At 32.9% G+C, this 144,179-nt stretch overlaps 2 protein-coding genes across 2 annotated transcripts; one reads left to right on the plus strand and one right to left on the minus strand.

Annotated features, from left to right (window-relative positions):
- Positions 1 to 12,369: 12,369 nt before the first annotated feature.
- LOC126893048 (uncharacterized) lies at positions 12,370 to 13,146 on the minus strand. The gene has a single exon (XM_050662988.1). The coding sequence runs from the start codon at positions 13,144 to 13,146 to the stop codon at positions 12,370 to 12,372; it is 777 nt and encodes a 258-aa protein (XP_050518945.1).
- A 2,478-nt stretch (positions 13,147 to 15,624) lies between these two features.
- On the plus strand, positions 15,625 to 69,855 carry LOC126893049 (uncharacterized). Its single transcript, XM_050662989.1, has 9 exons — positions 15,625 to 15,661; positions 17,035 to 17,482; positions 21,918 to 22,257; positions 24,855 to 25,437; positions 26,992 to 27,287; positions 33,601 to 33,880; positions 40,454 to 40,622; positions 41,658 to 41,777; positions 67,519 to 69,855. The coding sequence occupies exons 1-9, from the start codon at positions 15,625 to 15,627 to the stop codon at positions 67,706 to 67,708; spliced, it is 2,463 nt and encodes an 820-aa protein (XP_050518946.1). The 3' UTR covers positions 67,709 to 69,855.
- The last annotated feature ends 74,324 nt before the right edge of the window (positions 69,856 to 144,179 follow it).

Consider the following 144,179-nt stretch of genomic DNA (forward strand, 5'->3'; position numbering starts at 1 on the left):
CTTATGTTTTTTAAACATATATTTTACTTACTTTAAGTAATTAGGGAATTAAAACTTGAGACTGTCATTGTCGGACTTGCCGTAGATTTACGCACCTTCTATGTCTAGGTCTCGAATGTTGTTTTTTGATTGGAATGTGTCTAAAGATATTCAACCTCTCATCTTTACTGATGAGCCCAGAGAGGTTGAAGAGGGCGAAACACATTTCTAAGAACTGGTGTTTGGATCTTTGATTCTATTCGAAAAATTTTTCCCAGCCCGAAATGGTGGATGTGTGAATTGTTCGTAAGGGGATTTTTCCACATTCTCTATTTCATGTGTTTGATTTCGTACGAGTGGTCGTCAAACCATTAACCTTGGATCTTTTGATCACTGAGTGTGTTTCAAGGATCTACATCTTATGTTTTTTAAATATATATATATATATATATATATATATATATATATATATATATATATATATATATATATATATACGAGTGGTCGTTTTCCAAAATCTGATATGTCCATTTTTGCTACTTTTCAGGAGAGCAGGAGAGCTACTTTTCAAGTTTCTATGACGTCTATAAAATCACAGTTTCAGAGATATCATATTTTGTTTTGAGTTTAATTTTTTTACAGCTATTCATATGAGTTTACATTTAATCTATACTACATTTACAATCGAGATGCACAAGAAGTAAACAAACCAAGCCACATTAACTGTTACAAGGAGCACTCCTGAATCATGATTTACAATGTATAAACTTTGTAAACCATCATTGGGGATTTAAAATGTATATACATTGTAAATCATAGTTCAGGAGTGCTCCTTGTAACAGTTAATGTGGCTTGGTTTGTTTACATTCTAGTGCATTTTGATTGTAAATGTAGTATAGCCACAATTTTGTAAAAATTCTCTGGTAATTTTGCAAAATGCAAAAAAATTTGCAGATCTAATTGCACACATCAGATTTTGGCAAATGTGATGCCGCAATTGAATCGGTTATTTCGAAAAGGCCACAACTCCAGAAATGTTAATTTTACAGGAAACGAAAAAAACGTTTCATTTTGGTATTAATGAAGATATCTTTTTCTTTTCGGAGTTAAGTCTCAAAATGTGATGCATGACGAAGTTTCATTAACAAATCCAACATAAAAAAGACATAGGTACACTGTAAAAAATAATTTAGTTTTTGGAGTTGTGGCCTTTTCCAAACAAACACTGATGATTTTATGATTAATAATAGAAAACTCCAATATTATTAAGAAAAAAATTTATTAGGTGGCAAAAAAACTTGTTGAAGGTTAAGAAATAGTCTTTTAGTAATCTTCCTCTAGTGGTTCATCACTATTAGTGGTAGGCCATAAAATCAGCTCATTATAAAAAAACATTTTGTCTTCTGGCACATATTGTACAAGTTTCTTGATGTTGTCCATTTTTTTCGAATTAATAGGGATTTTTTCTGTGTAAGCAGACTCTGTTAGCAAACTAGGACAAACTCCAGCTGGTTTTCCCAAGGAAAATTCATGAAACATAAGCCCATCGATAAATGGACGTACTTTAACAATTCCCGGTTTTTTGTTGTCATATTCGAACTCATTATATGTATTGAGAAATTTGAAAAGTTCTTTTCTCATGTTTGGGTATTTTCCTATAGGAGTCAATGGAAAGTACGGTTTTCTTATAATGTCTGGGCCACCATTTTTTGAATTCCAAAATTGTTTCATTTTTTACCAGTTCTATAGAAAAAAGAGATTTTCTTGACGATTTTTTTATCAATTCTTAATATTCTTCAGGAAGAAAAATTCGGTCCTGCTTGCGAATGAGTTTTTTTGCTACCCCGAAGTCTCTATCGCACGGGAGGAATGAGTGGCCTCTGATTGGAAAATAATGAAAAATGTGATTGAATTTTCCTGACGAAGCAAGAGCTAGAAGGAATCTTATTACCGTGTGGTTCTTATTTTGGCCTGCACAGCCATCTGAAAATATATGGACCTCTTTTACATTTTCAGAAACATCATTTTCAAAATAATTTTTCAGGAAGGTGCACACTTCATTGGGTCCTTTGTGGGCCTCGCCCTCGTGATAGGAAAAAAATTTAGCTTCTCCTGTTTTTAAGTTGTGTATACTGAATTGAAAAACACATAACTGCCGATAATAAAAGATTTCCTGTACAGGTATGTCAGGTATCGGCAAATTTTGCATATAATCCATGGAGATTCCTAGTATCTCGTCCGTCTCTGAAGAAAGTTTTTTAATCTGCTCTAGTTTTTTATAAAATTTCTTAGCCCTATTTTTTGAATTAATAGTTCTGCAACAGCAACTCGTTTTGAAATGTCGTTGAGAGTGGCACTTTTAACTTTCTGGCCAAGTTCTTCACAAGTAGAACATACATCAACTTGAGGACGACCAAAAGAGTATGTAAAATTTTCATTAGTAATACCACTAGAGGTCAAATTATTTCCGGAAATTTTTTTGAGATCATGAATATTTTGAAAATTTTCTAAAAATATTATGATCAAAAAAAATTTCCGGATATTAATTTGACTTCGCGTGGTATTCGGTAAGAAAATTCCACACCAAATTTGCATTTGAAAATCCAAAGCTGCATGAACAGATTAATAGCGCGCCATAGCTTTGTCAGCAATTATTTAGGCTTTCAAATTCGTAATTTCTACTCATTGTAGTTGCATGGGAATACCATTTCAAGATAGAAAATAGTATATTCTTCAATTTTACATAAGTTTTGAGTAACTACAAGTGATAGAAAATGAATCAAAACTAAATTATGTAAACAAATAAAAACCAGTCTGTCAAAAATGTTCTGTTATTGTAAACGTCAAAAAATGTCCACTATAATTCGCTGTTGGGTACCCCACGAGCAAAAAATTTCCGATAAAATACCTCCGTTGCCATGGTGATCTGTCAAAATAACGTATTTTGATTGGTTCAAAATTACAGGTGTGGAATTTTCATGAAATTACTTCAAATAAAAACTGTATTTCACTTTAGATTCCGGAAATTTTTCGATAAACATTTTATGCATTTGTTTGACATCCAAAGTAGCCGGCAAATACTTTTTTAATATATTAGCATAATGGACTTCCTTTACATCAAACGATTGTATGTGTTCACAAATTTGAAAGCACAATTCACCTGGTATTAAATTATGCCTAGATTTAACAGATTTACCTCTATTATCTCTTGGAGTGGATCCAGTCACTAGTAGGTGGCATAATCTTCTGACATGCTTTTCGCCAACACCATATAAACTTAAGAAAGCTTTCTTACATACCTGCTTACGTACTCCTTTTAAACAAACATGAAACAAAAAATTATTGGGTCTCTCAATACGTTTAATGGCATTCTGAGATTTTCTCTCTCTCTCTTAATGGGAGTTACTTCGATCATATTTTGTAAGTATGAGTCTTGTGAGTTTTTGTCATCAAAGTCATGTAACGACGTTAACAACGCATTCTTGTCCATTTCCGAAAAATCTTCACAACACTTCTTGCGACAAGTACAGTCGATTCCAGTTTTTTGCGCCATAACTTGTTTTCCCACGTGATTAATATGGGCTTGGCCCTTAACTTTAGCCTTCTTAATAACTTCACTTTTATACACGGCCCGTTTAATAATACCTTTCTTTCTTTTCCTTTGTTTATTTTCAATAATAACACTGGTTTCACTATCAGAGCTACTCATTTTTGTACATATAAACAATACACAATGGAACCTAATCGTACTAAATGTAATCGTCAACAACTGGTCTAGGAAACTAGGAAGGTCCGCGATCGTAACCACTAAATCACATGTCTGGCGCGCGCAGTTTGTTTCGGAAACGCCACATCTCCGGAGAAGTGGCCTTTTCGAAATAAATAGAGAAATACGCCTGTCAAGATTAATAGTAACGAATAGCCGATATGTGGCGTTTTGACGCGTAATAAAGCACGAGGATATTCTGAACAAAATGGCGAAGTTAACTCATTTTGTGAAATTAATGGAGATGTGGCTTTTCGAAATAACCGATTCAATTGGTTTCATTAGCATAAATACGCTAGAAAGCCTCAAATAATAAAAATAATGAAAAACAATACATAATGACAATTTGGTCGATAAACGTATGTCCGAAAATGATTCGTTTCCGAGATACGGGGTGTTGAAGGGTTTCTTAGAAACTGACGATTTATTTATTGCTCAAAGACCGGTTGGGATATATGAATGAAATTTGGTGGATTTTAAGAGGTAGTTAATGCGCATTTTTTACATACAACTGACAATTTTATATTCACATGTATTGTACGGGTAATGGTTTGAATTTTTTTAAAGTAAAAAAAAAACGCCGCTCATATATTTTAAATTAAAAATCATTTTTGAATTCCGTTCAATGCAAATCCGTATTTATGAAAAAAAAATAAAACATTTTTACGCTTTAACGTATTCGAAATAAGTTTCTATACATTCATAATAACATAAAAACTACTTTGTAAGTGTTAAGATGTTTTATTTTTTGCATCAAAACGGCGAGTTGTATAAAAAACGGATGGTAAAAACCACAATTATTTCAGATCACCACAGATTCTTCATTTATGGTCCTCATATTTGGTTGCCATATTTATCCTATCACTTGTTCATACAACTTCTACAAGGTTATCTTCCATTTGTCCACTAGCAATTATAACAAAGTCATTCCGTGTGTTAGTTTTCCCTACACACCACAATTCGTACCCTTCACCTAATTATTTTGCCTTTGTCCTTTCCACCTAGTCTATTGAGTGTACGTAATTAATGCTGTTTTTAAGTGTATCTACGAATTTCATACTAATTCATATTTTCCGTTTTTTCTTTCTAACGTCGCTTTTTATACTTTGTATATTATTGATAGCGTAGTGTTTATGAACCAGCTCATAATCTCCAACGTGTTGTCATAAACCAGTGACAAAAAAAGAGAAAAAAATTCTGGAAATTCTCTATGATAATAGAAACAATAATAGAGCCAGTTATAATTTCTGTGGAAAGTGACGAATGTAGTGATGATAATGTTATTCATGATGATGATAATGTTAATATAATGTTAATGATAATGGTATCCAAGGGGAATGATATATTTTTATTATGGTATGTTCTGTGGAAGTCGTAGCTAAGTGGCTATATTAGTGGCTTAATCAGCTGTAGGACCCAACTTCTATTCCCAACAGTGACAAATTTTTCAATTTCTAATTTAACTGAACCACTACCGTGCTTTGGAGGACACGTAAAGCCGTCGGTTCTGGCTACGTAAGTGGTCGCTAAATCATGTTATGGGCGCTTGATCTGAAATCACTCTCTATACTTTTTTAGGTCTTTTCTTATCGATTTGTTTTACTTCTCAATGGCAAGTGTATGCACGTTCTCCGCAAGTGTCGTGGTAATGATGTTATTTTTGTAAATTGGTAAAAAATCGCACAAAAAGATGTTATTGTTTATACTTTTTTCTATTTTGGATCATCCTGTATAAAAATACTTTTCTTCTGCCCTAATATACTTTTTTGATATAATTTCTATAGCTCTCATATCAGACACATTGTAAATTAAATTGAAAATAAAATAACCAAAAATGAGACAACATCCAAGCCTCCCCAATAAGACGTTTTTGGCTCTATATACCGTCATGATAAGAATACAATTATGTTTTATTAAATGAAAACGTCGTGTACTTAACCCAAGTATTGGAAGCTCTCGAAAAATGTCGAATATTACTTTATAATCCGGTAAATTAGTTTACCATCGTGAAATAGGGCTTTCCCCCATCTTAAAAGTTATTACATCTTAAAATACTTTACTCGCGAAGGCGAGGATTCGGACCAAATTGGGAGCTGAACTATTTCCGAAAGTTCCGGATTTAAATTTTGAAATATGAACTTTGTTCATATGGTTAATGTTAGGAGCTCTGGAAATTTCTTTAATTACTCAAAGTGTATTTTAGATATTATAGAAAGATAATTTCAAATTTTAACTGTAATCTTAAAACTGAAATAATAAAATATACACAACGGAATAAATACATAGTATATCTACTAAAGAATGTATATAGTTAAGAGCTGGTTAGTGAATAAGAAAGCCCTTACAACGGAATAATATATTTATTAATAGTAGAGGATCCGATATAAGGACGACCTTCGACGATCTGTGAATAAAAACTATGTGATATGTAATTTAGTATGTTCTGTGTATGGTACGTTCATACTATTATCATTAACATTATATTAACATTATCATCATCATGAAAAACATTATCATCACTACATTCGTCATTTTTCACAGAAATTATAACTGACTCTATTATTTTTTCTATTATCTTATCATAGCGAATTTCAGAATATTTCTATCTCTTTTTTTTGTCACTGGTTTATGACAACACGTTGGAGATTATGAGCTGTGAACTCTTTTTAGCTGTGAAGCTGAAAAATTTTAAGAAACGCTTTTTTTTAGTTACGAGTGACTAAAATTAAAAATACTATAAAAAAAATCAACCCAAAAGCAAAAATAAAAAATAATTGAAAAAATCTAACACATTCGTCAAAGAAAAGCGTGGCGCGTCTTCATCGAATAAACGGTTTTCACACCACGCTTTTCTTTACCGAATGTGTTAGATTTTTTTAATTTTTTTTATTTTTTGCTTTTTGGTTAATTTTTTTATAATATTTTTAATTTTAGTCACTCGTAACTAAAGAAAAGCGTTTCTTAAAATTTGTTTTTTAATATTTTTTTATTTTTTACTTTTTAGTCTTACAGTTTTCAAACATTAAAAAATATATTGTCATGTTTATTAAAATATGTATAAAACATATGATGTACTAACATGAAAAGTAGTCGGAATCGGCAAAAAATTTGAAACTTTATTGTTTATTTATGAAGCTTAACGTAAACAATTAACGTAAAAAGTGAAATTATGTATAGTTCATATCATTAGCTAATGTCCGTAAAGTTTTTACATTGTAAAAACAAGAGAATTTAAGCATTTTCCATTAAAATCGTTTCTTTTAATTTAAACAATTAATAAACCAAAAAAAAATGATTGACTATTCGTGTATTGTTCCTGCGAATGCATATGTTTGAAAATTTTCATTCATTTGCGTTGAAGAAAAGGCAGTCAAATTAACGTCTAAACATTTGACGCAAACTATTGAACTAAATAAAGCGTTTAAAAAGAAACTTACTGCTCGTGGTTTACAAAATAACTAAAATACTGATGAAAAACATAAAAACTCTTATTAAAAAATATAAATTATAAACATAAATCAATTTTGAAATATGTCAAAAGTACATTAATCAAATGTGGTTAGACTACTCTAATAACTCGCTAGGTTGGGAAAGAAACTAAATAACAATGCATAAAATAATGATATAAAAATTTAAGCAAATTTTAAGTTATATTAGCGTCGCGTCGGCAGCTACCGCTGTACTCGAGTCTACTTTTAAAACTTACATTTTAAGAAAAGTCAACATAACTCAGAACACTCTGTACATAGGTGTAGGTAAGCCTTACGAAACTCTCCCTTGTTTCTTGCGTAAAATTAGAAAATGCAATAAAATACAGGGTTTTCTGTCAGAAAAAATTTAACTTTGATACACCGCCATTTATTGGAACACCCTCTATATTTCAAAATAATTTTAAAATAAACTGTTAATTTAAAATTTGTTTCAAATATTTTACCACTTCGCTGTAATCTTACGTCCCGTTAGTGGTGACTCACCCTGTATATATAATATCCCGTTCACAGCGTAATCCGCTTTTGGGTTCTCGTTCGCCAAGCCTGTCTATTCTGTCAGTGTTCTTCAGATAGATTTCTTGCTGACATTGCTTTTGAAATTCCTTGCATACATCTTGTTGCTGGTCGTCCTCGTTTTATTTTCTCTGGTGGTACCCGTTCTAATATTTTTTTGGTAGTCTTTCTTTCCCCATACGTCTAACAGGTCCGTACCATATTAGTAGTTGTTTTTCGATGTCTTCTATAATTGATCTTTGTACTTTCATTTGTTTCCTTATGTCTTCATTTCTCACATGTTCTAATCTAGACTTTCGCGCTGCTCTCCGTCTCAATTATTATTCTTCATCTTGGGCTTCCTAGTATCCATAATAAACTTTCCTAGACAGTAAAGCCCAAAAATTCTCTATTCGGCGAACCAGCGGAAGTTTGCAGGATTGTCGTTTTAGGGAACAAATGGTATTTGGTGTTGTAGAGGCCAGTTTTGGGTATCTCTTGACTAATAGTATGATGCTAGGTCTGAAGGAGTTGCGCTTGAGAGTATTTGGGGCACTTACGTCTCTTTAGGTATTTAAGACCATTCCTCCTCAATTCCAACGATATCTATCATATTCTTAGAAGATCTGTATTGACGAGCCAATCTTCCCCTTTTCCTTTCCAAGTTGGTTTTTTGCTCTTTTCACCAATCTCTCTGATTTCTCCGACTTCTATGCAGTAAATGCACGTGGTCTTCCACATTTTGGTAGATTCAGCCATGGTATTCCCTACTTAAACTAATATTGGTCTGCGTGAATTGTTTTCATTCTGAAAATATTCGACAGATTTTAGCTTTGAGTGCCCGCCCAACCAACTTGTAGATACTTTTTTTTATGTGTAATTTATACTATATCTTAAAGCAAAAACTTCAGAATAAATAAATTTTAACTGACAGTAGACAATGTAAACAAGCTTTTGTTTCCAAAGGCAACTTAATATTATTTTGTTTTTGTTAAAATTAAACACAATGAATTTTGTGCCAAAACTTTTAGGACATACATATTAAGCGAAGAATTGAAATATAAAATCCTACTTGCAATTACGATAATAAACAATAAATTTTTATTGAAACTTACATAGCGTAATGTATGTTACATAGCGTAATCCACTTTTCAGTATCGAAATATAAAACCGCCCTATACAGCGCCCCTAACCAGATAAGATAGTCGCGAGAACAGATTTCTACCAATAAGCATTTTTCTGAAGGCATTTCGTGAGATAAATTTTTGATGGAATTCATCCTCTGGTGAGAGAATATTGATGACTTGGTCGATGTGACAAAAAAGACAATTGTGTGGACTGGTACGAATCGAATGCTGAAAAAATAAGTTGATTGTGTGCTCCCACAGCATTGTAAAACGGGGAAGAAAAATAGCGGTAACAAGGTTTTTCTCAATACAGTTCAATTTTTAAAATAATTGGTACAAATATGTTTTCTTTCTTTTTTTTAGTTTTTTATTATATAATATATGGGTCATTCTGACACTTTTCGACCAAAGTCGTGCGGGGGTGTCCTCCGATCTTCTTCAAATTTTGGTATGTTATAGTAGGTAATAAAAAAACATTGTCGCCAAATTTTCAGATTTTTCCTCCTCCCCAATTCGGAGAATGAGCCATTTTTAGCTCAAAAATGACCTTTTTTCATGGTTTTCTTACCTATTTTTAAAAATCTCTCAAAATTCCGGTTTTCAATATTTTCTTATTGTGCAAGTTGCATTTTTTACCTTAAGTCGTCAAGTTTCAAATAGGAGTTATTACATTTATATACAGTGTGTCCATAATAAGTTAGCCTAATGTCGAAAATTTGACCTTTTTGCAATTTTCGTGTCCATTAAAGTAATCGTGAAACCTGCTTCTCTTGTTTTCGACAAATTCTAACAATGACATTTTATTCTAATACAAACTCCATTAATATTGGCTGTAGAAAAGTATAAAAAGGTTAACATCTAACAAAACTACAGCCTATTTAAAATTGCAAAAAATCGAAAAAACGCGTTTTTGCTAATTTTGACCCCTATTACAACTTTTGTGCAGAAAAATATTTTGCTTTCAAACTTATAGCTTTTTCTGCTTAAGGCACCATGTTAAATATTCTGCCTATCTCGTTCATGGTATTTGATATTGAGATAGAAATTTAAGGCAATAAAATTTAAGAAAATCGAAAAACGCGATTTTTGCTAATTTTGACCCCCAATATAACTTTTGTGCAGAAAAATATTTTGCTTTCAAACTTTTACCATTTTTTGCTTAAGACACCATCTTAAAGATTTTGCCTATCTCGTTCATGGTATTTGATATTGAGATAGCAATTTAAGGCAATGGAATTTTAAAAAATCGAAACAACCCGTTTTTGCTAATGTTGACTCCTATTACAATTTTTTTGTAGAAAAATATTTTTCTTTGAAACATTCAATATTTTCAGCTTAAGGTACAAATCAAATAATTTTACTTATGCTTGTCATGACATTTTATATATATATATATATATATATATATATATATATATATATATATATATATATATATATATATATATATATATATATATATATATATATATATATGTATATAAATACAGGGTGAGGCAGATAACTGGCCTATTAGAAATATCTCGAGAACTAAAGGCAACAGAATCATGAAAATTGGAATACAGGGGTTTTGAAGGATGATCTATTAAATGAAAATATTTTCATCTCTTTGCAACTTCAGGTTATACCGGAAGTTGCTTATAACTTCGTTTTTTTAAATGGGACACCCTGTATATTTTTACATTTTTGGATTCTCTTGGATGTCTTCTTTCTTAAAATATGAGGATTTGCAATGTGATACAGGGTATTTTAAAAGATAATTACGTTTTTTTTATTAATTTCGTATCAATATACACACCCTGTAGAATTGTAGTAGTTTAACAACTAAAACTCTACTTACGTTCAAATGATTTTTAATATAGTCTACTATTGTTAACAATCATTAGTATAGCTAAATTTTTAATTTTAGTATACAGGGTTGGTCGAAACTCGGAATGAGTATTTTCTGAGTTTTCTTAAATGGAACACCCTGTATTTTAGTATTGTAATGAAATGATATTTTATAGTACTTTTTTATTTCTTAAGCATTTCCTTTACCTAACTGCTTTAATGTGTGCTTAATTGTTAATCGCACCAACAATTTTAACTACGTAGGAATTTTGATAGCTAAACCATTATTGGTAATTTTAAGGACCAGTCTGGATTAATACGTATCTATTTCTGAAAAATTATTTGTGATTGAATATAGGGTGTTCTATTTAAGATAACTCAGAAAATATTCATTCCGAGTTTCGACTAACTCTGTATACTAAAATTTCAAAATTAGCTATACTAATTATTCTTAACAATAATAGACTATATTAAAAATCACTTAATGTAAGCAGAGTTTACAATATCAAACTATTACAATTCTACAGGGTGTGAATGTTGCTACGAAATTAATAAAAAAACGTAAATATCTTTTAAAATACCCTGTATAATATTACAAAATCTCATATTTTAAGAAAGAAGATATTGAGAAGAATCCAAAAATGTAAAAATATACAGGGTGTCCCATTAAAAAAAAAACAAGTTATAAGCAACTTCCGGTATAACAGTTTACTTCAAGCAGCAGCGAGAAGCGGAACTACCTGACTTGACAATGGCAAGTGAGATCTTGCCGAAACGTCGTCAAAATAATGGTTTTTATCAAAACCAAAATTATTCAACGCGGAGTCAAACCCGGAAAACAACAGAAAGCACATATAGCTCCCGCGGAAACTTCAAGTGTAACATATATATATATATATATATATATATATATATATATATATATATATATATATATATATATATATATATATATATATATATATATAGTAAAGTTTTGAATATTGGGGAAATCTGCAAACCAACACTCAATGCGTATCAATTGTACGGCCTAACGTTTTCGTGAATGATTATTCACTTCTTCAGGGCTGAAATAAAGAAAATGTTAATTAGCCATATATATTCCATGCAAAATGTTAGTTTTCATTACCAATACGTAGAATTGTAGAGTTACGTTGTTAAGTAATAAAAAAGACGATATGTATAAAAACATATCTCTTTTTGTTTGAAGTAAAAAAGAAAACACAACACTTCACCTTGGAAAACTATGGCTATATGGTTACAATCAATGAATTATTTACTCAAGGAACCAATTACACTAGCATATAACTACATTTTATGTTGGAAGTAACTTTACATGTAGATGAGAACAATGAATGTTTAAATATGTCCTTCTTTTTTTGAACTTTCCCGTTCGGTGTTAACTATATTGAGCGCATGCTCATGAATAGACATGTAGGTTCATTTGACCTACGCATAGAAGTACCAAACACCTAATCGGTACGGACAAAAGGTATTATTAAACAAAAATATTAAGGTTTATTTATCTAAATATTACAAGAGGATGTACCGCAACATAAGTGTCATGTTACATAATTACATATTCTATTTATTTAAAGGTTTTTTTTTAATTTTTTTTAAATTATTGTTGATTATTGGCAAACAAAAATTATTTTTTTATTCTAAGAACTATTAATATTGACAATTACGTATTATCAGTCAAGTTGGAGTCATGCAAATTCGATCTATGGCTGGTATCTGATCTGAGTAAAAGATGATAAATATCACTCAGATTTTTGAAGTCACCTTTAACATTAATAGAGGAATCATTAAGGAAGATATAGAACATTTCAATAAATTCCCTTTTAAATTTATTGTTCTCTTGATGAAGAACGATGGTGTTTTCAAAGTCCATGGAATGACCTGTGGTATGGACGTGTTTAGCCAATGCACAACGGTCGGGCTGAAGACGTGAATCACTTTTGTGTAAAGTGATCCTAAATTTAAGAAGGTGAGAAGTTTGACCAATGTACGATTTTTTACAAGAAGAACAGGGAACTTTGTAGACAATATTACTAAGCTTACCTATTTCTGTTTTATCCTTAACTTTTGAAAAAAGCTTGTTAATTGTTAAAGCTGATCTGAAAGCCACATTGATTTTAAAATGATTATCATTGTTGTTATTGTTATTTTCTAAATTATTAAATATCCTAGTCAACCCCGGAGTAATATCTTTGATATAAGGTATTGAAAAATATCTATTTAAAGTTGGAGTATTAGAGACCCTGTCATTGCCTAAGCCATCAAGGTCAACATTGTTAGTCGCGGGGGAAGGTGTTAAGTCTTCATTATGGACTGTGTTAAACAAGATCTTATTTATTAGTGTGGTTGGATAAGAATTTGAGATGAACAATTTAGTTAGTATTTCCAGGTTTTTGTTATGGAAGGAAGGATCTGATAATTTGATGACTCTGCTTTTCATCTGTTTTCCTAAATTAACTTTGGTGGAATGTTTGTGATATGAATGGTAGTTTAAATACCTGCCCGAATGAGTAGGTTTCTGATACCAATCAATTTTAATTATATTGTTTGCATCCCTTATCATTCTGATGTCTAGAAAGGGTACTGAAAAGTTAGTATCCTCTTTCTCTATAGTAAATTGGATATTTGGGATGAAACTGTTGAAGGTGTTTAATAATTCATCAGTTTTATCAGATGGCACAGCCAAGATTATGTCATCAACATATTTTGTGATGAAGGGAATGTTGAAGGATAAGACAGGAACATTCCCTTCATCAAAAAATATGTTGATGACATAATCTTGGCTGTGCCATCCGATAAAACTGATGAATTATTAAACACCTTCAACAGTTTCATCCCAAATATCCAATTTACTATAGAGAAAGAGGATACTAACTTTTCAGTACCCTTTCTAGACATCAGAATGATAAGGGATGCAAACAATATAATTAAAATTGATTGGTATCAGAAACCTACTCATTCGGGCAGGTATTTAAACTACCATTCATATCACAAACATTCCACCAAAGTTAATTTAGGAAAACAGATGAAAAGCAGAGTCATCAAATTATCAGATCCTTCCTTCCATAACAAAAACCTGGAAATACTAACTAAATTGTTCATCTCAAATTCTTATCCAACCACACTAATAAATAAGATCTTGTTTAACACAGTCCATAATGAAGACTTAACACCTTCCCCCGCGACTAACAATGTTGACCTTGATGGCTTAGGCAATGACAGGGTCTCTAATACTCCAACTTTAAATAGATATTTTTCAATACCTTATATCAAAGATATTACTCCGGGGTTGACTAGGATATTTAGTAATTTAGAAAGTAACAATAACAACAATGATAATCATTTTAAAATCAATGTGGCTTTCAGATCAACTTTAACAATTAACAAGCTTTTTTCAAAAGTTAAGGATAAAACAGAAATAGGTAAGCTTAGTAATATTGTCTACAAAGTTCCCTGTTCTTCTTGTAAAAAATCGTACATTGGTCAAACTTCTCAACTTCTTAAATTTAGGACCACTTTACACAAAAGTGATTCACGTCTTCAGCCCGACCGTTGTGCATTGGCTAAACACGTCCATACCACAGGTCATTCCATGGACTTTGAAAACACCATCGTTCTTCATCAAGAGAACAATAAATTTAAAAGGGAATTTATTGAAATGTCCTATATCTTCCTTAATGATTCCTCTATTAATGTTAAAGGTGACTTCAAAAATCTGAGTGATATTTATCATCTTTTACTCAGATCAGATACCAGCCATAGATCGAATTTGCATGACTCCAACTTGACTGATAATACGTAATTGTCAATATTAATAGTTCTTAGAATAAAAAAATAATTTTTGTTTGCCAATAATCAACAAAAATTTAAAAAAAAATTAAAAAAAACCTTTAAATAAATAGAATATGTAATTATGTAACATGACACTTATGTTGCGGTACATCCTCTTGTAATATTTAGATAAATAAACCTTAATAATTTTGTTTAATGATACCTTTTGTCCGTACCGATTAGGTGTTTGGTACTTCTATGCGTAGGTCAAATGAACCTACATGTCTATTCATGAGCATGCGCTCAATATAGTTAACACCGAACGGGAAAGTTCAAAAAAAGAAGGACATATTTAAACATTCATTGTTCTCATCTACATGTAAAGTTACTTCCAACATAAAATGTAGTTATATGCTAGTGTAATTGGTTCCTTGAGTAAATAATTCATTGATTGTAACCATATAGCCATAGTTTTCCAAGGTGAAGTGTTGTGTTTTCTTTTTTACTTCAAACAAAAAGAGATATGTTTTTATACATATCGTCTTTTTTATTACTTAACAACGTAACTCTACAATTCTACGTATTGGTAATGAAAACTAACATTTTGCATGGAATATATATGGCTAATTAACATTTTCTTTATTTCAGCCCTGAAGAAGTGAATAATCATTCACGAAAACTTTAGGCCGTACAATTGATACGCATTGAGTTTTGGTTTGCAGATTTCCCCAATATTCAAAACTTTACTGTTTAACTTATCTGCAAAGATTAATCTTTCTTTATATATATATATATATATATATATATATATATATATATATATATATATATATATATAAATTGTCTTCGACATATATAAATATATATATATATATATATATATATATATATATATATATATATATATATATATATATACGAATAATAAATACAATAAATATATATATATACGAATTTCACAAATTTTTTGGGTATTGAAGTCAAATTGGGGCTTTAAAGTATACTATTGTCTAATATTCGAGCTTTCGGAAATGTTTATTTCCTTTTTCAAGAATGTCTACAATGCAATAAGATAAAAAAAATATTAGAATATGTATCAAAGAACAAATAGTAATGAGTAACTTACCAGAATTTAGATTATAAGAAAATGTTGGTTACTATACATAAGATTAAAAATATCAATGGTAAATGGCTGTTGTACATTTTGAATAAAATAAAAAACAATAAAAATTCTTAGCAAAAACACTTAACAAAGGATAAAAATTGGTTAAATTTTGAAGTAATGATCTAAATTTGATTGACTTTTAATAAGTTTAGTTTATTATAAATACATGGCTGACAAAAACTAAATGTAACTATGGTAATAGTATATAGGTGTTTATAAGGAATTGAATAAAAATCTATGATAAGAAAATAAGGAAATTTATGTTTTCAAAAAGCAGAAAAGTTAATGTTAAATATTAGTGATATTAATTGATTTTGTCAAAGTTTAGTACCAATTTCAAAAGTATAGGAGATTTGAAAAATCTTATGATCTGATATAGGTACCTATGATTATTTTTCAAGAGAAAGAATATAATTATCAATTCAAAATAAAAGTTATGTTTTCAAAAAGCAGGAAAGTTAATGTTAAATATTAGTGATATTAATTAATTTTATTAAAATTTAGTGCCAAATTCAAAAGTGTAGGAGATTTGAAAAATCTTATAATCTGATACAGGTAATTTGGCACTAAATTTTAATAAACCTAATATCACTAATATTTAACATTAACTTTTCTGCTTTTTGAAAACATAACTTTTATTTTGAATTGATAATTACATTCTTTCTTTTGAAAAATAATCATAGGTACCTATATCAGATCATAAGATTTTTCAAATCTCCTATACTTTTGAAATTGGTACTAAACTTTGACAAAATTAATTAATATCACTAATATTTAACATTAACTTTTCTGCTTTTTGAAAACATAAATTTCCTTATTTTCTTATCATAGATTTTTATTTAATTCCTTATAAACACCTATATACTATTACAATAGTTACATTTAGTTTTTGTCAGCCATGTATTTATGATAAACTAAACTTTTTAAAAGTCAATCAAATTTAGATCATTACTTCAAAATTTAACCAATTTTTATCCTTTGCTAAGTGTTTTTGCTAAGAATTTTTATTGTTTTTTATTTTATTCAAAATGTACAACAGTCATTTACCATTGATATTTTTAATCTTATGTATAGTAACCAACATTTTTTTATAATCTAAATTCTGGTAAGTTACTCATTACTATTTGTTCTTTGATACATATTCTAATATTTTTTTTATCTTATTGCATTGTAGACATTCTTGAAAAAGGAAATAAACATTTCCGAAAGCTCGAATATTAGACAATAGTATACTTTAAAGCCCCAATTTGACTTCAATACCCAAAAAATTTGTGAAATTCGTATTTCCAATTAAGTCAATCAAAATATTACTTATATATATATATATATATATATATATATATATATATATATTTGTTAAATAAAATTTTTATATTTTTGCGTTTATTTCAGAGGAATCATCTGGTCCAACTTCTGATGACGACTTTTTTTTATGCGAACCCTTATCCACTGATATTCCAAAAGTGGGTGATCTCAACTCGCCTGATAGTATAAACGAAGGAATAGTTTCTACTCTGAACGTCCTTTCTCCAACTAAAGTAGATCCGACAGTCCGAAGACATCCTTCCCCCTATTATTACGGAGATTTGTATAAATATAAGACTTCAGAAAGCAGCCCTCCAGTGTGGAAAGCTGAAAATAAAGGTAAATTTATTCAGAGCCTTCGAGAACCAGATTCTAAACCAAACCTCACTCACAAAAGAACTAAAAGCTATAGAAAATTTCGGAAAAGTTCTAGCCTAGAGAATCCTATTGAAGTCAAGGACCGAACCGCTAGACCTAAAGTTAACATAAGATACAAGAAGAGCTCCAGTGTAGAGACCCAAGGCGTCGATTCAAGGTAAGTTCGAAACCATTATATTTTTGGTACCTATACGAATTACAATGATCCCAATTGAATATTTTTCCACAAAAAATTTACTAACACTCCATTAGGAGTTTTATAGTTATTGCTATTTGATCATTAGTTCTCCCAAACACTAAGTTAATTCTATCCTAATTTAACACTACACGACTTACTTATCTTAGGTTCTAATGCATTACAAAGCCGGCAACTCACGATACTGCGGTGTGGTTCAACAAAATCGTCAATGATATAAATTCTGCAGCACTGCAGCAGACAGGCCAGTCTCTTTGTGGTCAAATTGTAATGATTTGTAATGATGGATGAAGCCAGAAAGCAGTTTATTAACGAAAAGTCTTGGATTTAAAATATTGTTTATTATATTTTTATGTCAATTACTCTAATTGTTTAAAAGGTAGTAAACTTTGCATCTGGGGCTTTCCGTTGTTTTCCTCGTAATACGAGAGATGTCGCTGAATTGCGTCTTGGAGGTGGGTTCATTGCATTGCGATGGTGTGCCTTAAATTGGCAGAATTGTTTGTATTTCCTTCAGAGTTGAGACTTCTGAGCTTCACCGATGAGGCATAAGGATGCTGAAATAGCTATTGGAGATGGTGGTCCAACTCTGAATCAAATATAAACAAAACCTGCCTTGATCTTTTTTATCTTTTTGTAATGATTTTGTTGGATGCACGGTCACACACGATCAAAATTTGTGTCAATTAGTCAAATTCGACAAAATTGAACGACGCCGCAGTATCGTGAATGGCCTGCTTAATATCCCGCTTGTTAATTTATAAAATTTTCGTAATGTACACTAACCCGAATGGTTTAGTTCTTCGTTCTCTAAAACTTTTTATAATATTCATCAACCAGTAAATCTTTCTCTATTTAATTCCTCTTTCGGACTTTTTTCAATATATATGTTACGCTCAGATTTTTACTCACTTTGCGATATGGACAACGTGTGAACACGGTGAACCTGGTGAACACGGTGTGTAGTTCAACCTCCGGTGAACGTGTTTATTTCGGCAATTGAGTACTTTCGTTTACCCACAACACATTCTGGGTATTTCGCTTCGGCCAATGACCGAATAAAATGCTCACTCCGCGACGTGGGTAATTCACGTTGTCCACATCGCAAAGTGAGTAAAAATTTCGGACATTGTCCGAATTCGGAGTTTGAGTGTAACATATGCTATCAAGCGTAGGTTCGAACCTAATCTACCCAAATATTTTGCCATATACTGAAATATATTGTTCCCTTTTGTTAGTAAAATTGACACGAACGGATTTTGATAAATTCAATTTAATACGCCATCGCTTATCGTCTGGTTCAGATGCTAATTTGTTCACACTTCCTTGTGTAATTCTAGCTTTAAATTTCTTAATCCTACATTTATATGTAATATGCTTCCTCATGTCCTCATGTTTAACTGGAAAGTATCCGTCGGATATAATAATATATGATTCTAGTAGTTAAGCATACAAGCTTTTAGTAAAAATGCCATCTCATTGTGTATAAATCATCTAGCCAGATTTTGTCGAAAGTTTGAGCTTCATTGCAGAACAGACTTTTCCTCTCCTAGAGCTTTCATAGTAAGTTTTATTGTAGCTTTCCTTGGAGTTTGCTTTAACATTTTTCCAGTGATAAAATTAAATCCAGGAGCTCTATTTGGGTTTATATTTTATCTCGTTCGTGGTATCTATATTACGTTCGTGGTAATTTCACTTAAATAAGACAGGTCGTTAGTGTTTGATTCAGAGTTCTGAGTACATAGCTCCATTGATAAAGCCTGAGGAGGCAGAAACAGCTGTCTGGAGATGGTGGTCCAACTCTGAATCAAATAAAAACAAAAACTGTCTTTTTCCTTTTCACCTTTACTCAGATTTTGAGTACTCGAAACTGTCTTTCGGACCTTTTCCTAGACGAAAAGAAAGTGGATACGTGACCGTGTCCATTCCGATTTCTTCTATATTCGTCGTCTCGGTGTTTATAAATTGTAAAAGCCAGGGATTTAGGATGCTACTAGAAAGGCTTTGTATCTTTGTATCTGGGGCTTTTCGTCTTTTTCTTATACTATTTATATATTATATATTATATATTATATATTATATATTATATATTATATATTATATATTATATATTATATATTATATATTATATATTATATATTATATATTATATATTATATATTATATATTATATATTATATATCATATATTATATATTATATATTATATGTTATATATTATATATTATATATTATACACTCGCCGGCACAAAATTCCGCCACCCAAAATTTTTGATTAAGTTTGACAATCTATAACTTTATTATTTGTACTTCGAATTTCAAGATTCTTGCACGAGTTTGTAGGTACATATATTGATGTCAATTGCTATTATTCCGGTAACAAAAAATTTTTGCTTAGATGGCATTATACGGGGGTGAATGTAAGCGTTGTTTTTTCTCCTAACTTTAAAAAATTCTATGGAAAAATTGGAGGGCTCATTTTGTTTCATACTCCTTTTGTATTATCCTGGAGGTATCACTAAGGTCTTGTTTTTTGAATTATCTGAATATCTCTTTTCTTGTGAGAGCTGTAATTAAAAACACTGCTTTGAAGGTTTATTTAATTAAAAATATCAAACGCACTAAAATTAACAAAACAAAACAAATTCAACAACAAAACAAAACAATTCAATAGCGGTTATGTCCACCTCTTGCAGCAACGACTACTCGCAATCTGTTTAGCATCTAATAAAGATGTGTTTTCCTTGCCTGGGGAATAGCCCGATATTCCTCTACCAGGGCCATAACTGTACCAAATTTTCTGGAGACCTACGATGACGGCAAATAGCTTTTTTTATTCATCCCATAAATGCTCAATATTATTGAGATCTGGGCTGCATGCGGGCCATTCTAATCTTATCAATCCAACCTCAATTGTATGAGTCAATCAGTGTTTTTATTTACAAAAAATGGTACAGCTCTTACAAGAAAAAAGATATTCGGATAATTCAAAAAACAAAATGTTGGTGATGCCTCCGGGAAAATATGACAGGACTATGAAACAAAATCAGCTATTATATTTTTCCACAGAATTTTTTAAAATTAGGAGAAAATACAACGCTTCCTTTCACCCCTGTACAATGACATGCAAGCAAAATTTTTTGTTACCGGAATAATACCAAACAATATGAATACATGTACCTACAAACTGGTGCAAGAATATTGAAAATCGGAGCACAAATAATAAAGTTATAAATTGTCAAACTTAATCAAAAATTTTGGGTGGCGGAATTTTGTGCCGGTGAGTGTATATTATATATAATATATAATATATAATATATAATATATAATATATAATATATAATATATAATATATAATATATAATATATTATATATTATATATTATATATTATATATTATATATTATATATTATATATTATATATTATATATTATATATTATATATTATATATTATATATTCTACATTATATATTATATCTACTTACTTATTTAGGAATACTTACCTGAGGGTCTTTGAGAACTTTATGGACATTTCACATTTCTGCAGTCTTTTCTATCTCCTTGAAATGACTTCTCCATGATTCTCTTTTTGGCGTTCTCAGATACTTATTATATTCAGTTAGTACTCTGCAATAATCGCCTCACTTACCTGATTTTTTGACGAAATTAAATTTTGACTGATTTTGACTTCTGTTCTTTGATTTGTAAGAGTGTTATTTCACCGGGGTATTTTCCTGTTGGAAATCTTCATTTTCTTCCGACAGTTGTCTTCGAATAACCTCTTGAAATTGTTCGGCGGTCATGACTAGGTCTAATGTATGCTTTATCTTTTCTATAACTCCTTTGATAGTAGGTGTTCGGGATCATCGTATGGGAGGTATGCTGATCCAAGAATTTTCTCCTTTATACTTACCCTCTCTATGATCTTCATATTTACCATCGTTAAACCTCTGAAACAGAAATTCATCAACGGAAGTATTTTGATTTGTATTTGTACTCTTCTCCTACGCGAATTTACCAAGTCCATACATTTACATAACTGTAAAACTTTCAACATTAAAAGATCTTATCATGATTGTTCTTATGTAATGTAATGTTTGATGTAATGGTGTGTTCCCTGAAAACTCATCACCCGAAAATCTGAACCGAGCTATTATTTGTTCTGGTTCAATATTTGTTCTGTTGGAGGTCTTTTGTTTGATGTTACTTTAAACAACAAAATTAATAAAGACAAATAATCAAGAATATATAAAGAAGTTCATGAAACAACTATGCGCCTACTTTTATATTATAAGTTAAGAGCAATGAAAATCAAATCAAAAATTTTTGAAGAATGAATTTCTTTCATTTTGGTTTTTATTTGTATTTAGGTGTGCATGTTTTGTTTAATTTCAGAGACGCTCCCAATGGCAATTCAATGCCTCCAAATCCAGTTACCGTCACTGCTTATGATGATTATGGATTAGACGACATGACACGTCAACGTCATGTATACGAAACCGCCTTTGATTGTCGGATAAGCAAATCTGACGATGACCTAGATCAAATTGAGAAAGTTACTAACCATCCTGTTCTCGTCCATATTAATAAGACTTGGGACAAAAGCCAAGGCTCAGAGCCATCCATAGATAGTAATTCATTCAATAGAAGACATCGGAGGAGGGAAAGAGAATGTACAAAATCCAGCCATGAGGACAATAATTCGTCGGTGATAGCTCTATCTCATGATATCCAAGTAAGTTAATGAAGCTTACTTAAAACTAACTTAAATGTTGAATATGCTGATCATGTGAGTCCATTCCAATTTAGGCAAAGAGAAATAAATAAAACCGGTATATCATACTAGAATTACTAATTAATATCTAAAACGCTTCCTCAGTTCTCCGGTATGGCAAATTTAAAAATGAAATACTAAAATTGCAATAACCAGTATTAGAGTACTGCCTGGTAGAAGATGTATATAACAATAATCATGCCAAGATTATAATATGTGTAAAGTCTTAATGGTGTACTACTACGGTGTACATGGGTACTATGGTCACACTATGGTGTAGTCTTATTTACATGCCTATAAAAGAAATTCTTAAATGTATGCGATACCATACTTAGCTCCGGAAACTATACTAGTGGTCATTGCCTTTATTGCACTAATTAACAAATATTCGAAAAGTTCTTAAAGAGAAAAGTAATTATAGTAAATTTCAACAAACCAGGATTAGAAAAAGAATTATTGATGTAATTGTTTGTCGAAAAATTAAAATATCGTGATGTTTTATTATTAAAAGTTATCTATATTTTATGTGTATGTTATTTATTTAAATGATTAATTTAGAACAAACAACGCTGCAATAAATAAGGTAGAATAAGAGGAAAACATTTGATTTTTAATCTGGATGTCCAGATTGGTTGTAATATTGACAGATTAGGATCTTATTGGTGGAGAATCAAATTGTGATAAATTTTAACTATGCGCGTTTCGTCTTTTTTATGTTCCTCATCTGTCAGGTTGTTAGATTTTCTAATTAGGGTTTTGATTGTCGATTTCGAATAGTTTTCAAAAGGTTTTGAGTGTCGATTTTGGTGTGAATGAGCTGTAAATATCTGTTAATATGGGTTAGTTTTAGGTCTACTATATATCATATGCTTCCGTCTTCCTTCATTATAACAAACCCATCTAAGAATGGAAGGTGTTGGTTATTTTCCTGTTCCATAATAAACTGTATTAGGGCGTGGATATTGTTGATGTGTTGCAGGAATGTGTTTAGTTTTTCACCTGCTTTTATTTTTTCGAAATTGTTTTCCCGTTCGAATTGTTCAATGCCGTCTTTTCTAACTGTGCATTTTTTTCCTTAGCTATATTCTATTGATAATAAAATTAATTGTTATGATTAACTTAATTAAATTGTTATGATTCTTTTCCTCAACTTACCAGACTAGTCCAATTGTTTTCGTCTCTATTTTTCTACTCTCCTTGATTTATTTGTTCTACTTGTTGATTTATCGCTGTTGCGTAATTTCTTCAGTTCTGTATCTATCCATTGTGGTTTTCTAGCGTTCGATTTAAGATACTTCATTTCCATAGTCATTATTTTTTCTTCTTTTCTTTCATGTTTTTTCTGCATTGTCCATGTTTCACTCGCATATAAAATATATGAGACAACTATTGTGTTAAAAACATCATAACATATTTTAATATTTTATTAACAAATTTTATCAACATTACTGTAATAATTATATGCTGTAAGTTTCAAAACAAATCGTCGAAATCCTCTTTTTTGTAAAGAGAAAACTTAATTTTATTTGATAAGTCCCCGATCAAGATTATTTTGAAGCTGTAAAGTGCAAACAGACTAATTTGATTTTTGTTTATTTTGCAGTCCGAAATATGACCGCATATTTATATAACGGTATCTACCCTTCTCGGACTCCAATTTCCAATGATTAATTGAATTACACTAGATACAGTAGGAAAAATTAAAGAATACCCATGAACGAACATATAAAACATGCTGTATTTTCCTGTCACCGTGTTACACAAAAAATTGGCCAGCGCAAGTACATGTAATAATTATTGTTACATGTACTTGCACTGGACAATTTTCTTTGTAACACGGTGACAGAAAAATACAGCGTGTTTTATATGTTCGTTCATGGGTATTCTTTTCTTTTTCCGACTGTATATATTCTCACCTCAATAGGTATCTCCTTCTGTTAAATTATTTAAGGACAGTTTACTTAAATTGGTTATACGAGATATGCGTTTTAATAGGATTGTCGTCATAACAGGTATCTTTAAGAGGCGTTTGATAAAGGCACCCTAAAAACAGAAAGAATCCGTCTTGAAGCAATATGGATTTTTCGGATAACAATTTATTATTAGTCAACAATTTTCAAATAATATTGCGTATTTCATATTTCGAAATAATCTATTCATAAGAAGTACAATTTTATTTAGATCCCCATCTAATAAAGAAAGGAGATAATATGATAAACAAGAATTGAAAGAATTTATGAATGAAGAAATCAATCCGAAAAGACCAAAATAATTATCAAGATGAAATATGTAAGAAATTTAAGAAAAGAAAACATAGAATTCAAGGGAAAGGTAAATTGTCTGCAACGCTAGATTGAAATGCAAAAAGTCTTGTTTTTGCTTAAAGGTTAATAAAAAACCCTAATGCAGTACACATTTCGAGAGCCATGTCTTTTCTATCGACTTCTCCCAGATAGTAGGCACAGTTAAAAAATAGCTGCAAGTAATTTTTTTAATGCTTCTTTTCTTGAGTTATTATAGAATAAAAAAATATATCGACCTATTTATTTTTGTTCCAGAATATTCGTTTAGTAGAAACAGAAGAGAACAATTCCGCATCGTCAAGTGGTCTTCCCCTACGTCGATATACTCCCTCACCGCCGTCCACAGCACCCTTACCAGCTAAATTTCATAGCAAAGAGCATACAATGAACAGCATTCGCAGCGCTCCTAATCTTCCTTCCCACCACAAATCCCGGTTCCTTCCTGTGAAATCGCTTACTACCAGTAGCGATAGTTTACAAATACGCCAAGGTAGCGCCTTCGAAATAGAATTTGGTTGTAGCTCGAATAAATTAATATCAGAATTTAAGGGACGGCCTGCTCATTTAAAAGACGAAGCTAAAGATAGGATCCATGAAATCAAAGGAAGGCCTAGAAAAGAGCTACTGATTATTAATAAAAGGTCTAAAGATAGTCTGCTGGAGTTTAAGGGAAGAAGAATTAGACACAAATATTCCAGTACTGAAAGTATGACGACTAGTAGTAGTGGCGGAAGTATGGAAAGTATTAAGAGTAGTACTAGTGAAGGAAATAGAAGTACTAGCAGTTCTGAGAGTAGGCAGTCGCCTTCACTTAGCTCGCATAGTTCAGATTCCGGTGGTAAGTTCCTAGTTTTATTAAAAATTAAAAAACATAACTTATTATTAGTTTCATAATTTATAAGCATTAATACTGTATCCAATTGTCTTTTAAATGTAATCATAGGAAAGATTCAGTCCGGATGATTCGATATACGAAATGGCCAAAACATTCGATATCTTGGAAATGCAAAAAATTTGACCATAAATAGTTAAAAACCAATTTAAATTAAGGTTCAGAAGAGTAAAACAATTACATCCTTCACCTCTTAACAATAAAAAATTTTTAGGGTATTAAATGCGTACACACGTTCCGCTGTTACCTATTCATTTGATTTCTTCTTCTTCTTCCTTCTTGTATGTAGGCTGTAAAGACTGTTTCTTCTTCAATATTAGCCTCCTAAATTGTTTAACTTATCGCACCATCTTTTTCTTGGTCTGCCAATACGTTTTCGTCCATTTGGTGACTTATCTCGTGCTATTCGTACTATCCTATCCTCTGCCATTCTACTAATGTGTTTGTTACACTCCTGTTTTCGTTTTGTAACCCATCCATTTGTCTTCTACATTGCATGATCTTCTTATGTTTTCGCTTCTCTCTCTGTCCAACAAACTTTTCCCTGATATTCATTGGAGTATTTTCATCTCTGTTGTTTCTAGTAGTCGTCTCGTTTTAGATGTGGCAGGTCTTATCTCCCCCGTGTATGTCAATATAGGTCTAATTGCTGCTTTATAGATTCTTGCTTTTTGTGTCTTGTCTTAGGTGTTTGTTCTTCCAGATTGTGTCATTAAGAGATCCCGCCGCTGTATTTGCTTTTAAGCTTTGTTGTCGTACTTCCTCTTCAATATCTCCGTAACTGGTTATATCTATTCCCAGATATCTAAACCTTGCTTTCTGCTTTATTATTTTCCCATCAATTTCGATTTTACATCGTAGTGGATATTTATATGTTGTCATACATTTGGTTTTTTCTGATGATATTATCATATTGTATTGCTTGGCTGTTGTATTGAAGATGTGTGTTAATCTTTGGAGATCATCTTCTGTCTCGGCGATTAATGCGGCGTCGTCTGCATAACATAATATTTGGATTTCTTTGTTCCCCATTCTGTAACCATGACCTTTACGTACTGCTTATATTATTTCGTCCATTATCATATTAAAGAACAGTGGGCTTAATGAGTCACCTTGTCTGACTCCGCTTTGTACTGGTATAAACTGCGTTAGTTTTTCATTTATCTTTGCCTGTATTCGATTATGAAAGTAGATTCATTTGATTTGATATTAATTTGGAATTCCACTAGCTATTCAGGATTACACCATTCAAACCAAAAAATATTTAATTATACCGTAAAAAATCTTTAGCTGCAAAACAATAAATGCCGATATGGATGGCACAAGCTCAAGATACCTGACTATGACTAAGTAGGAAAGATACCCCATTAAAATTTAGCAAAAAAATTGGCACCTCTTCATTTCCCTTATTATCAATAATAAATGTCCCTGACAGTATGCTGTCTCAGTTATTTTCACTTGTTGACGTGGTGTCTACTAAATTTTATTTTTTTTTTGCAGGAATTCCAAAAAACTATACCGTCCCCCAAACTTCAGGTGCTTTCCTGGGTAATAAGCTCCACATTTTAAGTCCTATTTCTGATAAATCATCTCAAGAACCAATATCCGAAACATCAGATAACAACAGAAACAATAATTCACAGAAGTGCACACCAGAAGAGGTTCAACCGGCACCAGAAACATTGAAAACCAAACGACGTCTACCTCAGAATAAAAATTTGTTAAATCTGGGTTTCTATGCTACCAATCCAGAAATCCAAGGATCGGATAGTGGAATTTCCATACAGTCGAGAGAAGTAAGAGAGTTTATTATCTACATATAAAGGCATAGTATATTATTCAACGAGCATGTAATGATGGCTATTACTCACGATGATGAAGTTTGCGACACGAGCCGTAGGCGAGTGTCGTAATTCATCAGAGTGAGTAATAGCCATTACATGCGAGTAGAATACTATACTTTTTCTACGACCTTTATTTATTTTAATTAGTAAAAAATTTAATTATCAACTACTCGAGATTTAAATTATCATAATTTACAAAAATGCATAAATGCTATTTACCCCTAGTACGTGGCTGAATAATTGGTTGCATACTATTACCAAATTCTTATTTATTGTAAAAATACAACTAGAAATAGTAAATATAAGTTCTATAAGTTATATTCGTTTTCGAAAAATTATAATCTTAAACTGTATCTACTGTCAGTGAATTTAATAAATAGGAAATGGCTGTTGTCGGTGGACGTATTTCATATATACATACATAGTTATAATGTATATTTACATTTAACTATATATAATACAATAATATAACTATACATAATATGTTATAACATATTTAACACAATATAATTTGAAAAATAAACACAATATTAGTTATAAATTCCAATTAACATAAGCAAAATGCGCTAATGTCACTGTCACTAAAATAAATGATAAACGTCAAAATTTTTAGTAAACAAGATATAAACGTAAAAAATATACTGACATTGTTACAGTTAAAATTCCTTTAAAAATTTTTCTAAGTTAATTATTGATATAAATTACAATAATTATTGTATTAAATAAACAGGTTTAAGTAATTTTATTTGCAGTTTATATACGATTAATATTAAAAGTAGCATGCGTCACTTGAATCTAACTTCAGCCCGTGAGTAATGACCCGTGAGTAACTTCAGCCCGTGAGTAATGAATTATTACTCACGGGTACAGTAATAGGTGCTATTATCTATGAAAAAATAGCGAATAATGAGCATGTTATTAAACGGTCGTAGAAAAAAATAATTACTTACGCCACTACTTAAATTAATTAGCAACTAAACTACGTGGGTGAATCAAATATAAACCGACCTTTCCGTCCCCGCTTAGCACACACTGGTGAATATGTCTAAATTAGTCCTGTGGTGGAAGGTTATAGTCTGTCTAATGTGTGACTGCGCGCTACCGCCTGCTCTCTAATGACGTGCAATCAGTTACTGTTGCGATGAGCGAAAGAGTATTGCTATGTTCGGTTGCACAACGTATTGTTATCAAATTCCTTGCAAAAGAAAATGTTAACTCTATTTTTAATGGGAAATAAGCCACAATTTTACTAAAAAAAAATGAATTTATTAAAGTTTCGACTTCCAAATCGGATGCCGTTGTCAAAATACAAAAATATTAATGAATTAAACAAAAATATTTTTTAAATTAAACATTTTTGTTTAATTCATTAATATTTTTGTATTTTGACAACGGTATCCGATTTGGACGTCGAAACTTAATTAAAATAATTTTTTTAGTAAAATTGTGGCTTATTTCCCATTAAAAATAGTTAATTACAAAAATGCTACAAGAAAATAACTTCAGAACAACATAAAGAAAATGTTGGTCCCGCTGAAATTTGGCTAAGATTAAAAAATCAATATAGGGAATCAACACTGTTCAGTACACAAGTGAAATTTTGCTATGACAAGTTTGTTGAAGGACGAGATGCCGTGCCAAACAAAAGTCATCAACGACGTTCAAAAATTGTCCGGTAAAGGAGAAAACTAGTTTGTCGGGAGGCAAAGTTTTAGCGACTGTTTTAGGATTATCGTGACGTTTTGTTGCTGGATTTTCTTCATGAGAGACGAACCATTACTGCCGTTAATTACTGTAGTCTTTTGGACCGTGTTCGAGCTGCCTGCAGGTCCAAAAGACGGCGAGGTCCTATACAAGATGTGTTGCTCTTGCATGACAACGCCCGACCACATGCAGCTACCCTAACACAAGAAAAAATAGCGGAAATACATTGGACTCTCGTCGAACATCCTGACTACAGTCCTGATCTTTCACCATGTGATTACCACATGTTCGGTCCATAAAAGATGCACTAGGCGGAGCGCGTTTTGATGACGATAATCAAGTGGAGCAATATGTGAGCAATTGAAGACCCTGGTGCAAGAAGGGGATAAGTATCAATATGTAAATTTTACAGGAGAAGCAAAAAAAGTTTTATTTTTTAATTTAAAATTTATGTTGTTCATGAAGTAGGGCCGAACTAATACAACAGGTATAAATGATTTTGCCGACATTCTACAGCCAAACAACAATGCTATTAAGGAAAAAAAATTTGGTGCAATAATAGGATAAGTTTAAGCCTTTTTTGTACTGTAGTTTACAGCAGGTGCAAAAAGGGGATAAGTTACATTAAAACCCATTTTCAGAAAAAATACTTTATTATTAAATGTGAACTACTTATTAATAAAAATTATAAAATAAAGCAACGCAAATTTTAACAAAAAGTCTATTTCTTATACAAACAGGTATCTATTATAAACGTTTTAATAAAATAAAACCCTGTATAAATAATTATGTAAATGTTTACAATACTGAATAGAGAATTGAAGAGCCTTTCAAATGAGCTGCCAGACAACCCCTATTCTCATTTAAAAAATCATCGATTACGTCATCACGCCCAGACGGATGACGTCACTAGTATACCATATATGCCACAATATCATAACTTAAAAATAAAAATCGACCTGTTTCGGGTTTTTCCTTAAAGTCGCCGGTTTACGAAATAACGAATTTATTTCTTTCATTTGTACCATACTGTATACACATGCAACGGTGGAAAATAGTGTCGCGCACGCGTGATTATAAATTAAAAAACAAAGTAGTTTTGAACAGTGTATTGCAAAAAACTCTTTGGGATTTCATCAATCGATGTTTAAAGAATATCTACCTGCCTCGGCAACATTCAAATTTTCCGTTTTTCACATAGTTTTTGAGGGTTAAAAATGGCCGATTTCGCAATTTTTCAATTTTTAATCGCTTTTATGTCAAAAACTATCAACTTTAGAGAAAAGTCACTAAAGACCTTTTCTGTTTGGAATGATCCAAAAAACCTAAAAAAACTTTGTTCCATGCAAAAAAAAATAATTTTAGGAAAAAAACAAAAAAAAAACGTTTAAAAAATTTTTGACTACCTTTTGGTCCTGGCAACATGCAAATTTGTTAAAAGGTTTTTGAGTAAGATTGTGCAAAAAATCCGAATCAGAATATTTTCCCTAGCGGATGCGCAGTGGCTTTCTGGACTAAATGTGTTTTTATTTTTAATGTTTTATTAATCTAAATTTTTGTTTTTACAGAAAAATTCTAACGGGATTCGAACCCGCGTCTATCGACGATTCTATCCCAACGACTGAGAACAGTGAGGCTCTCAGACAGCTAGGCTATCACCGCCGACAATACACAAAATAAAATTAAGAATATTTAAAAAATATTACCTTATACTTATAGGTATAGTTCCTTATTAATTTTGGATGTCCTTCAATTATTTTGCGCCGTCGAGTAATCTGCGAAACCTGTATCAAACTTGACAAATAAGAGTCTTGTTTTTCTTGACTTGAAAGAGTATTAAAAACCGATATTATTTCCTGCTTTTAGGTTTCTGAAAGTTTTTCTATGCATTTCTTACTACACTTGCAATCATCGCCTTGTTTCCTTTCTGGTACCACTTTTCCCGTTGTCGTAGATTTATAAGTTTCACCTCTAGCTCTTTTTATTTTCTGCACATTTCTTTTCCTGCTCTTGGGATCTCTTGTTTTCTTTCGTCCATGTTTATTATTTGCAGATTCTTTATCAGCGGACTCCTTCTCTTCATATAAATTATTTTCAGATGCACCAGAATCATTCGAAGGCAGAAATTCGCTGCCTGAACTTTGAAATGGTTCATCCTCACTATTTGAACTCATAATAATATCCTATGATCTAGTAATAATAAAAAAATCCTCGATACTTTACTAAACCCTACCTCTCGCACTATGTTAACTCTCCAACAGTTTCTCGGTGACTACGTGATTTAGATCGCGTTCGTAGCTCGTGCAGATACCGTACCAATCGCGGCAAGCCACCGGTGCAATAGTGGGACGGAATAACACACATATAAAAATTAATTCAAAATTTGGTGCAAGAACGGGATAAGTTACACATTTCTTATACCGTTCTTGCACCAGACCATACCAGGGGATAAGTAGTTTTCTCTTATAATTTCAGTATCTATTACTAGTCGAGGGCGCATCTGTTTTGAGATGGACGTTGAGAGGTGACTCAAATTTTTTTGCAGAAATTGCTTGAAAATATCTCAAATAATAATATATGAGTTATCCTCCCATTCAAAGTGGTCCGAAACATTGTATAAATAATCAAAATGTCAAAATATGAAGGAAAAATTCGATATTTTTATTGGTTTTTTGATTATAACTTTAAAACTATTCATTTCTGAGAAAAGTTGTACTGACATAAAAGTTGCGTAATTAAATAAATTTCCTACAATATAGAATTGGTTAAAAATTTAAAAAATAGTCACCCTTGTTGCAAAATAGCAATAATTGCAAAAAAAAACATACAAAAACAAGTATTCGCATTTTACGTTTTTCAACCATTTATGCTACACTTAGGACCTTCATATTGTACCCAGAAAAATTTTATGATATAGTAAAACAACACTGTAAATTTCATTAAGATCGGTTTAATAGATTTTGCAAAATAAATTTTGCAATCCAGCTTTCGCAAAAAAAATTCATTTTTTTAAAATGTTGCAGGACTGAAAATAAAGCAGATAGCAGTATGGATAGAGTATATGTTTTTATTTTGCAATAAACAAATTTATTTATTTATATCGAAATGTAATAAAAATTAAAATGTATCAATCATTATAAGAGGTCATTGGAATGCCCAATCAGAGCAAACTATCCGCTGTCCTGCGCGTAGCACCAAAAATTAATGTTTTTTTAAAACATTCCTGACGCCGTGGAAGTTAATCGATTTTAATTTTGCAAATTAAAAATGAAAGGTACAGTACAGTTCTATACGCAAAAAAAATTTCAACTTGCTATCTGCTTTATTTTCAGTCCTGTAACATTTTGAAAAAATGAATTTTTTTTGCGAAAGCTGGATTGCAAAATTTATTTTGCAAAATCTATTGAACTGATCTTAATGAAATTTACAGTATTGTTGTACTGCATTATAAGGTTTTTTTGGGTGAAATATGAAGGTCCTAGGTGTAGCATAAATGGTTGAAAAGCGTAAAATGCGAATATTTGTTTTTGTATGTTTTTTCACAATTATTGCTGTTTTGCAACAAGGGTGACTATTTTTTAAATTTTTAACCAATTCTATATTGTAGGAAATTTAATTATGCAACTTTTATGTCAATACAACTTTTCTCGGAAATGAATACTTTTAAAGTTATAATCAAAAAACGAAGAGAAAAATCGAATGTTTCCTTAATTTTTTGACATTTTGATTATTTAAACAATGTTCCGGACCTTTTTGAGAGGGAGGATAACTCAAATATTATTATTTGAGTTATTTTTAAGAAATTTCTGCAAAAAAATTTGAGTCACCTCTCAACGTCCAAATGTACTAATATTTTTACAGATGCGCCCTGGTCTATACCTGTACATCTCCTATACTTGCGCCAGGCAAGAACAGTTACTTTTCAACCTAAATAAGCACCTACCTCGCTTTGGCAGAATTTGGTACTTATCCCCTTGTTGCACCAGGGTCTTCAATTCGTTAGATACCCTCTCTCATTCTCTTTATGAAAATAGAATGCAGAAACTCCCTAGCCGTTAGGAAAAATGCGTACAGAAGGGAGGAATCTATATGAAAAAATGAGGTATTGTTTAATTGTTGCAATTCTAATTCAATAAAAAGTTATTAGCAAAGGTCGGTTCATATTTGATTCACCTCTCATAAAATCACAATAAAGATGCACTAGAAATAAACAAACCAAGATTCGTTGAATGATACAAGGAGTACTACCACCGAATAATGATTTACAATGTATAAACTTTGTAAATTATGATTTGGGATTTACAATGTGTATGTTACAAGCAAAGTTAGGTAAACGGGTAATTCTAGGATTACCCGGGTAAAGTGCGAAATACTCGCCAGGTTTTAGTAAAATACATGCAAATGTAAAGCTGCTAGAAATATTGGTAACTCGAAATGCCACAGCAGCTTGTCTTGTTTTAACAAATAGCTTATAATTTTTATTTCTGCAGTATTTATAGTTTAACTTTCCGTACTTTTGTAAAATGCGTTTATTTTAGAAAATATTTTAAACTATTATCAGGGTATCAAGTCAAGGTTCAGCTTTACTGGAGTAGAATTATCAGCACCTCCTAGCCAGCAGGACTTCTCAGATTTACCATTCGACATGCCGAAATTGCGGAGGAGACGAGCTGTCCCTGAGGCTACTTGCACTTCAGGTAGCGCTACATCAGTAGATTTAAGGGACTTACCCTTCGATATGCCGAAGTTGAGAAGGAGAATGCGCCTTCAGCCATCAAACTTGGAAGCTAGTGTGTCCCAAGCGTCTTCAAGTCAAAGCGTCATAGAAGCAGATAGACAAGGTTTGTTTTTCATGTCAATTTCTTTGTAAAATAGTTTTAAAATTTATTTACTCAGTTTTGTAATTAAAGCAAACTACTATTCGCTGTAAAATACTATTAAAATATAAGAATATCTGGATAAGATTGGCTAAAATATCCTTCTAAACTAAACCTATCAGTTATTTTATTATCTATTTAGCGTTACCAATGAGAAAACATGACAGTTATGGAATAGTGGTCAATGACCTGATCTGGGTTCAGGATTTCGTAGAATAGTGACTAAGGGAAAATTTTCCAGCACTATTGTGGATCAGATGTGGTATGCAAAGATACTGGAAAGAACCAATGAGATCAAGTATCTATAGGTAACACTGGAATTCAAACTCAATTGGAACACTCAATAGGGCTAAGCGACTCTTCTGGAACTGCAGACGAGTTGTAGGTAAAACCTGGGTATTGAACCAAAGGTAATCTGTTGGTTGATATGACCGACAGCCGACAGTTGCTTTATGGTTGAGTATTTTGGCGGAGAAAGATGTGTTTGCAATTTTGTGTGACCCCTCTCACCACCCTACAAAGTCAATCGCTTCTAAGATATAACAGAAACCTTGAATAGTACAGGAACGGTTTCATTAGAGACTATCGTCAAATGTCGTCAAAATAATAATTGTTTTTATGAAAACCACAATAATTATTCAATGCGAAGTAAAATCCGGAAAATCATAGAAAGTATATTTCGGATATTAGAATTTGAAATATGTATTTTATTAATTCTTATTCTTGACATAAACTTACGTGCATAGAAATCGGCCCACTTAAAAATTTGTTCATTTTTGATGTCTCGTATTTCCTAAACCTGTTGGCCGATTTAAGTGATTTTTTAATATGTTATAGCCTTACTCTTTAGCAATATCACCGTAATTATATTATTCCTAAACAACTAAGTGTTATTGTATACCGGGTGTAACAATGATAGTGTGTTTTTTCCTCAAAGTTCGGAACACCCTGTGGAATATTTTAGTGTATATAAAATATTGAAATTAAAACTCAACTGTAGCCTTAGGCTTTCTTAACATTTTGCTTTTTGATTCATTAACTTATATTGGATAATAAAAAATTTAGGTATTTTAACAACTATCAATGTTCTTCATCAATACAGGGTGTTTCTAAATAAGTGCTACAAACTTTAAGGCAAAATTCTGCGTGAGAAAATAATGACCGTTTCATTTATAAACATATGTCCGCAAATGCTTCGTTTCCGAGATACGGGATGTTGAATTTTTTCTTACAAACTGACGATTTATTTACTGCTCTAAAACAGGTTAAGATATGCAAATGAAATTTGGTAGGTTTTAAGAGGTAGTTATTGCACATTTTTTGGCATACACCTAAGAATTCTATATTCACCATTGGCGTGCACACGGTTAATATGACCGGGTAATATGACCTGTATGCACGCCAATGTTAAATATAAAATTCTTAGTTGTATGCCAAAAAATCCACAAAAACTATCTCTTAAAACCTACCAAATTTCATTTGCATATCTCAACCGGTTTTAGAACAGTAAATTAATCGTCAATTTGTAAGAAAAATTCAACATCCCGTATCTAGAAAACGAAGCATTTGCGGACATATGTTTATAAATGAAACGGTAATTATTTTTCATGCAGAATTTCCCCTTAAAGTTTGTCGCACTTATTTAGAAACAGCCTGTATTGATGAAGAACATTGCTAGTTGTTAAAATACCTAACTATTTTATTATCCAAGATAAGCGAATGAGTTAAAAAGCAAAATGTTAAGAAAGCATAAGGCTACAGTTAAATTTTAATTTCAATATTTTATATACGCCGCAATATTCCACAGGGTGTTCCGAACTTTGAGGAAAAAACACACTATCATTGTTACAGCCGGTATACAATAACACTTACTTGTTTAGCAATAAAATTGTTACAGCGATATTGATAAAGAATAAGGCTATAACATATTTAAAAAATCACTTAAATCGGCTGACAGGTTTAGGAAATATGAGACTTCAAAAATGACCAAATTTTTAAGTGGGCCGATTTCTACGCACGTAAGTTTATTTTAGATATAATTATTTCGAAGTCTAGTCAATATTATGTCGGTGTATGGGCCATTCCACGAACATACGCCTGTTTTGGATTACTTCGACAACGAATATTTTACTGTGCAACATAAGAAGTACGAAAGTAAATGGCGCTAATAATTATTCCAATAAACAACAATGTAATTTGCAATTTACTTTCGTTCTTCTTATTTTGCAGAGTAAAATATTCGTTGTCGAAGTAATCCAAAACAGGCGTATGTTCGTGGAATAGGGTATATTTCCATTGAATACTTTTCAGTGTATTATTATAAAAGCTTACACTTTTGCAGGTATTACTTTTAAATTAATTATTCCTAATCACAAGAAGTATATTACAAATATACAAGCTGTTTCTATAAGACGTGCTCAATATTATTTAATACATTAGCTTCAATGAGCAGATAACTTTGTGCCGCTTTGAACATTTCCGAATGGCTGACTAAAATACTTGATAGATTACCTTTTTTCACTATGTGTGTCGCTAAAAAGCTGTTTTTCTTTCACAAGAGCCTCTTGACAGAATCCGCTAACCGTGTTAGGTACACTTGACATAGCTTATTAAAAACCTTTTTCTTCCATAATTTGTTTTATCTCCTACTTTTTTTCTTTGAAAAATACTATTTCCTTATCTATACAAAGTATAATTTCTTTATCTCTTTGAAGAAACAAAATAAAATAGATAAGATTCAAATAGAAAAGTTAAGGACTTCATAAAATCTTCTGCACTTGTTAAATCCATAAATGTACAATAATTATTAAAAATTGTTTATTTGGTTTTAATTTTTAGCAATTTTTGTTTCCTGTTCAAGATATGTAGATTTTGATGACCTGCTGCCTATGTACATTATACAGGGTGTAACAAAAATGCAGATCACAATAAAATTACATCCCATAAAAATTTTATTGAGTTTTGTTCCCTTAATCCTCCCCAAATGTTTATGCCGTTCCAATTCAATTATTATTGTGGCACCATTAGTTAAACACAATCTTTTTAAAACTTTTTTGCCTCTCAGTATTTTTTCGATAAGCCAGTATTTATCGAGATACGGTTTCTTTTTAATTAATATGTTTACATACAAATTTAATGGGGGTTTTGTTCCTTTAAACCCCTCAAATGTTTATTTATGTACCTTCCAATTAAACTATTATTGTGGTACCATTAGTTAAAAACAGTGTTTTAAATCTTTTTTGCATCTTGGTATTTTTTCGATAAGCCACCTTTTATCGAGATGTGGCTAGTTTTTTAATATATATATATATATATATATATATATATATATATATATATATATATATATATCTCCTATGGCGCTACAGCCCAAGTCGGGCCCTGGCCTCCACTAGCATCCGCCTCCAAGTATCTCTGTCTCTAGCTGCTCTCCTCCAGTTGTTCACCCTCAATATCTCTTTAGCATCTGTTCTCACTTCGTCTAAAATATACCTAAAAATGTAAATTGTAATAGCTGTTTGTATAACAAGGGAGGAAAGTGCTTCTTTTCCTCCCGAGACTGAAGTTTACTGCCCGACGCGTAACAGAGGGCAGTAATCATTCAAGGGAGGAAATGTCACTTTACTCCCATGTTATACATATGGTTTTTCCACCTTCCTCAAATTAATAACACGTCATTTTTCATTTTTACTTAATTTATTTATGTAACTAACCAACAAAATTTATTAAAACTAAAACTAACAAGTAGGTACAATATAACTGTCAACTGTCAAATATAAGTCAAATTATTAATGTAAACATTGTTAAATCAAAATAACAATTTACTGTTTTTTACCATTCTGCAAAATACAGGGTGTTTTATAAATAAACGTTAAAATGTATAGATACTTACGTAATAGAAAATAGATATTGTACAGGGCGTCAATAAGTTATATTTCATGAATGAAATACCATGACGTCACTTTTACTTCTCCTCCCTAGGGAGGAAAAGTACAACTTTGCTCCCTAAAATCAGGTCCGGAAAAGTATACTTTCGGTAGAGGTAGGTGGAAATAGCTATTTGTATAACAAGGGAGGAAAGTGCTACTTTTCCTCCCGAGAATGAAGTTTACTACCCGACGCGTAGCGGAGGGCAGTAATCATTCAAGGGAGGAAAAGGCAATTTACTCCCATGTTATACATATGGTTTTTCCACCTTCCTCAAATAACATGTCATTTCTTCATTTTTACTTAATTTATTTATGTAACTAACCAACAAAATTTATTAGAACTAAAACTAACAAGTAGGTACAATATAACTGTCAACTGTCAAATATAAGTCAATTTATTAATGTAAACATTGTTAAATCAGAATAACAATTTACTGTTTTTTACTATTCTGCAAAATACAGAGTGTCTTTAAATAAACGTTAAAATGTATAAATACTTACGTAATAGAAAATAGATATTGTATAAGTTATATTTCATGAATGAAATACCATGACGTCACTTTTACTTTTCCTCCCTAGGGAGGAAAAATATTTTTCTCCCTAGGGAGGAGAAGTACAACTTTGCTCCCTAAAATCAGGTCCGGAAAAGTATAGTTTCGGTAGAGGTAGGTGGAAAATAAATTTTCATATTGTTACCAGGTCTCTATAACCGTACTTAACCATATACAAATATGTAGTGGATTTGACAAATATTCAAAATATCTCGATAAAAACTGGCTTTTCGAAAAAGTACAAAGAGGAAAAAAAGTTTTAAAAACATTATGTTTAACTAATGGTACCACAATAATAATTTAATTGGAACGTACACAAAAGATTGGTAGGTTTACAGGAACAAAACCCCCATCAAATTTTTATTGGGTGCACAAATTTCATTAGATTTTTTTTTAAGATGTTCCTGCCATAGAAATGCAACATCTCGATTTTCAATAAAAAAACCTCTAACAGTTTTCAACATATTGGAAAAAATCGATTTTCATTCTGTAAATTCAAAGGGCAGTAACTTTTTTATTTACACATTTGTACTAAGGTGGGTTAGGTTCAGTCGAAATATTTTTGGTACCAGAATATATGATTTAATTTATGACCTGTATTTTTATTACACCCTGTATAATATTATATTGATATAAATTTCAGTATTCTTCAATAAACATACTTATTATTTTCCAGGATTCGACACAGTCATTTAACTTTTTGTATTATGTATTTTTTACTTCTGGATTAAATCTTATAACATATCTATGTTTATTTAAATATTTATCTAGGCAACATCCTGATAACTCTGGCGAAAACTGCAATATATCATATTTCTAATAGTTTCATTTAGATTTTATTACTATACCAAGGATATCACTATTTGCATTTTGTTATTAGGTTATTATTGTATGAATTTTTTTATTTCGTCGTTTCGAAGAACAACGAAAAGGTACAGGAACACTCATGTTCCTCTTCATTTGATATTTATCATTTTCTTCCTTTTCTTTTGGGAGTAATTCTTCAAAATGCTTTGGAAATCTAGCAAGTTTTCGTTTTGTATCAATTATTTAGTCAGTTTTCACGTTTATAGAATCATCATCCAACCAATTTACGTCCACTGCTGGACATAAGTCTCCCCCAATTGTTTCCACATTTTACAGTTTTGCGCTGATTGTTGCCAGTTTTTACTAATCCGCCTGATATCATCTGTTTATCATGTAGGCATCCTTCTTCTGCGTTTATCTTCTCTTGGTCTGCAATCCATTAGCTTTCGTGTATATCTTGAATCCTTCAGCCTGGCGACGTGTCCTGCCCAGTGCCATCTGAGCTTGGTGACACGTTCTCTAACATCTGTGATACCGATTATTTGTCTGAGATTTTCATTTCTCATTTTATCCCGTAGGATTAAGCCCAGCATGGATATGTCCATACGTCTTTGAGCAACCCTTATTTTCGACGCTGTTGCCTTAGTTAGAGTCGTTTGAGTCGTTAGAGAAGTTTGTGCGAAATCCAGCTTGTTCTTTTGACTGGTAAAAATCTATCTTCTTTTCTACTCTTGATGTCACTACTTTTGTAAAGAGTTTGTATAAGTGGCTTAGCAGGCTAATGGGTCTGTAATATTCTAAGTCTGTTTATCTCCCATCCTATGCAAAAGTACTGTTACTGCGTTTTTACATTTATCAGTTATCTATTTTGATGAAGGGATAAGTTAAAGAGATTGTTTATTTTACCTATAACAGTGTGGTCCCCGTTTTTGATGACGTCTTATTACGACTCCATCTTCACCTGGTGCTTTTCCATTTTTCATTTTTCTTAGTCCTTGATGGATTTCGCTAGTGGTTATCTCTGGTAGTATTTTGGAGCCTTAGATGAAACATGAAAATGAAAATTGAAACACAATTTTAAAGAGAATAAGATACTGTAATACGCGTTTTAGATCTTTTAACTTGATAAATTAACTGATAAGCAAATCGAAATGAAAAATTAGATTTAAATATTATTTTTGAAATAGCCGATTTCGTATTTAGCTTGTGTGGCCATGGAAAATTTTTATCAATATGACGATGTTTTTTAGCTTCTTGTCGACCAAAACTAACATTGAATTTGAGTGAACTTGGAAACCATCCGAAGCATGCTTTAGGAGTCACACTTTCTGGACTTGGACTTACATTAAATTCAAATATAAATCAACCTTCAACAAGTTCTGATACGATTGATATATATTTGCCTCTAGAAAAACAAGGGTAAGTTGAGTTTATTTTAATATGGCTTCAAATTCAATTTTATTCCAAATATTTTTACTAATACTTTACTATTTTTTGCCCTTTTTCGGCTTATTAGAACATATAAGCATCTGGACGGATTGGGGGGTTGAATTGTCCCCTCTACCTCGTACAATTGGCCTGTTTGGGCGACTACCTTCGATGTGGTGGTTCGGGTAAAATTAAAACTCTGCAGGGATTAAGCTAATATAAACGAATTTACCTTCTTTATTTGGAGAATCATTTTCACAAAAACAAACTAAAACTCACTACTTACTAACTTTTACAAAACTACTTCGCATCTAGCGGTCTAAATTTACGATGCATGTTGCTTCGTTGAATGTAGGCACACAAATGCTAAAAAAGGCGGGAGAGAACCACACTCCCAAGCGATTACACAAAAAACTCGGTTTCAGACCCGACGCATTTTGAAGCATGCAAGGAAACCTGCTTTTATACACCTATCCAAATTATTATGTCGGTGGAAAGGAAAAGGCGAGTGTCAGTTGCACCATAAGTTGCAACCGCAACAGCATCTATTTACAGAATAATACTAACAACATGCACAAGTGCACTAGTTATTGCAACATTGCAGCATTCTTACTTTTGTACCCAGAGAAGGATTGAGCCTTTAAAGAAGGCCCTCATTCGATTGAAGCTCCTAGCTTTTCCGATGTTTGCTGTTATCCCTGGTTGTTGGTCCATTCTTTATTTATTGTGGTGAAGAGGTAGTTGTAGTGCTTCACTCTCTCTGCTGGAGTCTGCTTAATTATAGAATACAACATTATAATACCAACAGCGCTACAGGCCATATAGTCCTACGGCTTCTACATTGGATTTCTCAACACGTTGCTGACAATGAAGCGGTCATCTAGACTTGTAGGGTATCGATGTAGGCTTTGACCTGGCTTGCGGGTGTATGAAGCTGTGTACTGAAATCGTATGATAGTATCCCGTACCACATTCATAGATATAAAAGTGAGTGTATTTTGTTTTAATGTTTTTTTTTTATTTTAGATGGTTCCATGGCCAAATAAGTAGAGTAGAAGCCGAAAATGTCTTAAGAATATTAAGGGAAGGCAGTTTTTTGGTGAGAAATAGCGAATCTATTAAAAATGATTTCTCGTTATCTCTCAAGTAAGTAATTTTTATTGAATAGCCAATAAGTAATGTCATAAACCAGTGAGAAATCATTTCAGAACTCTATAAATATTTTTTGAAGCAAATTAGAGGTATAAATTCTTACGTGCTTACAAAGTACACACACTCTTTTTCTCGTGCCGGTGGGTATATCTATAAAATACCGGGTGTCCACTTATATTTTCCCCCATTTTAACTGCCTATAACTTCTAAATGGCTCAAAATAAAAATATGCGGTTTTCATTGAAATGTTTTATTTTAGTAAAAGTTTTGTCTGAATGGATTGAATTTTTTACATCGCTTTTAAATACGAAATAAAATATGGCGGATTTTTGAAAAAAACGTTGTTGACTTTTTTTTAATGGAACACCCAGTATCTTCTTTTGTAAATTGAAAGAAAGGTCATTCACCTATCTAGCGATATAAAGTTTTTCAAAATCGGTTGTCAAATCACTGAGTAATTAATTTTTAAAATGAGAGGTGCAACGTGGATACCACTAAAGCTCGGATTATAGGCAAAATGCATTTTTTTTGCCTATTTTGCCTATTATAATTGTTTTTTGCACTTTTTGCCTTTTTTCGTAAATTCCGCCTATTTGTGCCTTTTTTTAAATTTCATGGTACTACCTATGGTATTATTCTATTACTAAACCATTCTATAATAAAATTTTGGGTCAATAATAAAATATCAATGGTTTGTTTATATAACAGATTTCTAGGAATATGTACCTGATCGAGACTTGAGGGTTAACTATTTGGAAATCCCTAAGCTTTATTAGTTTATTATCAGTTGTACAGTCGGTTACTGTATCAGAGTTTAGTCACAAATTGCTATATCCTAGTTTAGTTTTGTTGCGTATACCGAAAAGCAAAGAACACGTTTTAAAACGTTTTAGACATTTGTGTGAAAAGATGACATCTAAATTAAGGCTATGGATCGCACCTTATTCGGAACTTTCTCTAGAAGGAGATGGAGCATTTTGTAAACCATGCGGCAAATCGGTAAGTTTTATTTTTTCTCTTTTTTTCTCGTCCCACAACATAACTAAATTCTAAAGCGGTTTTAGAATTCTAATTATTTTTTTTTAAATTCTCAGATTTCAAGTAAAAAAAGTACTTTATTGACCAGCATTGTGGAACCCCACTTTATAAACGTAATTTGGAAAAATTAAATTCCTCTAAGTTAGCCCAAATATCTCTGCGGGATAGTTTAAGCAGTTCAAAAAAAAAAAGGAGGAAGACGCATTTAAATTTGATTTATGCCAGATGATGATTGCATCCAACATTCCTCTATATAAAGTTAATAACCCTAGTTTTAAATGCTTTTTCGAAAAATATCTTAATAAATCCTTACCGGACGAGAGTACATTGAGAAAACATACTGTGGAAAAATGTTATGTGGACTGTATTTCAAAAATTAAGCGGGAGTTAGAGGGCAATTTTTTGTATATTATCGTGGATGAAACGACAGATGTATGCGGCAGGTATATAGCTAATTTAATGATTGGAATTTTGAACGAAAACTTTGCGAGAAAACCTTATTTAGTTGCCGTTAAAGAATTGTAAAAAACAAACAATTTAACAATAAGTCGATTTATACAAGATAGTTTAACAAACCTCTTTTTTCCCAACCCTATACCAGTGAATAAAATAGTTTTAATGCTTTCAGATGCTGCGGCATATATGTTAAAAGCTGCTGTTAATTTAAAGATTTTTTATCCTAATTTAATTCATTGCACTTGTGTAGCCCACGGGGTAAATAGAATTGCTGAAGAAATAAGAAATCTGTTTCCGTTGGTAAATAATTTTATAAATTTTATGAAAAAAGTTTTTGTAAAGGCTCCGTTGAGGGTGCAAATATATAAAGAAAGACTTCCCGGTGTCTCTTTGCCACCTAAACCAGTAATTACAAGGTGGGGAGCCTGGCTCGAAGCAGTTTTTTTACTTTGAACACTGCAATGAAATATAATTAGTTATGTCAGAATTTGATGATGATATTTCCGAAGCCATTCGAGAAGCAAAAAAAATATTAAACAATCCCAAATTGAAACAGGAACTCGCTTATATCAATGACAATTATAAATTAATAGTTACCACAATTACCTTATTAGAAAAACAAGAGATAAATTTATGTGAATCAGTAAAAATAATAGATAATTTAAAGACGAAAATTAAATCGGCACCTGGAAGTAACGGCCAATTAATTTTTAAAAAAATGAAATATGTTTTCGACAAGAATGAAGGTTTTTCGTTTTTATCTAATGTTGCTAAGGTTTTGAATGGGACATTTTCCGAGCAATTACAAATTATGCCAGATTTATTATCCGCTCTGAAATATGCTCCAATTACATCTGTCGATGTCGAACGTTCGTTTTCAATGTACAAATTAATTTTAAGTGATCGAAGACATAGTTTTAAGACCGAAAATATTGAAAAACATTTAGTTGTTTCTGTTAATGATAAAATTTTAAGTGGTTATAAATAATAAGTTATAGTCCTTTATTGCCTATATTTTGCCTAAATGTTAATATTCCTGCCTTTTTTAATAAAAATCTTTGCCTATATAGGCGCCTTTTTCTTCAATTTTTGTTGCCTATAAATCCGAGCTTTAGATATCACATACCTAAATAACATAACTAACCAAGTTATGTGATTTCCACATTGCATTTCTCATTTTAAAAATTAATTGCCCAGTCATTTGACAACCGATTTTAAAAAATTTTATATCGCTGGATAGATAAATAATCGTTTTTTCAAGTTTTTAGGTAAGTGGCTATTTTTTATATCTCTTTTAAATAAAAAATGGCGGATTTTTGAAAAAAAAAACGTTGTTGACTTTTTTTATTAAAACATCCAGTATATTTTTTGTATCTTGAAATAACGGTCATTTACCTATCCAGCGATATAAATTTTTTTAAAATCGGTTGCCAAATGACTGAGCAATTAATTTTTGAAATGAGAGATGCAATGTGGAAATCACATAACATAATAACATTGTGCTCAGTTATGTTATTTAGGTATGTGATATTCACGTTGCACCCCTCATTTTAAAAATTAATTACTCAGTGATTTGACAACCGATTTTAAGAAACTTTATATCGCTGGATGGGTAAATGACCTTTCTTTCAATTTACAAAAAAATGTACTGGGTGTTCCATTAAAAAAAGTCAACAACGTTTTTTCAAAAATCCGCCATTTTCTTTTTCGTATTTGAAAGCGATATAAAAAATTCAATCCATTCAGACAAAACATTTTACTAAAATAAAACATTTCAGCGAAAACCGCATATTTTTATCTTGAGCCGTTTAGAAGTTATAGACAGTTAAAATGGGGGAAAATATAAGCGGACACCCGGTATAATATGTAAATATATATGTGTATACGTATGCATATGAATTTATATATATATATATATATATATATATATATATATATATATATTAGAGCGGAGTAATTTATATGACAAAAAAAAGTCATCGGGTCACAATCAGTTTCTGATTCTACAATGAATTCTGTGAAAAAAAAACATTTCACCATAGGTATCTGATGAATTTCGAGGCGCCACATTTTTCATTTTAGTTTTGAGGTACATCAGAACTCGTCATTTTACGACTTCTGATGTACATTGAGGTTGATTGTGGACAAAATTTCAACTTTTTTTATTACGGAAAAGTTTATTTTAGTAGCTTTTGAGACGAGGAATCCATTTTTGATATCTATTTTTACCAAAATTACTCACCAGGGGGCGCTACAATGCAATTTTGTGAACGTCAGGAGTTGTCATTTTATGACTACTGATGTTCATTGCGGTTAATTGTGGACAAGTTTTAAACTTTGTTTACGGAAAAGTGAATTTTTGTATTTCTTGAGACGAGAAATTTAAATTTAATATGTTTTTCTACGAAAAACACTCACTAGGGGGCGGTACAATACAGTTATATGAATATTAGAAATTGTCATTTTATGACTTCTGATCTACATTGCAGTTGATTGTGGACAAATTTTAAACTTCTTTTACGGAAAAGTCTATTTTAGTAGCTTTTGAGACGAGGAATCCATTTTTGATATCTATTTGTACCAAAAACACCCATCAGGGGGCGCTACATTGCAATTTTTTGATTATCAGAAGTTGTCATTTTATGACTTCTGATGTACATAGCGTTTGATTGTGGACTTTTAAACATTTTTTACGCAAAAGTGTATTTTACTAGTTTTTGAGACGAGCAATCCATTTTTGATATGTATTTCTACCAAAAACACTCAGCAGGGGGCGCTACAATGCAATTTTATGAACATCAGAAGTTGTCATTTTATGACTACTGATGTAGATTGCGGGTGATTGTGTACAAATTTTAAACATTTTTTTGCGAAAAAGTGTATTTTAGTAGTTTTTGAGACGAGTAATCAATACACATTTTTGATATGTATTTCTACCAAAAACACTCACCAGGGGGCGCTACAGTGCAATTTTATGAATATCAGAAGTTGTCATTTTCTGACTACTGATGTAGATTGCGGGTGATTGTGTACAAATTTTAAACATTTTTTTACGAAAAAGTGTATTTTAGTAGTTTTTGAGACGAGGAATTCATTTTTTTATCTATTTGTACCAAACATACTCACCAGGGGGAGCTACAGTGCAATTTGCGTCATTTTGTGAGTAAAACAATGTTAGTATTGTTATTTTTTTCTTTTATTTTTATTTAGTAGATATTAATTCTAAGTTTTTAAAAATATTTAACATTAACTTGATAATTATGAAATTTTAAAAAATTAATAATTCTGTTAATGAAATTAATTAAAATATAATAATTAACTAGACCTTAAGCAATTACTTTTATATTAGGTAGGGGAGCCCAAGCGGGGATTTCTGCAATTTCTCGAGCACGTCAGAATATCACATGGGGAGAAACATTGTACCCTGTAAATGTACCCCTACCATATATGGACTATAACTACAGGGGATTTCGTTAAGGAGGGTCCGAAAGAATTTATTATTAGAAAATCTCGAAATCATCAGATCAGTGGCGTACTGAGCATGGTTCCGCGGGACCAGGGCCCGGGCCCCGTGGGGGCCCGCTTTAATGCGCTTTTTGCTTCTTTTGTTTCTAATTTTATAGGGACATTTTGAACTACACAAGTACACAGATAAGAAATGTAACTGCTTAACAGATTTTCATTTTTGTGTAGGTACTTGTGTAGGTAAAAACAAGAATAATTATGAAAACAAAATTATTTTTAAAACAAAATGTTTTATTTAAATACAGGGAATGCTGTTCCCTACACATTTTATTTACCTGCTTTCCAAACATGTTTCAACTGATAAAGACTAACCGCCAGGGCCTGACTACACGTGATAACTCAAACACTTGTAAATTAGCACGATTCATGAATAAAATGTCGGTATTTATACTACAAAGTTGTAAATATGCTTTGCAAGTTTTACTGCAATAATCCCAATACAATAGGGTCGATACTGGTGCTTTAGAACCGTCATCATTCAGCCTGTACTTTTATATAGGTAGGTGATTCTTAAAAATTTAAATTAAATTCTAAATATAGACAATAGTGGTAAGGATAACTAGACACTAATTTCTTTTTAAGAAATTCTCGTCGTTTGATAAAATATATCAGCCCTACCGTTATCCAAGGTTTTTTTTATTTAACCGTTTTATCTCCCTAGAGGTTTGTATGAAATTATTTAACTTATTTATAAATGTAAATATTATGCAATTTGAGAATCTATTTTGTTCAAATAAATTATATTCCAATGTTCATTTTTTAAATGCTGTGTTAGTTTTCCGGTATTAATGTTTTTAATTATGACTGTAATTTTGGATGTAGAAAGTTTTTGAGTTTCATTATTTATAAAAACGGCTGGCGTAAAGTGATCAATCATGCGAGTATCAAGAACGATAGGATTAATATTAATCTACTGTTTTAATAGCCTATTGTTGTTTTTTTAAGTTTCTAACATCAAAAGTAAGTAAATTTCGATCAAAATAATGTTAGTATCTTTTTTTTGGTTGGTAAAGAAAGTCGTCAAAATCACCTTCTAATTAGCATCCGAAATGATATTAATCGTTACCGCTTCACAAATTACTTTACTTTATTGTTTATAAGATATGTAAGATTCGTTGGTTCAAGTGCTTATTTTTGAAAAGGCTGTAGTCAAAATGGCTTAAACGAGTCACTAATCACAAGTGTATGCAAAATTTGAACAGACATATCTTATAACCAATTTTTGTCGTCAGGAAAACAAAAAGTCCAAAATATTCACAATAGCAAAACCTATATTTTTTATACTAGGTAGTTGAGATTTTTGAAGTTGAGTTATTTTGAAAAAACAATTTTTTTTCAAAAGTATTCATTTTTTTGTTATTTTCAAGCCAAATTGTTTTTAAAATTGAGCACTTTGAAGCGGTAAAACTTACAGATCATATAAGCCAGGGGTCACTTGACATGTTAGGTTTGTGTATGCCGAATTGCATCTCAATCCGAGCAGTTCTTTAAAATTGACAGCAAAAACCGTGAGTAAATGGACTATAAGTTAGTTTGAGTTTTTATGGAATATTTTATGATACATGATGATTTATATTGAATGTTTTGGGCGGGGGTCCGCATCCCAACTGGAACCAGGGCCCGCTGATCTATCAGTACGCCACTGCATCAGATTAAGATAAGGTAAGTAGTACATGCAGTATATTTAAAAAATCTTGCGATTTGAGCGGATCCGTAAGGAAATGGATGAGTCACAAAGTTTCACAACTTTGATCGTCGGAAATTAACGTCAGATCGAAAAACTAAAAACTACGTGTTCAATAGTTTTTAAAAATCTATCAAATGACATCAAACACGACCACCCACGGTGATGGGGTGGGGGGTTACTTTAAAACATTAAAATAGGATTCCCCATTTTTTTATTGCAGATTTGGATTTCTTAGGTAAACATAAGTAACTTTTATTCGAGACATTTTTTCGAATTATGGATAGATGGCATTGTAATCGTAAAACATGATTTTTGGAATTTAAAATAAAAAAAATGGAAAGTATCCAGTAAAATGGAAAACTTGACTTAAGTTATTTTGGTTTTCGGACTTAATTTTCACAATCCAATAGGTCTCCATAACGCTCGAGTAACTGCAAATTTAGCACACCTGCCTCCCCTACTAATACGAATGTATTACATCAAGCTGGTAGAGTCATATAACTCCAAGACAAAAAAGGTATAAAAATCTTACAATTAAGATAAAGGCGGAAGTGAGCGCTTTAAAAGTATATAGGCCTGGATCCCGCGAACAAAAAAAAAGTTGATTAATAGCAAGCTGAAAATTTGTTAATAGCTTAAGGGTGTCTAGTCGGACAAACTTTGATATATGGGAACACTGGAAGAGGGGAAGTTTTAATTGGGGAACAGGTTAAAAATTTGGAACGTCAGACTACGAAAACGTCCCATATATTTTGTCAGGCAGACCTTCCAATTGATTTGTTACCCTTTCATTAAACACTCACACATTTGCGAAAATGAGACTGCTATTTATCACCAACTGGACATTTTAATAAGTCATAAGTCCGACACGTAGAACATGTCAAAGGACAGGAATTATGCTTGGCAAAATATTGCCAAGATGATCAGCAAAATCGAAATATACAATATTTTGGGAATGGAGGAAAATGTAAGAAACGGCATTCTAACGTTTTCTACAGCAAAATTTGACCAAAACCTCGTTTTAAATCATACTAATTTGTTATAATGCCTTATAATGACATTTTTCAGTCCCTCGTATTAATACCTTATTTTTCCATTGATACTTTATGATAAAATATACAAATTGAGAAAAAAGAAGAAGACTGTTCTGGCTTAAATGTTTCAGCTCGAGCTTATTTTTACGTTCCTCAGAAGCTATACATCAAGTTTTAGAAAAATCGAAGATCCAAAATTTTTTTGATCCAAAATTGAGTGGTTTAGTTACTCAAAAACATCTAATTTATTATATTTCAACTAAATTTAATTAAGCAAAATATTGTTTAGTAAAGTTTATAATAAACTAATTAATATTACCTATTTTTTGTAACATAAAATCAGGGCCTATTAAATAAAAACGTTGAAAAAATAATATTAACACTGTTTTATCCAGAAAAGTAGTCGTAAAATGACAAAAATGGCACTGTAGCGCCCCCTGGTGAGTACTTTTGGGACCAATAGATATCAAAAATAAATTCCTTGTCTCAAAAGCTACTAAAATACACTTTTCCGTAAAAAAAAGTTTAAATATATCCCCAGTGAACCGCAATGTACATCAGAAGTCATAAAATGACAAATTCTGATGTTCATAAAATTGCATTCTAGCGCCCCCTGGTGAGTGTTTTTGGTACAAATAGATATCAAAAATGGATTCCTCGTCTCAAAAGCTACAAAAATACACTTTTCCGTGATAAAAAAAGTTGAAATTTTGTCCACAATCAACCTCAATGTACATCAGAAGTCGTAAAATGACGAGTTCTGATGTACCTCAAAACTAAAATGAAAAATGTGGCGCCTCGAAATTCATCAGATACCTATGGTGTAATGTTTTTTTTTCACAGAATTCATTGTAGAATCAGAAACTGATTGTGACCCGGTGACAAAAAAAATTACTCCGCTCTAATATATATATATATATATATATATATATATATATATATATATATATATATATATATATATATATATATGAAATAAACGAAAGGATTTCTCTGGTGTACAGAAGAAATCCTTTCCGTAGTGGCCGTGACCATGTGAATTCAAAGTCTTGATAAAAGACTATGAAACGACAAAAGATACCTCTTTGTATCACAGATTTGTCTACAAAGCCACGTTATTTGCTACGCATTCCTCAATAACGGAGAAACCGTTATATATATATATATATATATATATTTAGCCTCTCATGACGTCCCCCCATGTTAAACTGTAGTCTCTCGTGGCGTCCAGGGCTTCGTGGACTCCGATATACGGTTGCCACGAGGATTTTCTCTAAAATTTATCGCAGGTGAAAGGTACCACTTCCTACAATTCCTGAACAAAATATTGGCCAGATGTCCTCAGACACGTTATCTGTATAATAATATACACATTACTTGGAGCAGTTGCCGTCAGGCGCGCCACGTTCGCTTGCTGTATATCTAAAATCACTTTAACGGTTTTGATGACGTCCAAATATATATTTATTTACTTTAAGGTTGTCGCGGAATCCGTATATTTCAGTTTATGTCCTCATGGCTTCTACTACACTGTTGCCACCTCAAATGTTGGTATTTAGACTTCGGATATTATTATAAATGATTATTGTTGTATGTTAAAATAATTATTGTTGTGACAGATTAATGATATTCTTTTTGTATAATTAACAATGTATTTTTTTACTGCAAAAATAAAAAAAATTAAAAAGTATGTTCATTAAAATTGATGAATTTATCATAACCAGTTGCCGAAACTGCTGGTCTAATTGCTCAATTGTAACATATTATAGAAGTGTTAGAATTTAATTCTTAATTCTTTATTAGAAGATCCAGATTTAGAAATTAGAACCACAAATACATTTAAAGAATATATATATATATATATATATATATATATATATATATATATATATATATATATATATATCTCGGATCTATAATATCTAAAGAAGGCACTTCCAAAAGAGACATCGAAAATAGAACACAGCAGGGCAAAATTGCAGGGCAAAATGGTCTAAAGATAAACGACAAAAAAAGACAATCTATCGTACCTTGGTAGAGCCTATTATGACTTATGGGGCAGAAGTTTGGCAGATCACTAAAAAAGATAGAAAAAGAATAGTAGGTAGTAAAAATGGATTATTTAAGGAGAGCGTGTGGTATATCCAAAAAAGATCGCATCAGGAATGAAGATATTAGAAGGAGGACAAAAACTGTATATTCCATTGTAGATAGAATTGAAACGAGACAACTAGTGTGGTATGGTCACGTCAAGCTAATGAATGAAGATAGATGGCCAAAGAAAGCTTTAAATTACATACCACAACAACGACGAAGAAGGGAAAGGCCTTCAGTTACCTGAGAAGTAAATGTACAGCACATCATGAGAGATAGAGCCATCAAAGAAGACGAATGGATGGACAAAAAAAGATGGCGGTCGAAATGCGAGAAGCAGCAGAGGCTGTAGGAACCTCGCTTATAGATAGATAGATAGAATTCTTTATTACCATATTTTAATAATATAATTTTTCTATTCTCATACTATTATATCAATTATGATGTCACCACCTGTATCATAGATAGAATAAGATAGATCATTAGATAGAACTAAGAAAGCAGGACGACCTTCTCCAGGAAGTACATAAAATAATGCCCTCTATTCGTAACGGAACATCACAAGAAATATGGGAGACTTTTAAACATTGTGTAACAACACCAATTGATCATCCAATGATAAATAATCCTGTGAAACGGAAACACTGGATAAGAGATGAAACCTTACAAATCATTGAGAATAGAAGAAATCTTTGTCAAAGTGGTGTGCATAGTGAAAAAGAAAAAGCTAGTTTATGAAACTTCAATAAAGAAGTAAAACGAAGATGCAAGGTAGACAAAAAACTGTACTATCAAAGTATATGCAAAGAAATTGAGAGACATGATCAGACTAATCAGCCGAGAGATCTATTTAGAAAAATACGCTACTTAACAAGAGACTTCAAAGCCAGAACTTGGGCCATTGAAGACAACACTGAAACTCTGAGAACAAATAGAGAAGGTATAGAGACATGGAGATCGTATTGCAGGGACCTATATAAAGATGATCAATGCCACGAACCTGTTAACCAAATCTTTGACGAGGTAGAAGAAGAACCTGATATACTTGAAAATGAAGTAAGACTAGCGATCCTTAAGCTCAAATATAATAAAGCACCAGGTCCAGATATGATAACAGCAGAAATGCTCAAAGCCACAGAAGAAACTGGCGTAAAATTACTTCATCTACTCTGTAACCAAATATGGCATTCTAAACAATGGCCTGAAGACTGGACAAAATTTACAATAACAACAATTCATAAAAAAGGCAGCTTCCATAAATGCCACAATTGTAGAACTATTTCTCTTATATCACATGCCAGAAAAAAATGCTACATATAATAAGTGAGACTAAAAGCATTCCTTCAAAGAGAAATTCCACAAGAGCAAACTGGATTTACCAAAGGTAGAGGTACTCGAGAACACCTGTTGAATATAAGACAGATAATCAAAAAATCTACGGAATTCAATATTCCACTGTACATATGCTTTATAGATTATCGTAAGGCGTTCGACAGGGTAAAGTGGAGACACTTATGGCGAATCCCAAAAGAAGTAGGCGTACCCCAAACACCTTATTTCGCTTATAACTGAACTATACGAACACACTACTGGATCAGTTAAAGTGCTTGACACACTTTCAAACGAATTTCATCCAGAACAGGGTGTCAGACAGGGATGTATACTATCTCCACAATTATTCAATATATATGGAGAGCATATTATGAGAAGAGCACTTGAAGGATGGGAAAAAGGCATCTCAATAAATGGTCATAAAATAAACAACCTACGTTTCGCAGATGACAATAGTCAATCAGAGCTGATTGATATACGACTGGTTGAAAACGAAAGTCAAATATTTGGTCTGCAATTAAACATATCAAAGACATGCGAGTAAGGGCCAAAATAAAGATGAAATTCGCCAAAGACGAAAACCGGAAAGTAAACACAAGAAGAAAATACAATGTCGAAGCTTAAACAAGAAAACACAAGAATGGGATTCACAAAAAGACTGAAATTAAACCGAACAGCAGTGTCCCAACATGAGGAAACAGTGGAAGAAATATGGAATAACTTCAAGGAGATTATGCAAAAACTGCAAACGAAATTATAGGGATGAAAAAAAGAGAAAATAAATGGATAACTGGAGACACATTGTACTCCAGGGAAATAAGGCAAAAATATACGTTCGGGATACTTGACCAGCCAAGTTGCAAATGGATTTTTTGGATACTATATACCAATTACATTATAAACACAAAAATTTCCGTTACAGATCGGACGATAATTTTAGTTATTAACAAATAAGGGTCAAAAATGGCAGTCTTTTCGTTTAAATCGCTACAGGTAAAAATAAGTAATTAAATATCTTATATCAGATAGAGTATTCATTTTTAGTAGATGAACAAAGGTTTAAAATGGCAATTTTTGAATTTTGGTAAGATTATTTGTTACTTCGGAAATTGCAAAATAAAACTTAAATTTCGAAAATAAAAAAGTTGTTATAACTTTTGCAAAAATAAACTTAAGACTGATATTACATGAAAAATTGGGTCAAAGAGTCCATGTCCAGTCCAGATAATACACAAAAAATTTCAAGGCGATTCGTCAATTAGTTTACATTTTATTCAATTTGTTTATCAAAAAAAAGCCTTTTCTTTGCAATGATGAAGAATGCTTTTCTTCATAAAATAATAATGATACAGCAATTTTGTGGAAACTACATGAAAAAAGAATACTTATGTTTTCAAAGTTTTTAAAAAATAATAAAAAGTCATTTTTATCATTCCGAAAATATTTGAATAACTTTGTTAGTATTGACTGCAAACTAAATTAATCTACTTAGGGATGGGAAAACCTACCGGTTATAACCTAAAACCGGATTTTTTAATTTGAAACCACCGGTTACCGGTTGTTTTTTTGTCCCGGTTATAACCGTTTTTTTTTTAAAGTAATAACCATTGAAAAACCGAATAAGTTACCTGTGGAAAAAAATTAATTTAGAGAAAAATGAAGAAATTTCTATATATTTTTGCACGATTGATCATTTTTGACTGTTTACCGTGACAGATTTTACGTCAGTAGGTGACATTTACTAGCAACTAGACGGTAAGTAATCCAACTCGACGGTAAGTACTCCAACTCGACGGTAAGTAATTCACTTACCGTCGAGTTAAAAAATCTCTTAATTTTAATTTATTTTTTGAAAGAATAAAGAAATCTAACGAATTATTTATTAATATTGAAACTTATGGTACAATTTGTTAAATTATAAAAATATAATTCTTCGCTTCTACAGGCACCAGATATTCCCAATATCATTGCGACCTACAAATTATGAAAAAATCTTCATTAGAGTATTTCTTTTACCTAAACTAGCTTATATTACCTTGTGAACTAGAAAATCTTCATCCGGTGCTTCCATCAGAAATGTTTCAAATTGCTCCCGTGTAAAAATGCTCGCTTTCTTAGGCCTATAGCCAACATTTTTTCTCTTCAAATACGCGATCAAAGTTGAAAACTTGGAAATATCAATGCCATCATAAAGAAAAACGGTGGATTTAATCATTGAATATTCTGCCCAGAGGCTTCCAGGAGCTTTCAACTGCATATGTCCTTGAACGAAATATGCCAATAGAGTCTTTTCTTCATTTCATTTTTTAAAACTTTGGTAGGTATTTTGATAACGGATTTTGGATTTTTCGGGAATAATTGCGGAACACCCTTCTTCCCAAGCCCGTTCAATTTCTTCAAATTCACTTTCGCTCATATTTTAATTTATAATAATCAAAATTGTACTTAAAATTATTGACAACTAAATAAAAACTCAATTCTCCATTGTTGTTATGCACCCTAGTTACTACCTAACAACCAAAGTATCTATCTTGATAAAATGAATGAAACTAGTCAATATGACGAAAATGTTTAATTTTATAATTTATAATGGTATCAATCGTGCAAAAAACGTTATAAGCATGTCGAACGTTAAGGGTAACCGATCTCAGACAATAATTGTCTTCGATCGGTATAAAACCCTTACCGTTCTCCATACTTAATATACTATTTCGATCTCAATCATATATGTATTATAAATAATATGCGAAGTAATTAACCCAAACAACCAAAATTCAACTTTTATTTACTAATAGAGAACTGGACGAAAGTGTCACATCAGCTTTTATGAAACAATTTTGGGTATAGTTATTTAGATTAATAAATGTTTCAAAAACTGAAATGGTGCATGTGATGATAATATTTTACATAAAAAGTAAGTGATCTGCTTGAAATTGATATTCCAACCATCATCTAAAAAAATGTTTATACTTAGTACTTGAGACTTGAGACGCTTGTATGAAAAGTGAATACCGAAATACGATTAGGAATCTCCATTATGTAATTTTTAAACAATAAATAATAATTCTTACTAAATAAAAGGTAGATATTATACAAATGTATTAAAAAATATTACCCACCGAAATTTTTTGATGGCAATAGAGAAGTAAATAATGAATTGGTTTATCGAACTTATTTTTAAGTAAAATATAAGTCATTTGGATATTTTTTTAAACCTGATAGATCCAAGGGACATTTCAGTTGATCGGTAGAATCATCACTTTTGGGAATATCCCAATTATTGACAACGCAATATACGCCGACGCCGTCTACAACGAGCGACGAATCAGAGATTGGGGTACTTTCGCTCATTTTTAGGGTAATTTGAAAGCGCCTGGGAAAATTTTTATAGGTTGAATTGGTTGGGGAATTTTTCGGGGGGAAAATTGAGCAAACTAAAATGCAATATAAATGTAACATTATAACTGATTGCGTATTTGCTTTTGATTAAAAAAACCGAAAACCTGTTTTTGGAACAACCGGTTTTGACCGGTTATAACCGCCAGGTTAAACCGTAAGTAAAAAAAACCGGTATAACCGAAAACCGGTTTTTTGTTTAACAACCGCCATTCCTAGACTTTAGGATTTAAAAAGCTGGTACTTTTACATTATTATTATATTATCGGTTTATAACGCTCTCCGTCTTCCGATACCCGTTCGCCATTCCTCTCTGTCCGCACAATGATCTACTTGCAGACCTCTTTCATCCATGGCTTTGTTTATTCCTGCCTGCCAACTTTTCCTTGTTCTACCTCATCTTCTTCTATCTTGCGGTTTCCAGTTGCACTTGTTTTGGGATTCTGTCTTCATGCATTCTTTGTAGGTGACCAAACCATCGTAGTTGTATTTCGTTGATTTCGTCATTTATTGTATGTGTGAAGTTCATTATTTCTCGTATCCGTTCATTGGTGACATGTTCTCTTCTTGATCTTCCTGCAGCTCTTCTCCAGAAATCCATTTCGGTGACCTCTAACATTCGTTTTGATTTTTCCTTCATATGCCATATTTCGCAGCTGTATGTTATAATGCTTTTCACTACGGCGTTATAGATCTTTGTCTTGTTTTGGTGGTTTATCTGCTTGTCCCAGAGCACTGAGTTTAGGAGCCTAATTGCTTTCCGGCCCTGAGTATTTCGTTCTTTAATGGCACCGTCCAGTGTTCCATCATTCGTGATTTTCATACCCAGGTATTTATATTCGTTACATTTACTGATTGTTAGTTACTGAAGGTAGGGAATAATCGACTTTTTTAGAGGGTTTTTTGAGAATACCTCGAAAAATATGCATTTAATCAAAAGAACTGTAGATATCAAAAATTTATCTTTTAGTAACACAAATTCAATTAAATTTAAATAATCTTTTTTCTAGTATACTGTTAGATCTTTCAAAAAATAATAATATGAAGCTGCTAGCATGAAAATTAAGCGACTTATGATCAAAAAAAGGTCGGTACCTGCTATTCTCTATGAAAAAATCAGTGAAAACAACCCCCTAACTACCCTACTAATTAAAAATTGATCTTCACCTTTCTATAATTCCTTTTATATTCGTATTATCAATACATTCAAGAAATTTGACCTATTTAAAAGGCCTAATTTTAGAAAAATTGGAGTTTAAAGAAAAATTGATTTTTTGCAATTTCCTATTTGTCACCTTTTACTTCTAGGTCTGGATCCCGCGTATGAAAAAAAAGTTGATTAATAGCAAGCTGAAAATTTGTTAATAGCTTAAGGGTGTCTAGTCGGATAAACTTTGATATATGGGAACACTGTAACAGGGGCAGTTTTAATTGTGGAACAGGTTAAAAATTTGGAACGCTCATACCACGGAAACGGCACATTTATTTTGTCCGACAAAACAGACTTAAACTCTCCGAGCAGAGATTAAACTCTCATGCAAAAATCATACTGCTATTTATCACCTCTCATAATTCTTCCTGTCATTTGACATATTCTACATGTTCCACTCATTAAAACGCCCATTTGGTGATAAATAGAAATCTTATTTTTGCATGAGAGTTTAATCTCTATTCGGAGAGTTTAAGTCTGTTCTGTCGGAGAAAATACATGTGCCGTTTTCGTGTTCTGACCGTTCCAAATTTTTAACCTGTTCTACAATTAAAACTTCCCCTGTTCCAGTGTTCCCATATATCAAAGTTTGTCCGACTAGACACCCTTAAAGTATTAACAAATTTTCAGCTTGCTATTAATCAACTTTTTTTTTCATACGCGGGATCCAGACCTATTCAAAATATCTCCGAAAATACTGGAGATATAAAAAAATTATGGACTACTAAATTGTAGCTTATTATTTAATAAGTAAAATTCCCTTGTGCATAGATTTTCATTACAGTGAACAGTTAGCGAGATATAGCTATTTAAAACCTCTATTTACGAGCAATTACCCCCTTATTCGAGTCTTTTAAACCAACCGCAATTAAAAACTAAGGGATATTACAGAATTTAATTTTCACAGTATTATAACTCTTCAAAAATCCTACAAAATTATTTTTGAAAAAACTTTTTATCGTCAAAAATGAAGGAGCTATGTTTATAAAACAATTTTTTTTTAATTCGAATAGTCCGCTTATGAATCATTTTCAATGTATGTATAATACCACCGAACCGGTTCGTATACTAAAAGATGACTAAAAAACTATTTTTATTTGTATTTGTACATATTTGTAAATTCGTATTTTTGTGTAAATAAATTTTTTGTAATTCTTTAATTCTACTTTTTTTTCTGTAAAGATCTATTAAATTATCTACTTATAAAAATTGTGATGTTATTAAGGGTTGTTTTTAAGGGTTGAAATATTATGAAATTTTATCCTAAAGTATAAAACAATCATTATTTAACCAATCAAAACCAAATTTTACCCGTATTAAAGTGTACAATGTTTTTATATAATTTTTGTCAATAAGGGGTAGGTTACACCCCTAAAATAATCAACGCCTTTAAGCATGATATAGAATATGAAGTACAGGGTGAGATGATCGTAATCCCAAATTTTTATGTAAATCGATGCAAGCCGAAATGATTCTTTTAGGATAAGTAAATTTTTTATAAATTGGAAATTGGAAAAGACTGCAAGACTTGTACACACTTCTGAATAGGTCAAAACGGCAAACAGGTGTATGTTTTCAAAAAACTTTTGATAGTGTGTAAAAAATATATTTTATATCAGCTAAGTACTTTCAGCACATAACGTGCCATCATCAGAGCTTCGTCCTCTTAAAATACCTTCATAGAAGAGCAATTGCTTAACAACACAACAAAAAACATGAATACTGGGCAAAAGCCACAGATATAGGGTAATAACCCTTTACAGTGAATATAATCACATCTAAATTCTTTAATTAATTTATCAAGGCAACATGGCTGAGTCAGACCATTTTGAGCCCACGTGAACAGCAGATCAGCTGAGGAAGACTGTAATTTTTTATATATAGCTCCAATAAGACCAATCTGCCTTTTTCAGATCAATATAATATACGAAATGAAACTCTTGGTTAATCGCTCTTTTCTTTTCCATGAATTGTGCGATTGCCAAAAAGGGTGATCAATTAATTGTAGATCTTCCGGCTCTGAACCCTTCTTGTTCTTCTGCTTCCATTTCCTTGTATTCGTCTTCTATTGGGTTTTTTAAGATCCTTCCGTATATTTTTCTGATTGTTGGTGTAACGGAAATACCCCTGTAGTTATCACATTGTTTTCGATGTGTACTTTTACATAAATGTTAAAAAAAACTTTTACCTTGGTTAATTACGGTCAAAGTTAGCCACTTTTTTATTTAATTCACAGCTAATTTGTTTATAACAATTAAGAAACCTAACTAGCGGTATTTTGAAGTTCAAGGTATGTATTTAGTTTATGTGTAAAAGTTTGAGTAAACGTGAACAGAGTGGTTAATATATCTTTAAAAATGACGTCCTAACGAAATCGACTCGTGGTCGGTGGAGGGGAATTATTAAAATCCGTGCACTCAAAAAATGAAATTTATTTTTTAAAGATATGTTGCGCCTAATACCTAAGGAGTTTGTTGATGGATTTTGATCATTATTTTTTTAATTTATATATACTTGTAGTCTTGTAGAGTATGTTATGTACACATAAATACCCACCTAACAATACAAAATGTTATGGGGCCCCCTCTTATCGCTCAGGGATATGAAAAATAAATTACGACCTACCGAGTACATAATATACATATATAATTTTATAAAAATCGTTCAAGCGGTATCGGAGGATTATGGCAACTAACACTACGACAGGAGAATTTTATAGATGTAAATAAATAGATGGATACTAAAAAATAGGGGTTGGTGATAGAAGGGTGAAAATTAAGGGTTGTATATATTTTTTAATGGTACATAATATAAAATGAAGGTAGACAATTTTCTCCAAAACAATAAAAAAGTGGCAGGGGGCAACCTCCCTTATAACTTATGGGTATAAATAATAGATTACAACCTATTTTCAGTCCAACAGAATATACTTGTAAAATTTCATAAAAATCGGTCAAGCCGTTTCGGAGGAATATGATAACTAACACTGTTACAGGAGGATTTTATGTATATAGAAGTAACTGTGAATTAAATAAGTAATAAAAGTGGCTAACTTTGCTCGTAATTAACCTAGGCGAAAAGTTTTTTTTTTGAAAATTCGTGTAAAAATATCAGCTTTTCAAATCCCAACGCAGATTTAGTCAATATGTTAATATGGTTACTCAAATTTTTTAAATAAGTTGAAAATATAAGTATTCTTCTTTCCTGTGGTTTCCACAAAATTACTGTATCATTATTATTTTATGAACAACAACATTGCAAAAACATTGCAACATTTTGTGATAAACAAATCGAATAAAATTTAAACTAATTGACAAATGGTCTTGAAATTTTTTGTGCATTATGTGGACTGTTTGACTCAACATTTCTTGCGATATCAAAGTCTTAAGTTAATTTTTGCAAATGTTATAGCAATTTTTTTATTTTCGAAATTTAGTTTTATTTTGCAATTTCCGAAGTAACAAATAATCGGATCAAAATTCAAAAACTTCCATTTTAAACCTTTGCTTATCCACTAAAAGGTGAATAATCTAAATAAGATATTTAGTTACCTTATTTTTACCTGTAGCGATTTAAACGAAAAAACTGTCATATTTGACCCTTATTTGTTAATAACTAAAATTCTCGTCCGAACTGTGACGGGCATTGTTGTATTTATAATGTAATAGGTATAACTCCAAAAAACTCATTTGCAACCTGGCTGGCCAAGTGTCCTGACAAAAACCTTATTTTTCTGGACTATTGCAACTAAGAGAAGAAAGAAAGAAACTTAAAGAAGAAATGTTACAAAAAGAAGCAACCGAAGAAGGAAAGCAGTAGAAAGAAAATACAAAGAAAAAATATAGCGGTTAAAAAGCAAGCCAGAAAAGACAAAAGATACTATGTAAATGATATGGTAAAAATGTCAGAAAAAGCCGAGCAAGAAAACGACCTGAAAATACAGTGCAATATCATCCGAAATTTGACAGGAAAAACACTAACCAGTAATAAACAAATCAAAGATAAACAAGGAAATATAGTTAAATCAGAACATAAATTAATAATACAAAGATGAAAAGAACACTGCGAGGAAATATACTCCAAACACCAGATATAGACGAAGATAATATAATACAGGAAATATACATTAGAACAGTTGAAATTACGAAAGAAGAAATACAAAACACACTGAGTCAACTAAAAAAATGGGCAAAGCCGCTGAAAGCGACAACCTACCGATAAATTTAATAAAGGCGGACGCAAACGAATCAGTAGAAATGTTACACAAACTCTTTAACAAGATATGAGCCGACCAGGAGCTCCCACAGAAATGGAACGAGGGTGTAACCATACCAAAAAAAGGGGGTTTTAAATAAATGCTAGAATTGGCGAGCAATAACACTGCTAAGTGCCATATTCAAAATAATGTCAAATATCATATTAAATAGACTGAACTAGACAAGAAACTAAGACTAAGAAGCAACCAAGAAGGCTTTCGCGCAAAACGCTCCAATATCGACCACATGTGTAGTCTATCAGTACCTCTGGATCTTGTACCTGTACCGCTGTATCTCTTGTAATCTATAATTATCTTGGAACAAGCTAGTGAATGGCAAAAAAATATAAACATAATGTTTACTTTGACTTTGACTTTGAAAAGGCTTTCGATAGTATAAACAGAGAACAAATGTGGAAGATTCTAAAACTATATGGACTACCGATAAAATACATCAACTTAATCAGACTATTTTACAAGAAATATAGAGCCAGACTAGAACATGCGGAAAAAATTGTAGTAGATATAGCTATACAAAGCGGAGTTAAACAAGGATGTCTGCTATCCCCGACATTATTTCTAATAATAACGGACTGGATCATGCAGAAAGTAAGCGATAATAAAACAGGTATTCGATGGAAATTGCATGACTAGTTGGAGGATTTGGAGTTGGCAGATGACATTTGTCCCCTAACCGAACATAGCAGCCATAAGTAAAAGAAGCTTGCAAAATACTCCAAGGTAATGGACCTGAAGATAAAGACAAAAAAACAAAACTTAAAAAAAACAGCAACCAAGAAACTAAAATTAAAATACAAGGAAGACAAATACAGGAGGTAGATAACTTTACGTATCTGGGATCAATCATGGAAAAAAAGGCGCTAGTAGATCAGATGTAGAAAGAAGAATAGTAAAGGCACAATATGCACTCATTATATAATCATATAATGCATTAAGGAAAATCTGGAACATACGGGATATATCAGAATTAACCAAAATCAAAATATTTAACAGTTGTATTAAGACTATATTGTTGTATGGCGCAGAATCTTAGAGACAGGAAGAGACAACTAGCAAAAAATTACAAACCTTTATAAATAAATCGTTGAGGAAAATCCTAAAAATATACTGGCCAGATAAAATAAAAACTTAGATCTACGGAGAAGAAGAAAACAAGAGAAAATATCAGTCACGATTAAAAATGGGAAATGGAATATACATACTCTGAGGAAGGATCGAAATAATATAACCAAACAAGCACTCGAATACCAACCAGACGAAAGAAGAAGAAAAGGAAGGCCTGATAATAGCTGGAGAAGAACTGTAATAAGAGATTATGAAAGAATTGGCCTGAGATGGAGAGAAGTCAAACAGAGAGCGAGAAACAGAGAAGAGCAATGGAAAATACTTGTATATGCTTCTTTTCATGAGCATTTTTCAGTGCGTCACAAATGATAGAAAAAAAGGTAAGTCCGTGATAATATACATTTTAGTGACATGACATTTTAGTTAAATCTGACAGTTGTCACATTTGATTTGCAATTTGGCATAAAATCAAATCAATTGTGTTTATTGCATTTATAAAATGTTATTTTCTTTGATTTGTATAGTCTTATAAATTGTTCAGATTATATTCGTAGATATATTATATAATTCACAAATTATCTTATTTTCGATTATGGCGCCATTTATTGACAACTAGAATAAATGTTATAAATGTCACCTACGAAATGTAATCACCGACGTGCGTTTTTTTCTGTCATGTACAATTTAATGCGTTAGAAAGAAATCGAAAAACTGTGACGCACTGAAAGATCCTCATGAGAAAAAGCATAGCAAATTTCGAAAGAATAAAACAGAAAAGGATGCGCTGATCCTGCGAATCAGCCATCTTTGATTTTTGGCTAAGAAACGCAAGAGCGCCCAATTGGGACCGTGCAAGTTCGGCAAAGCGACCTCTATTTCTACGCTCTGTACTTTTATTCGCACTTTTAATTATATTGGCCAATTATATTAGTCCTGGTTGCTGGATAATTGTCAAGGCTATAGTCCAAAAAAATAATAAGGAGAAAAAATAAGATGCAGGTTATGTTATGCAAACGAAACCATTGTATGTAGTAAATAAAATTAGTTATTAAAATGTAGTACTGCAAGCAAAATACAATTAATTAAATTTACCTTTATATAATAATTGCATATCATATCAATATTGTGGAGCAATATATAATTTTTCTGCTTCAATGACAGAAGGTATGAAATATACGTCAATTCGACAATTTCAATTGAAAATATGAATTATTTAAGATAGTTGCAATTTTTCTCCGCGACTCGCGCACGGTCGTTTCTCGTTTCCCTTCCAAGTACTTGCACACCGCGAATACTTCATAATATGGGAAGGCATTACAGGGAGAGAGAGAGAGAGAGAGAGAGAGAGAGAGAGAGAGAGAGAGAGAGAGAGAGAGAGAGAGAGAGAGAATTATTAACTTTAAAAACTAAACATTTGTCAAGGGTATATAGTGGATTGATAAGTATATTACATTATAACTTATTCCATCGAAATCTTCCGAAATCCATAATCTTCTTCCATCGAAATAAAATAGAAAATTTAAAAGTTTAGAAAATACATCATTCATAATTACACCCAAGAAATTTTTCTAACATGATTTAAGAGTATAAAAACGAATTTTTCTAACATGATTTAAGAGTATAAAAACGAAAATAAACAATTTACAGCAAATCCTTATCGTATATCCGAGCAAAACCACCTAGTTGGCAAAAATTATAAATAGAATTTGTCTGGGTTCTACAACTAAATTCTCACATAAACACGACCAAGGTTAAATATTTTACTTGATACCATAAGTACATTGTTGCCAGTATAACGGATGCCAAAGCGAGCGCAAACTGTATGTAATTATTCTTGTTAATATACACGCTGTATATTGATCGGAAGCCAAGAGTCAAAACTATACAGAAGCCACGAGGGACGCAAATGCAATATATATATATATATATATATATATATATATATATATATATATATATATATATATATATATATATATATATATATAAATATATATATATATATATAATATATATATATATATATATATATATATATATATATATATATATATATATATATATGCTTTCTGTTGTTTTCCGGGTTTGACTCCGCGTTGAATAATTTTGGTTTTGAGAAATACCATTATTTTGACGACATTTCGGCAAAATCACACTTGTCATTGTCAAGCCAGGTAGTTCCGCTTCTCGCTGCTGCTTGAAGTAGCGAGAAAGATGTGACTCTTGAGCCGGGACATTTACTAGTCAGCTTCGATATGGTCTCACTTTTCAGGAATGTTCCTATAGAGCAGGGGTGAGCAAATACTTTTAAGCGCCGGCCAAAATGAAATTTTCAAAGTATCTGCCGGGCCGGAGGACTATACCGCATATGTATGCCATGCACACGCTAATGTTTTTGGTGAAGAAAAGAAATAAAAAAAATCCACAAGGAAAAAGTTTTCCTGTAGTTGGCTATATACCATGTAATACAAAAAAAGCAGTAAAATCCTGTATAAAAGGTATATTTAAAAAACCCTCAAAAGGGCCACATCAAAATCACATAACTAGTTTTCGACTGGTTTACCAGTCATCATCAGTGCTTACGTGACATGTACATGCTAACCACCAAGATAATATTATACAAAAATATGTGGTTCAAAGCCCAGTAAAAGTAGTCCGTCAAGGAAACATTGATTTAAAATGCTACCTTAAGCCTGGATGTTTAAAATATTTTCTAATTTGCCCTAGGTAACATCTGAGATGTAGATATGACTTGTTCACATGTTGGAAGTGAGACGGCAAGTGACTTGCCGTCTCACTTCTAACATGTGAACAAGTGACTTGCCGTCTCACTTCCAGCATGTGAACAAGTCATATCTACATCTCAGATGTTACCTAGGGCAAATTAGAAAATATTTTAAATATCCAGGCTTAGTAGCATTTTAAACCAATGTTTCCTTGACGGACTACTTTTACTGGGCTTTGACCCACATATTTTTGTATAACACTATCTTGGTGGTTAGCATGTACATTGCACGTAAGCACTGATGATGACTGGTAAACCAGTCGAAAACTAGTTATGTGATTTTGATGTGGCCCTTTTGAGGGTTTTTTAAATAAAAAAAATTGCCTGTGGAATTTTTCAACGGGCCGGACACTCTAAGCAAAAGGAGGAAGCTATAGAGGAATAACTCGACATCATAAGCAAAAAGTATCCAATATCACCGGATACTCTAAACCTAACCAAACACTGCTTAAATAATGCATATTTCATCTATAAGGAACAAAGATATAAACAAGTTGAGGGAGCACCGATGGGTTCCCCACTGTCACTAGTAATAGCGAACATGTTTTTGAAATAAATAGAACAGCGAGCAATAGAAACAGCTGAATACAAACTCAAAATTTGGCTTAGATACGTGGATGATACTTTTATCATCTGGACCCACGGAGAAGAAAAACTAAAGGCATTTTTAGAATACATCAACGATATGCACCATAAAATTCAGTTTGCCATGGAACTGGAAGAAAACGATCAAATACCATTCTTAGATGTGTTAATAATAAATAAATGAAGAAATGCATAATGTGAAAACAGCATTAAGAAAAAATGGCTTCTCAACATACACCATCGAAAAAGCACAATATGCTCGAAGAAGAATTAAGGACCCAACAGAAGACGAAAAACCGATCGGCAAAACCATTCTGCCATATAAAGGGTACAACAGAGAAAATAGGGAGAGTGCTGAGAAAACAAAACATAGAAACGGTATTTAACACGGACAGAAAAATCTCAACTATTTTACCAACAGCAAAAATGAAAATATCGTTAGAAAATCAAGGAGTATATGAGATTCCATGTGGGGATTATGAAAAGTCATACATCAGGCAGATCAACCGAAGAATCCATGTTAGATGAGATGAACACCGCAATGCCATCGAAAGGAGAGAAACCACGTCATCCCTTGCACAACATGTCGCAAATACAGGAAATACAATAAACCTCAACCAAACAACGAGGTTAGCTAACATATAAATCAAAAGAAAACGCGAAATCAGAGAATGGATAGAAATAGAAAAAAATCCTAACAGTCTAAACCAAAGAGACGATGCTCAAAGGCTTCGGAAAACGGTACTGAAGAAAAAGACCAAAGTAAATCAGACAGCATCGACGCGTCTAATCCCATCGGCTCCCCCAACCTATACTGGGCTAATAACACAAGAGCCAAGAGACGCGCAGGCGAAGGAACTCATCATGATCAACTATATAGGTACTTACCTGACTTGACAATGGCAAGTGTGATTTTGCCGAAACGTCGTAAAAATAATGGTTTTTCTCAAAACCAAAATTATTCAACGCGGAGTAACACCCGGAAAACAACAGAAAGCATATATAGCTCCCGCGGAAACTTCAAGTGCAACATATACATCTCTTCCTTCTTGGTGTCGCGGTAATGATATTCTTGCTATTGCACTGCGAGGATGATGTTTCATTGCCTTTTTGGGTGTGGTTATTGTTCTTATTTTTCTTTGATAAGTCTGTTATCATGTGTTGTAAAAATGTACACGTATTTTCATCGACGTTATATCAGTCTTTATATACCTAATTACGTAATTCTTATAATTCTTCTGTTTTATTATAGAAGCGCAAGAGGATTTATGCATATGCGGATTCAGAAGAACGTAGAGGATGGCAGCTTCATACTGGGACAATTTAGCAAGCCTTTTAAATCCATACCAGAAATGATTAAACACTTTTCAATTAATCGCCTACCAATTCGAGGAGCAGAACATATGTGCTTGTTACAACCAGTTATTGCACAACTTTTGTGATAAGGAACTAGTGAACGATGAACGATGATGATGATCCTGGTTCAGGTTTTCTGGTTGCAATATATTTATAATCTGTAATAAGCTATACGGAGTAAACGCAAATTGCTCTTACGATTTTGAAAGTTTTGTGTAAAAACAAGAAGGTAAACTATTGGAACTTTAAGTTATTGTTATTTACTACCTTTAGGTCTATGGTTGCGTAACTTGAGAGAATTGTAAGGATGCACATCAACCGAACGATTCAGAGCAGCAGCATCTAAGATCAGAATAACCGTGATGATTGCCAGTCGCGGAGATGGCACGTAAAGAAGAAGATGACTATCTTTAGTAAAAATAAACGTATTTTTAAACTGACATAATTTATTTTCATTAAAGTACATATTTGCAATTTTATTAAATAATTATTAAAATGACGCATTAAAATAGCTTCAGAACCACATTAACGGCATTATTTTCAAAATAATTGTAGGTAACTCTAACTAGGTAACTAAGTTCTCATTTTTGTTTCCATTTTAAAACAGAAGCTTTTGAAGTTAGCTTTGATGTAAAGGAGTTAAATGGACCGAACATAACACAGACAGAGTTCTTATGCAGAATCAAAGCTGGTAAATTAACTTCCATTTGAGGTTTGAACTCGATTGCTGTTAATATTTTCTGTAATTATTATGCGGATGTGCTTCTTATAGTAGGAGAGCTAGTGAACCCTCCGAGTAACGGTTTTCCTGTAAGGCTAGAAATTTGTATAATGATAAGTCATAGCCATATCACACCAAGGCTAAAAGCCATGACCTGGCTGGCATCAGCCCTGCAGCGTATTTCCGTTTACGTGTTCATTTTAAGACAGTGTGGTTTTGAAGTAGACACCGAAACGGTAATACAGCTTTTTAGTTCCAAAAAGGTATTGCTTTGAAAAAGCCAACCTCCCAAATGTGCACGGGTTTGTACCGAAACATGTGTCGTTGGAATGCTACAAACAAGTACATAGAACTAGGCCTATTCGTTGCAAGTGCTGTTTATCAACTTGGCTTTGAGGGTTGTGTTGTTGTGTATTTAAATCAATTTAAACGTGATGGAGCAGTTTAGAATAGAATAGAATAGAATAGAAATATGCTGTATTGTCATGAAAAATTGTACAATTTTATCGACAAAGCTTATAAAAGTCAAGAAAACAAAACAATAACAATCCAATTTACTAAAATTACATAAATCGTCAAATATTTAAAATAATAATAACAATAATGAAGTTGACTACAAATGAAGGTGAATGAACACAAATAATCAATTGCAAAATTTAAAATAAATTGCAAATGCATAGTCTACCTAGTAATTAATAAAAAAAGTTTTAAAAGTTAAGCTGCTGGGTATGAGACCCAAATATAGATAAAAAATAATAAAAATACTACTTGTGCAAAGGGTACTGTAATTTCTTAGTTATTGATTAAGAAAATCTTCTACTGAATAATATGGTCTTTCAGATAGGTAGGCTTTTGTCAGTTTACGGAATTTGGGGAAAGATGCTGCAGATTTAAGTTGTAGAGGGAGATGGTTGTAAAGTTTTTTTTGCGGAGTATAATATAGATTTCTTTACTAACTCCGAGAACGGGGTTGGCAAATAGACGTTAAACGTAGAATTTCTCGTGAAGTAGTCATGGTTAGGTCTTGGTGAAAAGACATGTAGATGTTTACGAATTAAGCAAACAGTTTCTAAAATATACAAAGATGGAAGGGTTAACATTCCGTGATCTTTGAAGTAACTTCGGCAATGTGTTGTTCTTCTGAGGCCAAACAGATATCTTATTGCTCTTTTTTGTAATTTGAAAATAACATCGAATTGGGCAGCTGTACCAGAACCCCAAAAAGGAAGACCATAACGAAGATGCGACTCGAACAAAGAAAAATATGTTATTTTGGAAGATTCTAGACTGAGTTCATTCGAAACAGATCTTATAGCATAGCAAGCTTAAAACAAGCAAGTTTAAAAGTGTTTGTACTAATATCTCGTAAGATTTTGAAATTCTGTTGTTTGAACAAAATTCATTTGAAGAAAACAGTAACTATAAGTGCAACGTTCAGTGTTCGTTATCTTATACCGGTAATTACGATGACATTTTTGTGCTTATAGTATTAACATTTTAAATTTTATTTAAATTGAAGCTAAAATATGTTTGTATAATAGAATAAATACTAAAGTTTTATTGAGCATTACTAAAAAATGTATACGTATAATAATGTTTTACTTTAATACAGGATGCTTTGGTATGATACTACTTGAAGTTTATTGAAAATTTATATAGAAAAATAGAAGGAAACTTTGGTAACAAAATTGTTTTGTTTAGATAGATCCAACGAATGATATTTGTTATTCTGCAGATAGGAGCCATTTGTGATAAACAGTTCAAATAATATAAAATAACGTTATTATTTAACATGTATTTGTGATAATTTTACGCGCTAAATTCTTTTACAAACCAGTGCGCATTTCAAAATTAAACGTCTTGAAATGCACACGTGTTTGGAAGCATATAATATAAGCTCCGCCGTTCCCGTGCCAATTTCAAAACTACCCTGTCTTGAAATGAACACGGAAACGTAAATACGCAGCCCTGCACGGGTATCTACCAAGTGATTTGAAAAGTGCATAGGTTAGAGGGTAAAATAAACTTTCTCCTGTTAAGTTTAAATTTAAGTATGTGTTTGAGTAAGTCATTTAGAAGAAATGTGTACAATGACAGGCCGTTCTGAACAGCATAAGACCTTGACAGGCTAGGGGAAAGATTAGGATTTTTTTGTTGTTTTCCTAAAATTATTTTTTTTGTCTTGAGTGACTTTTCTCTTAGGTTAATAGTTTTTGACATATAAGCGATTAAAAAGTTAAAAATTGTGAAATCAGCCATTTTTAACCCATAAAAACTATATGAAAAACTGAAAATTTTAATGTTGTGTGTGTGTGTGTGTGGAGAGAAAGAGATGGCATTAGACAAAGCGTCTTTTTGCCACAGAATTTTGTTATAGATATGTTTAAATTTTTATCTTAGAATCATTTATAAACTTGATTAAGATATTAAATATAGATTTGTCAGAATAAGATAAAAGATTGCTGATGCTAACTGGAAGGCTAATGTTAAGGTTAATTAAACCTAAATATAAGTTTTGAGTCTGATCCCTATGATTAAGACAATCCAAGAATACATGGTTCAGATCCCCGATGGACTCATAGTTACACGGACAGAAGGGAGTTTCATAGATTCCAATCCTATGTAGATGCTCTGGAAAAAGGCCATGGTTAAGTTTTAGCCGGGTTATTAATGAGGAATGTACTTTGTTATAATTGTAGTTAAAATGAGGTATACATTTGGGTAATAATGGGTGAATAGAAAAGTAATGATTTCTTGATGTCTGCTGAACATCTTCGTATTTGGACCTCCATCTTTCCCTGCCAACACTTCTGATAACAGAAAATAGGTCTTTGAAGTTGAAAATGTTTGTGATTTCTGGTATCTCGGATGTATTTTTTGCCATTCCGTCCACTATTTCGTTTCCAGTCCTTTAACCCACAGTAAAGTAACTGTTTTTTTAGTGGATTTTAGATTATGTAATGTTTTTTTGATATCAAGAATACTGGAGTTTTGGAAATTATCTAATGGATGGCTACAAATAGCTTGTAGTACTGCCTGAGAGTCTGAGACTACTACAACGTTCTCGCAATAATTAGAAGCACACCAAGTTAGTGCTTTCTGTATGGCAGCAGCCTCGGCTGTAAAAATAGAACAGCAATCCGGAATTCGGTATTTTTCTGCATAATTGTTGTTTGAAACAAAAAATGCGAAACCAGTACTTTCATCTGTTTTTGATCCATCTGTATAAATTACTGTTAAATTTTTCCCTAATTTGTTTAGTATGGATTTAAATATAAGATTTGTTAAAGTTGGCAAGTCTGAATAAGATGGCATTATAATGGTTGGTTTGTCTATCAGAACTTCAAAGTCATGTTCGAAAATAGGAAATTTTGGTAGCTGTGAAATATAAGGTTGGTAAAGATTCGTATCGATAAAAGATTCTGTAAGAGGAGGCGAATTTTTTATCCTCCAGTAAGAATTTGTTAAATTTTCTGTCGAAAGCAGACCTATTTTGTGAACCATAGTTGTATTAAACGTTCTGTATTTTATTAGACATTTGTTTGCTAATATTTGCCTACGTATGTATAAAGGTGGTTCTTGAGCTTCTGCTAGAACTGCATGACTTGGTGAGGACATCATAGCTCCTAGACAGATTTTTATAGATTTATATTGTATTCTGTCTAGTGTTAAAAGATTTGTTTTGCAAGTAGAACCATAAAGAATACAGCCATAATCTAGAATGGATCGTATGTAGGATCTATAAAACATTAAGGAAATATATTGGTCTGCACCCCAACTTTTTTTGGAAACGAAACGCAGAAGGTTAATTCCACGCTCTGACTTTTGTTTCACATATTTTATATGGCTAGACCACAAGAGTTTTTTATCTAGGATCATGCCCAGATACGTATACTCTTCTTCTAAGGGAAAAGCATAATCACCTATATGGCATTTGCCTCTGATTTTTTGTCTACGTCTTGTAAAACATACAATCGAAGACTTATCTTTTGATATGCTAAATCCCATGTTTTTAACCCACCTATCTATATTCCTAAAGTTACGTTTTAGATTAAACATACAATCATCGTAGGATTTATGGCTGGTATATAAACATATATCATCGGCATACTGTATTATTTTACATTTGTCATCTATCAGGTCATGCAGATCTGCAGTGTAAACATTAAATAACAAAGGGCTTAGAATTGAGCCTTGTGGAAGACCGTTACATAATATTCTTGGACCGTGTAATACATTATTATGGTCACGTAAATATATTTTTCTGTTAACATACAAATTTAATATATTTACAGATAATCTTTTATCGATACCACATGCCACCATTTTTGAATATAATATATCCAAATCAACCACGTCATACGCACCCTTTAAATCTATAAACAAACATAGCATAAATTCGTTCTTTGAGAAGCAAAGTTGAATATCCGAAACTAAATGTATGAGAGCATCAATTGTGCCTCGACCTCGATTTTAATGTTGCGAAGGTAGGTAGATATTCTTTAAACATCGATTGATGAAATTCCGAAGAGTATTTTGCAATACAATATCGAAAACCCCTTTGTTTTATAATTGCTAATCAAGCAGGCGCGACACTATTTTTAACCGTTGCATGTAGTATAGGTGTATGTAATTAATATGCGTAAATATATGTGCGGAAAAATATTCCGATTCAATTTTTTTTCATCATCTTGTTTGAAAAGGTTCCCTATTAACAAATTTGCATGTTGCCATGGTTAAAAATTGGTCAAAGATGTTTTAAACAATTTTTTTTTAAACTTGAAAATTTTCCGCATATACAGGGTGTAACAAAAATTCAGGTCATAAATTAAATCACATGTTCTAGGAAAAGATAGATCGATTAAAACCTTACTTACCTTCGTACAAATGTGCACATAAAAAAGTTAAAGCCCTTTGAAGCTACAAAATGAAAATCGATATTTTTCAATATACCTATCGAAAACTCTTAGAGATTTTTTATTGAAAATTTACATGTGGTATTCTTATGTCAGGAACATCTTTATTAAAATAAAAGTGAAATTTATGCACCCAATATAAATTTTATGGGGTTTTTCTCCATTAAACCTGCCCCCAAACTCTTGTGTACGTTCCAATAAATTATTATTGTGGTACCATTAGTTAAACACAACGTTTTTAAATCTTTTTTGTCTCTTAGTACTTTTTTAAAAAGCCAGTTTTTATCATGCATTTTCGTTAGACCCTGTATATGCAGAAAATTTTCAAGTTTAAAAAAATTGTTAAAACAAATTTTGACCCATTTTTAACCCCGGCAACACGCAAATTTGTTAATAAGGAACCTTTTCAAGCAAGATGGTGAAAAAAAAATTAAATTAAAGAATATTTTTTCGCACATTTATTTACGCATATTACATTATGCTACAGTGTCGCGCCCGCTTGATTAGCTATTAAAAAACAAAGGGGTTTTCGATATTGTATTGCAAAAAACTCTTCGGGATTTCATCAATCGATGTTTAAAGAATATCTACCTACCTTGGCAACATTGAAATTTACAGTTTTTCACATAGTTTTTGAGGGTGAAAAATGGCCCATTTTGCAATTTTTAATCACTTCTATGTCACTAAATGACATATCGCTCTACGTCGCTTAAAGTCACTAAAAACCTTTTCTTTTTGAAATGATTTAAAAAAACCTAAAAAACTTTGTTCGATGCAAAAAAATAATTTTAGGAAAAAAACAAAAAACCCTAATCTTTCCATTCGCCTGTCATTGTACACATTTCTTCTAAATGACTTACTCAAACACATACTTAAATTTAAACTTTACAAAAGAAAGTTTATTTTACTCCCTAAATTATGCACCTTTCGATTCACCTGGTAGATACCCGTGCAGGGCTGATGCCTGCCAGGTCATGGTTTTAGCCTTGGTGTGTTATGACTATCACTATACAAATTTCTAACCTTACAGGAAGACCTTTACTGGGATGGTTCACTAGCTCTTAAATTATTAGAGGTTAAAGCAGTAACATAAAAACATCCTAAAAATGTACACCTCGCTTCCCGACTTTGTTAGTGCCATAACCCTAAAAAAATGGAAAATTGTGTTTTTGGCCTAATATGTTCATTTAGGTGTTGTCTTCATTGTGCAAATATTTCATATACAGTAAAACCTGTCAATAACGGTCACTAAAAATGACAGAACTATTGGCCGATATAAAAAGGTGGCCGCTAATACCAGGTTTTTTAGTCCACAAATTTTGGTTTGGGGAACTTTGAAACTGGCCGGCTAGTTCAGGTGGCCGGTTTTGACAGGTGGCTGTTAACACAGGTTTTACTGTAATTCAGTTATCTTAAAATCAAGATATTGCGCCTGTGTCGTTATGACGTTTTCCAGTTTTGGCGCTCCCAGCACCAGCAAGCCCGCCACAAGACAGTTTGTGGCGTGAACATGCATTTGTTAACCAAGAAAAATTACTCAACTAAAACTTCTCTAGTGCCGTAACCTGTGATATGGCAGTAATGCAAATTCGAATTATGGATCTGGGTGATACACTCAACGTTGCTGACTGCCCTAACCTGTGTTATAGCTGTGCTTATTGGATGATAACTATAATTAATCTATGCTAGCATAAGACGCTATTATTTATTATTATTAGTCGTTTAAAAGTCGTATTTAAGAGATTTAAAGCGAATTTGTAGCATCTTTTTTTTAATCTGCATAGAAGAATTAAATAGCAGACAGGAGAAGGCAAAGAATTTGTGAACTTGAAAATGTTTTCAAGAATTGTTAGTCATGAATTCAATATTTATTTTTTTATACCCAAGAAAGACCAGTGCAATTTGTGCGAAGCTTACAGGATTGGCCGAAAATTACGGGGAACATCAGTAAAAAAAAGTACTAAGTAGAATGATCAAGGAAATTGATAAATACAAAGGAAAGGCAGATCAAAATTTAATTGTGTGCTGCTTTGATTTACAAGCCGTGATGCCCTGCCCAATTGGCGAAGCATCAATATTTTACTACAAATCGAAAATCAATTCCTATAATTTTACTATCACTAACAAAATTTCTGGGGATACAAAGTGGCATCAAGGTAAGGGAAACAGGGGGCCAATGAAATTGATTTATGCGTCTATGATTATTTGAAAGATTTGAGCACAAAACATGACAATGACTGCCTTGAAGTCACTTTTTACAGTGACAACTGCTGCGGACAGGACAAAATAAAAATAGATTTGTTATAGCTATGTTTAATTTTGCTTAAGTACACTAAAAAAAATTAAGGAAATTAACCATAAACTTCTTATTTGCGGCCATACGCAAAACTAAGGAGACGCAGTTCATTCTGTCATAGAGAAACAGGTAAAGAGACACCCGAAATGTGGGCCGATTTATATACCTCAGCAATATGTGACTCTAATTAGAGAAGCAAAGAAGAACGGAAAACCATTTGAAGTGAAAGAAATGTCTCATGTAGATTTTTATGATTTCAAGGCACTCCAAAAACAAATGGGTGCCAACTTTGATGTTGATGAAGCTGGACAGAAGCATAAGCTTACTGAAATCAAGATTGCAAGGTACGAAGATAGGCCAGGGTAATAAGACAAAAATATACCCTGTTCGTGACACTCGAGCAGCCAGGGTACTGAAGCGTTTTTTCGACAAGTAATACCTATAGGAACAAATTTTAACTATTTCCTGCGTAGGATCTGGCGGCCATTTTTATTTATAAACAATTAACTGTCAAAAAATTGCATTTTTCCCTTTTTTTTTCAAATCAATGAAAATCAGTGAAACTTATGATTTTTTTATTACAAATATCTTTGAGATTATGGAAAAAGCTTTAAAATGACATATTACAAAGTTTGACATACTCATTTATTGTTAATATAATTGCGAAAAAAGGTCGGAATTGCAAAAAAAAAATATTTTCGCAATAACTGCTGTAAAAATTAGATAAGTGTGCAGGTTTGAAATTTTTGTCAAATGAGGGTTCTTTGTTGCTTAATATGTGATAAAAATTTCAAAGCGATTCATTCAATTGTTTAAATTTTATTCGAATTGTTTATCTCAGTGAGCATTTTTTTTTTGCACTAACATAAGTCAGAAAAAAATGACGTTAGACCATTCCACAGGTGTCAAATGGAAGAGAATGAACTATATTTTCAACTTGGTTTAAAAAACGCGAATAAAAAAATGCATTTATTAGCAATAAATAATTATGCAAAAGTATCGTAAATCTTTCCTTATAAACTTTTTGAATAACTTTTTCCAAAAAAATTAACTTTTTTACCCTGTTTTAAGTGCACAACTACCAAGTAATGTTATTTATATCATAATTGATAAAAAATTGTAATAAATATATATAATTTCTTATATAACAAAATAAAAAGTTTATAAGGAAAGATTTACGATACTTTTGCATAATTATTTATTACTACTAAATGCATTTTTATTCGCTTTTTTTAAACCAAGTTGAAAATATAGCTCATGCTCTTTCATTTGACACCTGTGGAATGGTTCTAACGTCATTTGTTTCTGACTTATGTTATTGTAAAAAAAATGCTCTCTGGGAAAAACACTTTGAATAAAATTTAAACAATTGAATGAATCGCTTTGAAATTTTTATCACATATTAAGCACCAAGGAACCCTTATATGACAAAAATTTCAAAGCTGTACACTAATTTTTACAATAGATATTGCGAAATTAATTTTTTTTGCAATTCCGACCTTTTTCGCAATTATATTAACAATAAATGAGTATATCAAACTTTGTAATACGCCATTTTAAAGCTTTTTAGATAACCTCAAAGATATTTGTACTAAAAAAACCATAATTTTCACTGTTTTCCAGTGATTTGAAAAAAAGGGGAAAATGCCATTTTTTGACACTTAATTGTTTATAAATAAAAATGGCCGCCAGATCCTACGCAGGAAATAGTTACAATTTGCTCTTATAGGTATTACCTGTCGAAAAAACGCTTCAGTACCCTGGCTGCTCGACTGTCATGGAAAAAACCTTATTACCCCGGACTAAGAGCCGGACTACTACTTAATAGCTACTTCGTACGAAGATATAGATGAAATGAAAAAGTTTTCTTCAAACAGCGATAAAGCAACAAAAACCTGTCAAGTTATTACTGACACATGCCTACAAGAAAAAAAATGATATTGACGAAAAGAAAAAGCGTGGTATTGAAGATTTGGTTAGTCAGTGAGTCATTCCCGAAGCTTATGGTCCCATGTTAAGAACCATTTTAAAGTCATGAATGAATGATCTCATCATTTTAAACAATTACAGTGTTTAGTTTTTTAGAATAATATCCTCATTTGTATATTTATAAAATGAAAAATTTAGTTTACTAAATACAGTACAATATATTGATCAATATTTTACAATGTTACAGTTTTATTTCGTTTAAAGTTCAAGAAAACGATGTCTATCTGAATGAATTAATACAGGTTCATAGGCCCTAAGCCTCGAATTTTAAATATAGCCTAGCAATTACGCCTTACCATATTTTAAGCGTGAATTTCGGGGTCAAGCAATGTCAATAACTAAAAATAAATACTAGCATTAGATAGCTACATATATAGTTAACATGAGTGCAGAATTTGGTTAACTTAGCTGCTGTAGTTCTAGAGAAAAAAAAATAAAAAGTTCATATAAAATCTTCTTTTTATTCTCCTGAAAAGTTTGCCATTTCGGGGTCATGGCACTAACGAAGTCGGGGAGCGAGCTATAGATGAATGTTGCATGGATCCGTTAGGTCAAAGTGGATATTAGTCAAAAATAAGAATTATCTTTTTTCAAAAATAACAAACGAATAACTTAGAGGCTGATAAATGATTAGAAAAACTTTTGATAAACAAAAAGGCCTAAAGTAGCGGACGAAAACGCAATGGCAAATTACGGAAGGAATACATGTTTGAAAATTATGGATTAGACTTTGTTATCAGATATAACAAAAATATAAAGAACGTATTGATATATAATTTAGTAGAAATATGGAAGGTGGATGGACAAAATAAATGGATTTTGCAAGAAATATAATAAAAAACTGAAGAATTTTACACACTGTTCTGTGGCTTTTAATAAAATATGGACAATAAAACAATTTGAAATTGAAAAATGAAAATCTTGCTGACTATTAAAATAAATCATATAGAGAGGAGAAAAAATCTTCACTACTTAGGTTGACTAAAAATAAACTACAAAGGGAAAGAAAAACAAAAACATTCAGAATAGAATAATTGTTTTCTTGCAGAGCATTAGAACTCATTAATGTGGCTAATCAAGTTAAAATTTTAATAAGTAATCATTTTTAATTCCAATGCCAGAAAGAATATAAAGAAATAGTTGGAATATTGTTGTTATTAAATAATTTGAATAACCTACGAATAAACAGAAATCTATAATACAAACAAATTGCCATAATATGTCATATGATTTTCGTTTTATTAAATTTACTCTCCTTATTTTAATTATTCAATTACTAAATAGTCTTCGTTTCTTTTGAATGTTCCGCATCACTATTAATAGCCAATCTTCTCGTAAATCAGTACGTACTGTTGATAAGTACTAAATTAATAGCACCTGAAAGAAAAATTTCCAAAACATATTTCAAGGTGAAAAAGATGGTGTTTTTAGTTATTTTGTAGGATTTTAAAGTGGGTTATTGTCACAATATTACTTATTTTAAATGAAGTTTATCGAAATCCGTGAATCGATTCCAAAAATGATAAATTGGAAATGACTGTTTATTTTGTTAATAACAATAATATACTATGTATTTTGTTGGTGGTTTATTCCGTATGGCTTACCCTTAAAAATGTTAAATCCATTAGATTAACCTCTTACACAAAAACAGAAAATTTGGTTATAATATATTTATATACATCAGAGAGGTTCAAAATTATGAAATAAATTCATTTTTTCAAGAGTATACCACTTTGGAGAAAAATCCCGAGACAGGTCGATTTTTATTTTTAAATTATAATTTTTTGACATATGTCATACTAGTGACGTCCTCTAGTCAAACTACGTTTGAAATAGTCGACCAATATAAAAGTTTGACAAACATAAATCATAGCAACTCAACTACCTGTCTCATTTTAGGCTAGGGTTATGGCCAGACAAGCGACAATTTACGGCGTCATAAGAGCAGTAAAATGAAGCGAGAAAATGGGTCCTGGGAAGAAGGATCTGGGTCCAAATTCGTAGCTCATCTAACCACAACAACGACCGAAACACTGTATTTACATCTCGCGACACGCCGTAATTTACATCCCCATCTGGTCATGCTTTTTATTGCCGCTTCATTTTACTGCTCTTACGGCGCTGTAACAGCAGCAAAATGAAGCGGCAGTAACTGCAGTAAAAACATGGCCAGACGGGGATGAAAATTACGGCGTGTCGCGAGATGTAAATACAGTGTTTTGGTCGTGGTTGTGGCGAGATGGACTACAAATTTGGAACCAGGTCCATTTGTTTGCGACACGACGCCGAAGATGGACCCGTTAGATATTGCTTCGCGATATTTTACAGCACAGTCTGGCCATCCACTACACTCACCGCGGGACCCATTTTCGCGCTTCATTTTACTGCTCTTATGGCGCCGTAAATTAGGAGACAGGTAGTTGAGTTGCTATGATTTATGTGTGTCAAACTTTTGTATTAGTCAACTATTTCGAACGTAGTTCCGATACACTGTATTAACTGCATATGTTCCGTTTTTATTTGGCTTATTCTGTATAAACATTAATATCATTATTTAAACAGGCTGGTCAAAAATGTTTTTTGAATTAAATTAATTGACGCAAAAAGAAGAATTTATGTAATTTATTTATCTAAAACGATATTTTACCGCTGTCAGAAAATAGAAAAATATTTATTTAACAAACAAATATTGTTTATTCCTTAAATTCAATGGTCAAACTGTTAAGAGACACGTGGGTGGCTGGTGGCTGTTTAACGTTTAATTTAAACGAACAACAATGTTTATTTGGTAAATAATTGGGTTTTAATTTCAGTATTTTATAAATGTTAAAATATTTCACATGGTGACACGAACTTTGAGAAAAAATCAGAGTTTGACTGGTACACTCGGTATACAATGACAATTTACTCGTCTATCAACAATATTATTACAGCGATATTGTTAAAGAATAAGGCTAAAAAAATCACTTAAATCGGACAACAGGTTTATTTTCAAATTTAGGAAATTCGAGACTACTAGACCATAGACTATACAGCGTTTCACAACCGGTGGGTCGCGACCCACTAGTGGGTCGCGGGCGGATTTCAGGTGGGTCGCGGCGTGGCTCTTACAGTAGCGTACAGTGACCATTGACCATGTTCCTTATTTTCTTTCTATAATCATGGGTGAGGGATGGGTCGCGAATATGAAAAAACATTAGAAGGTGGGTCGCCAGACTTAAAAGGTTGGGAACCACTGGACTATTAGACTAATAAGTCAGAAACATCATCATCATCAACTAGCCTATATTTGTCCACTGCTGAACGTAGGCCTCCCGTAAAAATTTCCACATATTTCTATCTTGAGCTTCTTGCATCCAATTTGTGGTGATGCGCTTGATATCATCCGTCCATCTAGTCGGTGGTCGTCCTCTGCTTCGATATGCCTCCTGCCTTGGTCGCCATTCCAGAATCTTTTTGGTCCATCTGTCATCCGTCAGTCTGGCAACATGTCCTGCCCAAGCCCATTTAGCCATGGCTATTCTTTCAACTGCCTCCGTGACTCCTGTTCTTCTTCTTATTTCTAGGTTTGGTACTTTATCTCTGATGGTAATACCTAACATTGATCTTTCCATAGCGCGTTGTGTAACTCTTATTTTATTTATTGTTCTTTTTGTCAGAGTTAGTGTTTCTGCACCATATGTAAGAACCGGCAAAACACACTGGTCAAAAACCTTTCTTTTTAAACAAACTGGAATATTAGACTTGAAAATGTTATTTAATCTACCGAAGGCAGCCCATGTGAGACCTATCCTTCTTTGTATTTCAGTTGTCTGGTTATCTCGGCCTAAGCGAATCTCATGCCCTAGATATTTGTAAGCTATTACTTGGTCGATGCTATGACTCTCAATCTGAATTTTATCGCTGACTACAAGGTTGGTCATAAATTTTGTCTTTGAGGTGTTAATTTTAAGACAAATTGTTTTTGACACTTTATAGAGCGTGTGCAGCATTTTTGTAGCTTTATCAACTCTATCAGATATTAAAACGATGTCATCGGCAAATCTTAGGTGGTTCAGATCCGCCCCGTTTATATTGATTCCCATATTATCCTCTCCTTCCATTTGCTTGAACATATATTCAAGAACAGCTGTAAACAATTTCGGGGAGATAGTATCACCCTGTCTAATTCTACGTTCTATTCTAAATTTCTTGGTATCTTCATGAAGTCGAACACAAGCTGTACCAGTTTCGTAGATACTTTTAATCAAGGCGATATATCGGTAGTCAATGCGGCACTCCGCCAATGCTCGAAGCATTTTATGATGATCTATAGTATCGAACGCCTTTTCATAATCCACGAATATAAGAAAGATAGGCTTGTTATACTCTGTGCACTTTTCTATTAGCGTTTTTATAACTTGTAGATGATCGTTTGTTCCGTATCTGGAGCGGAACCCAGCCTGTTCACAAGGTTGGTAACTATCCAGTTTGTTCACAAGCCGTTTTGTTATTATCTTCATGAATAGTTTGTATGTATGGGAGAGCAAACTAATAGGTCTGTAGTTCTTCAGATCTGAAATGTCACCTTTTTTATGCATTTTGGTTATTATTGCATTATGCCACTGAGAGGGGGTTACGCCTCTTGTCAAACAAACATTGAACATCTTTTTCAACACATTTATTAACGTTTCTCCTCCTTCTTTGATGTGTTCAATGACTATCCCATCTTCTCCAGGTGATTTATTGTTTTTCATCTCCGAGAGAGCTAATTTTATTTCCTCTGTTGTGGTATCTGGGATGTCTTCTGAGCCTACATTTTGAACTTTTGGTATTTGACTTTGATCAGGATCTGGAAGTTCTTCTCGCTTATACAATTCTGAGTAAAAATCTTGAGCAATTTTTAAAATATCTTCCTTATTTGTTGTTATTTCTCCTTTTTTATTTACAAGTTTACAAATATTTTTCGATCCTTCAGTCATTTGTCGGCGCAGTACCTTTAAACTCTTATTTTTATCAATGGCTTGAGTTATGTGTTCAGTGTTGTAATTTCTGACATCTTTTCGAATGGATTTTGTGATATCTTTGTTTAACTGTCTAAGTGCTGCAAAATTATCTGTGTATTTGTTTTTCAATTCTCTTCTTTTGTTTATAAGGTCTTTAGTAGCTTGAGTAAGTTTATCTATCTTGTTTTTTCTTTTTTCCTTATATTTGCTATGAGCGTTTCGAATCGCACTGTTTATTCGCATGTTTGTCACCTCTATATCTAATGCATTTTCATTTAGATGTTCTACTTCTTTCACTTCTGAAGTTATGAGATTCTGATAAGCTACACTATCTTCTATCGATTCCCATTTATTAGAATGCCTCTCTGTTATCATTGCTGTCCTCTCGTCTAATGTTGATCAATATTTTTGCTCTAACCAACCGATGGTCACTCCCAACAGTGATTTTATTGATTACTGTAACATCTTGGATAATATTTTTTTTTTCACAAAAGTCAGAAACACGTCTCTATATTTCATTCCATCTTATGCATATTTTGTTTTTTTTTTTCATCTTTGTTGCAGGCCATGCCGATATGTATTTCCTACCTTGATTCTATTATTAGCTCGCGTTAATCTCTCCTTGTTATTATATATGTGCTGGAAGTAAACTGAAGTAACAGCGAGAAGCGAAACTACCTGACTTGACAATGCTAGAGCTGGGAAGTTTAGTTCACTACGTGGATTTCGATCTTTCGATCTCGGTCATTAAAATGAATACTATTACAAAAGAGTAGTTCGTTTAGTTCATTTAGTTCACTGATGATTCATACGACATACTTTAAGATGGGAGAATCAAATATAAATTAGTTCAAAGTAGATCAATCAGGAATCGTTTATTTTGACAAATGACATTAAATATTTTTGTAAATATAAAAAAATAAAAAGTAACCTATAAAATTGTATTTGTTTTGTTACTGTTTACTAAAAGTCTGGGTTTTCACTTTTTCCTCGAAATAACTCTTTCAATATAATATAACGGTTTTATAAAATAACGGTTATTAAAAATTTTAATGGAAAAGTATGGGACATTATTCAGCATCTCTTTCTTTAACCCTCCATCGCATCTCATTTTCATAAAATAAAAAAAGAAAAAGAACCCTTACTTAACGCAACCTTACTTCTATTTCGCTAGTAGGTCGTAACCGTAAAGTCGTAACTAAAACTAAAACCATCAAATATCAAATCAAATAATCAAACTCAGTAACAGTAAACCGAATTTGCATCTCACTCTTCCTCGTGGAGTTAAATTATGTCGCTTTTTCTTTAAATAATGTTTAAATATTAATTTACTTCGATCCAGCTCTACCTCGACAAACGTTTGCTTGCGGTTGGCGAGATGGATTGAAATCGTTGAAAGATCGAGATCGACAATCGAAAATATCGACATCGTTCCATCGTTGCCTCTCTCGCTCTGTCCGTTGCGTTGTGTTTGTGTGTTGCAGTCAGTACGTTTAGTTCGATATGATTCGATCTTTTTAATATTTGTGATTGAATCTTTTAGTTCAGTTATGAGAGTCGATCTTTTGAACTAGTTCGTTCACGAACTACACAGCTCTAGACAATGCAGGTGAGACCTGGCCTAAACGTCGTCAAAATAATGGTTTTTCTAAACACCAAAATTATTCAACGCGGAGTTAAAAATAACGCAAAAGATGGACGACATATATTAAGTGGTGAGAAAAAAGAAATGAAACTAGTGGAGGTGGGAGATTTAGCGATAAAAACCTATAAACTTACATTCTATTAATTGTTTCCCACCTTTAGACGTATCAGATGAGTATGTCAACTAAAAGTGTCACCGTCACAGTGGCAATTGTCAAACTCGTCTGATACGTCTAAAGGTGGGAAAAATATCCCACCTCCACTAGTTTCATTTCTTTTTATCTCACAACTTAATGTGTTTTCCATCTTTTGTGCTAATTTTCCGGTTATTAGCGAGCTCATCACTGTATATGTACCTTATTTGAAGTAGGTAATTGCATTCAATCTTTAAAAAACTGTTTATATTCGTCTCCTCCGAGTGCCGTTTTTTCGATGTGGCGGTTGGGTATTAGTAACTCCAAGTGGAGTTAGATAGAACCGCGATGGAGCAGGTTTTTGAGTGAACACAAATTTCCCTCTAAGCTGCAGTTGTGATATCTCCCTCCAAGTGTAAATGTCTTAGATACCGAATTTGCCTTATTTTGATTACCAATACTCTATTTTTAATTTTTCGTCTTTTGGAGTACTTTATTGTACCTACCATAAATAAAAAATGAAATTTATTCTATTTTAACCAGGTCAAGTTAGAAATCATGAGCCATCGATTGAAAAATGTACCGTACCGTGGTGCAGACTGTGGTAATGATCGGTAATTTTCTTCTGATATTGAGCAAAAAGTTTCGACTGAAAGTGCTACACGATAATCGCTCACAAAGATTCAGCATATCTACTCTCCCCTTTATTATGTATTGTAAAGCCAACAGGTCTCAGCGTTTATTATAGTTTTTTAAAACAAAGACAGAAATAATTTTATTCCATAACTGGTTTCCACCCTACATTACTGTTTAAATATAAAATAATAAAGAATAAAAAATGATCACTGTGAAAGTTTTTCGAAAGAAATAGAACATGATTTTTATGGTCTCCAAAAGGAAATATGGCGCTTTATAAGAGGTCAAAGAACGGAGGTAAAGAAACTAATAGAACTAAAACACATAGAACAGGATACATGGAATGACTATCTAAAAAAGCTATATGCAAAGAAAGAACAAATGTTGCTAGAACCGGAAACACCAGAAATTACCACAAATGAAGATGTTAATATAAGTACACAGGAAGTTCGAAAAACACTTGAAAAGCTGAGGAACAGAAAAGCTGCAGGTAAGGATGGAATACGAAACGAATTACTGAATTATTGAGGAGCAGCAATGACAGAACAATAATTAACAACGTTAATTAACAAAATCATAAAAAACAATAAAATACCAGATGAATGGAGAACGAGCGAACTAATTCTACTATTAAAAAAGGAAATAAAGAGCAGCCAGAAAACTACAGAGGTATCAAGTTGTTAAATACTACCCTAAAATTTACAACTAAAATTTTATAAGACCTAATGAATCAGGGGATAGGTTTAGCAGATGAACAACAGGATTTTTGTACTGGAAGACCGTGTACAGATGCAATATTCGTCATAAAGCAAATTACTGAGAAATTACTAGAGTATAATAGACCAGCATTTCTATGCCTGATTGACTTGAAGAAAGTACTTGACAGAGTAAGACTTAATGTAATCCATTTTATGTATACAGTCTCCATGTACAGAAGATGTAATCCATCTTTTGTATAATAGAGAAGTCCCCCTAGATATAATAAAAACTATTGAAAACATCTACCAAAACAACAAAATGGAAGTCAGAATACCTAGATGGACAACTTTCAGAACCTCAGGCAGTGGAATGAGACAGGGAGACTTATTGAGTCCTATGCTCTTCAATTTTATCATGGATGAAATAATCAAAAACGTCAACAAATGAAGAGTATATAGAATGGGAAACGAAGAAGTAAACATATTCTGCTACGCAGACTACGCTATATTGATAGCCCAAGATGAATATAGTCTGCAAAGATTAGTCCACAGATTTAACATAAGGGTAAAAGAATTCAATAAGTATGACAATTTCATCTCAGAAAACTAATACAATAGTAACCAGTAAAGAACCAATCAGATGTAAAATAGAAATTGATGGTACCAGTATTTAACAAGTAAAAGAAGTAAAATACCTTGGAGTTACATTGTCAAGTTACAGAAACCTGAACAAGGAAGTGAGAAATCAAGTACAAAAAGCAAATAGACTGACAGGATGCCTTAATAACACTATATGGCGAAACCGACACATAAACACTGAGATCAAGTCAAGAATTTATAAAGCCAGTGTAAGACCAATAATGACATATGCATCAGAAACAAGACCCGATACAGGCACAATACAAAGACTATTGGATATCGAAAGAGGAGTAAAGACATTAGAAGACAATGTAATGTACAGTGTATAGACGAATGGACACTAAATAGAAAAACGAATGGAATAACCACATAACCAGAATGGGGAAGACACGTGTGGTGAAAATAATAAGAGATAAATCACCAATCGGTAGAAGAAGTATCGGCCGACCGCCCAAAAGATTGAGTGACAACCTTCCATAGAGGTATCAATCCGCCAATGAACAAGCAGAATTGCTTATAAAGAAGAGGAAGAAGAAGAAGATGACTGTTCAAAGTAGAAAAATTAATAAATATCTACAAACTTTCAGTTTGAAACTGTATATATTTTTTATATTCCGTCATCTAATCCAATTTAAAAAAAAAACAAATGTTAAATCATACGGTTAAAAGTAATAAATACAAAATTGACAAAATCTTTTTTGTATACAAAAAGATATATAATATAATAGTAAAAATTATAACACTCTGATACACAGTTTATTACTGGTTTACAATTAAGTTATTTTTGTATACTTATCAACTTTTTTAAAATATTTTGATAGTTTTTGTGTAAGAGCAAAACGTTGGCTTCCATATTAGAATAAAAATAGTATTTATTATGTTAATTTTTCTACATGTTAATTATTTTTTTAATGATTCATATAAAATATGACGTAGTTAGTAAGTACTTCCCCATATAAAATGTTTTTATATTATAATATAGTTACTAAAATTATTGAATATAACTATTTCTCAAGAATGTATCATAAATATGGAATGTGCAATATTTTATAGCCTACTATTGATATAGTTCATTGATAAGAAAACTGGTTTATAATAGAACTATATTATTTGGACACACAAATTCACATTATTAGTATTAAAATGCGAAAATAGGCACAGCATCTTACGTGTGTTATTTTTTGAAGGCGGAAGGCAAGGATTCGTATATAGACCAGGGTAATAAGCTAGAAATAGACCATGTTCGGGACACTCAAAGATCCAGGTAGCTGACTACTTTTTTAGTTATTGTATACCTATAGGACGAAAACCTACTTGTTTCCTGCCTAGAGTTCGCGTCCGTTTTTTAATTATTAAAAATTTAGTGCAAAAATCGCGATTTTTTCGATTTTTTACACCCCATTCAAAAGCTAAATGGTTGACATAAAATTACAAAATTTAATTTTTTAGAACATTAAAAAACCTTCAAAATTCCGTTTTTTGAAAGTTAAAAAGTTAATTTGTTGCTACGCAAACTGCAAAATAAGTGAAAATCGTTATTTGTTAATAAATTTTACAAAAACTACCTTAGAACTTTAGTGTTTCACCCAAAGTTGGGTATTGGGGTATGTACTTAACAAATTCTCAAAATTTGAGACCGATCCATTAATTACTTTAAGAGTTATTCTAATTGTTTATCCCAGAGACCTTTATTTTGCAATAACATAAGACAGAAAATAATGAAGATAGGGCAATTCTGAGTATGCCAAATGAAAGTAGAAAACTGATACTATCAAAATATACTAAAAACGTTAAAAAGATTATCTAATATAGTCAAAAATCCTAATGCCAAATTTGTGAAATTTTGTAGTTTAAAAACATTTAGAATAACTTTAAAAATACTGTCTGTAGAAAGGGTATTTTACATATTAGAAAAGCTGGTATTTTACACGAATTTTTAAAAATGTAGTTTAATTGGTGACTAGTCGTGGTAAGTGAAAGTGGAGCTGGGAGCCGACAAATGCATGAGTTCAAAAACTATAAAAAGCAACTTAAAAATACTATCATTTTCTATATCTCGGGATCTACTGAATATATTTTGATCGTTCTTTTTTTAATTTGTATGTAATTTTTCTGTACATTACAAATATGCAATTTGTCTAGACATTTTTTATTAATTAATAAACAGTCTAATTTGTTTAAACAATTTTTGAAAAAATAATTTTTTCCCAAAAATCCATGATTTTAATCAAACCCTATTAATCATAGAAAAAGTTAAGGTATACTTTAATAAATAAATTATCTTCAATAAATAATTATCTAATAAAAATCATTTATTTATTAAAGTGTAATTTAACTTTTTCTGTGATCATTAATGATATTATGATTAAAAAAATAGATTTTTGTAAAAAAAATATTTTTTCAAGAATTGTTTAAACAAATTAGACTGCTTATTAATTAATAAATTTATAAACAAATTGCATATTTGTAATGTGCGTAAAAATTACATACCAATTAAAAAAAGAAAGATCAAAATCGATTGAGTTGATCCGCAGATACAGCAAATTATATTCGTTTGAAATTGCTTTCTCGGTATTTTAACTTGCTGGATTTGTAGATTCCCCCTTGCAATCGTTTGCACTACATTTTTGAAAAATCGTAAAGGGGAAGGTATAATGTTTGTGCAAATTTTTTAAGAAAAAATACAAATCCCATTCTTTAAAATCGCATTAATGAGATTCCTTAATTATTATAAACAAATTAGCTGTGAATTAAAAAAAACATATGGCTAACTTTGTCACAAATGAGCCCACGCTAAATTTTTTTATTTGAAAATTCGTGTTAAAATACTATCTTTTCGAATATATAAAAATATTGTTTCTACGGTCAACATTTTTAAAGTTATTCTAAATGTTTATAAACTACAAAATTTTAAAAATTTGGCATTAGGATTTTTGACTATGTTAATTATTCTTTTTATCTTTTTTTAATACATTTTGATACTATCACTCTTCTACTTTCATTTGGCATACTCGGAATTGCACTATCTTCATTATTTTCTGTCTTATCTTATTGCAAAATAAAGGTCTCTGGGATAAACAAATAGAATAACTCTTAAACTAATTAATGGAGCGGTCCCAAATTTTGAGGGTTTGTTAAGTACCCCAATGTCTAACTTTGGGTGAAACACTAAAGTTCTAAGGGAGTTTTAGTAAAAGTTATTAACAAATAACGATTTTCACTTATTTTTCAGTTTGCGTAGGAACAAATTAACTTTTTAACTTTCAAAAATCGATATTTTGAGGGTTTTTCAATGTTCTAAAAAACTGAATTTTGTAATTTTATGCCAACTATTTAGTTTTTGAATGGAGTGCAAAAAATCTAAAAAATCGCGATTTTTGCACTAAATTGTTAATAGTAAAAAAACGGACGCGAATTCTAGGCAGGAAACAGGTAGGTTTTCTACGATAACTAAAAAAGTAATGAGTGTCCCGAGAAAATCCTTATTACCCTGGACTAATATTTTATCTCTAAGGGCCGGTTTTTTCACTGCTGGGTTAACCTATTTATTTTTTGGTCACCGAAATATTCATGGTTAACCAGTTTTTCAGTACTAGGTTAGAGCTTAAACTCGTTTAAGTTAACCAAGATTTTAACCGATCCTTGTTAAGGCTGTATGACACTATGCATTTTCTTGTATCATTTCTAATATCGATTCTGATATGTCAAAAAAATGTATAGTGTCATACACAGATACAAGAAACGATACAAGAATTTGTGTCAGGCACAGATTCTTGTACAATAACTGCGCCAATTTCTGCGCAAAGAGCAAAAACGTAAAACCTGCTGGTAAAACTTCTAAATGTCATAATGGCGGCTTAAAATGAGATCATATGATTTATGTCTTGATGAATTTATTTGTGTTTTGTAGGTATTATTTATAAATATTTTATTGATACTTAATATACCGTTTGGTATGGACTACTGTTCTACTAATAACCATATATTTAGAATAACTTTGGGTTTCATATTGCATAATTTTTTAATAGAGGAAAATACAATAAGTTCCAATTTGGATCAAACTGAAGATAATTATAATGCAAATATTTTAGCACAAATATCAAAACAAATTAAAAAACACAAATAATCAACAGTCAACGTAAAAATTCTAGTTATTATAACATTAAAATATTTGTTTTTAAAAGTTTATAAATTTTATAAAATCCTTAAAATCAGCTGTAAACGCAGTACTACCATACCAATGTAACGTGACAGGGTGACGAACAAAATTTCGACCAATCACGTGCCGAATTTCATACAGTTTTCGATACAAGAACTTGCATAGTGTCATACAGGGCACAAATGTACGTACAAGAAATGATACAAGAAAATGTATACAAGAAACGATATCAGAAACGATATTAGAAATGATACAAGAAAATGCATAGTGTCATACAGCCTTTAGATGGTTTAACTCCGAATTTTGCGGTTACGCTTGCGCATGGGTGCAGTGAATGCATTAGTTTATTTTTTTTGAGTACCTGCCTGACAGAAGAGATTAGTTGGGTTATGTTATTTTGTTTTCATCGCGGGAAGTATTCAAATACCTCCTTATTATTAAAAGGAAAATAGTATACATTATTATCGAAATTATAAATTATTATCGTTATTATATAGGAAGGAATTATAAGGAAATATATTTAAATATAACTGTAACAGGTACCTATGTTTACACTTGTAACAGGATTTAATGCATGATTCCTAGTAATATTTTAAAAAGATAATTTTATATTTGCCTACACAGCAAAATAATTATTTACCAAACTGACCGTTATTTCCTGGTCAATCTGTTCAAATAGTGATAAGACCGTGGTCTTTGACAAACGAAATCGACAAAAAAAGTCCAAATCGTCCCAATAATTATTGTAATTCTCTTCTGTTATGAAACCGAGGTAGACGTTATGAATTAAATAAAGATTCCGAACTTGATATTGCATTGCATTAATCATTTATTTTTAAAAATAAAAATGTATACCATTTTTATTCTTAAACTTAATCTTTCATTTATTTTTAATTTGGTTATGGAATTGTTTTTTATTTATTTTTCTGTCAAATTGATCATTATTTCTCGAATTGCAGATGCGCACGTACAGTTACTGCTGCCAATAGAAGAAAAAAAGTGGTTAGCTAACCGAGATTTTCTTAACTTGGTTTAAAGTACTGAAAAACGAAATGATTGTTAAAATATTGGTTAAAATTTAAAGTAGGTTAGCTAACCAAAATTTTAACCGCTCACTGAAAAACCGGGCCTAAGTACCTTTTCAGACTAAGACACAGGTGTCTAACACCGGTGGCCGCCAAATTGCAGCAAAGCATTGTTTTAAATGAACGACTACAGACGAGTCACTTCGAGTGTCTGGCTGATGTTAAATGGCTCACCAATGCTTTGCTGCAATTGAACACCGGTGGCGGACACCGGTGTCAGACACCAGTGTCTTAGTTTGAAAGGGTACTTAAAGGCTGTTTTTTGTTCAGGCTATGTGGCACGTTTAAGCTTAATTATGAATTCATAAGGTGGTGCCAGAATTGCAGACAGCTTATGAGGAGGAAGGCAGAATTATTAAGCAAACTTCCACTAACCAGACTGGTATTGCTTTATTAGTGTACTAAATTAGTGTATTTATGTTTTAACTAGCTAAATTATAACCTCTAATAGACCAGGCTCTATCTTCACCCCAGTTAGGTAAATTATTCCGATTTGTTTTTTTTTGCACACACTTACTCAAGAAGATGGCCTTATAACAAATCCACAGGTTGCCGGGAGGTGCCGCGGTCGGAAAATTGTTTAAAAACATTTTTTAGCAAATTCAAAAAATCCATTTTTTCACTTCGTACAATTTTTTTAGATGCTTTGGGTCATTATGAGCAAAAAAGGTCTCTTGTGAATTTCTCTAAAGTTGATTGTTGTCGAGTTATTGTTGTTGGCTATTTTCAAGACTTAATAACGCGTTCAAAAATTATTATTAGGAAAGTCAGAAAGTGACTAATTCAAAGTTTAAAGTCCCCCATTTCCCCTACATGATCCTGAAGGAATTTGTGTCATGAATTTATTACTAAGTTGTTATTTACATAACGCGTCTTTATGACGCCACAGACAATTTTGGGTCAATAAAGGTTCCTTCTAATTCTCTATTTGCTAAGGAGTTTGCTTAAATAAGTTAAGTTAAGTGGAACAAGGTCTGTTTCTGTGCTTTATTTCTATCTATTTTTTTATCATTTATTTGTCATCAGTGCACTACTTATAGACCTGATATACTTAGGTGTTTAATTCTTCTTCGATGCGTATCATGTTTATTTTTTTGCTTAAACCATCACTACCAAGTTAACTTGAAACTTCAATGAAAAGTTTGTCATAGGTACATTGTCATTAAGTGGCTATTAATTGTAATCAAAATTTGAATATTACAAATTATTAATTAAATTAAGTTATTTCTTAGTAAAATATTCGACATAATATATACTAAAATATTTGTGTCAGGTTAAATTTTTAACAGGTAGCTATACCAAAATATTTCTTACATTTGAATTAATTAAAAAATAAACTACTGAAAGCAAATGTTTCAACAAATTCGTGGTTTATTATTTTACTTTAACCAGTTTTCGTATCAATGAAAATATTCAGTTGTTCTCTTCTACCTGATTTTGTTGTTATCAGTTATAATCAGATGCGTTACTGGATTATTTTTTATAAAAAGTATAGAGGTTAGAAAACTATTATTTTAGCACTACTTAATTTTACATTAAGGAGGGTTTCGTTTATAGGGCTCTATGAACATATTGCCAAAGAAGATGACTGTGAATATTTATATATACGGAACGCATTTCATAAAATTTGTAGAAATTAAAGGTGTTTCATATTATTATATTATGTATAGTGTATTATAAAAGGATATTTAAATTTGAAAACTAGATATTTTTGACTAGCATTTCGCAATACTATTTTTGTGTACTCCTTGAAGCGTAGCTTGTGCTCAGTTTGTTTTTCAATTTACTGCTCATAATTCCCAAAGTTTTTTTTATTTTTTCAGTATCTTTTCTTATTACTTCTCTTATTTTTGTTAGACACTAAAAATCAGACTCTATGTGGATAAAAACTGTTCAGCATATCATGCTATGAATACTTTAGAAACATTTAACTTTTAATCTAAAGCAGTAACCTTATTACCTTGTGCATATTAAGTATGCAGTATTTTATGTTTTTTTAGATATCTTTTTAGTTAGATAATGATATTGTTGCACATGTTCGTCTAAAGGCACGTATTTATTATCTTGGTGTTCCGCGCTCCTGTAGCTGCTCCACATAGTGGATATGTTGGCGCTCTCCCTTAGGGTAACAGTGCGCGATCCGCCTCGGTGCTCCAATCGGTGGAGGTTTATACGTAGAGGAGCGCATTCCGTATCAATTGGAGCAGTTGCACGGAGCGGGAAGCACCAACCTAATGGATACGTGCCTTAATACTTCTTCTTATAATATATCAATTCCGCGGAGAAGCTCGTATTTTTTATCCATTTATCCAAAACTATTTTACTAATGTCTTGAACTTATAATCGTTAATAAACTACAAGCTGACTCACGCAACTAAAAAGTTTGTCTACATCTACATCTACATCACGGACACATACCTCGATGCGACTAACAGGAAATCGATTACATTAGATATTACTTAGAACTGATATTAGGAAATGAATGCATATCCAGCATATATCGAAAGATTTACTACTTCTTATGAGTCGATGGTACTCATGGTACTAGGCTAGTATAAGAATGCCAAGAAGAATGGCAAAACATAACAATTTTACACTGGTGTGAGTATCAGGTCACTAGGAAATATACGTCATTGACAGAATTGATGAAAAGGACTAGAAAATACGGCGATCCAGAGCCGGCCATAGAAGTGCCAAAAAGTACTTTGGTAACCGGGAAAAGCCTGGATCCGAACCGGAACCGAATACAACTCTCACTGAGAAAATACATACAGTAAGAGTCACCGTACTAGACACATGGGTATGTACCTAATTGTTATGCTTATGGGCTAATCCGGTCCGTTCTCAGATGTGACTTTCATACCTGTCATGTTACTGTCAAGAAACTATTCAAAATAATTGTTTTTTGACACAAAAAATACATTAGTTAATAGTATTGTTACTCTGTTAAAATAATTTTATTCAAACACCAAGAATAGTACAATACTTTAAAGTTTTTACAACTTTAACAAAATGACAACTATAAACTTAAAAAATGAATCAGCTGTATTTAGTATAGCTGATGTATTATTTGTCAACTTTCTATGTTAATATTCAGTTTCTATACATTTTCTGACGTTCTAAACGTCACTTGACATAAAAATAAACATTGCAACAAGTGCAGCTGAAGGGTCCAGCACTGTAATAGCTCAATGTTCCTATGTGTCTATTACGGTGGCTCTTACTGTATACAGTGACCACATGGCAAAATGTAAATTGGACGGATACGGATATGCGCTAATAAGGCTATAAGGTGTAGGTTTGAAAAAATCAAAAATTTGTTCAGAGTCATCAGAACCTTACTCGACATGCGCCAGTCAAGAAATATTATTTACCTATATACAATGGCGCTTATTTATGGAGATTTAAACTGTAGACTCTGTAGCAGAGAACCTGCATTAATCAAAATCAACCATATTATCTTGCATGACTGCGATGCACTAGATTGTAGGCCAAAAAAGATTTCTGGGGACTATCAAGTGATTTCCAGAATCCTGGAATGGGAATTACGAACAGAGAAACGATATGCAATAAACTAATTTGTTGAAATATGACCGGTTATAACAGACGGCTTACGAAAAAAACTTCTTTTTTAGAATTAGAGCTGTTCTGCGGTTCATGAAAATCCCGAATGATTGAGGATGTCCGAAATAGGAAAAGTCAATTAAACCTACTGAGAAAATACTCTCGAATCTTTAGAAAACCGAACTCAGACTTATTATAGGTGTGGATAATGTTTATTCAGATATCAAGTCCGTACAATTATTCACGTAGTGGTCAGAAGAGTATCACGCAGATTCCACGAAAACGCAGAGGAAACGGCAGAGTGATTGTTAGCCAAAAGCATAAGTAGGTATTATACCTGGAACAGGTCTTTTTTACATAGATTCGAAAGAAATGTGAATGACTTAAATACATCAAGTTATGCTTTGCTCATAAATGAATTGCTTGAACTATTAGTGTTGCTATAGTAATATAATTTATAGAACTAATTATAGGATAGATTAAGAACCCAAGAGACTGGATCAGAAGCTGACTATTTTCTATAAGTTTTATGAAATTTGCAAATTTTATTGTAAGTACAGGGTAATTCATTAAGATTCGGCGATTCTACGCAGTTATGTTGGTTAAACCAGACATGAACTATAAAAATGACATGACAAAGATGAAAAATTATGTTGCTTTAAAATACTGCAATAAGTATCACATGTATTTTGATTGATTGAGATATTGATTTTTTTATCAGTTTCGGGATTTTTTCCACTAAAAATGTGTTTTTCTTTCTTTCAATTTGTATTCTGTGTATTATTTGTTACAGAATAGTAGAAAAACTTTCTTTATTGTAGTGTAAATCCCATACATATTGCCATTATTATTGAAATTATAGCAAAGCCCCAACAATAGGGACGAATTCTTGAAAATGGAATATCGGGAATACCTTGTTATTTAAAAATGGAGATATGAACATAAATGAAGTAGTAACTTTGAATAGTGAAATGGTTTTAAAATACAATCATGTTATGCAATTGGTATTGGATCTACAGAGAAAGAAGCCAGTGAGATAAATTGATACGGTTCTAAAACTGTTGATTTGTGAGACAAATGTTATGTTTATAATGGCTATGGAATTAGCCACAGTTAGGATGTAATGACAATTACAAATTTTTACCTAAAATACTTAACGTTTCGATTTCCACTCCGGAAATCATTGTTAAAAGATTTTAAGAAAATTAATTTGTTGGTATTTGTGCCATGTGCAACCATAACCTCCAAATTTTATTATTGAGGTTTTGTCACACTCCTGTCAACAAAAATTGTACTTTGCTTATGATGGTTGTAGGCAACAGCCGGGTATGGCTGGAAAGGTATGAGAGTGAATGTTGTTATACTGTGTGATACATTAAATTCTGATTATTTTATGTATTTGTGCAATAATTCTGTGTGTTATGTGATTCTGTGTTTGTAAGTGTTCGACCTAACAATAAGTTTATTGGTAGTTAGTTTTATGTATTATATGTTGCATATGTGTAGTCTATTATGGTGATTATCATGTGCTTCATGCTTTCCTGTCCTCCCTTTCATTGCTATATGTATGTTGTTTTGTTGTTTTACTTTTTCTTCAAGTATTGGCAACCAAAGTCTGCTGCGTTCTGCTAATGGATTCGCTGCACATTTTTCTTCTTTCAGTAGGATGAGGGCTGTTTCTTTGATTTGTCTCTTTTTCATGCTCGTTTCCTGTATGACTATTAATTCATCTTTTCACCGTGGTCTGTGTTCATGGTCCCAGGCATGTTTGCATATCTGTGATTTGTGGAAATCCCTGTTTTTGATGTATATTTTATGTTTGTTAATCCTGACACTTAATGGTCTTGCAGTGTATCCCAGGTATAAATTGTTGCATTCATAAGGTATTTTGTAGATTCAGTTCTTTGACCTCTCGTGTGTGTTGCCATCTGATAGTGTTGCTTGTTTTTTAATATTGTTGTTATGTCGTGCTTACTCCCTATCCCTCGTTTCACACACTAAGAATTTTGAACGTGCGATGGTTAAAATACACGATGACATTCCAATAGTGGCTCGAGCAATCATATAGAATCTTTCTCCCTTCACCGAATGTTTCAAGCCATCGCACGTTCTAAAGTCTTAGTGTGTGAAACGAGCGTATCATTTTTAATTTTTCTGATAAACATTTTACATAAGGTATTGTTGTCAACCTTGAGTCCCATTTTTTGGGAGTCTCTTTAAATATAAACGCTATGGATTTTACATTAAAAATATATAATTGTCATCACAACCTAACTGTGGCTAATCTCATGTAAAGATAATATTTAAGACGCATTGATATATTTACATCAGGTACATAGAGTTATAGCAGAATGAATTAAATAGAAGAAAAGCAATGATGTACTATGTGATAGAAAAGTGATCCCGAGTAGGGTCATTGTGTATTTTAACTTCTTTATCGACACTTCTAAAAAGTATAAGGAGCTAAAACTAAACAATTCTCTCAGATTTCTCGCTATGATATTGTGCATATTTTTGAGTTTTTTCCGTGAATTTCTTCTTTACTACATATATGCTTTGTTGAATGATCATTCTAAAGATTGTCTATTTCTTATTCTTTATTGTATGACCAAATATTATAGTTTCCAGATATTGATAGTTTTTAGCTGAAACACATTATTTGTTAATTATGTGTACAGGATCTATATGATATGTGCGTTCTTCTAGAGTACCACTCTCCTTTAGTCCCACCCATATCTACGAGTATTATACTATGCCTATAATAAGCATCTATAGATATGTCTAGTTTATTAAATGGGGATAAATTGAGACTCTCTTGAGCCCTAATGCAGAGAAGAGAAGAATTAAAGTCAAAGTTCGAAGCGTAGTAGAATCTACTCTTCAAGTTGATTTAAGAACCTTTTGCAGGATATTATTTCAGGGGCTCGACTGTGACGCTCAATTTGTCAGGTATTATACGAAAACGTGCAGTACAATGTGACATCTAAATATTGTGAGTTTAGGATTAATTCAAGTTTTGAAATTATTACATGCATTTTTAATACCTGATCGTTTTGATGAAAGCCATAGGTTTCGATTTTTCTGGTACTCTAGGTTAGTCTGCACTTGTCAAGGTACTTGTACACAAGCTCAGATCTTTGATTACCGAAATTACTATAATGATATAGTTGTAATATCCTTAATATAGCTTGAAATGAACCGAAGCTAACACGGAACCCTGAGTGAGTCCATTATTGAGCGTTTAGGCTTAGTAGCTGCCTTTCCTAAGAATCATTGCTTGTTTAAACTCTCTAGAACATGATGTTGCAGAAAAAAATGTTTACCTACCTATGTAACCCCGAAGCAAAATAACAATAAATTGGATTTAATAATCAAATATAGACAAACAACAGTGCAGGAATTATCATGGATAATCCTCTAAGCCCATTGGTCTACGATATTTTTATGTACATATGTACCATCTAGAAAAAAAGATTTCAAAATACCCCGTATTCAAAGAGTTCTTATATTATATTGGTGGAGATACGTGAATGATATAATAGTATACTTTACATGCCTTACAGGATTTAACAGGCAACTTGACCAATTTTATCATACATTAATAAATTCTTCACTCCATAGTAATATTGAAATTATAATAGAAACAGAATAGAACCATTCCATAAATTTTATAGATTTAAAAATTATTAGATAGCTTCGTATCTCATAAACCTACCCAGACTGATACAAGCTTCATCGTCGTATCCTACACAACATAAATTATTAGCCTAGCATACCATGTTACATAGTGTTACGATATTACTCATTTTTATTTCTTTACCACTTTATTTTAAATGAAAATGCTTCTTATTTATATCACTTATTATTTATATTAATTTATATAGCACACAAATTATACCAAAAACATATAATTTATTTATGTAATTTATTTTATACAATTTCAGTAACCGCGCACGTAATATCGAATTTCTAACCGGTCCATTAATCCAAAAATCCAAAAATCCGCTCCATTGAAATCATCTCTTATATTATTATACAGTCTTTGCCGGTAGCGAGTGTTTTCATGAATCTTTGAGAACAAATAGAAAGGTTTCGAATCCCAGACAGCCGGTAGATAATTGTTTAAGCGAGATTAAAATAATGGACACGTACTTTCTAGCAGGTAGCAGGTATTTTCTGGCCATCAAGGACTGATTTCAGGTGCCCAAGCGTCTGCGGCCGGGATCAGCGAATTTTCAGATAACATAACAAATTTTCATGTCAAAAATGTTTGAATTAAATAGTTTTGTGAATATATCAACATTTTTAAAATCAGCGACATTATCAATAAGCATGTTAAGGTTGAATATTAAATTGTAATGTTTTGGAAAATGCCATGTTAACGAATCACTTTGTAAGTATTTTAAATACTTATTCTTAGAAAATAACGTAGAAATTAGATAAATGTAAATTATTATGATAGATACTACATGATAAACAACTATAAAAATGGTTACGTTATTATATAACTCAGTAATTGCCATCATCTTAAGGCTCATTGTATTATAATTATTCTAGTTTTAATTTGTGTTATTTGAAAATTCAAAAATTTACAAATTTACCTCTATTGTAGCATATTACATTATTGAATATAGAACAGATTAGTTTAGAACATTTTGTGATTTATGTGTCAATAACGGACTGAATAAAAATTTAACAAAAATTTGGTTTTTTGAATTTCAAAATTTACACACCACATATGAAGATATGGATCAAGCACGAAATTTTGAATCAGAGTCACGCCAAGAATTTGAATTAGATACTTGGGTATTTATCTATTTTATTTCTTATTTATAGTCACAGTACGCCTTAATCTGCAACTAGATGGAATCGTCGTAATACATAGGTGCATAATAGGTTTGTCAATACCTATGATATGATGTTTGTTGTTGATAACTAAAAGATTGGGATATTTTAATTCCTCTATTCCTGTTAGGCTATAGAAGTTCCGAACATGAAGTAACTCGTTATTCTCCATCGATGATGATCACAGGAAGACAAATTAAGGTTCCCTGAGATCTTATTTTTGGAAGATTTACTAAAGAAAGAGATTAACTTTGAACTCTCTAACTTAAGAAATATAGCCAAATATGTTACTAACTGCATTAACTTCGGTCATCATAGCCAGTGATTATGGACTAGCTGGTTCATGAATAGAATAAGATACTAGATTAACTAGATAGAAGAAAATTAGAACAGGATAACTTGCCAAATGTAGAAGCCCTCGAAATCAATTACGAGTGTGAAGGTGAAGTAAACAAATTCATAGGAAGGATATGAATAAAATATCGCAAAAATTACCTAATGATATAACTTCAAGAGAGCATACAAAATCATTTTATTTTCTTAGCAACTTGGTTGAATTTCGTTTATGTTAAATATTTGTTATGTCGTCGATCTGTTATTTCTAAAGCCCGCTTGGTATTCTCCTATTAGTTTATCTGCGTATACTTCTAATCTTTCTCTCAGAATTCAAGCAAATATCTTGTAGCACACGTCCAGCAGAGCAATATTCCTGTAATTTTGCACCATCCTTGCATCCCCTTTTTTGTGTAATGGGATTATCCAGGCTCTGGCCACTCATCAGGCATCTTTTCTTCCTTCCATATAAGTTCTATCAATTGATACACATTTTCCTGTAATTTTCGTCTTCCTTCAGCATTTCTGCACTTATTTCATTTTGACCTCGACGTTTATTATTTTTTAGTTTGTTTACAACTCTTTGCACTTGTCTTTAGTTGGTTAGGCTATTGTTATATCTGTTTCCTCTGTTCTGCCTTCGTTCTCTCCCTGATCTTCTTCACTGTTTAATAATTTTTCAAAATTCATTTTCTATTCTTTCATAACTTTCTCCGGCTCACTTAATATCACTCCTACTTTTGTCTTCATGTAGCTTGTTTTACTTTGATATACTTTTTCTGTTTTCTTTACTTCTTGATAGAATGATCTTATTTCATTGTTTTTAAATTTTTTTTCTGTTCTTGTAGTTTTTTCTCATTAAATTCTCTCTTTTTCTTCCTGCAACTTTTCTTTAACTGTTTTCGTATCTCGTTATACTCTCCACTGTTTTTATCATTAGGATTGGTCAACATACGTTATCTTAACTATTTCTTCTCTCCTGAGAACTCTACACACTCCCTGTCACACCACTCCTTAGTTCTTGTGTGTTTAATTATGGGTATCAATTTTCTACGTACTTCTTCTGTGATTTGTTTTATTTGCTATTTCAGCTTGATACTTTTGCCCGATTGTTTTTTTTTTCAGTTGAGTTACTTCGTATGATTTTATTCTTTTTGCATGACTCTTCATAGCTATTTTCCCTTTTGCTTCACTTTTACATTCAATTTTTATTAGAATATTGGTCTGAACTACAGTCAGCTCCTCTTCCGCAGTTGCTTTTCACTTGACGAATCGTATAGGGGAAAGGCGGGCAAAACGGGGTAGCTGCCTAAAACGGGGTACCCCTTTTTTTTTCAATATCACTCGCTCCATCTATACGACGTTAATGAAATTATATTATAAACGCCTGTTTACGCCTTCTGTCATAAAGCAGATATAATTAACTGTTAGTCGATTGTTGTGAAGAGTACATGTGCGTTTTTAGTTAACCAAGTTATAATATCGGCCGAAAAATAATCCATCGTTAGTATTACTAAACCAATTTATTATTTAATATCATTACTTCCAACTAACAGTGAATGTGTTCTAGAGTATTCGTTTGTCATTATGTTAAAAAATAAAAACTTGTAATAATTTAAACAGGTCATAATCTCAAAATCTGCTCTTTGGGAAAAATGGGGTACCAATAGGTAGGGTAAAATGGGGTACCCTTTTTACCATACCTATTGGTAGTCTTTGCCCTTTTACCATACCAAGTAAGATAGCCGATGAGCAAACCAAATCACAGACGAGTAAGAAATCGCAATTGAATAAAACTAAAAAAGTTGAGTCAGATTCAGAAGGCGAAGATAGTGACACTGACTGGTTCTGCGGAAACTTTTATTCAAGTTCCACAGAAGGATGGATAAGCTGATCCAGTTGCCTTAAATGGGCTAAAAATTCATGTGCATGTGTAGAAGATGAGGATGATGAAGTAGTACTTGTATGCGAATTTTGTCAATAAGCTTTTCTTGGTTTCAATTTGGTACCCCATTTTACCCTATACGACGGGCATAATGGGGCAATTTACATTAGTTTCTGTTTTTTCATATAATATAAAAAACTTTGACTTTTTTTAAATTCAAATTATATTAATAAATAGTTACTACTATAACAATAATATTTGTCTTATTTTAAGACCTTAAAAGTTACAGATTTTTTTAAATCCCAATTTAAACCTTAAGTACCCCATTTTGCCCGCCTTTCCCCTAAACTCAAACAAGCGGAGATTTTCAACAAAAAAATTTATTTTAACATTTTTTCATGAGCTAAGGATGGAGATGACAGCGTGATTACGGCAAGCTCTGATGAGCAACTCCAATTATTAGATAATATAAACGTTAACGAAATTACTTATACAAGATGTCTAAAACAAATTTTTTTAATTAAATTAATTGGGACAAAAAAAAGAATGTATGTATGTAATTCATATTTCAAAATGCATTTGAGTGCTGTCAGAAAACAGAAAGAAATGTTTATTTGACAAATAAACACTGTTTTTCGCTTAAATTCAATGTTAAAACTGCCACCCACCTGTCTCTTAGCAGTTTGAACATTGAACTTAAGTGAAAAGCAAAGTTTATTTGTGAAATAAACATTATTACCTATTCTTTTTTTTTATTTACAATTTGCTTCAGCCACAAAGGGTTATTAGCAATGAACTGTATTGACATCAATATACAAAGTTTATATTAAATTTGCCAAAGCATGGGAATATGACATGGACGTTTACAATCTCTTTGTAGATTTTAAACAAGCCTATGATTCAATAGATAGAACAAGTCTACCTAATATATTGGAAGAATTTGGCATACCATCAAAATTAATACGACTAGTGCAAATGACAATGACAGAAACAGAAGCACAAGTATGTATTCAAGGACAGATCACTGATGCGTTTACGATAACGCAAGGACTGAAACAAGGCGACGGACTGGCTCCAACGCTTTTTAATCTTGTTCTTGAATATGTAATTAGACGGTTGACGGTAAGCGGAAATAACGTACTTACAAACAAATCTACCCAATTAGCAGCATACGCGGATGATATAAACATAATGAGCAGAACAATGAATACAGCGGAAGAAACCTACGTTGAGTTGAAACAGAGTGCAGAAGTAGTACGGCTAGCAATAAACACAAATAAAACAAAACTACTCATACAAACCAGATCAAATAGACGGGCGCAACAACACTTTATTGACGATATAGAACATGTGAATAGATTCACGTACCTAGGAATGGATCTGGTTGCAAGCAATGAAGAAGAACCGGAAATAAATAGAAGGGTTGTGCTGGCAAATAAAGCCTATTTCGCGATGGGCCACATATTCAAATCGCGAGACGTACACCGGAAAACAAAACTCCGGGTATATAAAACAATAATCAGGCCCATAGTAAGTTATGGCTGCGAAACATGGGTGGCGACACAGAAATCTGCCAATGCATTAGATGTGTTTGAAAGAAAAGTATTACGTAGGATACTGGGCCCAATAAGTGAAAATAACAACTGGCGAATTAGGTATAATAGAGACACAACACACTAAACTGCAGAGATTACGGTGGGCAGGGCACGTGGTCCGCATGCATGAGAATAGAATCCCCAGAAAATTGCTGAATGCAAGAATGCAGGGAAGAAGACCTGTTGGAAGACCTAAAAAGAGATGGGAAGACGAAGTCGATGAGGATGCCAGGAACTTCCTGGGAACGCGTTCATGGAAAAGAACAGCGGTAAATCGAAATGATTGGAGAAGCTTATTGAAGGAGGCCAAGGCTCGATTTGGGCTGTAGTGCCATTGGATGGATGGATAATAAATTTGGTTAATGAGTCCTATAGTACGTAAAAAATTGAGAGTCTTGGATGAATTATTTTCACTTAAACAATCTTTAAATGTATTTGGTAACTGTTGATGTTGTCGTTCTATAACGTAGAGGGACCAGTATGTTATTATATGTTGCACTGTTAGTTCACTATCACACACATAACACATCGAAGGGGCTTCCTTCTTTAATATAAAGTCGTGGGTGATCTTCGTATGACCAAGTCGCAATCTGGACATGAGCACTTGGTCTCTTCTCTTAGTAGGATGTTTCCACGGCAATACCCTTTGTTTGATTGTTCTTAATGTAGAGTTTGATTTGTTCCAATTTGTTTGCCATTTTATCATGATCTTGTTCTTAAAATATTGCTTTAGATCAGTATGAACGCAAGTAGTTATGATGTCTGTTAACGGATTCTCACTCGCATTTTTTGCTAATGTGTCAGCTTTATCATTTCCACTTATCTCGCAATGTGAAGGTACCCAGAGGAACTGAACTAATCTTTGATTTTGTTGGCATATCAAGGGTTCCGCCTTAATTAAAAGCAGGCAGGACAGGATGTTTGGGGTATACTTGCTTTAAGGCTGTTAATGCACTTAGGGAATCGCTAATGATTATTGAGAATTTTATGTCATGTGTGTTAACAAACGTTAATGACTGGAGGATAGCAAATAGTTCAGCTGAGAATATGGAGGTTTGAGGAGGGAGCTGGTAGGAACTGTTCTAGTTATCTGTTGTGAAAGCCGCTCCTACTCCATTTGCAGATCTGGATGCATCGGTAAAAATATGGATGTGATCATTAAAACCATTTAATATCTCTAATAATTTCTGATTGAATATTTTTGCTGGTGTGTCACATTTCTTAAATGCAGATAGGTTTGTATTACAATCAGGGAGAGCAATTGTCCATGATAGCATGCTTTGACTGACTTTAAAAATATTGTAAGTGGATGAAATTATTGTGTCTAAGCTTTGTAACGTTGCTCTCACTCGATGATAAAACGGAGGATCCAATCTTTTCCCCCTATTAAATGTCGATGGAAATCTATCTGTAAATGTCTTTTTATAAACAAGTAGCTGTGGGTTAGTTGATACTCTTGAGGCATACATGAGGCTAAGGTATTCTCTCCTGAGTTGAAGGGATGGTTCACCTGATTCAACATACATACTCTCAACTGAGCTTATGTAGTGTGCTCCCAGTGCAATTCTAATTGCTGAATTAAGAACTGTGTCTAGCACTTTCAATAGTGAACCTTTGGCTGAGTTGTAGGCAACAGCAGCATAATCTAGTTTTGAACGGATTAGGGTTTTGTATACAGTCATAAGAGTTTGGAAATCTGCACCCCATTGTTTATGAGATATACTTTTCATTAAGTTGAGGCCGTTTTGAACTGAGAGACGGAGAGAGTGGATGTGGTCTTGCCAAGATAGTCGGCTATCTAGTTTTACTCCCAAGAAGTTAATCGATTCTGAATACTTTATTGGTATATTTTTTAGGTAGAGTTTCGGTGAATTTATGTATTTCTTTGAAGTTTTACTGAAAATCATTGCTTTCGTTTTAGTAGGTGAAAATTCTAGGCCAGTAGTATTTGACCAGTTCTCTAATTTGTAAATGGCTTGCTGTATATGGGTCGTCATTGTTGATATATTTTTACCACGACAGAATATAATAAGATCATCAGCAAATAGACGTGCTTTGACTAATGGGCTAAGTGGCTTAGCGATGTCATTGATGGCAATAAGGAAAAGTACAACACTAAGAGTAGACCCTTGAGGAATACCGTTTAATTGGATTTTGGAGTCTGAAAGAAAGTTGTCTATTCGAACTTTGAAGTTTCGCCTATATAAAAAATTATTAATAAATTTGATAATATTTCCTTTAAATCTGATCTCCAAATTGTATCATATGCACGCGTTATATCGAAAAATACAGCCAAACATACTTGACCACATCCAAATGACTCATGAATTACGGATTCAATATCCACTATGTTGTCTAATGTAGACCTGGACTTTCTAAATCCACTTTGTATAGGGCTAAGTAGCTGTCGATCTTCTAGGTACCACGCTAGTCGGTTGCTTACCATTTTTTCAAGTATCTTACACATAGTAGAAGTTAGAGAGATTGGTCGGTAAGAGTCTGGGTCCGATTAATTTTTGCCCTGTTTAAAAACTGGTACAATAATGGAATCGTGCCAATCAATTGGGAAAACATTATTTGTCCAAATGAAATTATAGAGAGCCAAAAGGTATTGTGTGCCTTCAGTTGGCATAGCTTTTAAAAATGTCGTAGGTATGTTGTCAGGCCCTGGGCTAGTGTCTTTAACTTTGTTTAACGTTTCTAACAGTTCGTCCATCGTAAATGTAACATTTAGAGGTAAATTATTGTGATCATCAAGATTTATACAGGCATTAATAACTTCATTTCTATGGACTAGGAAACTTGTATATATATTTTCGTCACTGCTATGTTGTTGGTATACGTTTGCTAGTACAGAGGCTATTTCTTGCTTAGTTGAATAAATATGGTTATCATGTTCTAGGTAATGAATGGTGTTAAATGATTTTTTCCCGTACATTCTGCTTATCATTTGCCAAACCTGAGAAGTAGAGGTAGATGAATTTAAAGATGATACATATTTTTTCCAGGCTTCTCTCTTACTCTTCTTTAAGGTGTATCTACAGTACGCCCTTAATCTTTTGAATTCTAGCTGGTTATTTAAAGTTGGGTGCCTTCTAAATTTATAAAATGCCTTTTTTGACTCTTTAATTGCTGCCTCGCAATGAGAATTCCACCACGGGACTGGGGCACGTTTTTTTGGAAATTTTGAATAACCTACGGACTCGTGAGCTATTGACGTTAAAAACTGTACGAAATGGAGTACTTTGGAGTTGATATCAATATCTGTATCGAAGGGCTGAACCAACTGAGAAATTTTTTGTGAAATTAAAGAGGAATAAAGAGACCAATCTGCATTTTTCAAACGCCATTTATTGGACGGAACTGACGAGGAGATATGGTTATTGTTCATAATAATTAGGATAGGAAAATGATCGCTTCCATGCAAATGAGATGTCACATCCCACGACAGAGTTGGTTGTAAGACAGGGTCACAAAGGGATAAATCTATTGGTGACCCATTTCCGGTGGAAATATTGAACCTTGTGATTCTTCCATCGTTAAGGATATTCATATTAGAATCGGTAACAATTTGTTCGATTTTACGTCCCAAAGTATATTGTGAGCATTAAAATCACCTAATATAATACTCGGTTCTGGAATTTGATTGAAGAGTTCAGTCATTTCATTTATGGATGGGCCTAAGTCCGGAGGAAAATAAATATTACATATATTAACTTTGTGGGGGCCTTTTATAGATACTGCTGTGGCCTCCAACTCAGTTCTTAAACGTATTACTTCGGTATTAAATGAGTTATGGACATATATTACTACTCCCCCACTAGCATGGCTAGCAGTTATTCTGTTCTTATAATACGGAGTATAGTTCCTTAAATTATGACAGTTATCTTCTTTGAAGTGGGTTTCTTGTAGGCATATTACAGATGGTTTAAATTTAGCTATAATTAATTTAAGGTCTTCTAAATGGGTGTAATACCCATTTAGGTTCCATTGCAGTATACAGTTGAATGTTGTATTAAATTTCAGCAGAGGCGTCGCTGCTGTATTCACTGTGATCAGTAGAGAAAGCGGATAATAGCTGTTTATTAATTTTAGTTTTTAATCTTGTACAGCGACTTTTCAGATACTTGGGAGTTAATGCTGGATGGATTTTAGTTAAAAAATTGAGTAGTCCTTCGATATCTTCTGTATACGTTTTAGCAATGCTGAGAGGATCAGCAGAGCCGTGTGCACTTTCGAAGAAATCAATTAATTCTTCCTGGGTTAGATATCCGTTATCAGAATTATCTTGGAAAGAAGAACTAGTGCATTTAGTAAGATTTTCTGCTAAATTCTTATTATCTTCAGGAACAGTTTTTGCTTTCTTGGATTTACGGAGAGGTTCTTTAAATGGGTTCTGGTCTACTGATGTTGGAGGAGACGTTATTTCTGATACTGTTCGTTTAGACGATTGAGTGTCAGAGGATGTAGGAGGTTGATTTTGGCTGTGAATATTCATTTCAGGCAATCAAATGGTTGATAAGGAGTCCTAGGGGGTGTTTAAGGTTGCCGAAGCCTTGACCACACAAAAAACCTTAGGAGATGCTCACAGTATCAGGAGAAAAATCAACAAATCCTACTTCCACGTCCTTGTCGTGATTGCTGGGCAATGCATAGCGTACAATGGGTGTGCGTTATGTAGCAGACGGAAGAGGGTGAAAGGCGAATTTCCAGCGCCTGAAAAAATGGAATATCTCGGCTAAGGGAAAAAACCCTAACAGAAAATTCTAGCCCTCCAGGTTGGGGGTTGGGCGATGGGCTAACAACTCATTCCCGTAAAATACTAAAGTTGTTACAAATCCACGCGCTATGCCTCGGATCCAGGATGGAACTTACGGAAAACGAAACAGGCTACGGAAACGGACGATGATTTTCGGAACATGGAATATTCAAGGAATCTCTACAAAACATAATATTTTTGAAGAACTAAAAATGAATCGCATAGATGTCTGCGCTCTAACAGAAACAAAAAAGAAAGGAACTGGAATGGAACAAAAGGAAAACTACATTCATATCTACAGCGGAGTGAAGAAGGAGAACAGAGCAAAGTCAGGAGTATCATTTGCAATACGCAAGAAATATAAGAAAAGTATAAAAGATTGGGAATACGTAAATGAACGAATTTTAAGAGTAGGTCTAAAACTCTATAACAGAGAATTAGAAATATTTGTTGTATATGCTCCTACCGATGATTCAAACCAGAATGTAAAAGATAAATTTGAGGAAAGCCTAGCGGACACCATCTCAAAAATCAGCAACCGAAAAGAGATTATCATGATGGGAGATTTCAATGCCAGAACTGGGTCAAAGATAAATGACGACATTGTGGGAAGATTTGGCGAAGAAACTGTTAACAACAATGGAACAAGACTTGTGGGACTATGTGAAGCGTATTCCTTACGGATAACGAATGGATTTTTTCAACACAGATCCATCCATAAATACACATGGACGCAGCCAACCCGACAATTGAAATCGATTATAGATTACGTCATCATGAAGCAGAAATCATCAATTGTGACGAAAGATGTACGAGTCTATAGAGGTGCAGAATGTGGAACTGACCACTTTTTACTCAGAGCAGATCTATACTTTCCATATATCTTGAACAACAAAATTGAAGAAACCCAGGAAGAGATTACAGAAGAACACCCGCCTCAGTACAAATACAACATCGATGCACTGAAAGATAATTCAATCTCCTTTCTTTTTAAGTTAACGCTGAGCCAAAAGATAACCAATACACAGTTTAATACAAGAACAGCAGATGAAAAATATGATCGGCTAAAAAAGTGCTTACATGAAGCTGCATTCGAAACGTTAGGGGAAAAATCCTCAAATAACACTCATCACCCTTGGTTTACAGATTCTTTAAAAGAAAAGACGAGGGAAAAAAAGAAGCATATCAAAAATGGCTCAGTACCAATTGCTCAGAAGACCGAAAAACCTACGCAAGCATAAGAATGGAAACAAAAAAGAAGTGATTAAAACCAAAGAAAATATGTGGCTGAAGTAATGTGAAGACACTCTTCATTCATGTAATAGACACTCTTATGGGAGGAACAAAAAGGAGAGAAGCTTGGAGAACAATATCAAGTACAAGACAAAACGTACAAGAAAGATGCCAGATATCCCTTATAAGTATAAACGAGTGGGAAACATACTTTAGAAACCTATTGCAAGAGAATAGACAGGAATATGTAAGGCAAACCATCATCGCCCCAAACAACCTGGAACAACTAGAAGATATAACTATTCAAGAACTAGAACTAACGCTAAGAGAAATGAAAAACAATAAAGCTCCTGGTCCTGGAGGTATTCCAATTGAACTCATTAAGCACAGCACGACTCAGGCAAAAGAAATTTTAGTTGAAATATTCAACGGATGCCTTTCAGGCAATAGTGGCGTGCCCTCTGAGTGGAAAAACTCCATAACTACCCCTATATACAAAAAGGGTGGTAGAAAAAATTGTAATAATTACAGAGGCATTAGTGTGACCAGCTCAGTTGGAAGACTGTACGGACGAATAATAAAGAAACGGATAGAAAAGGAGTGGCAAGATTCCGAAGACCAAAGTGGATTTAGGGCAGGTAGATCATGCACAGATAACATTTTCTGCATAAGGCAATTACTAGAAAAACTTTCTGCTAGAAATCTAGAAACTCACATGGTATTTGTAGACTTAAAAAAAGTATACGATACCGTTCCCAGAGAAAAAATGTTTGAGGTATTACAACAAACCACTTTAAATAGAAAATACATCCAAACAATAAAATATCTCTAGGCTAATGCAACAACAGCAATTAAAATTGGAACGAAACTTTCAAATACCTTTGAAACTTCGAAAGGTATTTTGCAGGGATGCTGTCTGTCGCCCACTTTATTTAAAATTTACCTTACACATGTGTTAAAATATTGGACTAGGAAATGCCAAACAATGAGAATACCAGTAGGAGATTCTTATTTGTATACGTTGCTATTTGCTGACGACCAAGTTGTGATTGCTGCTGATAAAGATGACGCCAGTTACATGATTAAAAAATTGAAAGAGGAGTACCGATAATGGGGCTTGGAAATGAGCATGGAGAAAACTGAATACCTTGTAGTCGGAAGTGATACTGAAGACTTAGAATTAGAAGGGGAATACATAAAAGGATGTGATGAATTTAAATATCTAGGTTCTATTTTTGACAAACACTCCACATGCGATCAAGATATAGAATATCGAATAAGTCAAGGAAGAAAAGCTATAAAACAGCTGAATGGCATTTGGTGGAGTACAGGATTGCAAAATCAGACAAAGAAAAAAATCTACCAAACTATCGTGGAAGGAATTGTCCTGTACAACTCGGAAGTGTGGGAAGTAAAAGACCGACAAAATAAACGACTACAAGCTTTAGAAATGGACGCGCTTAGAAGAAGCTGCAGAACATCTAAACTGCAGCATATCCCAAACGAAGAAATAAAAGAAAGAATGGAAGTAGAAAATGATATTATAGACAGAATAGAACAAAAAAGATTGATATGGTACGGGCACGTCCAGAGAATGGGACCAATAAGATGGCCCAAGAAAATGATCCAGTATGCACCACCCGAGAGAAGAAAAAGAGGCAGACCGAAGAGAACATGGTTACAAGATGTAGAGAAAGCAATGAACAGTAGACAACTCAACGAGGAAGATATTCGTGACCGAAAAGCATGGCGAATAGGATGCGGGAAACGGCGAATGCTGTAGAACACCCGATATATATAATATTCATTTCAACGTTATCTGGCTGGATAGGTGTTTGAATGGGATTTGAATCTAATAGAGAAGTATTGGTTGTTTCTGTTGATTGTGAACCGGTAGATTGTGGTGAAAATTGTGAAGGATGGATAGTTGGCTCAGCATCTGTTAGGTTGGGGTGGCAATTTTGGATATAATTTGGTTGAGAAGTAGGTGATGAGTTTTCGATAGATGTTTGAGTGTTCGTATTTCTTGTGCATTGAGAGGCTAGATGACCTTGTTGTTTGCAAATGAAGCATGATTGTTTTTCAAGTGAAAAATAGATTCGATAATTGATTTGTTCATAGTTAATTAATATAGACTCAGGAATATTTTCCAGATTTTTAGGTGCAATGTAAATATAACGTCGGAAACTCAAGATATGCTTAAATAAAGAGTTAGTTGTTCCTATTCTTAGAAAATCCAATGGAGTTATTTGATGTATTCCAATATTTTGTAGTTCAGTCTCTATAATACTGTGAGGTATTGATGGGGGGATATTAGAAATTATCAGTTTTTCGCTTGGTGTGATTAACTTTCTGGCTTGGATACGTTCCTGATTGATAACTATGGTTCCATTATCTCTTCCTAAAAATTCGGTGACTGTTTCTTCAGTAGTGAAATATATGCAAATACGATCATTTACAATCCTGAAAATGGCGAGAATTTTATTGGGATCGACCTTAGCTGCTATGGAATTTAAATAATCTTCAATTTTGGTATTTGGAAGTAAATTGAACAAAATGGCTTGGTTTTTGATTGGGAATTTTTTGTTAGGTTGAGTCAGAGCGGTTGAATATAATTTTGATTGATTGGATGGATTAATAACATCTTGAGAATTTTGAAGTTCAGAAGTTCTCTCCTCTGAAATTTCCTGCATATTGGGCCTATGTTGCCTGATTACGGCCCTGGTACTTGGACAGGTTCATTAGTAATTAAGCTACTTAATTACCTCGCTACTGGTATTTATAACCGTTGTTTACTGTTTGTTGATTAAAAAATAGTAATAAAGATGGCCTAACTTACAGTTTAATCCCAAAATCAGATTAAGCACTATATAATACACTATTATACCAACTTTGATAATTTTCTAACAAGTAAAACCACCTTAATTTTGATAAAAACTAAGAGCTAATCGGAAACACTGTTTACTAGTTAAGAAACCAGTTTCGAATCCCTATTACCTATTCTTCTGACAGCAGTAAAATGTATTTTGGATTAAATAAATTGCTTACATTCTTCTTTTTGTGTAAATTTATTAAAACAAATTTTTTGTACACCCCGTATACATAATTATGTTAACGTTTATATTATTTAATAGAGAATTCAATAACCTTTCAAATGAGCTGTGACACAACCCATACTCTCATTTAAAAAAATCATCGATTACGTCATCACGCCCAGATGGATGACGTCACTAGTATGATATATATGCCAAAAAGTCATAATTTAAAAATAAAAATCGACATATCTCAGGATGTCTCTCCAAATTCACCCATTCTCGAGATGGGTGAATTTGAATGAATTGATTCCAACTCATTCCATGAATTTATTCCAACTCAAACGTCCTCACTGTATGTATTAGATATAATTAAAAAAATAAAACCAGGGTACTATTATAACGCATTTTTTCTATTTATTTTTTCATTGCACAGTACCTAAATAAAAAATAATAATTTTTTAATCCACCGTACACTGGGGCCCAGGCCCCCCTAAAAACTGAGGCTAGCTACGCCAATGAGTGTATGTATATTTAAACTTTTTAGCTGTTTTTGGGTTCGGTTTTTCATCACCGGCTAATTACTGCTAAACCATCGATAAAGAATAATATAATACTTTTCAAATACCTACTCTACTGTCGATAATACGATAAATTATTTAAGTATTTACTATGGATAAGATTATCAAATCATCAGCAAGTAAGTAAAAAACATTAATTCTTTCACTAACATGATTACTCCAGGGAAATAAGCAAAAAATAGACGATGTTTGTGACAGTGAATTATCATTTTACTTTTACTGACACTTTTTTAGTTAATAGAGGAGGAAAACCTACCTTTTTCCTGCCTAAAATTAGGAACCGTTTTTTAATTATTAACACGTTACCGCTTTACAAACAATTTATTTTAATCATGTATTTTTTATATGATCTATAATATAACCAGGAAAGATCTGTGAAAAAACCTCTATCTTTGGATGTGAGAGGTAGCATTCGGATTTTTGCTGATAAAGTTAGGTGACAACTTCAATAATTATAATCGACTGCTCCTTCTCAAATATGCCCGGAACAATAATAAAAAAATTAAAATATTTCAAAATTTCTAAAAACATCGATTTTTTTCTACTTTCTTTGCTTATAACTTTAAAACAATTCATTTTGGAACAAAGTTGTAAAAAACAAAATAAAGATAATTGAATTTTGTATAATATACGACTAGTTTAAAATGTCTTAAATTATTACCCTTTCTGCAAAATAGCAATAAATACAAAATAAGGGGGCAAAATAAGCCTGTTTTCTTCAATGTTTTTCAGCCACTTTGGTTTTACTTAGAACCTTTGTAATTCGCTTAGAAAATGCTTAAATCATACTTAAACCGTCCACCAAATTTTCAATCTAATTTTTTTTCAAAAGTTCAAATTTTTTAAAAAGTTTCTGAACAAAATGTAGACCATTTAGAAGTTTGCTAATTTTTTTACATATAAACAGGCGCTCTGCCTATCTAATAAACTTTACAGAATTAAAATTGGATTATTTAAGCAGCCTCAGCAATATTTTAAAGTTGTAAACAATGTTTAGGCTTATAAACAAATAGAATATCTCCGTTACTATTATATTAAATTACATTTACAAAACGGAACTATCTAGATAATACTCGGTACGACGCTTATTTTAAAATTAAAAAAGTTCAATTGTGAGGACTAGTTCCTGTCGTACCGAGTATTTTAGTTCCATTTTGTAAATTTAACTTAATATAATAGTAACGGAGATATGTATTCTATTTTCCATTTGTTTATAAACCAAAAATTGTTTACAACTATAAAACATTGCTGAGGCTGATTAAATAATCCGATTTTAATTCTGTAAAGTTTATTAGATAGGTAGGGGGCCTGTTTATAGGTAAAAAAAATTATCAACCTTCTAAATGGTCTACTTTTTGTTCAGAAAGTTTTTAAAAAATTTGAACTTTTGAAAAAAAAAATAGATTGAAAATGTACTATGCAAAATCTATTAAGTCGATTTTAATGAAATTTGGTGGACGATTTAGTTCAAATACTTTGTAAACGTTAAGATGTTTAATTTTTTGCATAAAAACGGCGCGGCATATGAAAAAAAGGCAAGAAAGATTTTTTGTCGTCAATTGAACGGGGAATTCAAAAATGATTTTTAGTTTGACATATCTCAGTGGCGTACTATTTTTTTCTTTAAAAAATTCAGACCATTACCCGTACGCGCGCCAATGATAAATATAAAATTCTTCTGTTACCTGTAAAGGAGATCATTTTAAACATTTCTTGCAGCTTTCCACCTAGTTGAAATGGTATTAGTAATATTTTCTGTTATTGTTCTAGTTTAGTATTATTATATTGGATAACTCTTGATGATGTATTAAGAAATGAAAAATATGCGCCAAGATGTTTTATTTTTCTGCATAAAAACGGTGCATCATATGAAAAAAGGCAAGAAAGGTTTTTTATCATAAATTAGACGTGAAATTTAAAAATAATTTCTAATTCGAAATATCTCAGTGGCGTACTATTTTTTTCTTTAAAATAATTCAGACCATTGCCCGTAGGCGCGCCAATGATGAATACAAAACCTTAATTGTATGTCATAAAATTTGTAATAACTACCTCCTAAAACTCACCAAATTTCATTTTCATAGCTCAACTGGTCTTAGAGCAATAAATAAATTGGCAGTTTGAAATAAAAATTTCAACACCCCGTATCTCCGAAACTAAGCATTTGCGGACATATGTTTATCGAGCAAACTGACATTAATTTTTCATGTAGAATTAGCCCTTAAAATTTTTCATACTTATTTACTAACACCCTGTATTTACTGTTGTCACCTAACTTTATCTGCAAAAATCCGAATGCCACCTCTCATATCCACCTCAAAACAGATCCGTCCTGGTCTATAAGTTTCACTGGTTTAAAGTGCTTATTTTTGGTGAAAGGGTTATAGCTAAGGAGTTCAACGAGTCACTAATCACGAGTGTATGCAAACTTTGAACAGCCATCTAAAATAATTTTTGTCTTACAGAAAAACAAAATGAAACCAACATATTTATACAAGCAAAACTCCTTCTTCGTTCCTTACACAAAAGTGTGTTGCTGTCTGGCCGGGAGAGCGCATCTTCTTTTGTTTTTATTTTCTGGATAAACTGTAGGCTAGTTCCTTCCATTCTCTTATATTTTTTGTTCTGTTTTTGACTTCACCCCATCTTAGTCCAATGTTTTCGTGTTCTTCCATTATAGTTCTTTTCCAGCTGTTGTCTGGTATTTTTCTCTTTCTTTTGCCTCTCTGGTTGGTATTCAAGTGCTTGTCTTGCTATTGTAGGGGAGCAAAGTATGCTAAATGTGCAGTCACTCGAGCGCTGTGGGGACCTATTGGGTTGTGATTATTAGGTCCTAAAACCAAAAAAAGTTAAGTAAATTTTTCCATTTTAGTGGAGACTTTCCATTTTTTAATTTAATTTTTCATTTCCAACAATCGTTTTTTTCCGATTATAGCGCCATCTATCCATAATTGGAAAAAATGTTTCGAACAAAAGTTGCTTATTTTTACGTAAAGAATCCAAATCTGCAATAAAAATTTGGGACTCCTATTTAAGATTTTAAAGTAACCTCCCACCCCACCTCCGTGGGGGTCGTGTTTAGTACCATTCGATAGATTTTTGAAAAATATTGAACACGTAATTTTTAGTTTTTCGATCTGGCGTTCATTTCGCGAAATATTCGCTTTTTTGTTGTGAAAGTTTTTGACTCACCCATTTCCTTACGCTCCGCTCAAATCGTCAGATTTTTGAAATAATATAGACTCTTTTGCATGTATTTAACTTACCTTATCTTAATCTGACAATTTCGAGTATTTTTAAGGATAGGTTTTTTTCGGGCCTCCTTAACGAACTCCCCTGTGTTACGAGCCAATATGGTCGAGGTACATCTGCAGGGTACCAGGTTTCTCCCCATATGATAATCTGACGCGCTCGAGTAACTGCAAAAATCCCAGCTTGGGCTCCCCTACCACTATGTTGATCTTGCTGTCTTGCTTTGATCGTTCCTCAAAGTGTGGCCAATCATTTCGATTTTTTTCCTTGACTGTAGTAGATATGCTAGTTTGCTTTGTTCTTTCCCATAATTCTGTGCCAAATTCTATTTAAATCGTTGAATGCATGTTGAGCCTTTATTATTCTCGTCTGTATATCATGTGAACTTGTCTACCTCTTCTACTTCCTTCCATTGATCATTATTTCATTATTTGGGTGGTTATTACTGTTTAAGAGTTTGGTTTTCTCTGTGTTTCTGTATTCTGAGTCCGATCGTGTCGGAGTACTGTGCCAATTTGTCAATTTTGATAAATTATTTTTGTTCCAGCCGAACTTCAAGAACTTTTAGCTGCGGTCCGAAAACGACGGGCCCAAATAAAGGAACTAAAAAAACAAAGTAAGTATAACGAAGTTACATAAGTACTTTCTTATTATTAGTCCAGGGAATAGGATCCAGGTAGCTGATATTTTTTTTAGTTATTGTAGACATAAGAAAGAAAACCTACCTGTTTCCTGCCTATAGTTTGGGGCCTTTTTTTAATTACTAACAATTTAGTGCAAACCAAACCCGTTTTTTTCGATTTATTGCACCCTACTAAAAAAAGCTAAATAGTTGACATTAAATTACAAAATTTTATTTTTCAGAAAATTGAAAAAGTTTCACAATGCCGATTTTTGAAAGTTAATAAGTCAATTTGTCGCTTCACAAACTGCAAAATATAGTAAAATCGTTATTTGTTAATAACTTTTATTAAAATTAACGTTGAACTTTGGTGTTTCAGCCAAAGTTGTGTATTGGGGTACTTAACAAACCCTCAAAATTTGAGATCGATAGATTCATTAGTTTAAAAGTCGGTCTAGGACGTTTCATCGCCGCCCTTTCGATGCCGCCAGTTCATCGCCAGTCGATTCATCGCAGGCCGATTCATCGCCGGCCGATTCATCATCAGTCAGTTAATCGCTGTCCGATTTATTTCCGAATTTCCGACCAATTTCTGACAGTTACATTTATTATTTACTTTTTATATTAATGAGGAATTCTAGGAAATGACCTAACCTAACCTAACCTAACCTAATACTACATAAATTTGAACATATATGTATTTCTACAAAGGCCATTTAACACTATAAATTTACTACTACATATTTAGTATAAAATTTAGGGGAAGTAGAAATAGAACAGTAAATATAATAATATTTTTTATCTTTTTAATTGTCCTAAGTTTTGAACTGAATTTAACGTCGTTTCGTGTCATCTCCCATAATACAAAATCAACTGATTAAACTGGCGATTACACGGACGGCGATGAAACGGACGGCTATGAAACGGATGGCGATGAAATATACTGGCGATGAATCGGCGGTATCGAAAAGGCAGCGATGAACCGGCGGCGATGAAACGTCCCATTCCGTTTAAAAGTTATTATATTTGTTTATCCCAGATACCAATTTTTTGCAATAGCATAACACAGAAAATAATGAAGATATGGCAATTCTGCGAATGCCAAATGAAAGTAGAATAAAAAGACTAAGTTTTCACTCTAATGGCACATAACATATCCCACCAAAATGAAAACAATGGGAACCTTCTCTGGTTACACCTCCGAGGCTTCTACAATTTGCAAGCCATACGGATGCTGAGACTAAGGAAGATGAGGGAATTCTACAATTTACAATTCACGTCACATCTGCTCAGCGCGGTAAAGTTCCAACGAGACTGGTTCCCTTCATACTCCACACAGAGTAAATGTAAATAAAAAAAAAAATGAATAACCATTTTCAATTTCGTTGCAAAACGAAAATACAGTCCCCATAAGTTTCGAAACCGGTAGAGGTGCTTGCAGCACTCTCTGATTGGACTGGAATATGGTTCGGCTGTATTTTCGTTTTGCAACGAAATTGAAAATGGTTATTCATTTTTTATTTACATTTACTCTGTGTGAAGTATGAAGGGAACCAGTCTCGTTGGAACTTTACCGCGCTGAACAGATGTGACGTGAATTGTAAATTGTAGAATTCCCTCATCTTCCTTAGTCTCAGCATCCGTATGGCTTGCAAATTGTAGAAGCCTCGGAGGTGTAACCAGAGAAGGTTCCCATTGTTTTCATTCTGGTGGGATATGTTATGTGCCATTAGAGTGAAAACTTAGTCTTTTGCTAGCAGTTGCCGCTAGGGCATCTATGCCATTTCGTTCGTTGCAATTCGGGACTGCACGCTGGAGTTTGTTTTGGTTGGATCAGGGAGAGCAGCATATGTGCCTCCTGATGAGAGACTAATAAGTTTCGAAACCGGTAGAGGTGCTTGCAGCACTCTCTGATTGGACTGGAATATGGTTCGGCTGTATTTTCGTTTTGCAACGAAATTGAAAATGGTTATTCATTTTTTTGAAAGTAGAATACTTATACCATCAGCTAACCTAATTAATGCCATTTTAAATAATCGGATTTGTTTGTATTTTTTTGTCAAAAAAATTGCACTAACATTGTACCTTCATAGGACCCTCTACGAATTTTCAAAAATGTAGTTAAAATGGTGACTAGGGGGAACCTACAAATCCACAGATACCACAAATACCGAAAAAACAATTTTAAACTACTAAAATTTTCTATATCTCCGGGTGTACTCAATGGATTTTGATCTTTATTGTTTTAATATGCATGTAATTTCTACGTACATTACATAATATATGCAATGTGTTTATAAATTTATGGATTAATCAACAATCTACCTAATTTGTTTATCTAAGCTATTTTTGAAAAACTAATTTTCTTTTAAAAACCTATTTTTTAATAATATTATGATTAATATTCATAGAAAAAGTTAAATTACAGTTTAATAAATAAATAAATTATTTTTAATAAATAATTATTTATTGAAGATAATTTGTTTATTCAAGTTACTTTAACTTTTTCTATGATAAATAATGATAGTATGATTAAACAAGCTGAAAATGCGAGCATTATCATAACAAAAACTTTGTTTATTTACGTATTTAAATTCATAATAATATGGAAAATTGCTATTATGAAAAGTTGTTTAGAATTAAAAATTATGTTTTAATGTGCAATTATATCATTCTAATTTAAATGTTGTGAACTATAAAGGTAACGTATGATGTAAAATAATTATTGTCACCATAGGTGGCTCTGAACGACAGAGATAGCTATACAGTGCATGTCTATTCTTAATTCAGATATACTTTCCACTTTACCTCACCTTTGCATTGTACGTCAACTTAACAAGAAAAGTTAGGTTATGTAGAGATGTTGGTGGTGGACATAATACAGGGTGTAACAAAAATGCAGGTCATAAATTAAATCACATATTCTGAGACCAAAATTATTGAAGCTAACTTAGCTTAGTACAAATGTGCACATGAAAAAAGTTACAGCCCTTTGAAGTTACAAAATGAAAATCGATTTTTTCCAAAATATTGAAAACTATTAGAGATTGTTTATTTAAAATGGACGTGTGTTATTCTTATGGTAGGGACATCTCAAAAAAATAATAATAGTGAGATTTGTACACCCCATAAAAATTTTATGGCGGTTTTGTTCACTTAAACCCCCCCAAACTTTTGTGTACGTTCCAATTAAATTATTACTGCGGTACAATTAGTTAAACACAATGTTTTAAAACTTTTTTGTCTCTTGGTATTTTTCCGATAAGCCAGTTTTTATCAAGATGCGGCTTCTTTTTTAATATATTTACATAAAAATTTTATGGGGGTTGTGTTCCCTTAAACGCTCCAAATATGTGTGTACGTTCCAATTAAATTATTATTGTGGTATTATTAGTTAACAAAAATGTTTCTAAAACTTTTTTGCCTCTTATTATTTTTTCGATAAACGATTTTTTATCGAGATATGAATATATTTCAAAATATACCTAAAAATATAAATAATTCACAATAAATTTTTAAATTAAAGTCGAACCCGCTTAATAGAATACCTCTTATAGGAATATCCTGCTTTAAGGAATTGAAATTTGCGGTTCCGAAACGTTTCTACTAGCCACCAATGATCGGTTATTAGAATATCCCGGTTATTAGAATACTTTTGCTTGGCACGAAGACTATTCCAATAAGCGGGTTCGACTGTATTATCAGGTCTCTATAATCTTACTTACCATGTAAAAATTTGTGTTGGATTTTACAAATGTTCAAAATATCTCGCTAAAAACTGGCTTATCGAAAAATTACAAAGAGACAAAAAAGTTTTAAAAACAATTTGTTTAACTAATAGTACCACAATAATAGTTTAATTGGAACGTACACAAATATTTGGCGGTGTTTAAGGGAACAAAACCCCATAAAATTTTTATGGAGTGCACAAATTTCACTTTTATTTTGTTTTAAAGATGTTCCTACCATAACCATGCGACATGTCCATTTTCAGTAAAAAATCGCTAATAGATTTCAATATATTAGAAAAAATATATTTTCATTTTGTAATTTCAAGGGGCTATAACTTTTTTTATAAGTACATTTGTACTAAGGTAAGTTAAGTTCAATCGAACTATTTTTGGTTCCAGAACATGCGATTTAATCTATGACCTGTATTTTTGTTACACCCTGTATACAGCATCTTGTTTGATTTTATTTATTATTGTTACTTATAATTTTGTTAATTCTTTTATTTTTGAGCAAAGTTCTTTGTTAAAGGTTTTGACTGATTTTTAATATATTATAATGTTGATCAAAATTAATTGATAAACCAATGATATAAATAATTCAGATTAAAACAAGACATACGTCATTTTTTGCACGGCTAGCTTTGATCCCAATAATTGTGGATCGCTCGTTACTTTACTCTTGATCGAAATTCATATTTTTTATATACCTCGTATAAAATTAATAAAATTTGATATATTATGATGGTTGCATCATAAATGTTAGACCGTGAAGAGCTTTTTATGAAGAATAACTTTTCTTCGTCAAATTAAAAATAAAAGAGTTATAAAAAATGAAAATGATGTTGGTATCCATAATTTGAGAAAAATCTTTAAATATTTTTTGTTCCATTAGAAGGATGTAATTGCATATATCACAACATAATTTTTTATTCCAAACATTTCATAATAAAAATTTTCAATATAGTGAAATAAATAAAGATACCTTTACTCTTTGGTGAAATTCATATTTTTTGACATACCTCGTATAATATAGATACAATTTAATATCTGATAGTTGAATCATAGGATTTAGACCATGCAGAACTTTTTATGAAGAATAAATTTTTCGTAAAATTAAAAATTAAAAAGTTTCCCATAATATACTTTTGTGCAACTTAAGTGACACCCTGTATATAATATGGACATAAATATTCAGTGATCCAAAATTATTGTCATCATAGTAGGCCCTGAAGGACAGAGATAGCTATATAGTGCATGTCTATGACTAATTCAGATATGTTCAAGTATGAAAAATTATTATTAAAAATTCTTCTTCTTCATCTTTTGTGTAGACATGACTCCGTCTTTTTTTCAATGTGCCTCCAGTAAGTTGTCATTCCATCGTTTTCGTGGTCTTCCCACTGATCGTCTTCCTATTGGGGAACCGTCTCTCGCCCTCATTACTACTCTATTCGTTGTCATTCGGCTTATGTGGTCGTTCCATTCTACTCTTCTGTTTTTCACCCAGGTATTAATGTTGTCCACCTTAAATCTCTGTCGTATATCTGCACTTCTAGCTCTATGCCATAGTGTCTTACCTTTATTTATTATTAAAAATGGTTTTCATAATTATTATAATTAATATGTGGTTATAAATAAAGTTACATGAAGCTTTTAATTATTGTCTTAATAAAGTAACCAATATTTTTCTTTAATTTGGCGAAAAATGTAATTACTGATGAAGTATAGTAAAGTGTTTTGAATCGTTAACAATAGATGGAAATGGAATAGTTCATTTATTATTAGGTACTCCCGCTAAAGGGGAGGCCGTATACTCGTACAAACCTTTTTAAAGTTGTTAATAAAAATTATTGCTTTCAAAATATACTCAAATTGTATTTTTAAACATCTTATTTATTTTTTATAATAATTAAATTCACTATCTAATGTCATTTATGTTATGGTAGGGGAGCAAAGTATGCTAAATGTGCAGTCACTCGAGCGCTGTGGGGACATATTGGGTTGTGATTATTCGGTCCTAAAACTAAAAAAAGTTAAGTAAAATTTTCCATTTTAGTGGGGACTAGCATTTTTAATTTAATTTTCCATTTCCAACAATCGTTTTTTCCGATTATAGCGCCATCTATCCATAATTCGAAAAAATGTTTCGAACAAAAGTTGCTTATTTTTACGTAAAGAATCCAAATCTGTAATAAAAATTTTGGGGCTCCTATTTAAGTGTTAAATATACACTCTTTTGCATGTACCTACTTTTCTTACCTTACCGTAGAATGGGGTGAGATTGATCTCCCGGGGTGACATTGATCATTTGTCATTATATCACATATATGTAGATACAACCGGTAACAATGTAAAATTGTTTCTGTACGTGGCACTGTTCATTTCTTGGATCTTAACTATGATCAGTTCACGTCGTTGTTAGTTTGCAATTGGCATTGGGAAGAAGTTCTGTTGCTTTGAAATTAACCATAGTTTTGGCCTATTTTTATAGTTTGTGTACTTTTGATGGTAGAGAAAGAACGGAGGTAAGTTCGCTAGTTCTAGTGTTATAAAATTATTTTTTATGGTTCTGTAATAATAATTTTAAGTATCTAGCATTTTAGCTAACGCCAGCTTTTTTAAGATGGCGGATAATATTGAATGGGGTGACATTGATCAAGTGATCAATCTCACCCCACCTTACGTACGTTGCAGAAATTAATTTAAAATTTTAAGAAAATAATATAATATTTACATGCTTACCAGCCAACTTTACTAATATTTGCCAGCCGTTGGATATCGCATTCTTCAGGCCCTTCCAAGAAAGCTGGAGGAAAACTTTAACATCATGGAAAATGCAAAATTCCAAAACCTCTGGCATTCCGAAAAATTAATTTCCTAAGCTGTTAAAGCAAACACTTGAAATCATGAATAAAGTACCACCTAAAAATCCAGACGGAGAGAAAAGTGCTGTAAAAAGAAACTTACTTTCTAGTTTTGAAGCATGTGGTATTGCACCATTCAACCCCAATCGAGTTTTGGAAAAGCTACCACAAGACACTATTGATCAAGTCGAGCTTAGATGCTCTCTTACTAACTTTTTGAAAGACTTGAGGTACAATTTCGGCTCTGAAAAACCTAGACGTAAAGGAAAACTGTTAGCACCTGAACCTGGTCAAAGTGTTACAGCACCTAAACCATCAGAGGAGTCCAGTGACGATGATTCAAATGAAAACCTGGAATTAGATGACAGCAACATTGATGTTGATATTAGCCAAGATGAAGAGGAGGTTAAATATTTCTGTTCTTCATTAGAAAACATCACGAAAGGAAAATTCCTGTTAGTAAGATTTTTGTCTGGTTCTCGGAAAAAGACGGAATTCGCTATGTCTGTCAGATAAAAGGAGTTTTAGAAGGAGAAGAAATCGAAGTTCAAGGCCTTAAATCAGCAGGATGGAGGAAGATTTTCAAAATAATTGAAAATGACATATTCACTGTTCCCTTCAAGGAAGTAATTGCTTTACTACCAGATCCGACACTTGAGACGATTTCTGATAGGATACAAAAATATCATTTTCGCGGAGAAATTAATGTAAAACAATGTTAAATCAAATTTTCTTTTTCTATAAATTGTTCTGAATTACATTTTTAGTTATTAAAATATGTTTTTTTTTTGTATAAATAAAGAATAGTACAATAAAAATAGTGTGATCAATCTCACCCCGCATGATCAATCTCACCCCTTTGTAAAAATTCGAAAAACTATCTGACCGAATTAGTCGGGGTTAAGATTGATCATATTCTATTTAAAAGCACTACTGTTTCATGCTATAAAATCATCATGATCAATCTCACCCCAGTCACGGGTCTAAGATTGATCACCCTTTTTTTATGAGATAAGTGCATTTTCTTAATAATTAAAACAAAACTAGTGTTAAATCACTACTCTTTAGATATTAATATAACACGTGAAGTGTTTAAATATAGAACATACACAAAAACGTTTAAAATATAAATCAAATAAAGTTAAATTTGATCAATCTCACCCCATTTCACGGTACTTTAATCTGACAATTTCGAGTATTTTTAAGGATATATTTTTTTTTCGGGCCCCCCTTAACAAACTCCCCTGTGTTAAGAGCCAATATATGGTAGAGGTACATCTGCAGGGTACCAGGTTTCTCCCCATATGATAATCTGACGCGCTCGAGTAACTGCAAAAAATCCCCGCTTGGGCTCCCCTACCATTATATTAATACATAACTACATTTAAACTACATTTAAAATTTAGTTTGACATTGACGAAGTGTCAGACTCAAATGTAAATAACATACATATGCTTTGCTTAACAAATTCAGATTAAAACTGGCCTACTAGCAACGATTTCAGTTAACGTTTAATGTGTTGGCAGAAAATAAATATATGACGGATTGTGACGTCACATTTTAGACTTTGAGGTCGATTATCTCGAAGACGGTTAGAGATATCGAAATGCCGTTTTCAGATTTGGATTCAGAAGACAAAACTACATAAGAATCCATCAGTAAATCGGCTCTTAGTATTGCAGGAGCGGCGACGCACGAACGAACGAACAGACTTTAAGAATTTATAAACGAAAAGTTTTCGTTAAAAATAGATTTTTGGGAAAAAAATATTTTTCCAATTTGACTGCTTATTAATTAATAAATGTCTAAACAAATTGCATGTTTGTAATGTACACAAAAAGTACACACAAATTAAAAAAATAAAGATCAATGATTTATGATGAGTAGTTTTAAGTTGCTCCCCCTTCATTTACCACGACTAGTCATCATCTGATCTACATTTTTGAAAATTCATGTAAAATATCAGCTTTTCGAATATGTACAAAAATTTTTTCAATGGACAATATTTTTAAAGATATCCTAAATGTTTATAAACTAAAAAATTTCAAAAATTTGGCATTGCGATTTTTGACTATAATAAATACTTTTTTATCTTTTTTTTAATACATTTTGATAGTATAAATCTTTTACTTTCATTTGGCATACGCAGAATTGCCCATCTTCAATATTTTCTGTCTTATGTTATTGCAAAACAAATGACTCTGGGATAAACAAATAGATTAACTTTTAAACTGATTAATGAATGGGTCTCAAATTGTGAGGTTTTTTTAAGTACCCCAATGTCCAACTTTGGGTGAAGTACCAAGGTTTCACGTTAATTTTAGTAAAAGTTATTAATAGATAACCATTTTAACTTATTTTGCGGTTTGCGAAGCAACAAATTGACTTTTTTACCTTTTTTACCTACCATATCTCTTTTTGTATTATAACTAGAGTATTTATAAAAAAATGAATCTCTTTGATTTTTCATAAACTACAAAAATGTTTTATATAGTTTTTTTCGTTAGATGCAGAATTTTTAAGGTATTCCCAAAAAAGCGTCCGAACAAGTGTTATTTTTCAACGAAATAGCAACATTTCAACCACGAATATCTCAAAAAGTTTTTTCAAAAGGGGTTTTCAAAAAAATATATATGTAAAACAGTTTTTGATTAGAATTAAGTTCTCTAGCCACTTACTTGGTTATTTGGACCATAAATTTTCCACCCCCGAGAAGGGGTGGGAACCACCCCCAAGATAAAAAGCGCCATAGAATATAGGGTAAACTTTGTTTCTTGAGCTATTCCCTACTTACAGTGAGAATATCAAGTAAATTGATGCAGTAGGATGGAATTCGGAGCCCAATATACTGACTGACTAACTTTACTAATAGTGATTCCCAATAATAACCATTTTTTTTTTATTTTTAGAAAACAACGATTACAGCTTCTGTACAATCTCAACACAGCATCCACAAGGACTCAGGTACGGTTTTTTTAGAATGTATTTAAAACCCTTAATATAAAAACACGAATTTATTATCAGTTTTTTTTATATTACATATTTATTTGAATTTACAATCTGCTTCATCGAAGCTATAAGTAAATAGTTTGAGTGTTGCCCGTGGCAACGGCAACCCCCTATTATATTTTTACATACATAATCAATGTGTCTCTTATACCAAAAGATGTCTTATACCGAAAGTGTCTTCTTTACTCATTATTCTCTGCGAACTTACGCCACTTTTTTCTGTCTCCAGCTAATTCTTTGGCTTCCTGTCACGATTTACCTCTATTCTTCAATATTTCCATCACACTTTTGTATTCCAGATTTTCCTTGGTCGGCCTCTCCTATTTTTTCATATCGGCCTTGCTTCTCATGTTATTTTAACTTGTCTGTTGTCATTCATTCTCAATATGTGTCAAGTCCATTTTAATTCTTTGCGTGCATTTTTTCCTTTAATATTTTTACTTTTAATTCTCTTCTAATATCTTCGCTACGTCTTTTATCAGTTCTCCTAGTTCTCACGACTTTTCTTAAATACCTCATTTTCGCGGTTTGCAATCTTTTTTCTTGTTTGTCGTTCAATACTCAATTCTCTGCTCCATAATATGTAGTGATAGGTACGTAAATATGGTAGGTAAATGGTAGACTGTAGTGTAAAGCTTGTCTCGCTATATTTGACAGCGGTTTCCATAACGTGTGACCTATCCACCTCCATTTTCCCTTTTTTTTGTAAATTCTATTTTTTCATCGTTATTTATTCGACATAGTTCTTCGTTTGTGAAGGCCATTATTCATTCGCCATTCGCCATTATTCGTAGACATCTGTTCATAAAGGATTGCATTTTTTTAAAAAGTTTTTTGTTACATTTCCATGTTTTAGCTCCATATACTAAGACTGATTTCACATTTGTCTGGAAAATGCGCAGCTTCTTTTTTTTACTAATACTTGTCGAGGCCCATACCTTGCGTAGTGGGTTGAAGGCGTTTCGTGCTAAGCCTATTCTCCTTGGTATGTCTTTTTCCGTGTCACCTGTTGCATTTACTAGAACTATAATACCACGATATAAAATGGATGCATTTCGGATGAGGTATTAGTATTACATTCTAGAAATTGTCGACTTTTTTCGTCCCACCAATTGAATTTGATGTGAGTTCTTAGAAGAATAACGTATTCAAAATTTCAAAATAGAATTTTACCAAAACGTTGAAAATTCGGTTGGCCCGGAAGCCTTGTCCGGGACGTCGGGACACGACTTAGTAATTCAGGCCATGTTCTGGATTTTTCGGGCTAGTTGGTCACACTAATCATAACCTAATTTTTTTTTTTAATTTCAAAAAATTTCCCTGGGCTCAATTTTTAATACAAAAATCTCAAAAAAATCAGGCTGTTTTGTATTCAAAAGATATATCTTCTTTAATTTTTTCAGATTTTTTGAAGCAAAATTGCGCCCAGAAAAAAATAAAACCTAAAAATTTTTCTTTTCTCGATTAAAGAGTTTCTAGGACCTCTGGGAAGCTAAAAGTTTGCATGAGGGCATAATTTTATATCCTTTATCGAAAACATAAGTAGCGGAGCTGATCGATGCGGGGGCATTTTTGACCATCTTATCCCGCTATAGCCTTTATTTCGTCTTCTAAATATGTTTTTTTTATTTTAATTTGTGGGCAAATATTTTGAAATTTCTTGGACAAAAAGTATTTACATATATTATAGTAACTTCTGTGTAAAGTTCTGATTTTTTCCTTTTGTAATTTGAATAAAATAAGAAAAGCTGGCCGTTATTTATATTCGTTTCTAGGGGTACGTTCAGTATGTTGATTTAGATGTTAGATGAAAAGAGATATAGTAAATAGAAGATATTAAAAGAAGATAATAAAAGAGGACAATAAAAGAGGGTAATAAAAGACGATAATAAAAGAGGGCGCCAAACTAGTTTTAACGGGAAACAAGTTAAAACGAATAGAAGAAGATAATGGTTAATGAAATATTAAAGAAAATAAAGTAAAATAATTATTTAAAAATAAAATATCAAAGATGTCATGTTTGTAACGTTACAACTTCATTCTTTTCTTTAAATTAATCTTCATTTATTTTCTACTGTTTTGTAAAGATGATGGTGCAGCGATATAGAAACGTGTTCTGAATTTTGTTAAATACATATTGCTTTTACAATTTCTCGTCTTCACTTAGAACCACATTAGAGATATTTTTCATTATCTATGTTAAACATTTTGAAAACAAATTCCTTATTTATTTTTAATAAATTATTTTAATTACGTGTTAGTCTTTTAACACTAGAAGCACCAACATTTTTACATACCTAGAAGCACCGGAGCGGTCAAGATGACGGGTATTAGAATTTTCTATCGCCAGTCGTTTTTGTATCCTTTTTTACTTGAAAAAAACCTATATTGAATTAATACCAACTAATAAAAGACATATTTAGTTAATTTAAATAAATTATTTAATTATTTAAGCACAATTTATGTAGTAGCAAAATGTTTTAATTTTGCTTGTACAAGACCTACACACAAATTTTTTACATAGGTATATGACATATTTCACATGTTTTATTTTTGTTGCAGTTCCCTGTTTGCCACTTCTTCTTCTTCAGGTGATCTCTCCGCTACGGATGTTGGCTATCATCATAGCTATTTTAATTTTTGGGTCAGTAACTCTAAATAGTTGTTTTGAGCTGCATCCAAACCATTCTCTCAGGTTCCTCGCCATGAAATTCGTTTTCTTCCGATGCTTCCTCTGCCATCTACCTCTCCTTGCATTATGAGTCGCAGGATGCCATACTTCTCGCTCCGCAGCACATGTCCGAGATACTGTAGCTTTTGTCACTGCCTACGTTTATTATTTGATTGAGGTGTTGTATCTCTGATTTTTATCCGTTGATGTTGTCCTGCTCTTAGTCATATGATCTTGTCACAATTCTTGTGCTAACTGAAGTAGGAAAGTTTGCCTAGATATTTGACAACCATTAACTTCCTTATATAGAATCCACGCATTTATTCCTACCATATCTAAGATATTAAAAAAAAGTCTGCAACGGCCATCTTCTTGAAGCTGATTTGGTTGAACACTATAAGGCCATCTGATCTACAACTGTACAAGAATTCATCTGTACTCATTAGATATCTTTTAAAAAAATACCCTTTAATTATCTACGCTAATTTCTTTCGGTTATTTAAATGTCATCATAAACAATTCCAACCTTCTTTCGTTACATAAACATTATTGACCTAGATCGTGAGGTGTAAGTATACATACAGCCACTATAAACACTTTTCAGGGTCGACGCTGACTTTGCACTTTTCAATATTTATACAACCAAAACATATAAGGGATTCCTCATTACACATTCCACATTCGTCATTCTATTCTATTCTTAGATGTAAGATTATTCACATTAAAAGAGAGTGTCATCTACACTCCGCGGGGACGACGTTACGTAGGTTGTTACCAGCTTGTACTCATGCGAGTATAATAAAACAACTTGAACAGTGAAACGACTAGTAATCATTCCACCCCTCGGATAAGGGTTAACCACCCTTACTGGGAGAAGATAGCCCTAGTAATCCTGGACCATCATACAACGTCTACTCCGTATTTTGTGTGGTTGTAGTAGGTACTGGCTTCAGGTTTCTTCTTTTTATTTATGCCTATTTCAATATTGTTCGAGTATAGAAAACTCAGCGCTAGAAGATTTTTGATCATTTTTCTCTGGAACACCTGGTTTCCCTGGTTAGCTCAAGTCTTCGTGTATGAAAGTTTTTGATTTGTACAATTCCACCTTTTCGTTTTTTTTTTTTTTTTTTATGGAGAGATGTCCTTTCTTGCTCGGTTTATTGTTCCAGTACTGCTGGTAGCCGTCTTTCGTAATTCTTTTTATGTGTCATGACTAAAGACCGGATTATATGTTCCTGTTTTGACTGAAATATGTGCATATATATGTCTGAAATATGAGTAAAATATGTTGAAAATATTCCCTAAAAGTTTAAAATATGTTCCAAATATGTGGAATATGTGAAAAACATTTTAAAGTAACAAGAAAATATGCATTACAAAATGTATAAAAGTTTTATTAAATAACGGTAAGTACATATATTGACAAAATTAACCTAAATATACGAATGTATACCTATCTAGTACCTATTACTATTACACGTTTCTACATTTTATTCCTTCTTATAAAAACAATTCACAATCAAATGTTTTTAAATATTTTCAATAGTAAAATTATGTCGCCTATCCGTTAGTAGTAATTTGTATGTTGAAAATCTTTGTTCAACATCAACTGATGTGATTGGTGCAAATTTTATAACGTTAACAATCTCCGCATTTAAATTGGTATTGACATCAAAATCGCCCCAAAAATTATTTTTTTTTGCTTCCTGTAATAATAATTTTAAATCACTATTTTTCTGTAAAGTTTCAATCCATTTTTTATTTATTGACTGTCCAATTTTTCCAGAAACTTCTTCAGCGTTTTCCTTAAATTTCTGAATTAAATTAAGGGACTCTTTTAGTGGAAACGATTCAGTTTCATGATTGAGGATGGTTTTATAAACAAATTCATAATTCGATTTAATAAAACAAAGCTCATTGTGCAGTGATCTGTTTTCTAAAATTGATTTGCATTTTAAAATCGCACCAATATTTGTTTCTTCAAAACATAAAATTAGTTCTTTTATATGGAGAAAATGTTCCGCATAAAAACAGGCAGCTTTTAAATATGTTCCCCAACTTGTGATTATAGGCTCCGATGGCAAAGGAGTATTTGGTAATTTTTCTTTATATATCTGAATCCTTAAAGACGATTTTAAAAATATTTTCTTCACGTTGCTAATTAAACTATTAAATGTAGGAAATGAATTTCGAACGCCACTCTGTCTAAACCATGCGACAAAAACCCGTCACATGAATTAAATTGGGATATAAAACTTTTAGTTGTTGGCCAGATTTGACCATGTATGACGCAGCATCGGAAACCATAAGCAAGATTTTGTTAGCTGGAACAATGTCGGGAAGGAAAAAGTTCATGAATGCATTATTTATAAACCTAACCATTGTTACATGGTTAACTGTGTCAAGCTGTTTACAGCGAAAAATATGTCAAAATATGCCAAAATATGTTAAAAATATGCCAAAATATGTTAAAAATATGCCAAAATATGTCAAACGGTCGAAAATATGTTCAAACCATCAAAATATGTTAAAAAACCGAAAATATTCTAAATATGTAAAATTAAATTAGTGTCAAACGCCTTTAATTATCATAATTCGTCCACATCCTGAAGCGTTTGATTGTATCTTTGATGGTTATCGATATGCAAAAAACATATAATCCGGTCTTTAGTCATGACATTTCTTCCTTTATTCATAAATGGGCCCATTAGACGTCTAATTACATGTTCCCCTCCCTAGAAGTTGATCGTCTGGTAAATCTTTATGTAGGTAAGGAAATCCGTGTAATAAATATTTGGACTAGGCATTAGCTGTAAGCCAGAATTTTATTCCAAACTTATCGGGTTTATACGCCATGTACCTACTGGATGAAGTGACATCTTGCCTTTGTGGGAAAAAGCTGTTCGTCGATAGATATATTTTAGTTAGTTGTAGGTATAGCAAAATATACAATTATCTGTAAGTAGGTTCCATATTGCCGACGCAAGTGCAAATTTACCTGTTGATCATCGGTCTGATCTGGTACTTCTCCTCCGTAAGAAGGGCCGCATTTTTTCTAATAGGTAGACATCAACATATTCAAAAAGTAATTAGGTACACTAAGTATCTACCTGTAAATATAATCCTTAAATAGATGTAGCAAAGTCCTAAATTATTAAGTTTTTACAATAACTATGAATAAGTAGTAATACAGAGGGTCAAAAATAGAAAGCAGTCAAAATGACCGCCCTGGTGCTTCTAGATACTTATATATTAACACATCTCAAAAAGTAATTACACTAAGTACCTGTAAAGGAGGAATTATAATCCTCAAATAGATCTAGGAAAAGTCCTAAATTATCAACTTTCTAAAACAACTAGGAATAAGTAATACAGAGGGTCAAAAAATAGAAAGCAGTCAAAATGACCGCTCTGGTGCTTCTAGTGTAAAGGAGGAATCTAATATTCAACTGGAACATTTGACAGAAGAGAACACAGCTCTTAGGAACAGGTTAAGAGATGTCGCTCATTCTCCGTTGTCTGATAATGAAAAGCAACAGCTGTTATTCGATTCCCACAGGCACCATAGCATAGTTCTGCTCCAGCTTCTATAGCAACGAACGAAAGTATTTTGTTACAATTACGAGTTCTGCTACCATTAGAAAACACTTTCAAATGAAATATCTTTATTTAAATGAACATTTTGAAGCTCGGTAATCTGAAATATATTTCTTAGAAGTTAACTAAAATTGTTGTGTCTATATTAGTTTATTGCTTTTCTATTGCTAGTTTAGTCGTCAGAGACGAAAATCCTGATATGGATACGCTGAACAAGCTGAATTTCGCTGATAATGTTAATTTTGGCATTGCAAAATAGATGCAAAAAAGTGTACTACTCCTGTCCCCGGGCTTTACTCTAAAACTCCCTCGTATGGGGGACGGAAAACATCGATTTACCAATAACCTATACGCCGTAGAAAGAAATGTTTCAAACAAGAAATGTAGCTGAGATAATTTTGAACAAAAATGTTTATTAGCGCTTTCTGTGTAGAATAAACCGTTCTGTCAGAAACAACACTTAAAGTTAAATATTTTAAATAAAATTTGTATCCACTCGAACGCATAACTATGGTGGCTCCTGGCTTCTGAGCCACCTTGGATAATTAGGGGTTGGTTACCCCCTACCATAAGGGTTGATGAAATAACTCGTATCACCGTGGATGCATTTATTTTATAAGTTAGAGTACTAACGGTAAATAGCTGGTGGTACGTTAGTTCTCAGTAGCTGTGATGTTTTCCCTTTGGGATCTCAAATATTAATTAAATTACTGTTCGCGATGGAATTAGAACTAAACCTCGATATTCTCTTGTTATTGTTTTGATATATAATGAAAGTAAGATTATTTTGATTAAAAGCGCTGAGTCTACTAATATATAAAAATAATGAATACTATTGTTATTTTAAACCGACCTTGGTCAAACCTAAACTGTTACACTGATATCTGCTAATGTAGGTCGATCGTATTTACTATAAACAAACGTAGTTTGTTTTGCTAAAGACATTTTTAATTATTAAAAGGATTTGTTTTGATAAGAAGATTACTAAGAGATGCCGTGTATCCCAACACATAACCAAGTAGGTGGAGGCCAATAAACTAAAGAAGGAGAAGAAGAATATACCTAAATATAACCATAAACATAACTATATAACTATTTAAATGGGAAATAAGCCACAATTAAATTGAAAAAGTAATTGTATTAACGTTTCGATTCCCAAATCGGGTGCCGTTGTCAAAATACAAAAATACTACTAAAGTAAACAAAAAGTTGTTGCTAGGTAAAAAATTCTTTTAATAATTTATTTAATCTGACTCATTTATATTGGCAATTCAGACATATATTACCTATACATTTTAAAGTAGAAAACTTTAAAATGATATTGCCAATATTTATAAGTTGCGTAAGGAAATAGCATGAACATAACTATATAATAAAACTATGTGACGTCACGCGTCGTTTCAACTATTTTATACCGCAGAAGTACTGAACATTGTTATGTAATAAAAAAAATGTGCATGTTCCCTGTAATTGAAGTCCGTTTCCATAAAGTTGTTAAATAAATAAACGTTGCGCGATTTTTGTCATTTTTTACGAGTTGTATGAGATCAATAAAATTGATCACTTCCTTTGATCTGTCACTATGGAATTTCCTTTGTTAGAGCCTAATCTTCAAAACCTTCATGAAATTTTGATTTTGAGTTTTGGCAACAAATATGAAGCATACTTTGTTTGAAATCAAAACGGACATAACATCAAAATATGACAGTGTGACGTCACATCAACATAAATTTGACATGATTATTATTTGACATACTTTACGCAAAAGATTTTGGAATACGTCAAAATTGTTTGTATGCAAATAGAAATAGAAAATTTTCTAAAACATCCATTGATATATCTTTCACAAGTGTTGATTTCAAATAAGCATGAATATGAAAAATAGGAAGAGGCAACGTATTTTTGTCATTAATAATGTTAGGTAGATCGAAATGTATTTTCAATTCTTATTTTTTTGAATTACTATGACAATAAGTATCTTCACCTATGGATGTGAAAATTGGACAATAAATAAGAAACCCAAAAACAAAATAAGAGCAACAGAGATGGAATTCCTAAGGAGAAGCTGCAGATTAGCAAGAAGAGATAGAATAAATAACATAGAGATTAAGAGAAGAATGGGGGTGAACTCAGATATAATAGAATACATAGAACAGAAGAGATTAACCTAACAGCAGACCAAAATCGTTGGATAAATAGAATAACAGAGTGGATGGGAAAAAGAAAAAGAGACAGACCCCGAAGATCCTTCAGAGATGAAGGGGACGACGCAATGGAGAGAAGAAATCTACAGGAAGGGGACTGGCAAAACAGAAAGAACTGGAGAGAACGGTTGAGTGAAGGAATACAGTGAAAACTTTGGAAATCCTTAGTAAATATATTTTTTGAATTCAAGAAATATGAAAAGGCAGAAGAAATTGAATTTTATCCATTTTCTCCTTCTAAATATGCTAATGTTTGCAGATTTGTTTGTTGTGTTTGTACTTCTGATCATTTGGGTTAATTTCGATTTTCTATGGATGTTTCCAACATTCTTTAGCATATTGCTATATCACAGTTGAGTTTTGTGTGTAAGCAAAGGGGACAATACATTACCAACGTAAATAGCAATAAGCAATTTTTTACAAACATTTAGTTGGCAAATGTATTCAATTGATTCTTTGTCGCCACTAAAAAAAGCGGACGGATTGCCATTGTAGGATCTGATCGGGCATTCCTCCACCAAATGCTTAACCGTCTGTCTTTCAGCACCGCAATCGCAATTTGGAGAGGGTATTTTTCCCCACCTGAAAAGTGAGTCGGAGCACCTGCCACAGTTTGTTCTAATTCTGTTTGGTGTGGCCCAAATTCGTCTTGGTTAGTAGAAACCATGATACTACGACAACCAGAGATAAAGCCACTTCGAGAACAACTTTTAACCGGTGCGCGCATGACGTCAGCGCCCGACAAACTTGTACGGAGACTTATGGGAAAGCATAGAGTTTTATACGGTTTTATACATTGGGCGCATTCACCAGATGCAAACGTTGGCAATCAGTTTGCGCTTTATGCTTCTGAACGACTTGCTAACGTCAAACATGTTTGGAAAGCGGTCGCCATTTTTGCAAACATAAAATATTTAAGTTGAACTTTGCAAACGTGTTGAATATTGAAAAAATATGGCGGGAATTTAAATTGTATATATTGTAGAATATATTGATAAGGGTTTTATATATTAAATAAAGGCTACTGAAGACATTCTGCTACGCTATTATCTATTAAATAAATTTTCTTTTTTCCTTTAATAAAAAAAAAATAAATTCAAAAACATATTTATTGAGAAAATTTATTTTAGGTTACGTTCAAACCAAGCAAGCAAAATGTCAAATTTTAACAACCAACCGTTCAGCTCGCTGTTAACAAGTTTAGAATCAAAGCGCAAACATTTGTGAACGTGTTTGCATCTGGTGAACGCAGTCATTGCCTGCGTTCACCAGATGCAAACACGTTCATAACAGTTTGCGTTTTGATTCCTAAACTTGTTGACAGTGAGCTGAACGGTATATTGTTTAGATTAAAGTTTGACATTTTGCTTTTTGTTTGGTTTGAACGTAACCTAAAATAATTTTATCAATAAATAAATTTTTGAAATTATTCTCTTTATTAAGAGAAGGAAGAAAATGGATTTAATAGATAATAACGAAGCTGAATGTCTTCAGTAGCCGTTATTTTATATATATAAAACCACTATAAATATATTCTATAATATATACAATTTAAATTCCCGCCATATTTTTCCAATTGTCAACACGTTTGCAAAGTTCAACATAAATATTTCATGCTTGCAAAAATGGCGACCGCTTTCCAAACATGTTTGACGTTAGGAAGTCGTTCAGAAGCATAAAGCGCAAACTGATTGCCAACGTTTGCATCTGGTGAAAGCGCCCATTATCGTGCTATTAAATAACTGAAATTGCCGTTCGTCTGTTCTGTTACACTGTTTAATTTATACTTTGATGAATTATTATAATCATACCAGTAAAATAATACAATATATTATGTAGGTGCTGTACTAAAAAACGTAATAGTTTTTTCACTGCAAAAATTTAAGAGGCTTCTTGACATGCAGAAAACTTTAATAAATCGCGTCAAATAAAAGAAGGTTTATTAACAAATAATAAAAAAAACTAAAGTTTCAAAAAATTATTAAAATTACAAAAAGAAAATCAAGTAGATAAATTTAGATGGATTTAAAGAGGTGGCCGTTTAGCCTATTCCACTGCTACCTTTTCAGATCTATTGTCTTCTTCTTCTTGAAGATCAACCATAGATCTATATTGTGGTCCTCTAATTATAGATTACATTCTTTAGTCTGGCCCATTTTAAAAGGTCCAGTAAGCCCCAATTCTCACCGCACATTCTTCTACATTTGTCCAAGGACATAGTAGCTTTCTGTGTGGTTTTCAGGATGTGAGTATTCCATTTCAGCCTATGATCACTATAAACCCCAAGGTATTTTGTTTTTTTGGCAAACGAAATCTCTGTTCCTCCCAGCACCGGTAGTTTAAAGCCTTCTAGTGCTGTCCTTTGGGTGCAGTTGGCGATTCGTTTTCTGAGCATTGACTATCAGTCTCTCTTATTTACACCGGTCGTCAACTATATTTGGGGCTGCTTACATTCTCCCAGACACCAGCTGGGCAATCCTGCCCCTGATGACGATTGATATATCGTCAGTGTATCCTAGACAAAAAAGTCTTCTGTGGAGAGATTTTTGAGATCATCTACCAAGGTTGCTCAAATTAGAGGTGACAGAACTCCTCCTTGTGGACAGCCTCCACCTACTCTTGCTTTGATGGTTGCTTTAACTAGAGTTGATATTACTATCCTATTCTCCAGGTATAACCTTATCTATCTGCATATTACCGCAGGGATTGTTTATCGATTATCTATGTAGTCTTTTTTTTTGGAATGAGGTGGAAAGATTCGTAAATCGACTAGGGAAGGTGTCCCTAGTACTGTTGGATTCAACCAAACCAGAGACATACGCCGACGGCACGGTGTCAAAACTAAGTGACAGAGGGCCCCCTTCGGACATCCCTGCCAGGTCACCTACCAACTAAAACCACCCCCTCTTCGACCCGAGGTATCCCTGGACGAGTTCATTAGCGAACGAAACATGGGGATACCCCGCGCAGACCGGATTAAAGGTGCCCTTAGAGCTATTTATTATATCTACAACACTTACCTAATAGCGGTGAGCGTGTAGGGAAAAGATCTAGTTCCCAAGCGAAGGAACTTGGAAACATTGAGAAAAAAAAAAGAGAAGATAACTCGATACATTTTTATACAATAAAGAAGAAAGAAAGAAATAAAGTTTTTATTTTTTTTTTTATTTTTTTTTTACAGTTGACCGCTATGAAGGAGGTAGACTCCCTCACGCAGCTTGTTCTAATCTTTCCATTATAGACTTTCTTTTCATGATGCTTGTTATATGGTCGATTATACACTCGAAATTCTCTTTTCTGGTCATTGCAATCTGCATGATGTTGTTGGGCGAGATAGCACCAAACCTATTCTGCAGCCTTTGTTGTTCTACGACGAAAACATTGCACCGGAAAATGCAATGTTCCGCATCGTCCCTCTCGTGACACGTGGTGCATATATCATCGTTGGTTTTTTTGATGCCATATGTGTAAGACCTAAAAGATCCATGACCCGTCAGGAACTGAGTAAAGTAGTAATTTACCCGTTTAAATTTACAGTTGTACCAAGCTAAAACATCGGGGATCAGTGTTTTGGTCCAGCGAGCCTTCGTGGTCTGTACCTCCCATTCCCTTTGCCATTCCATTAGCATGTTTACTCGTATGGTCCTTCTCACCTGTTGTAAGTGTCCATCGTGTGCTTCATACAGCATTTGTCTCTCTTTGGCTAACAGGTGAATAGGAAGAGTGCCCGCTATCACCTGTAAGGCCAACGTAGAAGTGGTTCGGTACGCGCTCACCACTTTTAAAAGAGGCTTCCTTTGTACTTCTGGTATTTTAGTAAGCTGATCCAGACGGGGGTTCCATATAGAAGGGTCGACTGCACCACTTGGAGGTACAAACTTCTCTTGTTGCTGCTGGGCCCTCCAATGTTAGGTATTATTCTCTGGATAGCTGCCGTCCGTTCGTCTGCCTTCTTAACCACTCTTAATAAGTGTTTCGTGTATCTTAGGCCTCTGTCCAGGTCAATACCCAAATACCTCGCACAGTTCGTCGGCTCTAGTTGGCTACTACCTATTTGGAAGGTCAAGTCCGGCCCATTTCTTGGAGCTTTAAGGATGACCACTTCTGTCTTGTGACCTGCAAGTTCAAGATCATTATTTTCCATCCACCTGTTCACTTTCTCGCAGCATTCGTTTACGATTTCCACAACGTCCCAGTACATGTCGTTGGTGACCAATATGGCAAGGTCGTCCGCATAGGCTACTGCCATGTTGTTTCTACCGTAATCGATATTTAAAACCCCATTGTACAAGACATTCCACAACGTTGGACCTAGTACAGAGCCTTGCGGTACGCCGGCTGTTAGTTTCATCTCAACATTTTTGGCCACTGATACATGTCTCTCGCTTAAATATCTTTTTATAATATTGATCAGGTATCCCGAGACATTAGCGGTTTCTAATTTAGTAATAATATGGGCCCAGTTGGCCGAGTTAAAGGCGTTCTTTACGTCAAACATTACTAAAACGGCCCATCTTTTTCTGGTGTTCTTCACAATGTCTGTAATATGCTTGACCGCATCTATAGCAGATTTTCCTTTCCTGAAACCGTACTGTCTGGTTGAGATGATGTCTTTTTCTCTCAGCTCTCTTTCAAGACGGTTTTTAACAATATTCTCATACAACTTTCCTAGGCAGTCGAGTAGGCATATCGGTCTATAGGCGGTGGCTTCTTCCGGGTCTTTGCCGGGTTTGAGTATTAGAGTTAGTCTCGCGAGCTTGAGCTGGTTAGGAAACTCTTGTTTTGTCAGCAGCTGGTTCAATATGGCTCTGATAGCGTCTGGCTGTGTTTTAACTATTAGTTTTATCACCTCTGATGGCACACGATCGGGTCCTGGGGATTTACCTACTTTAATGGACTCTGCTGTTTTGATGAGTTCCGCATTACTTATTTTCTCCGGACAGATATGTGGATTGTACGTATGTTCAATGCCGGGCTTGTTGGGAAAGAGAGTGTTAGCTATTTCTATTCTTTTCTCATCGCACAGATTGTATGGGACCTCGAACTTCAGCGTTTTGGTGGCTATTCTATAGGCATCGCCCCATACGTCATTTTTCAGTGCCTCGCACAAGTCTTGCCAACATGTGCGCTTTGCGCTCTTTATAAGTTTGTTTAGTTCTTTCTTGACGGATTTATATTCGTCTTTTGTCTGCTGGGTCCTGTGTCTCTGGGCGATTCGTCTGAATCTAAGGCATTCTGTCCGTTTCGACTGAATTTCGTCATTCCACCAGTAGGGTACGGTGTATGAGGCGGTTTTGCTCCTACTACTTAATTTGTATGCCCTAGTAATGGAATTCCTGAAGGTGGGAAAGTCAGTGGCTTCTTCCCGTAGATTACTAATCAACTCCGCAAATCTTGCTTTGTTGAAGTCAAGTATCTTCCTGCCGTTCTTTTTTGTTACCTTTGTGCCAATCTCGAAGAAGATGTACTTATGGAAGGTAAAGATGTTATCATCTAGCACGTCCCAATTCGTAATCTTCTTAGCGTAGTTTTTGGATGCCAGGGTAACATCTATGTGGCTCCGCGATTCACCTCTTTCGAACGTGTGTTTCCCATTATTCATCACTACCATATCGGTAGAGGCAATCCATTCGTTCCATATATTCCCTTTGACGTCATTTCTTGGGGACCCCCACCATATGGACTTGGCGTTTATGTCGCCAGCAATTATATAATGCTTCTCTGTTATTGCCGCCTCTATGATGTTTTCGACCTTCTCTTGGTATTGTATGATGTTGATGTTTGGTGAGATATAACAGGCTATAATAGCTACCTCATTGAGTTTTAACTTGATGAAGCTTTCTTTCTTGGTGATTTTGCTTATGGACAGGTTCCTATTAACCAAGAAGATGGCGACGTCAGCCCGCTTGTCGGCGACCCAACCAAACTTTTTAGAGATGTTTTTATTAGGTTCAGGGACTATAATGAGGTCTGCTTTTATTTCCAGAGCTTTAGCGTGAATCAGATCATGTCCCACCTTGGCCCTTCCGATATTTACTTGTAATATTTTGAGAGTATTCGCACCGCTCGAAGCCATTTCAGAGCAATTAAGTGTCTATATCTGCTTAGAGTGCTTAGTCGGGGACTCTCTAGGCTCTGTCCCATGGGTAGGTGGGTCACCCACCGTGGGTGTAGGGTTTACATCAGGTTCCTCATTTGGGGTTAAAGAGGATGAACGACAAGGCCGTTCGGTCCGTTGTACGTGTTCGGCCGCCACGCTGTCGGACATGGAGCCAAACTGCTCCACGAGGGTGGAGTGAGACGCTTCATGGAAGACCTCGTCGTCGGCCCTCGCGATATCCTCATGTGAAGGCGTTGAAGCACCAATCTTTGACTCATCAGTTTTCTCTGAGCCTATGTCCATTTCGGTCGGAGTGGGGGTAGGGGGGGTGATGTTTTTTGTAGGAGTAGGGGGCTGGTACGCCTGTGTAAGGGGAGTCTCAAGGGTCTTCGTTTGGTCTGCCAATCGAGCTCTCTGGAGAGCCGACCGGAACTCCTTACATTTACCGCTGCCAATACGGTGTGAGTCTTCGCAAATCACGCAATAATCCGCCTCCTCACAAGATTCGAAGGTGTGACCGTTCTTTCCACACTTCGGGCAGAATCCAGTACGGTCAGGGCCATTACACTTGCTCACGTCATGAGTATATGACCAGCATCTCTGGCACCTATTGATGCTGTACCTCCTTTCCACCTCACAACTCACGAGGCCGACCTTCATGTTTCCCATATCTATGATTCTCCTTGCCGCTTCCGCGGAAAGGACGACCGTCGCTGCCAAGGTGTTATTCCGCATGGGACGCAAGTGTTTGATGGAGTAGGTTCCCATTTACCCAGCTCTCTCGTAAGAGCAACCTTGAGGTTCTCTGCATTCGTATTCAAGGTCATCTCTCTAACGTGGATGACGGCCTGTCTCTCCTGGCCTATCAGTTTGGCCGATACGCCGCTATCCTAGATAATAGCCTTTTTTATCATCAAGGCCGCGTCTTGATCTTTGTCGATTGTAATGAGTAGATTGCCATCACGAGTGCTTCTAAGGCTACGAACTGCCTCCTTGGCCTCGCTGTTTCCCACGGCTTTCTCTACTCCAGCCAGCAGCTGGGAGTAGGTCGCATCCTTCTTAGACACAATAAATCCAAACGTCGGTCTTTCCCGTCTGGTGGCTGTAGTGAATACTAAGACGGAGACATGGGTGGTGTTCCGGAAGATAACTTCCGCCATCTTCCTCAGATCAGCCACCGGCATGTAGCTTACGTGGTGCAGGGCCACAGTGTCATTTTCTTGAGTTTCCTCCCTGACACGCTCGAGTGCGAGCCAGAGCTCTTCCGGTGTACCGGCTGTGACCTTAATCACTTTGTGTGATTTCGTTTTTCTTCTGTCGCCTTCCCGGATGGTGATTGAATTTTCCATAACCTCGAAGTCCCCTTCCAGTGACGATAAATCGGGATACCGGTCTCTATACAGTCTTTGAATACTAAAATTCATCTTCCTGTCATTGGGCTCCAGAGCTACCACCTTCACGCGGCAATTGGATTCCAATGGGTTTGAGACCTCAATTGTCGTTTTTTTTATATATCTTCTCAGGCCACTCAAAGTGGGCGTGCCTTTGGAAGTCCGCAAAAGTGTTGACTGCTTCTAGGCTCGCCATCTTGACCGCCCCGGGAGGGCCGTGCCATGCGTCAGTTTGCGTGCCGCAATCCGTCATGACGGGTCTTGGCACATCAGAGCCTTCAGCGCATGCAAGGTCACATTGGACGTCTGAGTCTACAGTTATTTTTTCGATAGGCTCAATAGCGTGACTATTCAACCACTCGCGGATGTGCTCCATACGATGGGTTGCATGCCGCTTCTGGAGCTGTCTATGAAGATCTTTTACGGGTCTTGCCGTATTTGGGTACTCTTGTATTAAGGAAGCAAGTCGGTCTATCTGTTTTGTCATATCCTCTATGTATTCAAGCAGCTCCATTGCTTGACTACACGGTCTCTTTTTATATATTTCGGAAATCGACCTAGTGTACGAGGCCTTTCTCTTTAGATTCTGGTCGTCAGGAAGAGAATTTGTTCTCCTCCTGGCTGTGTCTAGTTTTCTTCCCGGCTTGCCGCCCGGGTCGCCCGCGGTTTCTTTGAAGGGTTGATTAAACATGTAAATCCCACGAGTAGCTAGGGAAAAAAGAATCCACCACCGCAGAGCCCCGCATGTGGTGGTAGGGCTGCGTACAACGGGGTTTCGCCAGGTGCCCCGAGGGAACCGTTCGTGGCCACGTATCGTGTGGTCATCCATCCTTCGGCACGGTGTCCCACACCTTGGATTACGGATTTTTTCTCGCTGGTTTACTCCATCGGATTTTTACAGGTTTTCTCCTGTTAGGTATGAGGAAAGGATAATTGGGAAAGGTGTGACATGTCGGCTATCCCTGATAGGTGTGTCGAAAAAAAAATTCGAAATAAGTGCGTGGTGGTAACCGTAGCCTTGAGCCCCCGCACCGATGAGTACGTCTGGTGCGCGGGGCCCCGCCGCCGGTCCCGACTGGGATATGCGAATTGAGTTTGCGGGTTGGGGCAGCCGTAGGAAATTAGGAAAGGTGCATCCCCTGAAGGGGGCGAAGGCGTCGCAACTTTTCGCCTCAGTTGCCACGCCTTTTTAGCGTCCAGCGGCGGTGTCCGGTGCCCACCCGGTGCACAGGCGCTGGACGCTAGGGACTGTGTTTGGTTTCACTGGTCGTGCTCCCCTCACAAATTCAGGGACCAAGACCAGTTACTTGGCCCTCCCACCGACGTCGAGGAAAAAAGTAACGACGTCGTAAAAAGGTACAGTCCCAGGGAGGGTCCCATCTATGTA

The sequence above is a fragment of the Diabrotica virgifera genome, chromosome 10, assembly GCF_917563875.1.
Source record: "Diabrotica virgifera virgifera chromosome 10, PGI_DIABVI_V3a".
Classification (NCBI taxonomy): Eukaryota; Metazoa; Arthropoda; class Insecta; order Coleoptera; family Chrysomelidae; genus Diabrotica; species Diabrotica virgifera.

Bases quoted from the DNA above. Each gene is read 5' to 3' on its own strand.
- LOC126893049 (XM_050662989.1), top strand. From the start codon at position 15,625: ATGTTGGTTACTATACATAAGATTAAAAATATCAATG. The intron at 17,483-21,917 runs GTAAGTTCGAAA...GTTTAATTTCAG, and splicing joins ACCCAAGGCGTCGATTCAAG to AGACGCTCCCAATGGCAATT. The intron at 41,778-67,518 runs GTAAGTAATTTT...GTTTTATTATAG, and splicing joins GATTTCTCGTTATCTCTCAA to AAGCGCAAGAGGATTTATGC.
- LOC126893048 (XM_050662988.1), bottom strand. From the start codon at position 13,146: ATGAAAAGCAGAGTCATCAAATTATCAGATCCTTCCTTCCATAACAAA.